A 144,179-nucleotide genomic window follows, 5' to 3' on the forward strand; every position below is an offset into this window, starting at 1 on the left:
TGTCACTGGGCTGAGGCGGAGTCTATGTACTACTCCCGACGTCATCATGGCGACTACGACGTCAATGACACCTGCGGAGTCAACCGACTCCACCTACCGACACCACATAGCGACACGCAATGGTATTGCTTGAAGAAAAAATCTCTGGATCCAGTCTGATGCCTGAGGCTAAAATTCTAAGGTAAGGAATCTGCAACTAGATTATGGCCCTCATTCCGACCCTGGCGGTTTGAAACCGCCAGGGTGGAGGGCAACGGAAGCACCGCCAACAGGCTGGCGGTGCTTCCAGGGCTATTCTGACCGCGGCGGTAAAGCCACGGTCAGAAAAGGGGAACCGGCGGTTTCCCGCCGGTTTTCCCCTGGCCCAGGGAATCCTCCATGGGGGCGCTGCTTGCAGCGCCGCCATGGGGATTCCGACCCCCTTCCCGCCAGCCTGTTCCTGGCGGTAAAACCCGCCAGGAACAGGATGGTGGGAACGGGTGTCGTGGGCATGGGCAGTGCAGGGGCCCCCTAACAGGGCCCCACCATGATTTTCACTGTCTGCTATGCAGACAGTGAAAATCGCGACGGGCGCTACTGCACTCGTCGCACCCCTGCAACTCCGCCGGCTCCATTCGGAGCCGGCTTCCTCGTTGCAGGGGCTTTCCCGCTGGGCCGGCGGGCGATGTTCTGGAGATCGCCCGCCGGCCCAGCGGGAAAGTCAAAATGACCCCCGCGGTCATTTGACCGTGGTGCGGTCTTTGGGCGGTTTCCGCCCGGCGGGCGGCACCCGCCGGACTCGGAATGAGCCCCTATGTCTCTACCAGTAGTGATTTCACCAGGAGAGGTGTGTATTTTATCTGTGCTCAGTGACACAAACCGAGTCCACTAGATCAGGCCATGTTCACAGCATACATTCACTGACTTGATTCTTCTAAGCCTAAAGAGAACTCTCATGGTGATGAGGTAATACCAGCTGTCAAAGGCAGTTGAGATGGTAGGTGGGAAACTGTTATCGTTGATTGCCTCTTAATATAGGTCTGTAAGAAGGGCCATGTTTCTTCAACCCGGCTATTTAGTTGCTGTTTGCGACTGCTAATTCTACCATTTCATGCAAATTATTGCCCTTTGTCCACCACAAAACCATGTTTGGGGATTAGGGGCTTTACACTTTGTGCAATTGTTTAGTTACTACTAATAATTCTGAAATTAGTTTACTCGTTGAGGACGGAAGTGGTGATATCCCTTCTTCACCTGTCACTCCTAGTAATATCATTAAGGAATCTAGGGCCAGATGTAGGAAACTGGTTGCGACTCGCAAACGGCAAAAGTTTCCTATGCAGAAATGCATTTTGCGAGTCGGAACCGACTCGCAAAATGCATTCCGACTCGCAAATAGGAAGGGGTGTTCCCTTCCTATTTGCGACTCGCAGTGGGATGCAATACCATTTGCGACCGCGTACGCGGTTGCAAATGGCATCGCAGTTACCATCCACTTCAAGTGGATGGTAACCCACTCGCAAATTGGAAGGGGTCCCCATGGGACCCCTTCCAGTTTGTGACTGGACCCACAAATATTTTTTCAGGGCAGGGAGTGGTCCAAGGGACCACTCCCTGTCCTGAAAAAATACCGAAACTAAAGGTTTCGGTATTTTTTAAGTGCAGCTCGTTTTCCTGTAAGGAAAACGGGCTACACTTTAAAAAAAAAAAAAAACTGCTTTATTTAAAAGCAGTCACGGACATGGAGGTCTGCTGACGACAGCAGGCCTCCATGTTTGCGAGTACCTATTCTCGCTATGGGGCCGCAATTTGCGACCCTCCTCATGAATATTCATGAGGTGGGTCATTGCGACCCCATAGCGAGTCGCAGTCGGTGTCTGAGACACCGTACTGCATACCAAATTGCGAGTTGCAATTTGCGAGTCGGATGGACACGCAAATTGCAACTCGCAATTTGGTTTGTTGCTACATCTGGCCCCTAGTGGTTATTGGTTATTTCTTTATCATATTTTAAAACTCTGTTGCGGAAATTGTGGATGCAATCTCCTATCCATAATATTTGGAAGCAGAAACTGTGCACCGAGCATCCTCTCAGCAGAGGTCCAATCTGACGTACTTCTTTCTTATCCTCACTTGTTTCTAATATAATTGTACCTGTAAAGATCTTAACTTTGCTATTCAAGAGGGCAATTTGCCTGTAAGATTTGCACATATGTTGATTTTCACAGGGTTTCAACAATAAAGTGAAAAAATATTCCATCATTCCCAGTGTTACCCTACCTACTGCGAATGGGGTGAACATTTTTGTGACGTAGCGTGGATTAGATTATTGGTATTATGCTTAAATTTGGAAACCGCATTTGAGCCTGGTGCCTTATTATTCTTTAGTATTTTAACAGCCTGGAGACTTTTGCCTTCGGAACAGGGCTACTAACTCTTCTAACATATCCTAGGGAGTAGGAAGAAAGAAAACATATGCCATGTGTTCATCTGGCAGTGAATGATCACACTGTTTCACATTATACAACTGAGAGTAGTGGTACAAAAAAGGCTTCCATGGCCACACAATCGGATGTCTGGGTAGTTCCAGAGTCATTTATAATAGGGTGTATCAAAGACAGAGTAGTCTCCACTGTGGCAAAACTGAAGGCTGGGACCTTCATATTGGTGTTATGTATATTCTGTCGCCGTTGCTTCCCAGATATTCTGCTCAAGTGACTTTGTGTGCCATATCCTTGGTGCAGAAAACAATGGCCTTCATTACGACCCTGGCGGTTGGTGATAAAGTGGCGGTAATACTGCCAACAGGCTGGTGGTAACTACCACCAATATATGACCATGGCGGAAAGATCTCCGAAAGATAGACAATGCACCACATCAACCGCCAGGGCGGAAACAACAGCCACCACTGCGGTAGCCGCCTACAGCCAGGCGGAAGTCAATGTTCCGCCCACCATATTATGACCAGACAATCCGCCACCTTTTCTGGGGCGGTACAATCGACATCAAAAGCCTGGCAGAAACACTGCACAGAAGTGAAAGGACTCACCATTGGAGACACAGGGAAAAACCACTATGCCATGGAACCAGAACTGCATGTTTTTCCGATGATATTCAACGCTTTGCTCCACCACTAACACCAACGCCGGCTAAGACAATGACAGTGAGTACAGCCACCTAGCACACAAGGGAGGGGGGGAGGAAAACAACAGTGACACACACACGCAACACACACACCCCATGCACACAATCAGCTGCCCAAGAAAACAAGTTACCCCCCAAATTGGCTTAAAAATCCAAGGACAAAACAATTTCGCCAAAGTGTTTGTAATAAGATGAACACAGTAGAAATAATAAGTTAGGCAATATAACAGATATATACAAATTTACAGAAAAAGGGACAAAGCCCAGTCCTCAATTTGCGTGGGCCACATGGCCAAAGGCCAAAGTCCAAGGCCCCACTTGTCACAAGCTTCAACACGGAGAGAACACTGCAGGGGTATCAGTTGGCAAATAAGCAGGCACCTCAGGGGAACGAGGGGGAGGGGGGCACCTCAGCCGGGAGATAAAACAAGACCACTGGTTCTAGAGGGGGCAACATGCCCTGTGCTTGATCCTATGGAGTGATGAGCCACAGTCTCTCGAGTGGGTGTCTTGTCCACTGGTTCTGGAGGGGGCAACATGCCCTGTGCTTGGTCCTGGGGAGTGCAAGGCCACAGTCTCTCGAGTGGGTGTCTTGCCCACTGGTTCTGGAGGGGGCAACATGCCCTGTGCTTGATTCTGGGGAGTGATGGGCCACCGTCTCTCGAGTGGGTGTCTTGCCCATTGGTTCTGGAGGGGGCAGCATGCCCTGTGCTCTTGGTCCTGGGGAGTGATGGGCCACAGTCTCTCGAGTGGGTGTCTTGCCCACTGGTTCTGGAGGGGCCAGCCCACACTGACGCCCATGGAGCCAGGATTATATTGCGTCCGCCAGGGATGACGGCCGCACTGCAGTGGTGCTGCTGTTGTGGAGAGTCTCCTGTACATCCCCTGAACCTTCGGACAGATTCAAAGTGGTGGTGGTGCTGCTGGTGGGGGGAGGCTCCTACACATCCCCTGTACCCTCGGACGGGTGCACAGTGGTGGTGCTGCTGGTGTGGGGAGGCTCCTGTACATCCCCTGCACCCTCGGGCAGATTCAAGTTGGTGGTGGTGCTGCTGGTGGGGGGAGGCTCCTGCACATCCCCTGCACTATCGGACGGATGCACAATCATGGTTGGTGGTGGGGGCTCCGTCACAGCTGCTGGTCCAGGCTCCTTGCCCTTCCTGCCTGCTGGTGCAGGCTCCCTGGCCCTCCTGCCGTAGTTTGACTCTTGCTCCAGGCAAGACTGCTGGTTTAAGGATGACAGTACTTATGTTTGTAGGTGACTATGCCAGCCTTACAACAAGTCGCAACTGTCGTCCCAACCCTCCCTAGGGGGTCGGTGTATAATAACTTGATTACGTCCCTGAAACAGCAAGAGATACCGAGTTTTGTCAGAACAGCATGTAGAAAGGACCATTCCAAGGAACTGAACGCCTTCTCAGCGTCAAGGAAAATCGCAGCAGCAGGAATCTCAGGAGAGATACGATTGAGGACTGCGAATATAGTGCGAAGATTAATGGATGTAGAACATTGTGGAACAAACCCAGTTTGCATAGGGATGTCTATGGTATATGCTTTCTGCCAGTAAAGATAGCCGTGTGGCACGCACTTTTGACAATATCTAACTATCGTGGTTCAAGAGCGAAAGAGGCCTATATGAGGTGCAAAGATGTGGTGGCTTGCCACGTTTAAGGAGTAGCATAATAACTGTAGATTACACAGTGCAAGAAGGGTGTTGTTGAGAAAAAAGGGGGGTGCAATGGCTCTTTAGTGCTAGCCACTGAGTGTTAATTGCGATTGGGATTAGTGCTGGTGAGTAGAATCGTCAGTCTGTCTGGACTCTATTACAGCAGCTACAGTGATCCTGCATGTAGAGTAAGAAACGAAATTGCCTTTCTAACTCCACGGACTGCATAGTAGCCTCAGAGTACACAGTATATAGTGAATACAGAGATCGTAAAGAAATCAGTGTGTTCTGATGTGTTTCTCGGGTGACTGTATGTCACCTGCTCACCCATTTTCCTTCCTGAGCTATCTTTTTTAACAAATTATTGTAAGTCATGGTAGCCCAATTGTTTCATATACAAAGAACTTAAATTGCAACTCCCAGAATGTGTTTTCAAGTTAAATGTTAAAGGATTTAAATAGTTGTTTCCCAGTGCCGTGAAGTTGTGCGGTCACTCTAAATATGTATCTGAAGAACTGAAGCATGACTCAAAAATATTTTGCTAAGTAGGAGGTACTTAGGGTCTGATTTAGATATTGGCAGATGAATTACTCCTTCGCAGCGTGACTGATATCCCGCCCACCGAAATCTAAATCCCATTATATCCTATGGGATTTAGATTTCAGTGGATGGGATATCTGTCACTGTTGTGACAGAGTAACTCATCTGCCAATATCAAAATCAGACACTTAATCAAGTAGTACCCCTTGCTCACTGCTGGAATGATGGAGTTCTAAAAGAGTAAGTCACAACAAATTCTTTGAGTCAAACCCGTAAGTCACAGTGCTCATATCATTAACCGCAGCAGCAAATCATTGTGCAGTCTTCACAAAATACTGCACCTGAAGTAAGGAGTGGTTGGATGCACCACTGGCAATATTTATAAAATATATTTATGAAAAGTGACATGCTCTGAGACTTTTAAACTATGCCCCCTGTTGTGCTACATTGCTATTTGTGCACAGGTCAATTTCAAGAACTCAAGGAAGAAGAGGTACTGTAGTGTGATCTTATGAAAGGCTCAGGGTGAAAGCAATAAAACATATCTTTGGAAGTGGTAGTGAACCACAGCATAATTGGTCCTTACAATACAAGCAAGACGTGTAGGATCACCAGCAACAGGATGGAACAGCCATAACAAATTGGACACAATGAAGAGTGAGAGGTCTGTACGTCACTGCCATTGACACTTGTGAAGTAGTAATTAGGGACAGACAAAGGGCAGGCCAGACTTCCCACTGAATCCCACTTTGTTTTTGGAGTTAATACTCTGAGCCTTATTTACCCTGTAGACTCTGTCATGCTTTGATCATGATGGTACTGATCAACTGTTCTCGCTGAATTGGCGATCTACCGGTATCCTTTTCAGGGGATAGAATGCTTTCCTGATTCTGGTGCTTATTAAAATTGCCTAATATAGCACTCTCACATGCAAATAATATGGTTTACATTTACAGCATTGCATCCTCAAGTTGCTTTAGCGTGCTGCCCGGATAAAGCATTTTAATGCCTTGGCAAGGATAGTAAGTGTTATATAAATGCAGTTATACTACAATACATAACCCTCCTGGCCCGCACTAATACTAATACCATAACACTTGGTGGTTGGGAAGTTGATTGTAATTCATATGGGCTGCATTGTAATTCCCTGTTACTGCCTGATGTACTTACACTCACATAAGTCAGAATTGCTATGGGTCTTGATTATTGACCCAGTTGTGGACTATTCCACACGATTAAACCAGCAATCACCAACCGAACAGGCATGGAAAAACTGAAGAAATCTGCCAAATGTCCTAGCCAATGGAGGGCTTTAATTTAGTCCACTGCTGCAGGTCCCAACAATCTACACACTACAACTGCGTCCTGACACCTCATTATGACAATCAGATATGGGATGGTATTAGCAAAGTCTACCCCAGCAGATCTCTCCTTATTTTCTTCCTACAACCTATGTCTGTTCAGGACCGTAAACTTTAAACAAAATATCTCAGAATGGACGACCCAGTGAAGTAACCAGCTAAGGGTACTGTGTTCATAAGAAATAACATAAAATGCAAAGCTGCTGAAGGCTGCCAGCTTACTGAAAACCATAAACGATGTGCCTCGTTCCACACTTCTTCATTTATCGTACTGCTAAGCCCTGTGTCTTATACCACGCTACCTGCACCTCAGTGGTCATCATGCATACCATGGAAACACATTCCACACAAGATCAAAACAAAACCAACACACTTCCAGTCACACACCCAACCGAATGCAGCATGCTACCCATGTAGCCAAGCACTTCAGTGCCCCACACAAGGGTAGTAAGCGCCGTATAAATGTTGCATTACAATCCAATCTGACAAGACAATTATATATACGTTTTAGATACATACTTTCCCCCCTAAAGTGTTAGCTGCCCTAAACAGTAGCCTTCTTTCTGATAATAAACATAGCTTTTTTCTGGAGTAAGTCAGTCCGTCATTTACCTCCTAACAGACTCCCAAAGCCTCCCTTTTTCAGGAGTAGGCCAGCGAAAGGCAAGCACGTCGCCGTAGACTTTCAATCCTCTGGAGTCCAAACTTGCTAATTTATTGACAGAGGCCTGTCGATTTCCCGAGGCCGACTTTGTAAGTTCTGTCAGTTTTACATCCTTCTCAGAAATGAAATATTTTGCAAAAGGCACTCGTATAATACAGGTTTTACGGCTTCTTTTGAAAAATGAGTGCGAGACAGCGACATAAAATGTTCTCTTCCTTAAAGCTACATGTCGCGCTCCTTTTCCCCTACTGCAGGTGTCTTGTCTGCCATACAAGGCTCCTTCACCTACAAACCCCGGTGCAATGGGGGTGTCTTCTACACCCAAGGGGGATATCACATAGAGAAGTTAATTGAGAGTGTGTTTGGCTGATGTGAACAAAACCAGCTAATTAAAAAGCAGCAGGCTTCCTAGAGACATACACTTAGCTTGAAACTAGGAATACTTCATTTTGGAAAAGACTGATCAGCAAATTAACTCGACCGAATAATGAAATGCAATGAAACCTGCCAGAGTCCTGCTGGAGGAGGGGGCAGTGCATTCGGTGAGAGTAAATGGGAAAGGATACTCACCTGGCTACGCAGCAAAGAACAGATTCGGCCATACCTTGAAGTTATGTCTGTACCTCTATCCAGTGTTATCTAAAGTATGCACAGAAAGGCGTGATTCATGCCAGGTTTGTGGGATATATATCTAACATAAATCCAATTTACATAAGGGTTACTCTGACATCTGGCTTGGAGCCAGGCCTAGGTGGAGCACCCCAGCTTACTGACAGAAATGTGTGCTTCATTTTTCGATGGCACCCATGGTGGTTTGGCAAGAGTTCTCTTCTCTCACAGGGTGGAGGACATTTTTGCCATGTGGCCATGCATACTGATGTCACCTGAGATTTTCCAGTTTAGTGGTGAAGGGGTCACCTCACTGTGGCATAGACTATAAGAGTCATCGATTTAAAGAAGCTGCTGTTTAGGTTTGTACTATTATCCTCTAACCGTGTCATATTTACAGAAACATTCTATGCCCCAGTTTCCTGGCTCCATCACCACAGACACATCCACCTGCTTGGATTCCAGAGAAACCCAAAGGCTTTTATAAATGTGGCTGCTGTATATCCTGCCAACTCGCCCTCAACAAAACTGTATCCTTCACTTACAACACTGGGACCATTCACCACATCAAGGTTTTTATGAACTGTAACACCAGATACACAGTCTATTGTATCGTCTGTGTATGTGGTTTGATTTATGTTGGAGGTACAATACGACCATTGAAGAAACGCATCCAAGAACACGTTAGGGCCATCAGAAGTTTCAACACAACCTATCCCCTTGCTGTTCACTTTAATACTCTACATGGGAGAAGGACCTTCTGAACATTAGGTTCCATGGCATCACCCAGGTTTCCAATTCACCTAGATGGGGTGATAGAACCAGAGACCTGCGTAAATGTGAGGCAAAATGGATTCTAAAACTTCGCGCAGTAAAACAAGGACTGAACACTGATCGCGAACTACATTTTTTCCTCACATGATTTCAGCACCATTACCGCCATTTTGCCTTGATAACTTACACTAACGAACTAATGGTTTTACTTCATGTCATGTTCATGAGTGTTGATGACAACTAACATTACTCCAGTATTGGGACTTTCATAGATTCACATGCTTGAATCATTCCCCGTCGTCGAGATGGGAGTCCCGGTACAATTTTCATAAGTAATGTTAAAACATATTGAAGAGAAAAAGGCCCTAGGCCTCTTCAATTTCATAGTCTATCAGAGTCATTTTGTGAAAAGGACCAAACCTGATCCTCCACCAATCAGGCAACAGCACCCTTCAGAACCTCCTGAGAGAAGCTCTAGCACCTCAGATCTTCTACCGCACGTCGTGCTAGGGAGTCTCCTCAGAGCTCTGCTCTGTTTTCACACCTTTATTCAGCTCTTTTTCTCTCAGAGAAACTCATTTATTTGGAGATTTGTCAGATATTTTTCAACTATGTCTGACAAGGAAAAGAAAAGTCTCTTTAGAGACTGCAAGACTTGTGGGAAGAAAAGACTTCATTCTGATCAAGGCTGCATTTACTGCCTGTACCCAGATCATTCAGCCAAAGACTGTAAGATTTGCCGAACTTTTTCTTCTAAGACCTTAAAGGATAGAGAAGGCAGATTATTAATATGGCTGCAGAAACTGAAGCATAGGAAGGATCCAGTTTCTGATTCTGAGAGTGAGGAATCATCAACATCCAAGAGATCAACTAAAAGGGCAAGATCACGCTCTAGATCTCCCTCACAAATCTCAAGGAAAGCCCTCAAAAAGACTGCTTCAGGGTCTTATAAGGGTCGCAGCCCATCTTCTTCCCCAACTAAACTCTCAAGTAAAGAGGGGAAAAGACATGCTTCCAGTTCTGAGAGGCACAGGAAATCCTCATCTGTTCCACCATCTGTGCCTTTCAAAAAGCCATCCTCTGTGACTGGAAAAAAGGCCTCGTCGACGGATTCCCCGTCGACGGCACCGTCGGTGGGCGCATTGCCGCCGACAACAGCTACTTCAGGTTTTCCATTGTCAATGGCTCAGTCGGGGACATCGTCGACGAGAACAAGTACACCACCGTCAACGAGAACTGCAACGACGTCATCAGCGTCGACGACCGTCTACACCTCGTCATCGTCGACAGCGCTGATGTCATTGTCAGCCCTACCGTCGTCGACGACTTCGTCGACGGTAGACACGTCGGCGAAGATTTCTGCTATTAAAATAACGGTGCGTCCAGCGTCGACGGCACCGTCCACGACAAAGTCAATCTACACGTCTGTCGACGAGGGAAAAACATCAAAAAAGAACAGAAAAGTTAACTCCAACCCACACTTCACCTAGTAAGGTATCCTCCTTGGTACCAGTACATCTCTTGGAGGGAGATGAAGATTCAGATGAAGATGGGCCTTTTGGAACAGCCCACAGCCCCTCTGAATTGAATGTAAAATACCAGGAAGAGGAGGAATATGAGGAAGCTTATGATCCCCAGGCTTGCTCGGAGCATCAGCAGTATCAGCAGGGAACGTATATTCCTTCTGACCTGCTTACTGGCCTTAGAGCGATGTTAGTGGATTACAACAGAAGGTTTCCTCCACAAGGAGAACAGCCTCCTCCATCGCCCATTTCTGGTCTTTCTACTCCACATCAAAGACCAACGTCTTTGCATCTCACAGATGTGGCCACCCCGGACATGACAATTCCCCAAGACACTGACATTTCAGAAGGAGATCAGGAGGAAGGAGAGCTCATAGATACTCACTCAGAGTGGGACGAGTATATTATTCCTGCTCCATCTTCTCCTTCGCATTCGAAGGTGGAGTCCCCACCTGAAGACATTGGAGGTTTTCACAATCTCCTAGAGAGGGCAGCCAAGCGTTTTGCTTTACCGCTACCTACGAAGCAAACAGATTGTTTCCTTTATGATTTTAAAGAGCCCTTCCAGAAGTCTGTGCGCTCTATCCCAATGGTGAACTACCTGTGGGAAGAAGGCCTTAAAGTCATGACTAATCCGGCAACAGTCACGGCAGTTTTACCACGTCTGGATAAGAAATACAAAGCTCCTGATGATGCACCAACATGCTTGACAGGACATCCTCCTCCAGATTCAGTAGTAGCTCAGGCGGCTCAAAGAAGATAAAAAAATCCTTCTGCTCCGATTTCCGCGCCCCCAGATAAGGAGGGTAGAAGGCTAGATAACATAGGGAAAAGATTTTCGTCTATGGCCAGCCTAGTGCTTAGAGCTGCCAACTCCTTGGCTATTTTGTCTCGATACGACAGACAGCTTTGGGCGGATATTGCACCGTTTATTAATCAACTGCCAGAAGATGTAAAATCAGAGGCAAATAAGACTATACAAGAGGATCAACGCACGTCGGCAGAGCTTATATACTGTGCAATGGATATAGCGACCACTGCTTTCAGACAGCTTGCAGGTGCTGCTGTATTAAGAAGACAGGGCTGGCTCAAAGCCACCTCATTTCACCCAGAAGTCCAGAATAAGATCCTAGACTTACCCTTTGATGGCCAAGCGCTATTTGGGAAACATGTGGACGAAGCCCTACAGTCAATTAAAACAGACACGGACACGGCAAGGTCATTAGGGACCCTGCAATATCGAAAATCGTCCTTTCGTCCTAGGGGGCGTGGCCAGCCCTCTTACAGAGGGGGATATCAACAACAGAGATACTCTTCCTATACATCATCTTCACAACAATATCGGCCATACTACTCCCAAAGGCAACCGACTCAACCAGCCTATACTAGACCGGCAGGCCGTGGACGTTCAACCCGCCCGCCAAAGATTCAGCTCGTAGAACCTGATGTTTTCGAGGCGCCGGCTACGCTCAGTCCTCCTCCTATCACCCTGGGCGGGAGAATTTCCTTATTTCTCAGTCAATGGCAAACCATTACGTCAGACAAGTGGGTCCTACAATTAGTGGAACGGGGCCATACTCTAGAATTTGTCCAGATACCTCCCTCCAACCCTCCCCGCAGGACTCCTTCAAGATATCCTCAACAACTCAAAGAAGAGGTCTACAAGCTCCTTCTCAAGGGAGCTATAGAGAAGGTGCCTCGGGCTCAACGAGGAACAGGATTTTATTCCAGGTTCTTCATCATTCGAAAAAAGTGGAAAGATTGGAGGCCGATCCTCGATTTAAAGCAACTAAATGTATACCTAAAAAAGCAGTCGTTTCGAATGATCAGCCTGCAAGACGTCCTTCTGCGTCTCAATCAAAGAGATTTTATGTCATCACTAGACCTCAAAGACGCATACTTCCACATACCAATCCACCCTGCCCACAGAAAGTATTTGAGATTTACTGTAGCCGGGAGCCATTATCAATATCGCGTCCTTCCCTTCAGGCTCAAATCAGCCCCAAGAATATTTACCAAATGCCTAGCACCAGTTGCAGCCTTTCTCAGGAGAAGAAAGCACTAGGTCTTTCCATACTTAGACGACTGGTTAATAAAGGCAAAGACTTACGCAGGAGCACACAAGTCAACAAGAAAGTCCGTTTCTTTACTGACCAATCTCGGATTCACAATCAACTGGGAGAAGTCCAACCCTCTACCAGTACGCAGTATTACTTTTCTGGGAGCAAAACTGAACACGGAATCCGGCATGGCATGTCCCACGTTAGAGAGACAACAAAGATTACTAACCCTAGGGAGTTTCATACACAAAAGACGAAGGGTTACAGTCCGTCTCTTCAAATCACTATTGGGCATGATGTCTTCATGCATACCTCTGATCCCTCTGTGTCGGCTAAAGATGCGCCTCTTGCAGGAGCAGCTAAACCGTCAATGGCTCCAAGTATCAGGCACTTTCGAAGACCAGATACAAATAACTCCGATAATGATCAAAACTCTCAAGTGGTGGTCTCAAAAGCATCATCTGTCAATCGGTCTCTCGTTTCTTCAACAGCCAGCCCCGTGGACCATAACAACAGATGCCTCACTGGAAGGCTGGGGCGCAGTATTACAGGACCTGAAAATAAGTGGCAAATGGCCAACTCATCTGGCATCAATGCATATCAATTGGCTAGAACTCAGGGCAGTGCACCTCGCCTTACAAGCGTTTCTCCCAAGAATCTCTGGATCGCGAGTGGTGATAAGAACGGACAACACCACTACGATGCACTATCTCAACAAACAAGGAGGTACAAGATCTCTCACCCTCTCCAGGGAAGCCCAAGCGATCTGGAACAGGGCCTCGCAGCAAGGCATCACACTATCGGCGGTACACTTGCCGGGAATAAACAACAAGGCAGCAGATGCACTCAGCAGACAGAAATCGGACTGTCACGAGTGGGAACTAGACCAGACAGTACTGACCCAGATTTTTTCCCAGTGGGGAACACCAACAGTGGATCTGTTTGCGAAGAAGGACAACGCCAAATGCCAGTTCTTCGCAAGTTGGCATCACCAAAAGGGATCTTGGGGGAATGCGTTTTCGATAGTCTGGTCAGACATCTTTGCTTACGCCTTTCCTCCCATTCCGTTGATCCCAAGGGTCCTCACGAAGATGAAAACAGAAGCGTGCACACTCATACTAATAGCCCCGTACTGGCCGCGCCAACATTGGTTCACAGAGCTCCTCATTCTGTCAGTCAAACCTCATATTCCACTGGAGCCGTTACCTCATTTACTAACAATGAACAACGGCCAAGTTCGGCACCCCGATCCGCACTCAATGCGGTTATCAGCATGGCTCCTCACCACAGAGAATTTGCGCATTTGAACATCCCGCAGGACTGCAGAGATATTTTGTCAAAGGCCAGAGCGGATAGCACTAACAAGGCGTACCAGTGTAAATGGAAAAGATTCTGTGCCTGGTGTCATCAGCGTCAAATCGACCCTCTACTTTCACCACCAGAAGAGATATTGCTGTATCTCTTACAGTTAGCTCGATCTGGCCTAGCACACTCGTCCATTAAAGTTCATGTAGCAGCCATAGCTGCATACAGACGTTCAGATGAGACACCCTTGCTCTTCTCTTCTCGGCTGATTAAGAGATTTCTGAAGGGGCTGTTCAGGGTTTACCCTCCTTTCAGACCGCCACCTCCTTCATGGAATTTGAATATTGTTTTGGCACAACTGATGAAGCATCCATTTGAACCGATCCACCGTGCTTCCCTCAAATACTTGTCGTGGAAGGTTGCCTTATTGATAGCTCCTACATCAGCTAGGCGGGTCAGTGAGGTGCAAGCGCTGTCCATCCAAGAGCCATTCCTGCAGCTTAAACAAGATAGACTACTAATGCGCACTAACCCGCATTTTATTCCAAAGGTTCCGTCAGACTTTCACATGAACGAACCTTTGGTCTTCAAGTCTTTTTTCCCTCATCCATCTACTCCAGTGGAGAGGGCATTACACTCTTTAGACGTGAAAAGATGCGTTCAATTTTATTTGGACAGGACTAAAGCTTTTCGGCGTTCTAATCAGCTATTTGTGGCATACAGTGCTCCTAGGAAGGGGTACCCGCTATCAAAGCAGAGTATTTCTAGATGGATCGCCTCTGCTATTCGCTTCTGCCATCAGGCAGCGGGCAAACCTTTGCAGTCATCTGTGCATGCTCACTCGACGAGAAAAGTCTCATCGTCAGCGGCACTGTTTGCCGGAGTGCCACTACAAGACATATGTAGGGCAGCAACATGGAAGAGCTGTCATACCTTCACTAAGCACTATTGCTTGGAGTCCCTCTTGCACGGAGAGGTAGCAGTGGGCCAGGCGGTTCTCAGGAATCTCTTCAAGTGAAGGTGAGCCATTTCTCCTACATCCCTCCATCCTAGAACAGGTATGCACATTGAAAAAGAAAAAAGAAAAAAAAAAAAAAAAGAAATGCATCTAAAGATAAGAGAACGCTATCATAATCCCATAAGTAAGCGGGTTTTTAGACATTGATCATGTTACAGTAGTGTCTTATGATGTTTTATTACTGGTTTGTTATTCAAATTTCATGTATCTTCACAGGTATATCTCTATATATATTAGAGATAAGGAGATACTTATATTTATATACATATAGATATATAGATATGTATATATATATATATATATATATATATATATATATATATAGAGAGAGAGAGAGAGAGAGACATATGTCAGTACACTCATATACTTCATCAATTTATGCATGATGATAAGAAGGGTTTGTGGTTTAAGATAATTTGTTTATTAAAGATGTTGTCATTTTACAATGTGCATAGTTATTGCTTTCTACTCTGATTCAAGCATGTGAATCTATGAAAGTTCCAATACTGGAGTAAGAAAATAAGTTACTTACCTGTAACTATAGTTCTCCAGTATTGGAATCTTTCATAGATTCACATGCGACCCACCCGCCTCCCCGGAGAAGCTCACTTCACCTCTTTCTTTCTATTTATACATATATTCAACATAATATAAGCACTTGTGCTTCGAAAATCTGAGGTGCTAGAGCTTCTCTCAGGAGGTTCTGAAGGGTGCTGTCGCCTGATTGGTGGAGGATCAGGTTTGGGCCTTTTCACAAAATGACTCTGATAGACTATGAAATTGAAGAGGCCTAGGGCCTTTTTCTCTTCAATATGTTTTAACATTACTTATGAAAATTGTACCGGGACTCCCATCTCGACGACGGGGAATGATTCAAGCATGTGAATCTATGAAAGATTCCAATACTGTAGAACTATAGTTACAGGTAAGTAACCTATTTTCTTCAAAATCTGGTTGGTGTGTAAATATCACTGTAGATTTGACTCCTGCTGTTCACTCCTTGTTTTGAATTACCTACTTGCTCATGTACCTTCTTGCTTTTGTTATACTGCTGTCTATGTTTGCTGGCTGATATGACCACCTACTACACAGTACTCTGTAACCAGTCACTCGACTTAATATGCCTCTCACCTTGGCCGCAATATCGCTTGTTTTCACTATATTGAGACTTTAGCACTATTTCCACTACGTGCTTGACTCTTTCCTTACCTTAGGTCTTTCTCTTTGGATTCACCGACTTGCCTACCTTACTCTTACAACTTGACTTTACATCGCGCATCTTGCCCTGCATGTACACTATGTTTTTCCTAACACTGATGTTCTTAGTACATACAACTACATCCACCACAAGTCTCTGTTACCTTCTTATCGTTCTCTTTTTCTACATCATGTATGACTTCTGTTCGACTCCCCAGTGTGGCTTGATTATCTCCCTTTCGCTCCAACTTTCTCTCTTTCTTGCTTCACCTTTTCAATTTCTATCACCAGCCCCTATCACCGCTTTCTTCCCCTTAATCAATTCATCATCTTTGCTCTCCACCTTCCTCCATTACTATCTTATATCTTTTTTCTGGCCATTCTCTTCCTCTTAATTAGCTCGAATCTCTTGTATATGGTACCGGCCCACCCACCGAGTCTTTTATTCTTCGGTCCTCTTCATTCTTCTCTCCTTCTTTTGTCCATTTCTGCTTTACTACATGCCTTCCTAAGATGGCTGCCGTGTTTTCGGACGTTACGCTCTCTGACTATTGCTTAGTCCTTTTTCTATTTCCCGGTCTCTGTTCTTCTACTTAAGCATACGAGCGCGGGGCCACGGGACCCAAATACGCGCTTCACACGTACTGCCTCTCTGCTCCGGCCCGGTTCCTTAATGTATGTTACTCTCACCTGGCATTCCGTTGCCTTTCTACCCAGTGTTTTGCTTTTCATTAAGCCAAGGACATTACTCTTACAGTTTTCTACTTGGACACGCGCTTTCTTTAATTCGCATAGCCCCCCTTTTTCTTACGGCTTCCTCCCTTTCGCCCGGACACGTGCCGTTTGCAATTTGGGACTTCGTCCCACAGGACATTATACTTGCTTACACTTTCTGCTAACAAGCTTAATTACGGTTTAGCAGTTATCCCTTGCCTTCATTTTTGCCCAGACTTGTGCCGGCTACCATATGGGACTGCGTGCCTCGTGACATTTTACTTACTTATACTTTCTGTGAACAATGTGTAATTTTGGTCTAGCTTTTACCCTTTGCCCTTTGTTTTTACGTTTACAATTCTGGCCCTATGGGTCACTCACCCTCGTCTTTTCTTCTTATCCCCACCTTTCTCACCCTCTTACAGGGCCTTAACCTCAGGCTTATCAAGGCCTTCTCTACCCTACTTTTTTACGTGCTTATTACTTGGATCCACCATACCTGACGATGCTTGGATACTACCCCACATCTTTGCTCTACACTCCAAGGTATCTACATAGTGGCTGGCACATTCCACTTTTCATATATATTTGTTATATCGTCTTTTTACATTACGTCTCTGACTCTCCACATTGAGCCATTCATTACCATTGATCTATTCTTCTAGATCTCTACCTACCGCCTAGGGCCCACCTGCCTTACCATAGGGTTCTTTCGTGCTCTGCTCCATTGGCCGGACAGCACAGGTATGACCTTCTTTACGCTCTACCCTGTTTCTTTCTCGTTGGGTCTTACTTATTTTACTCATCTCCATCCCTTACTGTTCACCACGTTTGCTTATACGGGCCCTCTCCCCCTTTTCTTCTGTTTGACTGCTTGGAAACACCTTCTTCACCTACTTGGCACCCACTGTGTGGTTTTCCCACGTGGGGTTTTTATTCACATTTGCACAGCTAGGTGTCCTCTTCTCTTTCTCTTTTCTGTATTATTGACTTAGGTTAGTTCATTCTACACTCTTTGCCATGTCCATCCTCCTTCACCTGTTTAAACCTTCACATCTCTCACCGATTTCCGTCTATCAGCACTGTTATTAATCAAACACGGACACTTATTAGGTCTCACTTAAGTACAGGCACTGTTACATACAAGTTTGCCTTTTTTGACTGTCTTGCAGCCTTGATGAAGTCACCTGAGTGACGAAACACGTGTTGGCTGTATGTTGATGAATGATCAACCCTGGGGCCAACTGTGCCTACAAATAAAGACACTTTCCACAAACAGTTTCGGGATCTTCACGTTTTTATCATCTCCAACTACAACTACACCTCCAGGGATATATATCCTTGCTACGTTATTGGACTATTTATCTCTGTGTGCAGTGGTCACATTGTCTGTGATATTTCTGTGTACTTTGGTACCCAATTTCTGTGCCTACTGGGTAGTAAGGCACTTGACTACTTGGCACCAGATTCTGTTTGCATTTACTTCTGTTAACTAATACTGTTTTACTTCCTAGATGTGCGGCATCTCTAAACCCCTACTACCCCTGTCTATGCTCTAGGTCCTGTCCTGTCTGAATGTAGTGAGCCGCACTCTAGTAACATCAACTGTTATTGTACTATTTCTCTCTACTGACCAATGTTTCCTCTAGGTATTATTGACATGGCTTTATTCGATGACAACCGGGACACCCTAGCTGAAGAACTGTTCTCCAAAAAACCCTCAGCTTTACACACAACAAACCCCACTCCTCCTAAAGAAGGACTAAGACAGAAATTTATTAAATTAGAGAGACTGAAAAAACAAGAGCTAGCACGCTGGTGGGACGTTACTACTCTTAAACGCTATCTAGAACTGAAACAAGTCCCCAGAGGACTACGGGTAATAATATTTCCCTCCTTTGAAGATCTTGACCCTGATCTGCTCGGGGAGTGGGAACACCTGATTTCCTCTACCTCCTTCAGCATGATTAACATACTTATTAAGCATGCTGACAGAAAACGAAACAAATTACTACTTGATATTGCTTCCCTTGAGGAGGAGATTAAAAGTCTCAACCTCACAGAAGCAACGGACAAGAACTATACTATCATGAGGGAGATACTCAATGGGTACCAACTCTACGTAAAGGACAAGAAAATGAGAAAACTTATCAGGGACGAGAATGACTATAGCAGTGGCAGCATTTACACCTTTGCACGTAGATTCGATCAGGTTAATAAGGACACCAGTAACAAGCTAACGAAGGTCACTACCCCTGCTGGATCAGCCTCATGCAGTTTATCTGATGTTTCTAATCTTTCCAGCGATTGCCTGGACTCACCCATGGAAGGGTCCTCTGGTAGCACACAGCTCCAAAATACAACCCACCAATCGAGTTCTTTTTTAGAGGAACTAGGCCGATACAGGAAGGGGTTACGCCAGAATTTCAACAGGTCAGGTACAAACACAAACCCACCCGTAGGGGGGGGGAACACAACAACAAACACCAGGGAGGGCGTGACAACACGGTCCACCTCGAAAACCCAAAGGACTTGAGTAATCCCTCACATCGGAACCCACTAACTGTAACAGAGGACTCAGTACAGGTTATGAATCTTTCCAGTCTGGAGTTATCAATTCATGAAATGAACGTTTTGAAAAAATGTCTTGGCTTTTGTCCTACTTCCAAACCTGACTATACCAACATACGTATAGATCTCTACAAATTTATACGCAACCTCAAACTCAAGAAATTTTTCCACAACAAACCACCAACTAGCAAGGCTTCCCACACTCCCACACTGGCTTGCAATCAATCCATCAAGGACTTACAGGATATTCATATGATTCTCTCACTTGACAACACTTCCTCACTGACCCCCAGCTTTGACGAACTACTTATTGAGCTTGACATCCCACCTAACCTTGACGTTGACAGCGGGTTCAAACCCAAATCCACCTTTGTCCCAACATTTTCTCCTGACAATTACATTGACGTCTTTTACAGAGCTGTTAGTACAGCATTGTACCATTTGGAAGACAAAGCCAGGACCCGTACACACAAACCGAACACTAATCTTAATCATAACGAAATTCGTGCGTTGCAGAGACTTTCGACACCTACGGACATAGTCATTAGAGAGGCTGATAAAGGGGGCAACGTCGTTGTCATGAACAGGTCTGACTATCTATCAGAAATCAATAGACAACTCAGTGACACACAGGCTTACACTTTGTTTCAGAATAGCCCCTTCCCTGGCATCACCACTCTGATCTCAAACAAATTGACACATTGGAAAAACCTTTGTCTTCTGACTGATCTAGAATACAAATATCTTCACATTGAGGCACCTCGGGCACCCTGCATTTACATCCTACCCAAGGTTCACAAATCAGGGAGCTTCCCACCCGGTAGACCCATCATCTCGGGTTTTGGCTCGCCAACAGAACACATTTCGGAGTACATAGATTCTTTCCTTCAACCCATGGTACACAACCTACCCTCATACATACAGGACACCAGGGATCTGCTGTGTCAACTTGAAGACATTGAATGGACGAACAAATGTATGTTTGTCAGCCTTGATGTAAGCTCTCTATATACCTCCATTCCCCTTGAGATGGGTCTTGAAATGCTTAAGTCTACTCTCAGTGTTCGTGATGCCACATTGTATGAAGACACGCTCATGCTTCTTGACTTTACACGGCTAGTACTTGAAAACAACGTATTCCTACATGATGGGAGGTGGTATCGCCAGTGCCAGGGGGTAGCCATGGGAGCTAAATTTTCTCCTTCATATGCTAACCTCTACATGGGGCAATTTGAGAAACTACACCTATGGTCCAACTGTCCTACACACATCACCCAGCACATTTTGTATTGGGGGAGATATATCGACAACATTTTGGCTATATGGACTGGTAATATTCTTGAGCTAACACACTCATACACCACTTAAACACTAATGAGTTTAATTTAGTGTTTACACATAAGGTAGATGTTGCCCGGATTGAGTTTTTGGATCTATTTCTGTATATCACTGACAATAAGATCACATCCAGACTGTACAGGAAACCCACTGCCTGTAATTCGATTCTCCATGCACAGAGTGCTCATCCCCATGCACAGATGAGGGCCATTCCTTATGGGGAAATGGTTAGGGTACGGCGTAATTGCACTGACAATGGCATTTTCAAACAGGAACTTGACAACCTGGCACGTCGCTTCCAGGCTAGGGGTTACACTGGTAAACTCATCTCAGCGGCCAAGAGACGGATATCCACTAAGGACCAACATTCTTTACTGATTAAGGGCCCCAAAAAACCTTATAAGAAGGGGACCAAAGATAAGAGGCCGGTCTCCTTCATCACCCAATATAGCCCTGCCAGCAACACAGTGCTCCGCATTCTTAAAAGACACTGGCACCTGTTATTATTGGACTCCTGTCTGAAAGACTCTATTGGTGCGTCACCGACCATAATACACAGTAGGGGCCGTACTCTTAGAAACATTCTATGCCCCAGTTTCCTGGCTCCATCACCACAGACACATCCACCTGCTTGGATTCCAGAGAAACCCAAAGGCCTTTATAAATGTGGCTGCTGTATATCCTGCCAACTCGCCCTCAACAAAACTGTATCCTTCACTTTCAACACTGGGACCATTTACCACATCAAGGTTTTTATTAACTGTAACACCAGATACACAGTCTATTATATCGTCTGTGTATGTGGTTTGATTTATGTTGGAAGTACAATACGACCATTGAAGGAACGCATCCAAGAACACGTTAGAGCCATCAGAAGTTTCAGCACAACCTATCCCCTTGCTGTTCACTTTAATACTCTACATGGGGAGAAGGACCTTCTGAACATTAGGTTCCATGGCATCACCCAGGTTTTCAATTCACCTAGATGGGGTGATAGAACCAGAGACCTGCGTAAATGTGAGGCGAAATGGATTCTAAAACTTCGTGCAGTAGAACAAGGACTGAACACTGATCGCGAACTACATTTTTTCCTCACATGATTTCAGCACCATTACCGCCATTTTGCCTTGATAACTTACACTAACGAACTAATGGTTTTACTTCATGTCATGTTCATGAGTGCTGATGACAACTAACATTCAACATCTAGTTGGTGTGTAAATAGCACTGTAGATTTGACTCCTGCTGTTCACTCCTTGTTTTGAATTACCTACTTGCTCATGTACCTTCTTGCTTTTGTTATACTGCCCTCTATGTTTGCTGGCTGATATCACCACCTACTACACTGTACTCTGTAACCAGTCACTCGACTTAATATGCCTCTTACCTTGGCCGCAATATCACTTGTTTTCACTATATTGAGACTTTAGCACTATTTCCACTACGTGCTTGACTCTTTTCTTACCTTAGGTCTTTCTCTTTGGATTCACCGACTTGCCTACCTTACTCTTACAACTTGACTTTACATTGCGTATCTTGCCCTGCATGTACACTATGTTTTTCCTATCACTGATGTTCTTAGTACATTTAACTACATCCACCACCAGTCTCTGTTACCTTCTTATCGTTCTCTTTTTCTATATCATTTATGACTTGTGTTCTACTCCCCAGTTTGGCTTGATTATCTCCCTTTCACTCCAACTTTCTCTCTTTCTTGCTTCACCTTTTCAATTTCTATCACCAGCCCCTATCACCACTTTCTTCCCCTTAATCAATTCATCATCTTTGCTCTCCACTTTCGTCCATTACTATCTTATATCTTTTTTCTGGCCATTCTCTTCCTCTTAATTAGCTCGAATCTCTTGTATATGGTACCGGCCCACCCACCGCGTCTTTTATTCTTCGGTTCTCTTCATTCTTCTCTCCTTCTTATGGCCATTTCTGCTTTACTACATGCCTTCCTAAGATGGCCGCTGTGCTTTCGGATGTTACGCTCTATGACTATTGCTTAGTCCTTTTTCTATTTCCCGGTCTCTGTTCTTCTACTTAAGCATACGAGCGCGGGGCCATGGGACCCAAATACGCGCTGCACACGTACTGCCTCTCTGCTCCGGCCCGGTTCCTTAAGGTATGTTACTCCCACCTGGCATTCCGTTGCCTTTCTACCCAGTGTTTTGCTTTTCATTAAGCCAAGGACATTACTCTTACAGTTTTCTACTTGGACGCGTGCTTTCTTTAATTCGCATAGCCCCCCTTTTTCTTACAGCTTCCTCCCTTTCGCCCAGACACGTGCCGTTTGCAATTTGGGACTTCGTCCCACAGGACATTATACTTGCTTACACTTTCTGCTAACAAGCTTAATTACGGTTTAGCAGTTATCCCTTGCCTTCATTTTTGCCCAGACTTGTGCCGGCTACCATATGGGACTGCGTTCCTCGTGACATTTTACTTACTTATACTTTCTGTGAACAATGCGTAATTTTGGTCTAGCTTTTACCCTTTTCCCTTCGTTTTTACATTTACAATTTTGGCCCTACGGGTCACTCACCCTCGTCTTTTCTTCTTATCCCCACCTTTCTCACCCTCTTACAGGGCCTTAACCTCAGGCTTATCAATGCCTTCTCTACCCTACTTTTTTACGTGCTTATTACTTGGATCCACCATACCTGACGATGCTTGGATACTACCCCACATCTTTGCTCTACACTCCAAGGTATCTACATAGTGGCTTGCACATTCCACTTTTCATATATATTTGTTATATCTTCTTTTTACATTACGTCTCTGACTCTCCACATTGAGCCATTCATTACCATTGATCCATTCTTCTAGATCTCTACCTATCGCCTAGGGCCCACCTGCCTTACCATAGGGTTCTTTCGTGCTCTGCTCCATTGGCCGGACAGCACAGGTATGACCTTCTTTACGCTCTACCCTGTTTCTTTCTCGTTGGGTCTTACTTATTTTACTCATCTCCATCCCTTACTGTTCACCACGTTTGCTTATACGGGCCCTCTCCCCCTTTTCTTCTGTTTGACTGCTTGGAAACACCTTCTTCACCTACTTGGCACCCACTGTGTGTTTTCCCCACATGGGGTTTTTATTCACATTTGCACAGTTAGGTGTCCTCTTCTCTTTCTCTTTTCTGTATTATTGACTTAGGTTAGTTCATTCTACACTCTTTGCCATGTCCATCCTCCTTCACCTGTTTAAACCTTCACACCTCTCACCGATTTCCGTCTATCAGCACTGTTATTAATCAAACACGGACACTTATTATGTCTCACTTAAGTATAGGCACTGTTACATACAAGTTTGCCTTTTTTGACTGTCTTGCAGCCTTGATGAAGTCACCTGAGTGACGAAACACATGTTGGCTGTATCTCGATGAATGATCAACCCTGGGGCCAACTGTGCCTACAAATAAAGACTCTTTCCAAAAACAGTTTCGGGATCTTCACGTTTTTATCATCTCCAACTACAACTACACCTCCAGGGATATATATCCTTGCTACATTATTGAACTATTTATCTCTGTGTGCAGTGGTCACATTGTCTGTCATATTTTCATATTTTATTGATCCTGGGGTGAAATACTAAAATAAAAAAGCTTGTTATATGTGTGGTTCATATACTGTTGGTGATTTTCTACAGTTGTGTAATAGTTGGAGAAGCTTCTTGTAGGAGCGGTTTATTTGTTTATTATTTTTTTCTCCTCTGATGTTCTATTTTCTTCATCTTGTGAGGAACTTTTATCTTTCAGTATTCATGACTGGACCCACTGGAGTTGAGCTGCAATATAGTAACTTTTGTAATCATGCCCAGCCATCTCCCAGCAACTGTGTTTTATGTAAAGCCACTCTAATCCTGCCTCCTCTCCAAATGTGGTCCATCATCCTGTTAATGCCATAACAATATCTAGAGGTTATCACCACAAGCACCCATTATAAACACATATGAAAAACAAGGCACAATCACCATTTTTGCAAGAGTCCAACTAGGACCAAACCCGTGCATATTCTCTCATGCAGACAGCAGCTTTCCTAGGGTCTCCTCTGTTGAATCAAAAAAGCAGGGGGGATAAAATAAAGTTAATGTTCATTTTGGTTGGTGAAATCTCTACTCTACAAAGCTGCACATCAAAAGGTTTTGTTGCTGATCCGTTTATATTGATCAAGCACCAGAGCCTGGGCAGAAAAAGTTCTAAATATTGCCCGCTGCTTAAAATGTGCCTGGGAGCGACAGGGCAATCAGTGGTTTTGCACCCAACTCTCAAGGTAGTTAAGTTATTCAGTCCAAGGCTTACTCTGGAAGGTGGTGTAAGGTAGAAACTTCAAAATCAGTATAGAGAATAACACTGGTTAACAGATCATTGGCCAGCCACTGCTTTTTCTTGAAAAAAGGACTTTATTCTGAGAACACAACTAAATACAACACCTGAAATGCAGTGAGCAAAAATAATATTCACAGTTGTGCCTAGGGTCATAATATACTCAAAGATTGCTTTCACTCAAGAACACAATCAGATTAGAGTGAACACACTTTCATTGTCGCACACCTCAGGCAATAATTTCCATTCACTTCCCAAAGGCTGTGATTACATACTATGCAGATAGACAAAACCTAGTTGCTTCTAACCCCCATAGTATATTTACTCCAGTGTTCGTCAGTATTCTTATATTACACTGTCTTGGATGCACACAGTATCTTTAAGTCTGGTGTGTGGGCACCACTTGCGATGCATTGTTGGCTGGGGGCTACTGTGCCACTCTTGGCTGTGAGCACACATTCCATGAGAGCGGCCGCGCTTGACTCTGCCCTGCCTGGCTGTCTCCTGCATTGTCCTCTGGCATTTTAAATGTGCGCAGACATGCTTTTCCGAGTCAGATGAAGCATCTGACTCGGCAGTCCACACCTAGGCAAATGGACGTCACACTCACTTGCATCTAGTGGAGGTAGAGAAACCATCTGTGGGATCTTTCTCAAATGTCTACCAATGTCAGCTTCTCATTTCTGGCGGAGTGTCGTTAAAGGGTCCGATGACCTATCTGGAATGCCTCTAACAAGCTAGGAGATGAGTCTCCGGCCAGATCCCACGGTAAACATTGTTTGGATTAACAGATGTGCGAGTGGTTCAGTCACTGAGTGTCAGTGATTCCCCAGAGATGCTCCAGTTCCGCAGCTAAGCGTGTGTGTGTGTTAGGAACGGTTCCACCAGAAGGCCAGACTGCTCCGACAGTGTGTCAAAGGGATACATCTCAGTGTTGTAAAAATTTCTCGCAAGCCTCCCATATTCCTGCAGCACTGCATCTGTGGCTGGTCGAAAAACTTGTGTGCCCCTCGGGAGCATATCACGTGATAGTGGGGGAAACCTCCAGAGCTTTATGATAGCACAACAATTTGTCTGGGGCCTTAGGCAGGACCAAATTAGAAATGAAAAGGTTGCAGGCAACAAACAGGGTGTTCTTTCCATCACAGTCGCACACCTCAGATAGACTGCGACCAGCCAGCTAGGGTGCTGACCATTGGATTTGAGCCACAAGGTAATAATGCTTAAATATCGGAGCCCGAGTCCATCCTGATCTGTGGGATGCTGCAGTTCGACCTTGCGCCGCCTTTTTCTTCCAGATCAGGTCCCCCAGCATGGCATAATATGGAATAAGCTGCAAGATACATGGATCACCAAGGAGTCTTGGCAACATTGCCATTTTTAATAGGGCATCCTTCCCCTGCACTGCCAAGGGGAGTGTCAGAACATGATTTGAGTTGCAGGGATGATATCCCCTTCATTAAATTCCCATCTTGAAAATCTTTGCTGGCATGATATATATTGATACCGAGGAATTACAGTTGAGAGGGTTTCAACCTTATCTGATGTGTGTTTACCACTCAGACACTTTGAGTTCATTGGTTCCCTCCCAGCTTTCCTCTTCTGCCCAGGCCTCCCCATTTCTCCCTTCCGCTGAAGCTTCTGCACTGGACCTTACACAGCACGGATGTCTAACCCTTTGAACTAGGATAGTAGCTCATTAAGTGCCTTCCCTTAACGTCACTGAACTTACCTATTGCTAGTTTGCCTTTCTTGCAAAGAAGTCTGCACTCAGTACTCTATGCTTCTAGTGTTTGTGGCCATCCTCCTATGGTAAGATCTCTGTTACCCTCAAGATCGATCCTTACCTGCAGTCCTTGCAGTGCTCTGATCTTGATGTCTGCAAAGACAACTAATGTGCATTGAATCACTTTCAAGGATTGGATCCTGATTGTGTGATTGTGTCCAGCCACTCGTTTGTCTTCTGAATAGCCTTGAAAAGGTTATATCTTTGCCAGATTATACTGATCTAAACTTCTCCAGGTCTATGGCCAATGCACACTTATTTTACTTGGTCATGCTTACTCTCCGTCTCTGTTGAGAAGCATAGGATGATCCTGCGGAACATTGATCTGAAAACTGATGAGCTGTCCTCCAAGCCTATTTCCTAGGGAATCAATGTTTGTTTCAGGTGGCAAATGGAATATGCCCCTTTCCACACATATCTTCACTATTATCTCTTTAGTTAAGGCTTAGGGAAAACAAAGTGTGTTTTTCACAAATCTCATCTTCTTGTGTGGCCGATCAACATTGGTACCTGGAATGGCATCATACAGGCCAGTTCATAATTAGTTTGCTCCGTACGTATAGGGATTTCACCTATGGTTGATGTTATGGAGGCCTTAGTACCTGTGGTCGTAGTTAGTAGGCAATACTCACTGCCTCAATTCGAACTGATTTCTTTTGATGACTATTAAACTGCTATTTGTGGCCTGAAACCATGCTCTCCTACTGACCTGTGTCCCACTGATCTGCAGGTTAAGGTGGTGGATGTGAAATAACCCTATGGTGAATAAGTTACTTAATGACTCTCTTTCTACTGCCATTGATTCCTCAGTTTGGAAGCAGGCTAAGCTACTCCCCCTTTTTTTTTAAAAAAACCTTCTGCTAATCCTAGCATCTTAGCTAAATACAAACCCATTTCACCGTTATCAGCATTTACTAAGGTCCTGGAGAAATTTGTTAACTAGCAGCTTTACAATTACCTAGAGACCAATTGTCTTCTGCACCCCAGTCAGTTTGGATTTCGTCCAAAGCTGAGCACTTGAACCACTTTTCAGGAGGTGGCAGAATACATCAAATGCTCTCTAGATAAGGGTGGCATGTTAGCGTGATATTATTAGATCTCTCTGTGGCGTTTGATACGGTGCTCCATCCTCTGCTGTTTCACCGCCTGAAGGCCATTGCTTGGAGTGTTCAGCACTTAATTAGATTAAATCCTTTTTGAGAATAGAGGCCTAGGTTTGGTTGCCCCTTTTCTCTTTAGGCACTAAGCCTCTGTCGGTTGGGGAGCCGCAGCGATCGACCTTGAGTCCTACACTCTTCAGTGTCTATCTGACCCCTTTGGCACCACTTTTGGAATCTTTTTAAAGTGACGATGATACGCAGCTGCTATTCTCCTTTAATAAGGAGGAAGCATTGATCCGAGTCTTATTACATTTTGCCTGGGGGCTATATTCAAATGGATGCATCAGAATCAGCCTATTTGTAATGTAGAAAAGACAGAGGTCCTTCTCCTTGGTTTGTTTTCTCCATTTCGGAGGTCTAAGTGTTGGCCTGAGAATGCTCCCCACTCTGGCCTCTTGGTCTGAAGTAGTTCAAATTTGGGGGTTTAGTTTAATAATCAGCTTTCTTTTCAGCGACAGTTTTCTGCTTAGATGGGGACCTGCTTTGGGCTTCTACACACACTAAATAAAAAAATCCTGCATTTTGTTCCTCAACCTGCTAGGAAAACTGTTCCCCAGACCTTAATTACTTCAAGGCTGGACTATGTCAACATCCTCTATCTGGGCCTACTTAACTACCTAATTAAAAGGCTTCCGGTAATACAAAATGGTGGTGGCACAGCTCTTTATCAAACTTTGTTGCAGAACGTCTGCTTTGCCTTATTTGAGCTTTCATCACTGGCTGCCAGTCAAGATGTGGATTCTTTTTAAGGTGCTAATCTTGACTCAGATAGATTCATGTCATGCAGGACCTCAATATCTGGAAGCCAGAATTAATTTCTACTCTCCCATGAGAGAGCTACGCTCTTCTCAGTTGGCTTTAGCTGACGTCCCAAGGATAAGGTTCACTAGAATGGTGATGGCTTTGTTTAGAAGCTTCAGAATCTCTATTTATGAAAAAAATAAGACTTTGCCCTTTGTTCAGGCATAATCCCTCCTCCCTCTAAGTCAGAGGTCTTCAAACTGTGGGGCGGGCCCACCTAGGGGGGCCTCAAATGATCCCAGGGGGGGCGCCAAACTCTGGCCAAAAGAAATATTATACAGATAACATGCCTTTGTTTTAAGTGGAAGCATGTTATTGCAGTTTTAAAAAGGTAACAGTACTTAACTGCAATGTTAAAATAGGTTTAGACATATTTAAACATTGCCATCTTTCGAAAATAATTGTGAACAATTCTGAGGGGGGCCCAATGATTTTTATTTTTCAACTGGGGGCGCAGCATTAAAAGGTTTGAAGACCACTGCTCTAAGTCTTAGCACTGGGATACTCCTCGGAGCAGCTGTTGCGCTTTATAAATCCTTATTCATTCATTCAGTCAGTCTGTCAAACATTTATCCATGCATATGTCATGCAGGTGCTTTCTGAGATATTGCCCAGGGTTTCAAGCAGGCTTCTCTCTCTCCTGCCTTGCACAGTAAGACTTCAATTTATCCTTCTGCTCTTGAGGATGGGAGTTTGCATTGCTCAGTTACTTCTCAGCTCCTGTTCCATCACTTCAGACCCCTTGGTTCTCCAGACAGTTGTTGGATGCCATATACATATTTGGGATCCTTCTTGTCAGTGTGAACATCCCCGCAACACATTGTGTTTTTCCCTAAAGGTGAGTGGTGGCACTGGAGGGGGTAAGCAACAAAGAGCGAGGTGTTGGGGTGCGGACGGGGCAAGCAACAAAAGGGTGGGGTTGTGGTGGACAGGACCCGGAGCCGATTGACGCCACCAGCGAGTAGGGGAGCTGTTCATGAAAAATCTTCTGAATCCATTTTGACGCTTGGTGAGACCTCACAAGTAAGGAATCTGCAGCTAGATATAGGGGCTGATTCTAATCCTGGCGGGCGGCGGAGGCCGCCCGCCAGAATTCCGCCCCCATAATACCGCTCCGCGGTCAGAAGACCGCGGAGGGTATTATGAGTTTTTCCCTGGGCTGGCGGGCGGTCTCCAAAAGACCGCCCGCCAGCCCAGGGAAAAACTCCCTTCCCACGAGGATGCCGGCTCGTAATCGAGCCGGCGGAGTGGGAAGGTGCGACGGGTGCAGTAGCACCCGTCGCGTATTTCAGTGTCTGCAAGGCAGACACTGAAATACCTTGCGGGGCCCTCTTACGGGGGCCCCTGCCGTGCCCATGCCATTGGCATGGGCACGGCAGGGGCCCCCAGGGGCCCCGCGACCCCCCCTACCGCCATCCTGTTCATGGCGGCTTTCCCGCCATGAACAGGATGGCGGTAGGGGGGTCGGAATCCTCATGGCTGCGGAGCGCGCTCCGCAGCCATGGAGGATTCCCCCGAGCAGCGGAAAGTCGGCGGGAGACCGCTGACTTTCCGCTTCTGACTGCGGCTGAACCGCCGCGGTCAGAATACTCGTTGGAGCACCGCCAGCCTGTTGGCGGTGCTCCCGTGGTCGGCCGCCAGGGTCAGAATGACCCCCATATTCTCTACAAGATAAAGCTCTACCAAAGGTAAGTAACTTGTCCGTCTATTTCAGTACAGGGATTGTAGTAAAAATCCTCTCCATGTACAAAGAAATAGATGGACCCATAGACATATGTAGCACAAAAAAAAACAGATCCATGCAAGCTTCTGCTCTGACACCATTTACCAATACAAGAGTAGACCGCAGTGACTGCACAGGTCTGTTCTACTTCCACAGGTGCCAGCAATCTCCCATCTAATAGTCCGGGAACAGAGGGGACAGCCCCTGGTAGGAAGATGCCACAAGCACTTGACTCGGAATCAATGATCCATGGGGAAAGCTGAAGCAAACTACCTCAGCACAAACCCAAAAGGTCCCCGCAGAAGCCATGGACAGTCAGCAGACAAAAGTATTATTTTACTTTAACACTCCCAGATTTACAATTCCAGCACTCCCCATCTTCACAGTACTCATACACTGGCCATTTACACAATTCCTGTTCATAGCATTCCAGCATACAGTGTCTCAATTGCAGCAAACTTTCTGATTTCACAATTGCACTCTCGGTTTCACAATTTCAACGTTCCTGAGGATTCATAAAGCAGAATAGCTCTGCTTAAACTTTGTGAAGACACTCTCATTACCGGAATAAAATTGTTCTCTTCCAGGGGATCCTCATCAATAGTCATAAACATTGAATATTCCCGCCCTTGTGCGGGGACCCCGGAGCATATATAAAATATATACACATTATACATGTGTAACAAACAGTCATGCAGGCTATCATGTTAAAAACAGGCTAAAATGCTTTATTTCTATGAAGTTTTTTATTTTTTTTTATTTTATTTTTTAAATACTACAATAGAGCATAAATAAGTACCCAAGCTCCTAAAATTAGGCTTGGGGAAGTAAGCAGTAGCAAACTCTAGTGAAAAAATAGAGAAAACTGCATTGAAAAACAATGAAGCATTCTTAGCCAATAGGCTGCATGTAGGTTAACACAGGAGAACCATAAAAACTTTGGCACTGTGCCTTTAAGACCCTGAGCACCTCCAGTATCCCACCATGCCTCAGGGGTGAAGGAAAGGTGACAGTTGGTTCACAGTTAGGTCAGTTCTTTTTTTCCGGCTTCTTCTGAGAGGATCCTGGAGCATTGAGCTCTCAGTTTTTCTGAGTTTTCCTCAGATAAATTCTTTAAAAAAGCGTTTTTTCACTTTTCACTCGACAAGTAACATCTTTGTCTGAGCTAGGAAGGTTTTTTCTGACAGAAAAATGCCTTCTCTTTTCGTCAAATGCCCTGCTTGTGGGAAGAAGAAGGCCCAGTCAGATCCCCACTCTCTGTGCATAGTGTGCCTGCCTCAGAGTCACTGCCCTGACACTTGTAAGTACTGTAAGAACATGTCTAGGAGGACTCTGAAAGACAGAGAGAAGATCCGACTTCATGGGCTTCAGGAGAGGAAAAGAACATCGTCCTCCTCACTCCCCAGGCATCCAGAAGGCCATTCTCAGGAGAGAATGGCCCGGTCGACGTCGACAGGTAGGAAAATACCTGTTTGTTCACCGTCGACGTCGTCGCTACCTCCGTCCCACCGGCATAGATCGCCGTCGACGGCGACACACCCGACGTCGAAGGGAACGGCGTCGAGGGAACATCAGAGCAGGGGCAGGTCTCCGTCGACGGCAGCCCGCCGATCGACGTCGAGCCATCGCCGGCATGCCCGGTCGCCGCCAAAGGCTGTGCGCCCCCCGACGTCAGGACACACGACGTCGAGATCTCCACGACGGCACGAGAAACATCCGCCGTCAACCTCCCATCGCTCCACGTCGAGGCACACGACGGCGAGCAGGTCGAGGTCCAAGGAACGCCGTTCGACGTCAAGGCACTCAACGTCGAGGCAATCAACGTCGAGGCAGGACCATCCGACTGGGCGTCCTTCGACGTCGAAACAGCCATCGACGTCGACGCAGGTTTTACCTGTCCAACAGGGAGCAGAACATCGCCCCTCGCCAGACAAGGCTCAGTCTCCAGTGGTCTCCATACCGAGCGACTCTTCTCGGTCAAGAGCATCTCCTGGGCATGTCTCGCCCATCAACCTATCTCCGAGATGGCTGGAGAGCCTCAACAGACCAGCGGCCTCCCCAGATTCGCAATATTCGCGAATGTATTCACCCACTGCCTCCCCGCCAAGAACGCCATCGCCGACAGCCGGGGCAGAACGGGCTCGTTCAGCTCCTCGACAGCCGACCGCGAGGCCTAGGCGCTCGGCTACAGCGTCCCGCAGCAGATCTCGCTCTCAACGGAGATCCAGGTCGCGCTCAAGAAGATCACCCTCTTGGTCTTCATCAGGTTCTTCTGTTGGGCGTTACTCACCTACTCTTACAGATTCACCACCTGCTAGAGTCTCACCAGTGGATGACATAACCACTTTCAACGAGGTGTTGCTAAGAGGAGCGCAGAAACTCAATATAGAGGTTCCAGAACCGTCTACCTCCTCATCAATCATCTTTGAGACGCTACAACAGAGATCAGCGTCGAAAAAGTTGCTGCCTCTAGTGCCTGGTTTGTTGCAGCCGACCATGGACACTTTTCTGGCCCCAGCCTCGCTTAAGTCTGCCCCGGCTCGGATTCTTAAAAAGTACAAGGCTCCAGAGCAAGACCCTTTATTCCTTAGGAAGGATCCGCCACCAGACTCAGTGATCATAGCTGCCGCCCGAAAGACCCACTCGGTGGCATCTTCATCCACGGTACCCCCGGATAAAGAGAGCAGGCATTTAGACTCTCTGGGAAGAAAGATGTGCGGGACAGCGGCTTCAGCAATGAAGGTGTCTAGTGCGTCTGCGCTCCTGGGCAGGTACGATCGTTCTCTGTGGGATTCCCTCAGTAGATTTACAGAAAAACTGCCCAGAGAAGACAGGCAAGATTTCCAAGAGATTCTACAGGAAGGATGCCTGGTATCTAACCAAGTTATCAGCGCGGCAGCGGATGGGGCGGATTTGGCGGCTCATGGGTACGCACATGGTATCTGTGCGAGGAGATCTTCCTGGCTGAGGCTCACTGGCTTGAAACAGGAGGCACAACAACGTATCCTGAATCTCCCATTTGCCGGGAATTCTCTATTCGGTGCCCATGCAGACGAAGAGATGGCCCGCATGAAGACCGAGGTGGATATCATGAAGGCGGTAGGCCTCGAAAGAAGGAAAGATTTCAGGCGGAGGTACAGACCGTACGATAGACGCCCTTTCCAACAGAGGGTTCAAACCCCTCATTGGTCGCAAAGGTCTCAGCAACGACAGGGACGCCCTCTGTTTCAGCGAAGAAACACAAGGGAGCGAGGGTCAAGTAGACCTCAACAGTCCACTCCAAAAGCACCCACTAAGCAATGAAGTCTCGCTTCCCTCGACACTGTACACCACTCCGGTGGGGGGAAGTATTATTGCTCATCTTCACGAGTGGCACTCTATCACAAGAGACAAATGGGTGCTCAATATTGTCGAACATGGCTATTCTCTCCTTTTCAAGCAGCCTCCACCACACTTGCCACCAACCAAACACAATCCGGCTCATCTCACCTTGCTACGCAAGGAGGCTCTCGCCCTCCTAAGAAAGAATGCCATAGAAAGGGTTCCACCTGCCCACAGAGGAAAGGGGGTCTACTCCCGTTACTTTCTAGTAGCAAAGAAGGGTCAAGAGGGCGTTTTCAGGCCAATCCTGGATCTAAGACTGCTGAACAAATACATAAGAAAGCAGAAGTTCAGAATGCTAGCGCTTCACCAAATTTTCCCTCAACTGCATCAGGGAGACTGGATGTGCTCCATCGACCTGCAGGATGCGTATTTCCACATCCCAATAGCTCCAAAGCATCGAAAATTCCTGCGCTTTCGAGTAGCGTTACAGCATTACCAGTTCAGGGTTCTACCCTTTGGCCTGAAATCTGCTCCAAGAGTTTTCTCGAAATGTATGGCAGTGGTGGCGGCGCATCTACGAAGACAAAGGATATACATATATCCATACCTAGACGACTGGCTACTAAAGGCCTCTTCTCCGGAGCAGGCGAGAAGCCATCGGGACATTGTACTAGGAGTTTGCGAAGCTCTAAGTCTTCAGGTCAATTACCAGAAGTCAACCTTGACTCCAACGCAGAGTCTTCACTACCTAGGAGCTATCATAAACACAGAACTGCAAAAAGTGTATCCTTCGGAGGAACGACTGTCCTCAATAAACATGAAGTGCCAGGGCCTGTTGAGAGCCAGCGCACCTACGGCACGTCAGGTGACATCACTACTGGGCTCCATGGCATCGTGCATCTTTATTGTCCCAAATGCCAGACTCCACATCAGACCCCTCCAAGAGGCATTGGAGGCCAATTGGAGCCAAAGAACAGGTCGCTGGGAAGACACAATGCGGCTACCGGAGGTAGCACTGCAGTCATTGAGATGGTGGATGCACAGACCTCACCTGTCAGTGGGCGCTCCGTTTCACCAGGTACTTCCATCCGACACTCTGGTAACGGATGCGTCTCTTCAGGGATGGGGGGCTCATCTGGGTCCTTTTCAAGCGCAGGGTCTGTGGTCAGACAAGGAGAAGCAGTACCACATCAATCTGCTAGAACTCAGAGCGGTCCATCTGGCTCTCAAGTCTTTCACACCGCTAATTCAGGGGAAAACTCTATTGATACAGACGGACAATACAACCACGATGTATTACTTGAACAAACAAGGGGGAACGAGATCCCTACCCCTTTCACGAGAGTCCCAAGCGATATGGCATTGGCTCCTGGCCAGAGGAATGTCAATCACAGCAGTTCACCTGCCAGGTCAGCAGAACGTAGAAGCAGACTTTCTAAGCAGACACCTGGAGGACGTTCACGATTGGGTCCTGCACGACGAAGTCGCAGAATACATCTTCGCGCAATGGGGTCGGCCTCAACTGGACCTCTTCGCAGACGATGTAAACAGGAAATGCCCAGACTTCGCATCCAGGTTCTACCGTCCAGGATCTCGAGGGAATGCCCTGTTGATCGACTGGTCAGGGACATTTCTTTACGCTTTTCCTCCGATTCCCCTCATTCCGGCAGTGATCAGCAAACTTTACGGATCCAGGACCAGAATGATTCTTATAGCGCCACAATGGCCTCGACAATTCTGGTACACGGATCTCCTCAACCTGTCGGAAAAACCTCACAGGAGGCTGCCGTGCAGACCGGATCTTCTGAGCAGAATGGAGGGCAGGATTCTGCATCCCAACCTACCCTCTCTGAGCTTAACAGCATGGCTCCTGAATTCCTGCAGTATGGGCACCTAGGACTATCGCAGGAGTGCATGAACATCCTGAAAGAGTCCAAACGGCCTTCCACACGGCGTTCCTACGCTTTTAAGTGGAAGAGATTCTACATATGGTGCTGTCAGCAAGGCCATAATCCCATACGGGCGCAGGAGGACGTCATACTGTCCTATTTGCTTCACCTAGCGAAATCCGGTCTGCAGGTATCATCTATTAAGGTACATTTGTCTGCTATTACTGCCTATCGCAAGTCACCTTCTCAGGAATCCTTCTTTACGAAACCTGTAGTCAAGGATTTCTTAGAAGGTTTGAAGAAAGTTTTTCCGCCTATTCGGAGGCCTTCTCCTCCGTGGGAACTGAACATAGTCCTAACAAGACTTATGGGCCCTCCTTTCGAGCCTATCCATAAGGCCTCCTTACAACACCTTACGTGGAAAACGGCTTTTCTGGTGGCCATTACTTCAGCGAGGAGGGTCAGTGAGATTCAGGCCTTGTCTGCAAAAGAACCGTACACGGTTTTTCATGACAATAGAGTAGTTCTACGAACTCACCCATCTTTCCTTCCGAAGGTGGTGTCAGAATTCCATATTAATCAGACCATAACTTTACCGACGTTCTTTCCCAATCCGGAAACTCCGGCTGAGAAAGCATTGCACTCATTAGACTTGAAAAGAGTGCTGAAATTTTATCTGGACAAGACAAAATCGATTAGACACTCTAACCGCTTGTTTGTGAACTATGGTCATTTAAGGACAGGAGAAGCAGCATCTAAGCGAACAATATCAAGATGGATAGTCTCTTGTATTGTTAATACTTACCAGCTAGCTAATAGACAATTGCTAGCGCGGCCTAGAGCGCATTCCACAAGGGGAAAAGCGGCTACTGCTGCTCTCCTTAACAATGTTCCTATATCTGAGATTTGTAAGGCTGCTACATGGAAGTCTGTCCATACTTTTACAAGACATTATTGTTTAGACTCAGATGCAAGAGCGGATGCCCAAGTGGGGCAGGCCTCTCTAAGGAATTTATTTGCGTAAGACATGTCTATTCCTGCACTTCTATCGGACAGTCCGCTGGGTTTAGGGATGGGCTTGCTAATCTATTCAATGTTTATGACTATTGATGAGGATCCCCTGGAAGAGAAGGATAAGTTACTTACCTGTAAATCCTAGTTCTCTTCCAGGGGTATCCTCATCAAAGTCATAAACAACCCACCCTCCTCCCCGGACACACGTCTACTGGAAGTGCAGGACAGACAGTATTTTGATTCAATTATACAAATTGTCACCGTAAAAAGAACTGACCTAACTGTGAACCAACTGTCACCTTTCCTTCACCCCTGAGGCATGGTGGGATACTGGAGGTGCTCAGGGTCTTAAAGGCACAGTGCCAAAGTTTTTATGGTTCTCCTGTGTTAACCTACATGCAGCCTATTGGCTAAGAATGCTTCATTGTTTTTCAATGCAGTTTTCTCTATTTTTTCACTAGAGTTTGCTACTGCTTACTTCCCCAAGCCTAATTTTAGGAGCTTGGGTACTTATTTATGCTCTATTGTAGTATTTAAAAAAAAAAAAAAAAAAAAAAAAAAACTTCATAGAAATAAAGCATTTTAGCCTGTTTTTAACATGATAGCCTGCATGACTGTTTGTTACACATGTATAATGTGTATATATTTTATATATGCTCCGGGGTCCCCGCACAAGGGCGGGAATATTCAATGTTTATGACTTTGATGAGGATACCCCTGGAAGAGAACTAGGATTTACAGGTAAGTAACTTATCCTTATCAACGAATAATCCACTAAATTCCTCTTCCGGCAATCTTTATGTTTTCAGAAATCCGTTGATCCTACTTTTTTCATAATTCTGATACATCCCGAATTAATTACAGTAATCTTTCACTTTCATCATTTCGAGTAAAATCAAAGTTTCACAGACCCAGAGCACTCCTGACGTTGAGAATTCCAGGTCGTTCCCTGTTTTACAATCCAGTACTCATCTAGTTTTCATAATTTGAGGTAATACACACTGGACAATCGTGGTGCAACCACAGATGAACAACCCCAGTACACCTTCAGTTGTACACACAAGTTCACTAATTTAGTGTCCAAGAGTGGAATAAACTGCACCCACACATGCGCAGAGGTTAACATGACGTTCAGGAAGGGTCTGCAAAAAAGAACTGTGCTGGCTCACGAGTGAACTACCCATAGGTTAGGTTTTATTTAAAGGATATGTGAGAACCACTCTTAAGTGACTGGACTTCCCTCACATCCTAATTTACAGAATCCAGCAGATCTACTGTACTTTTAGTTTGGTGGTGCACTCGATAGAACTTCTTAACACATATGCACTTCCACATAACTGACTTTCACAATCCCATCATGAGACATATCTCACATTCCCTGAACAATCTCAATTTTACAATCCTGGTATGTTTTGTTTCATGTTTTTGGTACAGTACCAGTTTTGTAATGCCACCACTCTTTCTGTTTTGCTAGTCCTTGTGCTTCTACTTCCCTAAACCAGGTAGACTCACAATCAACACAATCCCCGGACAGGTTACAGACCAGCAGCTCTCAGTTTCTGTCATCCCAGTATAATTCCAATGTTTGAAATGACAGTATACTCCGAGTTGCACATTCGGAAAACATTACGATTTTCTGTGTTCAATACACTCAGAGATTTTCAAATATAGTTCATTCTCAGTTTACAGATCCCAATATATTTTTAGTTATAAGATCTCACTGCCATTCCAGATTGTAGATCCTAGTGGATTCTAAGCTTAATTGGCTTAGTAGTGTATCATTGCAGATCCAAGTCTATTTTGAATTTAAAGGTTTTAGCTTAATCACAGTTTAAGTTCCCATTGTATTTTAAGTTTAAAGGTCTCAGTATATGCCTATTTTTGCAAGTTCCCATATAATTCATATTTTAAGGTCCTAATGTATGTCAAATATGCAGTTCCAGGTCTAGATAGAGTCCTTTTTGCCTACCTGATGAGATCTCAGATGTCATCTTGGCTGCTTGGGGGCCTGCTACCAAATCCATCTACACAGATCCCTGAATTTATTGAGTGGTCCTATTGAGAAGACATCAGCCTGTTTAAATTTTGCCTGTTTGTCGTCTTGAGGTTTGCCCTGTTACTTACCCTGCTTGGTCTGACAGTGAGTAGTTAAAGGCGATCTGGCATCGCTTCGTGCATGTATGCCTCTTCCTGACCAAACGTTCATGTTTAAATTGCCCCTTGTGGTGCGGTTTCTAAAATGTTTGCTTTACATTTTTCCTCCCACTCTGTTTATTGGACCTCAATGCGATTTGAATCATTTTAACTTTCCTAATTGCATCCCATTTTAGCCAGTTGCACAGTTTGTTATTGACAATAACTTGAGCTCATTGAAATCGAGAATCTCAGGCCCTCTCGTTTCACCCATTTGGTTCTTTGCACCAGTCCATCATTCATACCCAACATAGTTACTGCAATTCATATGGCCCAATCAATTACTTTTTCATTTTACTTCCTCCTCCACATTCAACCAAAGAGGATGAGAGGCTTCATAGACTAAACCCCCATATGTGCACTGTCTTAATACATAGACGGCACCCATCAGGACAGAGTGGGTGATCAGTTCTTTGTGGCCTTTGCTGGACCTAGAAACGGCAGGGTAGTTTTGAAGCACACCATTTCACATTTGAGCATTCTCTGTAACAAGATCTGCTGTGCCCTGATCAAAAAGGCCCTCTGGAGAGCATTTGTACACATTCCAGTAGAGTTATGGTTGCCCCACAGCTCTCTTCATTTGCCGACATCTGCTAGGTACTGTGCTTGAGCTGTGTTGCATTACTTCCTGGGTTAACCAGCAGTACTCTGACCCACCTCCCAGGAGGTATTGCTTTTGGACTCGCTCTTATGGTAATGAATAGGGCGAAGATGTATCCATCTGACAAAAAAGATACTTATCTTTGGTACTGATATTTCTGGTTGATAAATAATCTTCCCACAGACTCCTCACGGAAATGCCTCCCACAGATGAGCTAGTGCCCTGATTAATAGGAATCAAAGGTATGCGATCATATTATGTACAATATTTGTAGCTCTCTCATTTCCACTGTAAAATTACATTTTCCCAGTGCCTAATATATAATATCAGGTTCAGGGATGGAATCGAAGCTGGGGTGCATGATGCCACCTGGTGTTACTGGGGAGATGTCGCTGGAGTAATACGTTTTCATCAATATTCTGACGCCTGGGAGATAATTCTTATACTAAAGAATCTGCAGTAAGAGTATGTATCTGCCAGAAATATCATTACTGAATGTAAGAAACTTCTTCGAGCTACAAAAATATGCTTCGGTGAAGGAAGTATTTAATTATGAAAGGAGAAATGTGCATGGTTAGACACATAAAGAATGTGAATGTTTCATGAACACCTGGGATAGATATCACAAAGGAGACTCTTACAGGCCTTTTACTACAATTCTATGTCTTTTGGACCTTGTAGTGTGCAGGCATACCTTCATATTGTCTTTAATTACTGTTTATTTTGTCCCACATTATTGAGCTCTTTTATTCTAGTGTGGCAAAGGCAAAACAGTGAATGCAAAAAAGAGGTTAGTGGAACACGTTTCCACTTCAGTAGTGTACCATATTGTAAATTAATCTCAGGAAGTGAATAAACCCACAACAGTGTCAGACTGGGTACATCCCGGTGTAGTATACCTCCTCCAGGCAAACAGTGCTCTCATGGACATTAATGACTGTAGTTGATTCTTCTTATGTGACCACACTTTCCTCTCTGTTCAGCATCTCTTGTATGATCTCCTGTCTGAAAGTATATTCTCCTTTGCACCTGCCCGAGTGCATTTTCTTTTCTGATCCACAGAAACTCTCCCATCATATAGATGTCCTTTACAACCAACTGATCACTTCCACAGTTAACTGGCAGTCCAGAGAACCTCTGTTTCTCTCGTAGGGGATTTCCATGTATAGTCATAAGCGCTGAATAGTTCACCTGCCTGCGGGGACCCCGGGGCACTGTTCCAAAAATGTCTTCTTAAGTGTTGATGTTCGCCATATTCAGGAAGGTCTGGAAAGTCACTTAAGTATGTCAATATGCAGCCTAAGGGAGAGGCTACAAAGGCAAAAATTATTCATCCTACTTGGTTGAAAAAAATGGTACTGTAAAGTGGATATGCATTCAAATGCATGAATATTTTAAAGATTTCGCAGAAAAAATCTTTCACAAACCTTTTTACAATGTTATATAAGGATGAAGGAATGCAGGGCAGTGTAGCCCATAGGCTGCCACTATACAGAATCAAAATAAAGCTGTGCCTTTAAGAGCAGATGGACCTCCCATATCCCATCATGCTTAGCAAGAGGCAGTTACCTCAGTTCTTTTTTCCTGTTCCTTCTGACAGGACCCTGAAGCATTGAGCTCCACCTATGTGAAGGTTTTTCACAAAGGTTTCTAATCAAATCATTTTGATTACACTTTTACTTGACGTTTTTCATCTTGCTTGAGTATTTTCTGTCTTTTTTTTGTAAAATCCTGACAGAATTTTAAGGCATTTTTCCATCCAAAATGCCTTCACTTTTTGTCAGGTGTCCTCGCTGTGGCAGAAAGAAGGCCAAAACAGACCCACACGAGGTCTGTATTATCTGCCTTCCAGCTTCACAAATACCAGATGCGTGTGAGATATGTAAAAACTTCTCCAGACGCACCCTGCGTGACAGAGAGGAAATTCGTCTCCAGGCCAAAGAGGACAGCAGGCGAAAAAATCAGCCTACCGGTAGGACCGTAGAGCGAGGGGAAGGTCAGTCTTCCACCATGGCTCTTACTTTGTCGACCATTGCAGGCACAACATCTCAGAAACGCACCTCTGGTCAAAAACGCTGCAGGTACTGATCGACATCGAGGCAAGTAACAGTGCCAACATGTTCGCCGTCGAGAGCAAGTTCGCCGGCGAGGAAGCAACAACGCTTGCCATCTTGTCGCTCTTAGACATCAAGAGTTTACACGCCGTCGAGACGAGATGGACACCCGACGTCAAGAAGTGCCTATGTCGAGGTCACTGTCGTCACAGCATGGAAGATCGACTTCGAGCGACACCCAACGTCATAGACGATCGACGTCAAGGGACACCTGACATCATGAGGGATCGACATCGAGAGGAACACGTCGACATCGTACATCGATGTCAAGGAGTTTGGCGACGCCGAGGAGGTCACCAAGGAAGAGAAGGAGGATTTACTTCACATCTGAATCCTCTGCCTCTCTTCTGAAATTACCATCTTCTCCTCAACCGTCTCCTCCTCTACATACAACGGTGCCTTCACTGCTTTCTCCACCTCCACCAGCCCCTCCTTTTCCTGTGGCGCTTCCTCCGATACCGCCTTCTGAACCGGCTCTGACGACTCCTGTAGGATCCTCAAGACATTTGCATCATCAGTCTTCCAGACGCTCCTCTAGATCTAGATACCACCACCTAGATCTCAAAGCCAACTGTTCGGTCTCCAAATTTTCCTGCCAACGTAGCAGAGTCTTCGGTGTTAGTTTGCAAGGATAGTACTACCAGCATGCAATAAGTGAATAAACGAAGCGGCAAGATCCTTGGCACTGTCCAAGGAAGACCAGGAAATTTGGTGTCAGCTAATGACACACAGGATAACTCTTCGGGCTGAACGTAGTCCCTGGACTAGAAATCTTATACCAGACCTGCTAAACAAAACTGGAAACAGCCTCCAAGAAGGAGAATTTGATAATTCGGCTCTAAGCATGATCTTCTTGTTCTGGGCAAACTGGCTCTACATCCATTTGCAACAAACGGAACTGGCAAATGCCAGTTCTATGCAAGTTGGCATCCACATCCAGGATCTTGGTAAAATGCCTTTCGACAGATGCTCACGGATCTAAATCAATCTTTTTCCCCTATACCTTTAATACCAAAGATTCTCACCAAGAGGAAGGCAAAGCAGTGTTCTCTTGTCCTGATAGCCCCCAGGTGGCTAGTTCGGCATTGGTTCACTGAGCTTCTCCTGCTATCAGAACACAACCACATTCACCTACCAACATTCTGTAAATCTTTGATGATAAACTATGGCCAGGCCCTTCATCCTGACCTGACGTCTTTCCTCTTAAGCGCACAGCTCCTAAGTTCCATCAATCCAAAGATCTCAATATTCCTCAGGACTGCAGGTGGATTATCTCCAAGTCCAAGTAAGGACACGTAAACGTTAATGGGAAAGTTTCTGACTGTGGTGCCAGAATATCAAACCTACATCCTCTACTAGCATAATCGGGGAAATAACTATCCTTTCTCCTTTCACTAGCTCAGTCACAGTTGGTACATGCGCCCGTTAAGGTACAGCTTACAGCATTATCAAGATATAGCTGTTCATCACATTTTTACTTTCTACTCTTACAGAATCATCAAACAACTCATAAAATATTTATTCAGTGTTTTCCTACAGAAAGGGCTGCTTCCTCGGACTGACACCTGAACATACTTCTATTTCAGCTCATGAAGAGTTCATTCGAACCCACTCTCAGAGCACACCTCATATTTCTCGCATGGAAGGTGGTCTTGTTACTGGCGCTCACCTCGAAAAGTACATTAGAGAAGATGCAGGCTTTCTCAACACAAGAGCCTTCTTGCGCCTCACAGGCAATTTAGTTCTTCTATGAACCAATCCACAGATTTATTCACATGGTTCCTTCAGATTTTGCCTCAATTAGCCTATAATATTTCGGACTTTTCTCCTGAATTCAGCATCACCAGCTGAGAGGTCTAGTCATACTCTAGGTATCAAGTGATATCTAAAATTTCTACTTACATCGCACTAAACAACTCATGTGAACTGACCAACTGTTGGACTCAGATAGTCACACTCGTAAGGGTGCTCCAGTCACATTGGCAACCATCGCTGAATGAATTTCAGCTGCAATCCAGTCCTGCCACTCAGACTAGCAATCCCCTCACATAGAACAGTAGGATGCCTTCAACTGGGGCAGCTCCACTTCAACTACTTTGTTTGCGTAAGTACCTCTGGAGAAGATGTGTTGTGATGTGACTTGGAAAAGTGTGCATATTATTCATGCAGCATTATTACCTGAAATCGGCGCAGCGGAATCATACAGTGGTTGGATTGGTTTTACTATACCACTTATTCCATTAAGGGGAGCCTCTTTTGGTTCCATGCATTTATGTATTCATGAAGATTTTAATGTAGAATGTGTATATATGGATATATATGTACTATCTATATATATATATATATAAATGTATTATGTTGCATATGAATGTTATGTATATATTTTCTACCCACCATCCACTATTTGCGCTGATACTATAAGATATACAAATACAGTAACTGCTTGCTATTCTGATTCAAGCATGTGAATCTATGAAAGATTCAATACTGGAGAAGAAAATAAGTTACTTACCTGTAACTGCAGTTCTCCAGTATTGGTATCTTTCATAGATTCACATGCGACCCACCCTCCTCCCCAGAGAGGCTCCCCTTATAGCTCGGGATTATCTATTCCCATTTGTGCTTGAAAATCTGAGGGACTCAGCCTCTGTTGGGAGTGTTCTAGAGGGTGCTGTCGCCTGATTGGTTATAATTCAAGTTTGGTCCTTTTTTGAGAAAGGACATGGATAGGCTACTAAACTGACCTTTTCATTGCCATTATAGCCTATGATAGTGATATGTGTACTGCTTTATTAAATTACCGGGGATTCCCATCTCAACGACAGGGCATGATTCAAGCATGTGAATCTATGAAAGATACCAATACTGGAGAACTGCAGTTACAGGTAAGTAACTTATTTTCTTCCAGTCATTAAATACTTCCTAGAAGGGTTCAAGAAGATTATTCCTCCTACTAGGTGTCCTTCTCCTCCATGGGAGCTTAATATAGTTCTTTCACGTCTAATGCAACATCCTTTTGAGCCCACACAGAAGGCATCTCTCCAACACCTCACTTGGAAAACTGCCTTCCTTGTAGCAATTACTTCAGCTCGCAGGGTTAGTGAGATCCAGGCCCTTTGCGCTCAGGAACCATACACAGTTTTCCATTCCTCCAAGATTGCAATGAGAGCACATCCAACATTTCTACCCAAGGTTATCTCTGACTTTCATGTAAACCAGACTATCTCATTACCAACTTTCTTTCAAAACCCATCTACTCTTGCAGAGAGAACACTTCACCCTCTGGATGTGAAGAGGGTTTTAAAATGTCATCTAGACAAAACTAAATCCTTTTGCAAGTCACAACAGCTGTTCATTAACTATGGCCAAATTTGAACAGGCCTGGCCACCTCCAAGCAATCTCTGTCAGGTGGATTGTTTCATGCATTTTGCTCTGTTACCAGTTAGCCAATAAGTCCCTTGATGGCAGACCTAAAGCACATTCTACTAGTGGCAAGGTAGCCATGGCTGCATTAATGAGAAACATTATGTTAGCAGATATTTGCAAAGGTGCTACATGGAGGTCTGTCCACACCTTTTCTAAGCACTACTGTCTTGATTCTGATGCTAGGACAGATGCTCAAGTAGGGCAGGCTTCTCTTAGAAATCTCTTTGCATGAATAAATATCACTCTATTGTTCTGTCCACTCCACTGCTCTCATGGGGATGGGCTTGCTAATCTATTCAGCGCTTATCACTATACATGGAAATCCCCTACAAGAAAAGGAATAGTTTCTTACCTGTAACTCCAGTTCTCTCATAGGGGTATTTCCATGATAGTCATAAGTGACCCTCCCTCCTCCCCAGTGGAACAGACATAATAATATTAATAATAATGATAATTCACAGACTCCTTTATCTCAGCTAGAAAAGCCTACAAAAAGAACTGAGGTAACTGCTGTTTGCTAAGCATGATGGGATATGGGAGGACCATTTGCTCTTAAAGGCACAGCTTTATTTTGATTCTGTATAATGACAGCCAACGGGCTACACTGCCCTGCATTCCTTAATCCTTATATAACATTGAAAAAAGGTTTGTGAAAGATTTCTTCTGCAAAATCTTTAAAATATTCATGCATTTGAATGCATATCCACTTTACAGTACCCTTTTTTCAACCAAGTAGGATGAAGAATTTTGGCCTTTGTAGCCTCTCCTTTAGGCTGCACATTGACATTCTTAAGTGACTTTGCAGACCTTCCTGAAGAAAGGCGAATATCAACACTTAAGAAGACATTTTCAGAACAGTGCTCCAGGGTCCCCGCAGGCGGGCGGAACTATTCAGCGCTTATGACTATCATGGAAATATCCCTATGAGAGAACTGGAGTTACAGGTAAGAAACTATTCCATGGCGGTTATATTAACTCCCAGCTCCTTCTCTGTCTTCTCTATCTTGGCTACAGTCGAAATGCTACTGATCGCAGTGGCCTGCCATCTCTCCATGTTTGTTGGCACTCAATTTTTTCAGTTCTCCATGTCAGAAAATTTATTTTTTCCGGCAAGTCATGCATGATGCCACAGCCTATTGTCCCAGCGACTACCAGAATCATGCCAAATTCTTCCTGTAGCTGACCAGTGGATTATGGGATCTACCATATATGCTCATTGTGTATTGTGTCTTATATTTGTTGCAAACGCCTATTGCTCTTGGTCAGTGTAACCACAACCTCAGCATGACACCAGATGGACAAGTTCCCAACCTCTATAAAAGTAGTCTGACCTATTCAAATTGCGACTTGATGAAATGTTTCGACAAGTCTGTTTAACCAATGTTGAAAAGTCTGAGTCCAATTAAATTAACTTTGTTTGCTATATTTGCCAGATCCATGCACTTGAGTCTTTTTTGGTGTGCTCAGTCCAAGCTTAATAAAAAACAAACTTATTTCTCACTGCATTAGTTGGCATGGTCAAATTCATCTGTGCTTTTTTGCCCTGATGCATTCTAAGCTGTTGTGCACATTGCTGGAGCGTTTGTCTATACTTATGTTCGGTACAGAAGCCTAGTGCGGTGGTGCTGCTATACATACAGAAAAATAGGATACCAGCTAACAGGTGGAGAGGTCTTTTTTAAACGGTCTGCTTACAGTCTACATTTATACTTCCACAATTCACTGAATTAGGAAGCTAGTGGCAATGACCTTTAAATGTAAGCCGTCTTGAGGAGTCCCCTTCTTACAATGTAGGTAATCTTCACCCTATGAAGTGTCTGAAGGTGGAACCACAATTCTCTGTCTGTACAGGATGAACTTACAAGATTCTGACCACCTTACAGGCCTCCGAGTTCCCTCTTTCAAGACTACATCTTGAAGTAAGAAAATTCGGTATTTTTATCTGTAATGCTTTTCCCCTTCCCCTGGCAATTCTGCCCCTTGGCCCATGTATTGAAGGCCTTCGGTCGACCCTGTTTTCAGAGCCAGCAACAAAAAGCTTGCTATGACATGAAGGGACATATTTTTTTGTTCAGTACATAGAGCAAATGGCGAAGAAATGTGCCTGCAGAATAAAGGTCATCGTACTATGATGTGGTGCATTCCAATAACAAGTGGTATGAGGAAAAGTAACAAATGGATAAATAGACAAGAACACTGATGACGAACTGATTAGTAGATTTTAGACAGATATAAGAGCGACTCTGAAGGACACGGTCAAATATCAAAGTTTTCACAAAATGTTTGATGAGAAAAGTAAAACTACTGGTTCCGTATGTTTAGGCTGCTGTCTGAAAACCAGGACCGGCTTAAGGTCACATGTGAATAATTCATAGATGTGCCTTTATGTTATCTTTTGAAGAAGCAGTGAGTTATTAGTTTAGCCTTTATACTACCCCGTCATATAGCTGTTATTTTCAACATTTACATCTGTTGCAGAAAGAATTGGGCAAAGAGTATCAATTTGAGATACTATTAAGAATATTGCTTCTGCATAGGGTGGGAACCTGAGGAATCCAGCGCACATGGGCTGTCTGGATTAAAAGACGATCATTGCCTTTAAAAAAACAATTTAAAAAGTAGGATGAAGCGGAAACGTGAATGATTTTGCAAATGTCCTTGAGGTTGCACTGTTCCTGCTATTCCATAACTTCAACCAGTTTAAAATATCATTGACTCCCAATGACTGATGAGATCAATAAACTCTAATTGATGGCTCAGTCATTCCAAATCAAATTTAACATCTCCCGAATCGAATTGATGGCTCTGAGGCCCAGAGCCAGTGTCTTAGGAAATTGGATCTCTTAAAGGAATAGGTGGCACAGTGTTTTTCTTTTGGTTTCATTTTGCGCCTCTTGCCCTTGTTTTCTCTGGGAGGTGAAGCCTCTCGTGGTTATTCCTACAGGGGGAAGGATGCTCTAGCAAAGTTGTTTTAGGGACTGTGTTGCTTTTCAACCTTATGCTAGTGAGTACTGAGACACTCTCTTGTGACACATCAGCACGCAGGATGGTGGAAAGTACCAGAAATTATTGTGATTAAAGGCTGTTTTACAAGAAGACAACAGCATTAAAACTAGCGTTTTCCCACCTCATTCAAAAAAACCTTCCTGACACAAACCAACCTTTAAACCTTCCTGTGAACCAAAACATCCCCAACACGCACAACCGGGTCAGATTTGCTATGCCCTGTGAACTGCCCTACAGTCCTTTCGAAGTCCCTTCTCGTTACCCCATCTTTAAGCTCTTGTCCATGTCCCTTAACCTTTCCTTACCAACTCCCATTCACCATGTCATGCACGAGCACCTGTGCGCTGGATACTTTATAATGGCAGTGGCTCAGTTACATGGATCCCAGTGCTGGTTCCAGCCCAGGCATGCCTGTTAGCTGTTATGGGGGAGGTAGGGAGCATATGATCCATTTCTGGTCTTGGCAGCAGCTGGTGAAAGCTTTCTTTAGGCCAAAACCAATTGGGGTGGAGGAGCAGGACTCTGGAGTCTGACTGGACAGTAAATAAGCTCGGCTCCAAAATAAAAGTGGCCTCCATTAGTGAACTAGAAATCTAAACAAGCATTTGCTATGCAATGGGTCTCGTGTTTGCTCAAGTAAGAGCTGTTAGCGTTGTAAATTGTAACTGGACTTTTCTTGCCACATAAATTGGAAATGAAAAGTACAACAGTTGACATAAGCAAGTCAATTCAAAGCACCACAGCCACCATGAGCGTGCACGCAAGAGTTATTGGCTCACTGCGTGAATGTCTAGAAGGGATCACAGCTGGGATGAAAGACAAATTGAAACCTAAGGAGGGGCCATCACACACTGTAACAGGAGAAAGCGTGACGTAGTTTGAAGGCAAACAAAAATGTTCACAGTGAAATCGCCTGGGAGGGAACTCAGCACACAAAGGAGGGATATTTCACAAAATGCACCAATAAAATAAAGCCTTTAAGACAAGCACAACAAAGAATGAATAGCAGTAGTGAGTGTGGTTAAAAACCCACAGAGAGATTACAACAGGCCAGAGCACTTGTGCGCTCGACCCTAAAAACTAGTCCATGAATGCAAATTGAGGCAGTTTTGAACTTGTAAAGACATACTATGTAAGTGGGTTCCAAAGAATGGATGACTGCATGGATTTGAGTTTGCTGCAGGCAATGTTTGTTTTAATGTCATCGAAATCAGCACTAAAAAACGGCATATCCGACAAGAAAACAGAATAGCCACACAAAAAAAACGACCCACACACTAACCTGTCAGACCTATTCACTAGGCACTGCCTGATTGCCCATAGGTAAGTTCGATCTTGCAGGCCTCTGCATTGCTTTTGTCTATACACTACAGCTTCAATGTCCCCAAGCCGGACAACTTTACCTCTTCTCTGCCTGTCAGAAGAAAAGATAAAACCTGGAAATGGAGGAGTGTCAAGATGAGGCAATGATAAGAGAGATAAAAAAAAGTCATGAAATCATGCCGGTTGTGGCACCCTACTACATAGTCTAGCTAAACTTCCAAACTGTAGTATACTGCCATATTTTATCTTATACTTCTGTCTCCGAACCTGTGGTGCACAAGCTTAATTCACTAGTGTGACTGAAAGATGGAGAAAAAAGTGGTATTTTCATCTTGTTTAAATCGGGAGAAATGCATTTATTTGTTGTTATCCTTCAGCGAGTATGTGCAGAGCCGGTTTGTGTAGGGGTCCCCATACAGCTGTCTTGTGCAAGAATCACATATTTTTGTTTAGAGGAAGCACAAATAAGGATAATCGGGTGTGGTAAAATCTTCTCAGAGGCTGCGGTTTGGTAGTAAAAACGGAATACCAAAGACACGTGTTGGTATGGTGTGGAGGCATCCCAGTTCAATCCTCAGCATTTAAGAGCCATGTATTGAACACACAAAAAGGATGCTACTTTGTTTCTATACCCGATCCATACATTCCTTCAACATCATAAAGAAAAGGGTGCTGGGTAAAACATGCGCACGGAAAATTATCATGAAGGGTTTAATGGAAAATACCAATAACACGTATTCATAGGAAGGAAATAATAAGCTGTTTGGGGATAACAGACTGTGAATCCACTCACAGAAAACTCTGATAAAGTGGTTAATGACAACTTTCAGGGTCCTCAATAGAAATGGTAAATGTGAATTCTGGTGTTATATTCTAGAAAATCTATGCATTCCTTAGGAAATACACATTGACATTCAACAAATCTTGTACATAAGTTTCTATAAATATTCATCGTAAACGTTGACTGATTGCAAGTGCCCCAGCTAGGTGTTTTATATACATTGCACACAATAAAAAGACACCATCGGATTTGGAATTTAGCAGGCCCAGTAAATAGCACATATTCAGAGGTTTTATTCCAGTAATAAGGAATAACGTGGATTTTGCTGCTTGCTGCACCAAATCTGCATGCCCTTGACTTTTTTCACCCCTTAAACTCAGGCGGATTTAACCTGCCAGAAATGATTGGGGGAGCGGACTTTCTCACACAAATTTAAGTACGAGGCACATAGTAATTACCAGTTGCAATAAAGTCTGCATAATTCTGACCGCTGCATAAACAGAAGATTTCCCATTGGTAAGAATTATCTGCCCAGTTATAACCAAGCCTTGGTAGGGAAGCCACTTAAGAGGGATGTAAAGCCTATATGTACTAAAATTCCCATTTGCAATTCCTAAATAGCGAATCTTAAGAAACTGATATTTGGAATCGCAAATTGGAATGTACACATATTGCGATTCCCTTATAGTGATTCCTATGGAGTCGCAATTGCTATTAGAAATTGTAATTTAGGCAATTGCTAAATTGTAATTTCCCAATAGGAACTTGTAAAATATGCACAAATGGGTATATAATGGCTACAGACAACACTCAGTGGCCAACAACATGCCACATCATCATGGTAGGACCATGACAGACAAGTGGCTAGTGCACCTACATAAAAATGGTCCCCATCAGCAAACCACATAGGCAAAATAGTGGCCACATTAGCAAATCAGGCTGGTCTAGAACAAGTAATGACACACTGTAAGGGTATCAAGAAAGGTATGGGAGATTGCACCCATTTGTGTATGCTGCAGGCAATGCATGTGGTAATATCATGGACCGCAACAGTCAAAACAAGCATTGTCAATGCCAATAGGTCTGGCATTACAATAATGTTGTATGGAAATGTAATGCGTTACCAATGAATAATGGTACCAAGTATGTATTTTTGTTGACTCAAAGAACTGTAGAATAATATTGGTGTGCATTGAAAGATCAGGTGACATGTGCTGAAGGCGCTCCAAAGGCAAGACTGTCTGCAAACATCAGTGCCTCGACCACGCCCAGTGGCAGGAACCCTGCCTGTAAGACCTCAGACAGGTACTCTGGTGCTGAACTCCGAGCACTGGACGCCATACTCAGCAACAACTGCTGCCTCGCTTCACCTCACTCAATGGCAAGGTCGTTCACCTGCCATCGCTGTCTCTTCACCTGCAACTCAAGTCCGCCCAACTGCACAAATACTTGTGCCACTTCAGTTTGCTGACCTCACCCCCAAATTCTCCCCCCATCACCTCCCACAGAACTTCACCAATGCCTCCTGCTCACGGCATATATATATACACATACACACACACACACACATATAGGGTTTATACTTACCTGTAAAATACTTACACTGTGGTAGTTGTTTATTGTAAAGGCATGCATGGTGAACGCATATGTGTGGTAAAAATAATTAACACACTTCTTTGTATGAGGAAAAGGAGTGAGGATATAGGACGGAGTGGCGAATGTCCATGCGGTCACTGCTGGCGGTTTGGTGCGGGGATATACCACTGTCTCAAGTTGTTATTTATTATATATATATATATATATATATATATATATATATATATATATATATATATATATATATATATGTAAGGCAAGCCGAATTAGCATCAACAAGAAGGAATATCAGAATTACAAAGGAAGAATCATACCCATAGAGGACAAGATAACATGCAACACCTAATTTGTCGTATATGTCTTAGAGTGCTTGTGTGGGCTAAGGTATGTGGGAAGTATTATCTGCCCTTTGAAAAAAACGGATACTGGAACACATAAAGGTGGTACAAAATGGAGATATGAATTATGCCCTAACAAAGCATCTACAATGTCATGAGGGAGCAGCTGGCAACATATGTGCTATTATGGAGTGGCTTGTGGAAAGAAACATGAAAGGGGAGGTGATAGGGTACTAAAACTGAGATGGTTGGAGTAAAAAATAATTATTAGACTCAGGACTAAGATACTGCATGGATTGAATGGGGATGAGGACATGCACAGTCATCTGTAGGAATTGTATGAGTAGCTATTGATAGAAGCCTCAGGATTAGGGGTCGGGAACAACTATCAAATCCTCAAGCCCAGGGACACTTATACTATGATTAGCACACAGGAAGATGATGGTGATTCATATAATTGCTGTGAGAGTTGTGATAGCATTAATTGTCAGCCGGGCAGGATGCACAAAAGTCAGGCCAAAAGGGAAAGTTGCACGACTCCCAAAGTTGCACAAATGTTAGAGTTATTGACAAAGTGAGTTCGGAAGGAGACAGGATGTAAGAACGTGGCACTTGACTCATTCATGAGGTAGATCCGAACAGTGGATATGTTTTCAGAGGGTTTGGGATCTTAATATACTGTAACGTGCTCATAACAGGGAAGGTTGGGATACTATGGGGGTGATTCTAACCCTGGCGGTCGGTGTTAAAGCGGCGGCCAACCCGCCAACAGGCTGGCAGTCCAAAAAATGGAATTCTGACCCTGGCGGGAACCGCCAACACAGCCCGCCAACTTAACACTCCGACCGCCGCGGCGGTACAGACAAACAGCGCGGCGGTCACCGCCAACAGGCAGGCGGCAGACAATGTACCGCCCACACTATCATAACTCACCAATCCGCCACCTTTTCCGGGGCGGGAGCACCGCCGATAAAAACACGGCGGAAACAGACTACGAACGGGAAAACGCTCACCAAAACACACTCCACGAGTACGGAGGACAGCATGGAACCCGAATTAAACATCCTACCTGCTCTCGTCTACCTTCTCATCTACCACGAGTACGAAGTCCGGCGCAGACGACAACGGTGAGTACTGCACCTACGACACACGGGAGGGGGAGGACGAAAGGTTACGGGCACACACATATGCGACCCCCCCCCCCCCCCAACTATGTACTCACCAATGCAGAGCACCAAGTCACAGTGACACCACCCAAACACCCCTGAAAAATGCTAGGACATAATCATATTTGGAATAAATATTTATGTACCAAAAAGCTCCAGAAAATTAGCGTACAACCATGAAAGATATCCACAACAAAACAAATGACAAACACATCAGTGTATAACTGAAGTACCAAGTCCTGCACATCCTACGAATTCAGCATGTCCGTGGGCCAAAGTCTTGAGAAACAAGGGCAAAGCCCACACAGGAGACCTGAGTCCTTTGGAGAGAACACTGCAGGGGCATCAGATGTAAAAACTACAGGCACCTCAGGGGGAAGGGAAGGGGGGGGCACCACAGCCACATGAGTCCACGACACCAGATCCACGAGGAGCCACCATGCCCACTGGACCATCCTGGGGAGTGCAAAGCCACAGTCTCTCAATGTCTCTACAGTGGGTGGGCTGCCCACTGGACCATCCTGGGGAGTGCAAAGCCACAGTCTCTCAATGTCTCTACAGTGGGTGGGCTGCCCACTGGACCATCCTGGGGAGTGCAAAGCCACAGTCCATCAGGTGGATGACAGTCTCCACTGGTCAAGGAGGAGGCATGGTGGGCACAGTGAACCATCAACGGTGCTTGAGACGGCGGTGCCCTGTTCAGCGGTGCTTGAGACGGCGGGGCCCAGCGGAGCGGTGCTTGAGAGGAAGGGCCCAGCGGAGCGGTGCTTGAGAAGATGGGCCCAGCGGAGCGATGCTTGACAGGAAGGGCCCAGCGGAGCGGTGCTTGAGAAGAAGGGCCCAGCGGAGCGGTGCTTGAGAAGAAGGGCCCAGCGGAGCGGTGCTTGAGAGGAAGGGCCCAGCGGAGCGGTGCTTGAGACGGCGGTGCCCAGCGGAGCGGTGCTTGAGAGGAAGGGCCCAGCGGAGCGGTGCTTGACAGGAAGGGCCCAGCGGAGCGGTGCTTGAGACGGCGGGGCCCAGCGGAGCGGTGCTTGACAGGAAGGGCCCAGCGGAGCGGTGCTTGAGACGGCGGGGCCCAGCGGAGCGGTGCTTGACAGGAAGGGCCCAGCGGAGCGGTGCTTGAGACGGCGGGGCCCAGCGGAGCGGTGCTTGACAGGAAGGGCCCAGCAGAGCGGTGCTTGAGACGGCGGGGCCCAGCGGAGCGGTGCTTGACAGGAAGGGCCCAGCAGAGCGGTGCTTGATACGGCGGGGCCCAGCGGAGCGGTGCTTGACAGGAAGGGCCCAGCGGAGCGGTGCTTGAGACGGCGGTGCCCAGCGGAGCGGTGCTTGACAGGAAGGGCCCAGCGGAGCGGTGCTTGACAGGAAGGGCCCAGCGGAGCGGTGCTTGAGAAGAAGGGCCCAGCGGAGCGGTGCTTGAGAGGAAGGGCCCAGCGGAGCGGTGCTTGAGACGGCGGTGCCCAGCGGAGCGGTGCTTGAGACGGCGGGGCCCAGCGGAGCGGTGCTTGACAGGAAGGGCCCAGCGGAGCGGTGCTTGACAGGAAGGGCCCAGCGGAGCGGTGCTTGAGACGGCGGGGCCCAGCGGAGCGGTGCTTGACACGGCGGGGCCCAGCGGAGCGGTGCTTGAGAGGAAGGGCCCAGCGGAGCGGTGCTTGAGACGGCGGGGCCCAGCGGAGCGGTGCTTGACAGGAAGGGCCCAGCGGAGCGGTGCTTGACAGGAAGGGCCCAGCGGAGCGGTGCTTGAGAAGAAGGGCCCAGCGGAGCGGTGCTTGAGAGGAAGGGCCCAGCGGAGCGGTGCTTGAGACGGCGGTGCCCAGCGGAGCGGTGCTTGAGAGGAAGGGCCCAGCGGAGCGGTGCTTGACAAGGAAAGGGCCCAGCGGAGCGGTGCTTGAGACGGCGGGGCCCTGTTCAGCGGTGCCTATCTCCACGGCGGGGCCCTGTTCAGCGGTACTCTTCTGCACCGCGGGCCCTGTTCAGCGGTGCTCATCCAGCAGGTCAAGGGAGCCAGACCTGGCCTGGACTCCCTGTTCAGTCGCCCTGGGACCGTGACGTTTCTGGACCCTTCGGGGACGGACTCCTGGCCTCCTTAGTGTCCTCCTTCCCAGCTGGGATGTGGCATGTGGGGTCCACCTTCTCCGCGCTCCTGCTGCCCTTCCGCTCCTTTGATGGGGCTCTCGGGCCCTTGCCTCCCCTAGATGGTGTGGGTGGTGAAGTGGCCGCACATTGCTCCTTGGGGGCAGCCCTGTCGGTCCTCGCACGGCGGTCCTTGTTTTGGCGGGTCCTCTTGCCGGGGGGGGGCTGGACGTGTCCTTGCTGCTGATCGATGTGTCACTGCTGGCAAAGGGTGGGCTCCAGAACCCAGGCACAACAGTGACACCCGAAGCTGGGCTGGTGGTGGCTGCGGTGCTCTTGGGACTCTTTGAAGATGGATGGGGGAGGTCATCGGGGGGAAAGAGGTTAAGGTTAGCCAGGAAAAGTTTTTTAGGGCCAAGGTAAAGGGTAGGAGAAGTGGAGATGGTAGAGGAGGTGGTTGTAGGAGAGTCAGGTGTGCTGTCATTGGGTGAAGGTGCTGGTGCTGTAGGCTGTCGTGAGGTGGATGGCTGTTGGGTGGGTGGCTGCCTGCGTTTGTGTCTCTTGGAAGAGGGGGTGACAGACACAGTGGGAGAGGACACAGGGGATGTGTACATGGCAGTGGGGGTGGTGACTGCACAAGTGTGGACTGTACTGGAGGGTGAGGTGGTGATGGAAGCACTGGCTGATGTTGGGGTGCATGCAGGTGTGAGTGTAGACGTCACAGGGAGGGAGGAGGGAGACGAGGAGGAGGGGGACACAGGGGTGGCAGTGGCTGTTGGCATGTCTGCATCTGGGTGTTGCTCGGGTGAGTGTTTGCGGGATCTGTGGTGCTTGTGTTTGGATGAGCTGCTCTTGGGTGTTGAGGTGTGTGCAGGCTGGTCTGATGGTGTGGATGGGATAGGCTGAGGGACAGGAGACAGAGAAAGGCTGGAGGCAGTAAGAAGAGGGAGGCTGGAAACAGGGACAATGGCTGCCGTCAGTGCTGAGGCCAGAGCAGTGAACGCTCGTTGATGGGCAGCCTGACCCGAATGAATGCCCTCCAGGTACGCATTGCTCTGTTGCACCTCCCTTTGCACACCCTGGATGGCATTCAAAAGGGTCGTCTGCCCAACAATGAGCGTCCTTACCAGGTCAATGAGCTCCGCACTGAGGGCAGCAGGGGCAACAGGGGCAGGGGCTGAGGTGCCTGGGGCGAAGGAGACGCGCGCCTTCCTGGGCGAACCGGCACGGAGCGAAGACTGAGGGGCTGCTGGGAGGGCGGGGCTGGTGCGCTGGGTGGCGGCTGTACCTGTAGAGGCGGGGGCACGGATGTTGCCGCCACCCCTAGGGAGCTCCCATCCGAGGACGTGTCGCTTTCGCTGCTCTCACCAGCGGTCCCCGTCGTGGTGCTCCCCTCGCCCTCCGGATCACTGGTGCCCTCGGTGTCTGTTCCTGGGCCCACCGGGGCCTTGTGTCCTGCAGCTCCCTTGTGCTCCGATGCCAAATCTCCTCCGCCTGATGATGCTAATGCACACATGCACAAGAAGATGGAGAGAAAGGGTGGGGGGAGAAAAAAGAAGACCAGGTTGAGTGCATGCAATGTCAACACCGTTGGCGGAGAGGACAGACACAGGTGCCTAATGCACTAAGCCGCGCGTTCGGGGTACACTACTCAGTACTACTGACTAAGACAACAGGCCAAGAGACGTCAAACGCGCACATGGGAGATGCTGGACCTTCAATGGCTGTACTTGTCACCCTACCGAGGTGGGGGCCGGGGGCACAGGGCCATGCCTAAGGGAGAGGACTACACTACAGAAAGCGCCCTGGCCTAATGTCACCCACAGCCCTCCTCCCCCACCCAGACGCCTCCACTGCGCAGAAAGATAGGAGAATGTGCTGATACTCACCCCCTTGTGTCTGCTGTGATGTCTTAAAGCGCCCATCCAATTCAGGGTAGGCCACCGCCAGGATCCGGGACATCAGGGGGGTCATGGTGCGACTGGCACCCCTCCTAGGTTGGGAGGCCATCCCCAGCAGTGTTTCTGCGGTCTTCCTTGTTCCGCTGCGGATGTCCTCCCACCTCTTGCGGCAGTGGGTGCCCCGTCTGTTGTGGACCCCCAAGGTCCGGACTTCCTTGGCGATGGCACGCCAAATCTCGATCTTCTGATGGGCGCTGACCTATTAGACATGTACAGGGTGGAAAGGAGGAAATCATCAATGGCCTGCATGTTAGATGTAATTGCCCCCCCCCCCCACCCACTTTGCCATATGGCACATGCTCTCATCTGTCGGGCGTTGCACTCCTCATTCGCCCCCCACCCCACCAACTTACATCCACCCCAATCCACACAGGCATAGCCCATTCCATTAGCACCCGGTGTACTCACTTGTTGGTCTGGAGGACCGTAGAGTAGCGCATACTGGGGGAGGACCCCATCCACGAGCTTGTCCAATTCTTCAGACGTGAAGGCAGGGGCCCTTTCCCCAGTCGCAGCAGCCATTGTATCTTCCAGACCGAGGTCACAGCAGCACTTGCAGTATAGGTCCTCTCCTGTGGATGATCAGGTCTCGAGTGATTAAGCAGATAGAAAATGGCGGTCACGTCCGCGGCGGTGCGTACCGCGGCGGTGCGTACCGCGACCGCCGGCGCACTTCGTTATTGGCTCCTGAAACCCATAGGTTTCAATGTTAACCAATGCGGCTTTGCGCCGCGGTCTTCGACCGCCTACCGCCACGGTGTGCCAGCGCAGTGACCTCACATCCCATTGTCCCACTTCACAGGTCAGGCAGCCGCCATTTCAAGGGCCCACATGGCTTAATTTTGACTGCGACACACAGGCCTAGGCCTTGCATTGCCACAGATACACGCCTTTCAACCCATTGCCATTCTTTAACTGTGCAAGCTGTCTGTACGTACCTGTGGTTTGGCTGACTCTGTGCTCCATGTTGTCCTTCCTAGGCACCGTCCGCTGGGACTTGGGATGAGAAGGAGGAATCCTCGCGTGTACCGACCGCTGGTGGACCTGTCGACAATGGAAGAACGCCATATAATACTTCGATACCGACTTGACCGTGCCACTATCCATGAACTGTGTGCCCAGCTGGAGCCAGCCCTGATGTCCCCCATCCGCCAACCCACAGGGATTCCCCCTCTGGTGCAGGTTTTGTCAGTCCTCCATTTTTTGGCCAGTGGGTCATTCCAGACCACAGTGGCCATGTCATCTGGAATGTCTCAGCCTATGTTTTCTAAGATTTTGAGCAGAGTGTTGTCTGCCCTGATGAAACTCATGCGGAGCTACATCATTTTCCCCGAGGAGGGTGACTTGCCCACAGTGAAGGGTGATTTCTATGCCCTTGGACATATCCCCAACATCATTGGTGCCATTGATGGGACCCATGTGGCTTTGGTACCCCCAAAAGACGATGAGCAGGTGTACCGAAACAGAAAAAATTATCATTCGATGAATGTCCAGGTGGTCTGTTTGGCTGACCAGTACATCTCCCATGTAAATGCCAAGGTCCCAGGGTCAGTGCATGACGCGTATGTGATGCGAAATAGCAGCATCCCCTATGTGATGGAGCAGCTACAGAGACAACGTGTGTGGCTAATAGGTGACTCTGGTTACCCCAACCTGCCGTGGCTACTGACCCCAGTAAGGAATCCCCGGACAAGGGCAGAGGAACGCTACAATGAGGCCCATGGGCGTACAAGGAGGGTGATTGAGCGAACCTTTGGCCTCCTGAAGGCCAGGTTTAGGTGCCTGCATATGACTGGTGGATCCCTAATGGACTCACCAAAGAAGGTGTGCCATATCATCGTGGCGTGCTGTATGCTTCACAACCTGGCTTTGCGACGCCAGGTGCCTTTCCTGCAGGAGGATGGTCCAGATGGTGGTGTTGTAGAAGCCGTGGAGCCTGTGGAGAGTGAAGAGGAGGAAGACTCTGAGGACGACACAGACAATAGGGACAGAGTGATACATCAGTATTTCCAGTAACACCCAGGTAAGAATCACCCACGCCATTTCACAATTGCTTCTAGCCTCCTGCATCTGTACTTTCTGTAGTTCCCCACAGATGTATTTTATTAATTTATGCCTTTCCCTTCCCTTCTCAGTGCTGTCTGACTCAGTACCTGACTTCTGCTTGGTTCGCCCATGAAATACAGCGTATTGACATTGGTATGTTGTCATGACTAATTGACAGAACAGAAATTGAACAGTAATATGTTATCCATTTGTTAATAATACAGCATGACTCAAAACAGGTTTGTGTGCAAAATGTGATTTATTTACAGTGCTAGATATCGGTACATGTGATTCTAAGGGTGATGGGTGGGGGTGGAGGAATATCCATGGCAGAGTCCAGTTCTCAGTCTCACAGGTGCATTGTTCTTTTGCCTGTGGAAGGATGGAGCATAGGCAGTTCATGGTTGGACAGGGTGGCAATGTGGGACAGTGGGAAGACTTGAGGGGGTATGTCCTGCTGGCGGGGGTCTTGACATCCTACTCTGTCTTTTTCTTTGGTCTCAGGCTCCTCTTACGGGGTGGTTGTTCTTCAGCAGGAGGTGGGGTTCTGGGGGGCTGTCGAGGTGTTGGGACCTCCTGTCCACTAGCGCCGGCGGAGGTGGTAGGCTGTTCCTGGTCCGGCCTAGTGACAGGGGCCCTGTGTGGTGCACCATGGTCCCGCAACGCGTCCTCTATCCTGTGGAGGGCCAGGACGATGGTCCCCATTGCGGTCCCGATGATTCTCAGCTCCTCCCTGAACCCCATGTAGCGTTCTTCCTGCTGTGCCTGGATCTCAGTGAACCTGGCCAGTACCGTCGCCATCGTTTCTTGGGAGTGGTGGTATGCCCCCATGATGGTGGTGAGGGCCTCTTGGAGAGTGGGTTCCCTGGGCCTCTCCTCCCCCCCCTGTCGCACAGCAGCCCTCCGAGCTGCCCGGTTTCCCCCGGCCTCTGTCCCCTGGCCGGTGTGCCCGCTCCCACTGCCCCCAGGTCCCTGTTGTTGTTGGGGTGTCGGGTTAGCCTGGGTGCCCTGTAGTGGCAGACACACCGCTGATTGAGCTGTCCTAGAGACAGAGGCATGGGCCCGCTGGGTGGGAGCTGTGCTGGTGTCGGCAGAGGGGGTCGGGTCTGGTGTGGCCTGTGTCTGGGTGAGGGGAACCGACTGCCCAGAGGTCCCCGATGGTCCGGGCTGGTCATCAGGTTCACTGTCGACAGAGCTGCTATCCTCAGTGTGGGCCTGTTCCGGTGGTGGGATGGACACTTCTGGACCCTCCTGGCTGGTGTGTTGTCGTTCGGGTCCTGCATGGGGTAAGAGAGTTTGGTTATTGTTTCTGTGTGTGCAATAGCATGCGTGTTGTGGGTGCCCTTGTCCCCCAGTGCAGGCATTCCCTGGAGGGAGGTGTTGTGAGGGTATTTAGTGGGGGGGAGGGGTTAGTGCAGTGGTCATGCTTAGGTGATGGGTGCCCATGGTTTGTGTTGGCATGCAGGAGTTGGTGTTGTGATGGGTGGGTTGTGCTGGTGAGACATTGTCAGGAAGGATGTGTGCTGGGGGGTTGGGGGTGAGGGTGGGGGTGTGGGTTGGCATGCTGGTGGGGTGGGGGGGATATAGTAGTTGAGATGGGACTTACCAGAGTCCATTCCTCCGGCTACTCCTGCGAGGCCCTGAGGATGCAGGATGGTCAAGACCTCTTGCTCCCACGATGTAAATTCGGGAGGGGTGGGTGGGGGTCCGCCGCCAGTCTTCTGGACCGCGATGTTGTGCCTGGAGACCATCGATCGGACCTTCCCCCGTAGGTCGTTCCATCTTTTGCGGATGTCCTCCCTATTCCTGGGATGCTGTCCCACCGCGTTGACCCTGTCCACGATCCGCTGCCATAGCTCCGCCTTCCTGTCTATACTGGTGTGCTGCACCTGCGAGCCGAAGAGCTGGGGTTCCACTCTTAGGATTTCCTCCACCATGACCCGGAGTTCTTGGTCCGAAAATCGTGGATGCCTTTGGGGTGCCATGGGGTGGTGTGGGTGAGGTGTGGGGTGGTGTATGTGATGAGGAGTGTGTTGGTGAGTGGTGCTTTGTGCTACTATGTGGTGTGTGTGATGGTGTAGTGTGCCTCAGTGTGTCTTGCTTTGGATTGTCTGCTGTGTCTCTCTCTCCTTCTCTCAGTAATTGGGGTCGCAGGGGTTTGTGGGTGATGTGGGTGTGTGTTTTATAGTTGGTTGATTGTGTGGGAGTGGTGTGTGTATGTGCATCAGGTGTGTGTTTTTCAAATTGTCCAATGTGGCTGTGTTTTGGTGATGTGTGTGTATTCTGACCGCGGCGGTGTGTAGCGCCAATGGAATACCGCGTTTGAATGACCGCCGTGTGGATTCGTGGGTCGTAATGGCATGGGCGTATTTCTGTTGGCGTGACGGTGGAGGTTTGGTCATCTCCAGTTTATCGCTGCCCGCCGATGTGGCGGGCTCCAGTGGAGGACGGATTTTTGGAGGTTTGGCCGTTGTGGGTCAGAATGACCGTGGCGGTTGACCGCGGCCGCGGCGGTGTTATGGCGGTCTTCTGACCGGCGGTAAGGGCATTTTACCGCCGAGGTCAGAATCACCCCCTATATCCCTTATTATAATAGATCCCACCATCATATAAAAAGATGTAATAAACTGATACTATCAGTGGTCATTAACAAATGACAACGATTGAAGTCCACAAATGTTCGCATTTAGACCATCTATAAGACTGTGACCTCGGGCTCAGACACTTGTCTCTAAGGGACTTTCGGGGATGGTATAGAAACACATGTATTTAGAGTGTACAGCTTTGCACATGTAAATGTAGTATAACAGAGAGGAAGGGATTTTCAGTGTCTGGGAATGCATGACGCACTTTGGTGGTGCTTTGCTATACGTGATTTTAATTGTACTACGACTATGTTTTATTTTCACTGCATCTTCCATAATGCCACATAATGGCATAGGGTGGGAGCATATATATAGGCACAACAAAAAATGCACTTACTGTGATCAAGACTGTGATAGTTGAAACACATTGGTGGTGGTTTGTTCTGTGACACATTAAATATTAATACAAGGCCTTTTGGAGTGCTGCGCATTACTTTGGTTAAAACATTTTTTTTTACATATATATATATATATATATATATATATATATATATATATATTTTTTTTTTTTTACACTTTCCTGCAATGCATTTATCCTTATCCTCCTTGCCAGGATGACCAAAGGCGCCATTGAGAATGATCCTAATGCATTTTGGGGGCTTTTGCGTATATTTTGCACCTGGTTACCATCTAATCTGATTCAGAGGTTATAGCATTTCCTAAACGCCCAATTCACAATTAGGAAATGCTATAAACATGCGGTTAGGAAATCGTAAATAGGAAATCCCTATTTAGAATTTCCTATTTTACATGTCACAAATTGAGATTTCTACTGGGTAGAAATCACACTTTGCTACGTCACATAGGCCTGTTGTACATTAGAAAAGGCACTTTTGTATATCTTACCAGCCCGAAATTACGATTTGGTCCGTTTAGAAATGCAAAAAGCTTTTGTACATATGTGCCTAGATTCTAATACGCCAAACACCAAACCTTTTACATTTGCTTTTTTAGAAACAGATTCTCAAAACAGGTGGTTGTTTCTGAAAAATAAAAAATACTAATGACCCCTACACCCTCAGTGGGAAAGAACTCACCCCTGAGTTCTTTCCCAGTGTGTGGAGATCATTATTGATTTTTTCTGTCCCTCACCTCCAGGTTTTTTTCTGACATTGATGGACAGGAAAAAAAAAGACATTACACTGTCCACACTTCACTGTCCATGTTTAATAGGGCAGGCAGTGTAATGTCTTTCCTCTGACATCCCTACTCCCGTCTAGCCATCGGAGGAAATATTCTATCAACAGAGTCAACAAGAACACCACCATTTAAGATCTGCCCATTTCTAAATGAGGTGAGTAGACCTAGGGCTAGGCGTATAGGGTACTCTGACATGTTCACGATGGAGTTCCCTGCCTGCCAAACTCTACACCAAGTCCCAACTGGTTAATTTGTGTTTGACCAAGTGGCATGTCTTTCAAAAAGTAGTGGATGTCCCTTCCATCGTATTTAGAGTGCCATTTAAATCTGGGCACTCTTGATTGAACACATGGACATATGCTATGTTTTTCGGCAGGTGTATCACATCTACCAGCCTCTAAATAACCCCTTATGTATACCCTGCCAAGGGTAATTTGAGCCTGTAAGTTGCACAAATACATTAAAAACAAAAAGTTAACGCACACATCTGTCTGTGAGGCTTCCTTAGGAGCATATCTAAGGGGTGGATTTCCGCACAAGAACTATCAGATTTCTGTCCAGGGGACTGAGACAGTGTAGCGCCACATTCTGATGCACTGAGGGAGGAGAAACCATCCAGATCCATTCCTTGTGATGGGCAAGGCAGCTGGCAAAGAGTGCACATGTTGTGCCTTAAAGGGCCACTATACAAGTCCAGTGTAAATCTTTTTAAGGGCCGGGGCACTCAGTGCCCTCTGAGAGAGTTAAGGATGCCACTACATCCTTAAGATCTCCGACACGACACTGCACACAAATTGCTCCTCTGTGAATCATGCGTCTGTAGTAGACCCCATGGCCACATATGTAGTTTGACTGACACCTAGGAGCCTAAAACATCAGGCCAGTTACCATGTAGCTTACTGATAGCCACAGCTTGATTGACTAGAAATTTGTTGGTCACAATTACTGGAAAAAAGTTCTGAAAGTGGGGTGCTGTACCCGCATGGGCAACTTCTGATGGATACAACTACTTGTGGATTCGTCACCTAAAGAATTTTCCCCACGCGCCAGCCCTCAACGGAAATGTTCTTCTTGCTCTGCACGTCGTTGATGACGTCACAATTGCCCGACTCCACGCAATGCCGTGTGACGTCATCCAGACAATAAGAAGCCCTCGTCGACGTGCAGACGTCAGTTCCCTTTTTTCCGTGCCTTCAAGTAACGTTTTTTCTTCAAGGCTACCAGGGAGCTACAGTTTCACTCCAGTGTAACTATGTCGCAACCGAGGAAGTCGGGTTTTAAACCCTGTAAACAGTGTGGAGGTCGCATGTCGGTCACGGACCCTCATGAGAATTGCTTATGGTGCCTTAGTTCCGATCATGAGGTCGAGTCATGCGGTTAATGCCAACGCATGAATCCTAAGGCCCTGAAAGAACGGGAAGCTAAGTTGTTTCTTGCTCGTTCTAAGAAGAGGAAGGAGAAGCATCATCGTAGAGATTCTTCTTCAAGATCTTCAATGTCTCATCGGCGTCATCGGGATCGTCGACATGGCTCACGGCGCCGATCGAGCAGAGAACGCTCCTGTTCGAGGTCGCCATCGGCTCGGCGCCGACTGACGTGGGAGATCAGCCCTACTGTCACGCCTCCACCTCCAACGACTCCAGCTTCTCCGACGTCTCCACTGTCGGTGTATGAAGTGGATCCGCATCAGGAGCCGAGGGCTTCTCCGGAGCAGGAGATGCCTGGGCCGTCATCGGCTTCACCTCCGGCGCTAGTTCCTCAAGGTTATCTGGCTTTCCCGGTGCCGGGCACGGACCCCGCAGCATTTCTGAATGCTATGTTTAATATTTTTGCCACCATGGTGCCAGGTGGAGGGCATGTGGGTCCGTCAGGTCCTTTGGCCTTTGACTTCGGGGCTCCGGCTCCTTACAAGCCGACACCCTTTATGCCCTTTCTTCCTTCTGGAAGTACCGCTTCGGCGCCAATGCCTTTGGCGTCGCCCAGAAGACCGGTGGCGCCGACGACGTCCACCGTCCTGGCGCCGTTGGATTCACCACGGATCCAGTCGACCTTGAAATTGCCTGTGGCGCCGGGGGATCCCGCGTCGGATGGCTCTGAGGGTCGGCGGCGTCAGAGATCTTCGGCGTCGGCCGACGCCTTATCAACACCGAGACTCGAGTCCAGGCTCCGCTCCAGGAGGTTGGCTCTAAGGATGCTGGAAGAACAAGAATATGAGAGGCAGCATTTGGAGAAAGGTGAAATCATGGAGCTGTCAGGGGACCTGCAAGGCATGGATACTGCAAGCGGCATAGACACTTCCCCGGAATGAGACCTGGCTTCTCCGGGGGAGTATACGGAGGAGGCTGCTTCTTTTCACACTGTAGTGAGGAAAGCAGCAGATTTTTTGGACCTTCCACTTCCTGCTGCAGAGGCGAAGACCAACCTCCTGACCGAAGTGCTGCATCCAGCACCAGCTGTGGCGGAACCCCTTCTTCCTTTCAATGAGGCTCTTTTGGACCCTATTAAAGAAGTTTGAAAGAAGCCAGTGACTTCGGCTGCCGTGAATAGGGCGGTGGCGAGACGCTATCGTGTGGCCCCAGGTGATCCGGACTTTTTGACCAAGCACCCAACTCAGGAGAGTTTAGTTGTCCAAGCGTTGTGCTCCTCCCGTTCTGCTCCTGGTTCGTTTCCCAGGGCTCCAGCGGACAGGGAGTCTAAGAGAATGGACCAGGCAGCTAAAAAGGCCTTCTCTTCCTGCAGCATGGCTTTAAAATCTACTAATGCTACTTCCATTTTAGGTCATTACATTTATGCCCTTATGGAAGAGGCTAAGGGCCACCCGTGATTATCACAGGAGGTGTTGAACCTTTTGTCGGACGCTTAGGCGGCGGCGACCCAGGTGATTCAATCTGGGCTGGACACCTCGGACTCAGTGGCCAGGGCTATGGGCATGTCCATAGCAACGAGACGGCAGGCCTGGCTGCGATCGTCAGGGTTCTCCCCTGATGTTCAGACTACTCTCCTGGACCTGCCATTTGATGGAGACAAACTTTTTGGATCAAAAACCGACTCTGCTTTAGAACGATTTAAAGAGACAAAGAGCCACGGTGAGATCCTTGGATCTGCATCCTCTGCTTTGAAGTCTTTTAGGAGGTTTAGTGGATTTGGTCATGGAGCTTCCTTTCGTGGCAGGCTCCATGCGGCAGGACAGCAATCTGCAGGAACTCTTCCTTTCAGATCCTTCAGGGGCAGGGGTAGAGTACGCACTAGAGGTGCCACCCAGCAGCACTCTGCCTCTTCCTCCGGAGGGGTGCAACAGGGAAAGCAGCCTTAGTCCTCCATCACTCCCTGCTCACATGTCTCCTGTAGGGGGGAGACTTACTCGCTTTCTTCGCATGTGGGAGTCAATAACATCAGACTCCTGGGTCACCGACATTGTGGGGAAAGGATATGCACTTCCGTGTCAGGAGTTTCCTCCTCCCTTCCCTCCCCTTCCATCGTTCTGTTCAGACGACCATCTTCTGTTACTACAACAGGAGGTGATGTCCCTTTTGTCAAAGGGTGCAGTGGAGTTGGTTCCAGAGCAGGAGAGGGGTCAGGGCTGCTATTCAAGATATTTCCTGATCCCCAAAAAGGATGGTCGGTTGAGGCCAATCCTGGACCTGAGGATTTTGAATTGGTTCCTCAAGCAGGAAAAGTTCAAAATGCTGACCCTGTCACAGGTTCTTTTGGCGTTGAACGAAGGAGATTGGATGGTGTCTGTCGACTTGCAGGATGCGTACTTCCATATTCCGATCCTCAAGTCACACAGGAAGTATCTCCGGTTTGTGGTGGGGTCGCAGCACTATCAGTTTGCGGTCCTTCCGTTTGGTCTTACTTCGGCACCTCGGGTCTTCACGAAGGTTAAAGCGGTGGTGGCATCGGAGCTCAGAAGAAAGGGAATAACAGTATTTTCTTATCTGGACGATTGGTTGATCAAAGCCAAGTCTCCGGAGCTCTTGCGGCATCACCTGCAGTCGACAACTCAGTTGCTGTTCGACCTGGGTTTCTCAGTGAATGTGCCCAAATCTCACCTGGAGCCCTCTCAACACCTCAACACCCTCCTGTTCATAGGGGCAGTACTGGACACAACATTGAAAAGGGCCTTTCCTCCGCCGCAGCGGGTTCAGGACATTCAGGCGTTGATTCCAATGTTTCGAAATGGAGTGGTCGTTCCAGTCCTCAAGGTCCTTCGTCTGCTTGGTTTGTTCGCTTCTTGCATTCTGCTGGTCACGCATGCACGCTGGCACATAAGTGCTCTTCAGTGGTGCGTCCGCAGGCAGTGGTTTCAACATAAAGGAGATCTCGAGGACTCGATAAGGATCTCCAGAGACGCTGCAGCGGATCCTCGATGGTGGGCTGCGGTCAGCAACCTGTCGCAAGGAAGGCCGTTCTCGCTACCTCCGCCAGTGGCCACAGTTGTAACAGATGCTTCCACTATAGGGTGGGGAGCTCATCTGGGGGACCTGGAGATCAAAGGTTGTTGGTCTCCAGTGGAACAGAAGTTTCACATCAATATGTTGGAATTGCGGGCGATACGTCTGGCTCTCAAGGCCTTCCTCCCTCCCCTTCGCGGTCAGTCGGTTCAGGTCCTGACGGACAATACTACCGCAATGTGGTATATAAACAAGCAGGGAGGAGTGGGGTCGTATCTTCTCTGCAGAGAAGCTCTTCGTCTCTGGTCCTGGCTTCAGGACCACAGGATTTGCTTGGTAGCAAATAATTTGGCCGGAGTTCTGAACGTGCATGCGGACAGTCTCAGTCGGCTCATCTCGACCGATCACGAGTGGCGTCTTCATCTAGATCTGGCCATTTACATTTTCCAGAGGTGGGGATATCCACAGATAGATCTGTTTGCCACTCGGGAGAACGTGCACTGCCCGTCGTTTTGCAGCCTCCAGTATCCGGTGCAAGGAGCTTTGGGGGACGCGTTTCAGATGTCCTGGAAGGTTCAGTTGCTTTACGCGTTCCCCCCCATACCCTTGATTTCTCGGGTTTTGAGGAAGATCCGCCAAGATCGGGCTCAAGTCATCTTAATAGCTCCGGATTGGCCAAGACGGGTATGGTACTCGGATCTTCTCCAACTCTCTCTGTGCCCTCCGCTCCGTCTCCCATACAGGGCAGACCTCCTCTCGCAGTCGCAGGGGCAGGTTCTACACCCCCACCTCCAGAGCCTGCACCTTCATGCCTGGAGATTGAACGGGGCAATCTGAGTTCCCTTTCTCTCCCGCCAGAGGTGGTGGAAGTTATTTTATCGGCCAGGCGACACTCCACCAAATCGATCTATGTAAGCAGGTGGGCCAGATTTGTCAGTTGGTGTGGAGAGAACCAAACTGATCCCTTGAAGGCCCATTTGTCTGATGTATTGTTCTTTGCTTTATCCTTGGCACAGAAGGGTTGTGCAGTTGCCACAGTTAAGGGTTATTTATCAGCGCTGTCGGCTTTTCTGCGCCTTCCAGACCAACCCTCCTTGTTTAAGTCACCTCTTGTATTGAGGTTCATTAAGGGTCTCACTAATAAGTTTCCACCCACTCCGTTTGTTATGCCACAGTGGGATCCTAATTTAGTATTGACCTTTCTTATGGGATCGCCATTTGAGCCGATGCATTCTTGTTCCTTAAGATTTTTAGTTTTGAAGACTGTTTTTCTAGTGGCCATAACATCGGCTAGAAGAGTGAGTGAGCTCCAGGCTCTTAGTGAAGAGTCCCCATATCTTTCCTTTTTCAGGGACAAAGTGGTGTTAAGGACCAAAGCGGCTTTCCTCCCGAAGGTTGTTACACCCTTTCATTTAGGACAGTCTATTACTCTCTCTTCCTTTTATCCTCCACCTCATCCATCCAAGGAGGAGGAGAGGCTTCACCGGTTGGATCCACGAAGAGCGTTGAGCTTCTTTGTTGACAGGACGAGGGAGTTCAGGCAAGACGATCAGCTCTTCGTTGGATACGTGGGGAAGAGAAGAGGCAGAGCTGTCCACAAGAGAATGCTGTCCAGGTGGGTCGTTCTCTGCATCAAGCTTTGTTATTCTTTAGCAAAGAAAGAACCTCCTGTTGGGCTTCGAGCCCATTCTACCAGGGCTAAGGCTGCTTCGTCGGCCTTGGCTAGGGGTGTTCCTGTGGTTGACATCTGCAAAGCGGCAACTTGGGCATCCCTCCATACTTTTGTCAAAGATTATTGTAAGGAAATGCCTCCTTGGCATGGTTACCCCCGATTTTTTGCCTTTGCTGATGCCAAGTTATGATTTGAAAGTGTGCTGGGACCCTGCTAACCAGGCCCCAGCACCAGTGTTCTTTCCCTAAACTGTACCTTTGTCTCCACAATTGGCACAAACCTGGCACCTAGGTAAGTCCCTTGTAACTGGTACCCCTGGTACCAAGGGCCCTGATGCCAGGGAAGGTCTCTAAGAGCTGCAGCATGTCTTATGCCACCCTAGGGACCCCTCACTCAGCACATACACACTGCTGGCCAGCTTGTGTGTGCTGGTGGGGAGAAAATGACTAAGTCGACATGGCACTCCCCTCAGAGTGCCATCCCAACCTCACACTGCCTATGACATAGATAAGTCCCCCCTCTAGCAGGCCTTACAGCCCTAAGGCAGGGTGCACTATACCACAGGTGAGGGCATATGTGCAAGAGCACTATGCCCCTACAGTATCTAAGCAAAACCTTAGCTATTGTAAGTGCAGGGTAGCCATAAGAGTATATGGTCTGGGAGTCTGTCAAACACGAACTCCACAGCACCATAATGGCCACACTGAAAACTGGGAAGTTTGGTATCAAACTTCTCAGCACAATAAATGCACACTGATGCCAGTGTGCACTTTATTGTAAAAATACACCCAGAGGGCATCTTAGAGATGCCCCCTGAAAACATACCCGACTTCCAGTGTGGGCTGACTAGTTTTTGCCAGCCTGCCACAAACCAGAAATGTTGCTGCCCCACATGGGGAGAGTGCCTTGTCACTCTGTGGCCAGGAACAAAGCCTGTACTGGGTGTAGGTGCTTCTCACCTCCCCCTGCAGGAACTGTAACACCTGGCGGTGAGCCTCAAAGGCTCACCCCCTTTGTTACTGCGCCACAGTGCATCCCAGCTGGTGGAGATGCCCGCCTCTCCGGCCACTGCCCCCACTTTTGGCAGCAAGGCTGGAGGAGATAATGAGGAAAACAAGGAGGAGTCACTCCCCAGTCAGGACAGCCCCTAAGGTGTCCTGAGCTGAGGTGACCCTTTCTTTTAGAAATCCTCCATCTTGCAGATGGAGGATTCCCCCAATAGGATTAGGGATCTTCCCCCCTCCCCACAGGGAGGAGGCACAAAGAGACTCTCTTTAACCTGCCCTCCCAGACCTAAACACACCCCTAAATTGAGTATTTAGGGGCTCCCAGAACCGAGGAAGATAGATTCCTGCAACCCAAAGAAGAAGAAGGACTGCTGACCTGAAGCCCTGCAGTGAAGACGGAGATGACAACTGATTTGGCCCCAGCCCCACAGGCCTGTCTCCCTACTTCGAAGAAAACTGCAACAGCGACGCATCCAACAGGGTCCAGCGACCTCTGAAGCCTCAGAGGACTACCCTGCATCTAAAGAACAAAGAAGCTCCCAAGAACAGCGGCCATGTTCAAGGAACTGCAACTTTTTGAAACAAAGAAGCAACTTTTAAAGACACACCTTTCCCGCCGGAAGCGTGAGACTTTCCACTCTGCAGCCGACGCCCCCGGCTCGACCTGCGGAAAACTAACAGTACAGGGAGGACTCCCCGGCGACTGCGAGCCCGTGAGTAGCCAGAGTTGACCCCCCTGAGCCCCCACAGCGATGCCTGCAGAGGAAATCCAGAGGCTCCCCCTGACCGTGACTGCCTGCTTCAAGGAACCCGACGCCTGGAAACAGCACTGCACCCGCAGCCCCAGGACCTGAAGGAACCGAACTCCAGTGCCGGAACGAACCCCAGGCGACCCTCTGCCTAGCCCGGGTGGTGGCTACCCTGAGGAGCCCCCCCCTGTGCCTGCCTGCATCGTTGAAGAGACCCCTGGGTCTCCCCATTGATTCCTATTGAAAGCCTGATGCCTGTTTGCACTCTGCACCCGCCCGCCCCTGTGCCGCTGAGGGTGTACTTTCTGTGCCTGCTTGTGTCCCCCCCGGTGCCCTACAAAACCCCCCTGGTCTGCCCTCCGAAGTCACGGGTACTTACTTACTGGCAGACTGGAGCCGGGGCACCCCTATTTCCATTGAAGCCTATGTGTTTTGGGCACCACTTTGACCTCTGCACCTGACCGGCCCTGAGCTGCTGGTGTGGTAACTTTGGGGTTGTCTTGAACCCCCAACGGTGGGCTACCTTGGACCCAACTTTGAACCCTGTAAGTGTTTTACTTACCGGTGAACTTAACATTTACTTACCTCCCCCAGGAACTGTTGATTTTTGCACTGTGTCCACTTTTAAAATAGCTTATTGCCATTTTTGTCAAAACTGTACATGCTATTGTGATAATTCAAAGTTCCTAGAATACCTGAGTGAAATACCTTTCATTTCAAGTATTGTTTGTAAATCTTGAACCTGTGGTTCTTAAAATAAACTAAGAAAATATATTTTTCTATATAAAAACCTATTGGCCTGGAGTAAGTCTTTGAGTGTGTGTTCCTCATTTATTGCCTGTGTGTGTACAACAAATGCTTAACACTACCCTCTGATAAGCCTACTGCTCGACCACACTACCACAAAATAGAGCATTAGAATGATCTACTTTTTTCCACTATCTTACCTCTAAAGGGAACCCTTGGACTCTGTGCACACTATTTCTTACTTTGAAATAGTATATACAGAGCCAACTTCCTACAATTATTGTTTGGACTCTGAGGTCAAGAGGGATGGCCATTTTGCCCGCTCAGTCCTGCAGGATTTCTTGTTTTGACCATTCAGGCACCCACCTCCGGAGGTGGTACTGCTTTGGGACTCTATTCTTTAGGTGAGGAATCCACAGGTAGTTGTATCTATCAGAAGAACGAGTTACTTACCTTCGGTAACGCCTTTTCTGGTGGATACACTAGCTACCTGTGGATTCCTCATGGTCCCACCCGCCTCCCCGTTGCCTGACTGGTCTTACCACAAATTCCTTGGGAGAGCACCTGTATATTGTATATTTGTATATGATAATGCGATGTATATATATTTCTTTATATATGTGTATATTTCAAAGGAAACATGTGTGGATATGTATATATATTTATATGCATAATTTGTGTTGTTGTTTCCATTAGTTTTGTTTCATATTATTGGAATAAAAGTTGGTATACAAGTTTAATTGCTGTGCTTATACCACTCTGTAATGTAATTGTTCACCTGATCGCCTCAAAGGCACGTAAAAAATGGTGATAACTGATGTCTGCACGTCGACGAGGGCTTCTTATTGCCTGGATGACGTCATACGTGTCGCGTGGAGTCGGGCAATTGTGACGTCATCGTCGACGTGCAGAGCTAGAAGAAAATTTCCGTCGAGGGCTGGCGCGTGGGGAAAATTCTTTAGGTGAGGAATCCACAGGTAGCTAATATATCCACCAGACAAGGCGTTACCGAAGGTAAGTAACTTGTTCATCCGGCTCTTACCGCCTTTGTCTTGTGTTCTGGAAGTAGTGCAGCAATGGTGAAGTTGGGTATAGGCATAAAGGCCAAGTGTTGACGTTGTCAGTGGGGATCATAGAGAAGAGGCTTGACATATTTTGGCATTTTCTGCTTTATGGAGTACATAGTTTGCTTAATGGTGAACCTACAATATGTATGTGTAGAAAATGAACTGCTAGGTTGTTACATTTTTTTTGTTTTTTCAGGAAAATGTAATTTTTTTATTTGGGGAAGTGGGTTTATATATCTGAAATAAAAAGCTTGTATTTGATAGCACATTGTAGTCATGTTCCGAAACTGAAAAACTAACAAAATTATTATATTGCAATAACATTTTTAAAGCTCATATTTTAGTGCTAGTTTATGCTGCGATCCAGAGGTCGTCTGTAAGTAATGGCCCGATAATGCCAGGGTGCCATTTCTGCTTTGAGTCTTACTTCACGAATCTTGTAAAATATTTAATTATTATATAGATAATGCTTAATTTAAGTTTTATAATTAGTGTTGGCTACGTCCCCAGCTGATATGATCTGTTTAGTTTTTCTTCTTTCGAAATCTGTAAGATCGTTATAAACGGAGTGGCAGCCCCGCTGTCAGCACTCATACGGTCTACCTTACTCTGCTGTTTAAAGTCCTTCGATTGTCAGATCTATAACTTTTTATTTCCCTCTAGTGGCTTCCAGGTAGATTCTCATGTCTAATTCTATGTTTGAAAATGTATTTGGAACGGTGGACAAGGTGAAAAAAAGAAAAAGGTTACACAGATCTTATAAGTGAAGGCTTTCGAAAGCAGACCTAGACATATCCCCTAGGTTCACAGAATAGGGCTATGTAAATGTGAAGCAAAATGTTATATGCATTTTGACAAAAAGGCCGTGTCGAATTTCATTTCTGGACTCTTAAACTATTGTCATACATATTACAGTTAGGCAATCTTTAAAGCACGTTCGTTGAAAAATGCACCTTTTCCATTTCAAAATGTTCTTGGCGAGGGTGATCGCCCAAAATCCCTGGATAGGGCCAGTTTTGCTTGGTACACCTTGAAAGTATTGTACAGTTTCGTGAGTCCCCTTTCAGAACCTACGGCTTTTTAGCCATTTTATGTGAACATTGTGATGAAACTTAAAAAAAGTACGAATCAAATGGTCCTGGCGGGGAAAAGTCCTCCTATCTCCAAACTGTCCACCACCAATCGCACTTATTTGGTGCGATTGGTGGTGGACAGTGACATCTTAACTCTTTTGAAATTCATTAGTCGACATTGCTTGTTAAGATATGTTTGTCAGTTCAGCCGAGAGATTGGTGGGATATATCTGTGTCACTTACAGGACAACACCACAGCTCCCTTGTCACAAGACCTTTATGTCCGTGGTTCTTATCCTTTTGACTTCTGTGGACCCTCACTTACTCATTACTGGAATCCAGGGACTAATTATTGGAATACGGCGGCCCTTTTTGAGTCTTTATTTGAAGCCCTCACCCTAAACAATTTCGATGATTTGAACCCCAAAACAATACACAAATTACAACTCTTTTACTTAATTCGAAAAAAATATAAAAAAGCACAAATGTAATTTCACTGGGAAGGTTGGAGCTTTTCTAAATTCAATAAAGGCAACCATCATCCATAACATATTCTGTTTCATGCACTTGCACTGTCCCACCAATTAATCTGAGGATACCAGCTTTTTTAGCCTCCAATTTTAAATTCTTTCACACTTACAAAACATTTTAACATTTTCAATTTGACATTTTCCTTCTTTATGGATATATATACTTTACTAAACTGTTAGTATTATTTAATTTTCTAAGTAGTCAGGGACCCCCTAACTTGGTACGTAAACCCCAGGCGTACCCGGGCCATGGCTTAAGCATCACTGCTTTTTGTCATACCAAATTTGCTTAAATTCTGTTACATCGATGCATTTTGAATGCACCACTTAACACTGTTTATTTCAAGAATTCTGTTGGGTGGATTTAGTAATATATTTGGTCCAATAGTCTCCAAAATGCACAAGTTGCAACATTCCTGCACAATTAATTGCGGGGAGGCCTCCAAAATCCGCTCTAACGTGGTATTTACATCCCCTGTAGCTTTGAGCAATGTTAGGGAAAAAACAGTGCTTAATTTGTGCTTGTTGTTTCCGGTGCTGAGCACCGGCTCTTATTTGTGAGGGCCAGGGCTTATTCTTATGCCTCAAGCATTTGCTGTGAGCAAAAGACACATATGAGAAAGATGGAAGAAGGAAAAACTAAAAAGCGTCTTAAAGGGAGAAAGTAGAAAGTTGCAGGATGAGCTGATGGGGCAGGGGTGGCCGTAAATGGATTGAAGAGGCCTGAGATGGCTTCAGGATTACACTGCCTCAGTATTCAGTGCTGGCAGATTTAATTACAGCAGTCTCGTGTTTAAGAGAAGGGCTTTGAGCACCTGCACCTCTTTATCTACAAATTAAGCACTGGAAAAAACTGACTGTCAAGAATGCTGATTGCATGTGTTTTGTACAGCTGAAGCGGAATAGTACTTTTTTGAATCTTTTTGGACATTGTTAAAACGAATTCCGATGTCAGCAGCTAAAGTTTAAACATTTTCCTTTTTGCTCATAAAAATTGTAGACCTTTTTCAATTGCTGTGCGTAAGGGTGTGCCCCACTACAGCAGCCAACTACCCATACCTTAGCCACGTTCCACCCAGTGGTGAAGAGCAGGTAGAGAACAAAAGGATCAAGTACTGAGAAGTCATCAGAATGAAAGCTTAGCTGAGTAAGAAGGGTAAGTTAGGAGGAAAGGACATCTTACTCCCCCATGTCCAGAAGTGTGGGGGAAAGAAGGAGAGAAGGAGAGAGAGAGATGAGCTAAAACAAGAGATGGCAAGGGCCGTCCCCAAGAGGAGATCAGAATGTGTCCAGCTAAGAGCAGCAGACCTGGGGGCAATTTTTCAGGACTTGAGAAATGTGAGCCTCTTGAGGCTTGGGAGAACATGGGTTGGTGTGGGACAGGCACCTGATTTGTCCATGGAAATAGTGAACATGCTAATGCAGGTTCATCTGAAATCCTCCCCAGTCCTATAGGGGTGAGGTGCAGTTATTTAATATGATTGGATTAGGAGAAAGCGTCAAGTGCGGTTTGAGCTGCAGTAGAAGGTGAAGCACTTTGCTGGTTCTGAAATATGGTCTGAAACTCTGTTTAACCTGCTCAGACTCCAGGGCGAAGGACAGACACTAAAATCTAAATAAACTTCAGAGGACTGAAGTAAAACAGTTCACAGAGGCAAAAACCCTGGTTAGAGCTAGCAGGTAAGATCACCAAGCAAGAACATTAGCAGGACCCGCAGTAACGAAGTAGCAATTCAGGAACCCTGGGACTGTTCAGAGTGAGCAACAAAGTAAACAGGTTACGACCCATTGACTCAGCCTCCAGAGTGTGAAACTTTAAGTCACAGAAAATGAAAAGATGGTCCATAAGTTCCATTCCGCCATCTTGGATTGGGAAGAAAGAGTCAATAAAGGCACATATTTCCCAAGGTAATTTCAGGACTGAATTCCAGCCCAAGGAAAGAATATGACTCCCATCCAACACTTTCGGATGGAGACGCAAACATGCATAACACCAAGAAGGGTCAGAAAATCAGACAAAGAACATGCTAGAAACACAGAGTGCTTTTCTACACACCTGCTGTTCTGAAAGCCTACCTGAGACCACCACCTAGCTGGGTGACATACAAGACCACCGTGATGGACTCTTCCAACCTAGGTGAGTGTGAAAGGTGTCCCCCCAAAAAAATAGGGTTTATGTTCAGGAAAATGAAAGTAATTAGGAAGATCAATACAGTGTAATCTAGGGAGAAGAATCTCCAGTAAAATGACTTGAACAGGATTACAGAAAAAAGGGTTCCCAAGGAAAAGTAGCGAAATGAGTGGAATTGAATGGATATTTGGACCCCAACCTTTGTTGTCCTGCCTATCAGGATGTCGGACCAGGTCACTATGGCATGTAACCCACAGAGGAGTGAGACTGCATTAAGTGTTGTCCCACACTATACTGCTAGCATAATAAATAATTATGGGCATTGGGATAGTTTGAGATACTCTACAACCCTCTACAACATGGATTGCTAACAAACAAGTTCATAAAAGGAATATATGATGCAATAAATATTTGTGTCGGACCCTTAAAATCATTGTATTTGTGTATCATTTCTTGATTTTGCCATTTCAGTAACTTTGTGTTGACCTTTTTTCTGTTCTGGAAGGATGTCCTTTTAAATGTCACCATTAGATGTTCATGTACTGAGTGTTAAATTATTGATTAAAAAATACACATAAAACGTAAACATATTGATCTACACATTGATTGAAAGCAGTATGTAAATATATGAATAACTGATCGCACCTATGTATGGCCAGTGGGTTTTTTACCTTTGTATAATATATCCCAAATTCTCTCTGACACCTCAAGCAATCCAAGATGGCAAGGGAGTGATAAGTCTGACTGAAATTGGCTAATTTTGGTGTCCAGACATAGGGATAGGTTAATTGCCAATATAGGTCGTCATGGGGACCTAGATCCTTAACGCCATTAAATGGTCATTAACGGTTGAGAAGTGGGGGAGAGAAGGAGGGAAAATGACAGAGGGTGGAGCATAACTAAAACAGTACCTTAAGGCCACCCACTTGATTCGCGTGGAGTGACCATGACCCCAAACAAGGAGTTTTACCTGTGGACATATGTGAGCAAGACCACAAGTTGCTGATAAAATCTACTCATCATTTGCGGTGTACCGAAGTACCAAAATGCCTATAAAAGGGAACAAGCAGAAAACAACCAAGAAGAGATTTTTTTGTTGTTGGCCTGCATGTACACATCACGAGACAACTGTGATAGTGACCCTGTACCTACTGACAGTGTGAACTTCAATCTGACGCAATGTGAATATTTAATGATGGTCATTCTGAATGACCTTTAAAAATCAACCCTTAGAGTTGATACTAGGATATCGTCTATGGAAGGAATGTTAAGGCAGATGGAATTGAGATTTGCTAAAACTGAACTCAAAGTGGGTCTAGTAGACCAGGGGGTTGTGAAAACAGAGGCAATGGTGCAGGTGGTGAGTCTGAGTTTGAAAGGCATGATTTGACCTGAAAATGTATTCCGGACTGAAGTCATGTTAGAATGGTATATGGATTTTCAGCAACACTTCCTTCGAGATAGTCCATCAACGTCCTGGAAAAGTATGCTGGAGTCCACTGACTAATACAGAAGACATATAGGGGGTCATTACAACATAGGCTGTAAAAGCTGCTTACCGCCGTGCAGAAGACCGCCAACACACCACTGCGGCCGCGGAATTCCACCACGGACCCACAGCTCGGAATCCGCCAAAATCCAGACACCCACACAAGTCCGCCACACCAAAGGTCAGTGATAAACTGGCGATAACATAACCTCCACCGTCACGCCAATAGGAATACGCCCACACTATCACAACCCATGAATCCACGCGGCGGTCTTTCAACCGCGCTATTTCATTGGCGGTACACACCGTCACACTCAAAATACACACACTCTTACAAAACACATCCACATTTGACAAATCGAAATACACACACCTGATACACATAAACACACCACTCCCACACATCCAGTACAATATAAAACACACACCCACATCACCCACAAACCCTTACGTCAACAATTGCGACAGAAGGCCAAAGAGAGAGACACCACCAGAAAGAACAACAGCATCCACAGACACCCTTCAACATCACTCGCACAACAGCCAAGCACCTCACACAACACACCTCTAAATATCACCCCACACATCACAACACACACCACCCTACACATCACCCGCACTACCCCATGGCCCCGCAAAGACACCCCAGGTTCTCTGAGGAGGAGCTCAGGGTCATGGTGGAGGAAATCATCCGGGTAGAGCCACAGCTATTCGGATCACAGGTGCAGCACACCACCTTAGCTACGAAGATGGAGCTATGGCGAAGAATAGTGGACAGGGTCAACGCAGTGGGACAGCACCCAAGAACACGGGATGACATCAGGAAGTGGTGGAACGACCTACGCGTCTCAAGACACCATCTTGCAGTTCAGAGGACTGGCGGCGGACCCCCACCTCCTCCCCCAGAACTCACTACTTGGGAGGAGCAGGTCTTGGCTATACTGCATCCTGAGGGCCTCGCAGGAGTAGCTGGAGGAATGGACTCTGGTAAGTCAAACCTTTAACTACTTCATCCCCCACCCACCTGCATGCTATCACATACCCCCACCCTCGCCCTCACCCCCATCACTCCAACTCCTCACGTATGTCCCAATATCACAAACCACACATTCCAAACCCATCACCAGCACACCCACCACCACACCCCACTCATGTGCATTCACCACCCCCACTACCATTCACACATCCCCTGTGTCCTCTACCAGTGTGTCTGTGAGCCCAGCTCCCAACGTACACAAACGCAGCCACACACCCACCCAATAGCCATCCACCTCACGACAGCCTCCAGCCCATGCACCTTCACCCAAAGTCACCAAACGTACACCTCCTACAACCACTACCTCTTCCTCCACTCCCAAACCCCCTCCATCTACCCGTCCCAGTGTTCCCAAAAAACTTTTTCTGTCCAACCTTGACCTCTTTCCCTCACCTCCCCCGCCCCTTCAGTCTCCTAGGGCCCGCCTCTCCAGGTCCCAACCCAGCACCTCAGCCACAACATCTGTCGGACCGGTGGTGCCAGTAGTAACCGGCTTCTGGAGTGCGCCATGCAGCAGGGCAGCCAGTGTGGCAAGAAGCCAGAGCTTGGACAGTCCCCCACCTGTAAAGCACAAAAAGTTGGCCAGTGCCCGGCGGGAGAGAGGAAATAAATCTGCCTCCACAGCCACTCCCAGGGGTACAGTTGGGAGTGTGGAGACAGCTGCGCCACCATCCAAGGTGGGGAAGGGGTACAGTAAAACCAGCAAGTCTGGGAAAATCTGCACGGCGGACAAGACCGCCGCCATCAGCACCGCTGCCCAGGACACCGCTGCCACCAGCACCGCTGCCAAGGACATCGCCGCCACCAGCACCGCTGCCAAGGACACCGCCGCCACCAGCACAGCTGCCAAGGACACCGCCGCCACCAGCACCGCTGCCCAGGATACCGCCGCCACCAGCACCGCTGCCCAGGACACCGCCGCCACCAGCACCGCTGCCCAGGACACCGCTGCCAAGGACACCGCCGCCACCAGCACCACTGCCCAGGACACCGCCACAACAAGCACCACAGGCCAGTGAGCGCCAAAGATTCCGACGCTACTGAGGCCGCCACGAGCAGGATGAAGCACTCTGGGCACAAAGCCCCCTCCAGAACCAGTGGAGAGATACATCCACTACCTCAGTCCTTGGCAGGATGAAGCACTCTGGGCACAAAGCCCCCTCCAGAACCAGTGGAGAAAGGCATCCACTACCTGAGTCCTTGGCAGGATGAAGCACTCTGGGCACACAGTCCCCTTCAGAACCAGTGGAGAGACACATCCACTCACACAGTCCTTGGCAGGATGAAGCACTCTGGGCACAAAGCCCCCTCCAGAACCAGTGGAAAAAGGCATCCACTACCTGAGTCCTTGGCAGGATGAAGCACTCTGGGCACAAAGCCCCCTCCAGAACCAGTGGAGACTGTTATCCACTTGAGAGACTGTGGCTTTGCACTCCCCAGGATTGAACAGAGGGCAAACCACCCACTTTAGAGACTTGAGAGACTGTGGCTTTGCACTCCCCAGGATTGAACAGTGGGCAAACCACCCACTGTAGAGACTTGAGAGACTGTGGCTTTGCACTCCCCAGGATTGAACAGTGGGCATGGAGCCCCCTCATGGATCTGGCGTTGTGCACTCATCCGGCTGAGATGCAACCCCTTCCCTTCCCCCTGAGGTGCCTGTTTTACTTCTATATGATGCCCCAGCAGTGTTCTCTCCGTCTTGTTCGGGTATTGAGTGTGGGCCTCGCCCATGCATTTTGGGCCCAGTTGTCCGTGGACTATGATGGTGGAATCCCTTGGACTTGTATTCTTGGTGTATATATTTGTTTATAGTGTGAATATCTTTGTATATGTATATATTTTTGATTAATGTCTTTGAATATATTACAATCATTCGACTCATTTCCTTTTGTCCTTGCATTCTTCCAGGGGGGGGCGGGGGTGTAACTGTAATGTATCATTATGTATTAATGTGTGTGTTGTCGTGGGTGAGGGTGGGGGTGGGGGTGTTGCGTGTTGCGTGTGTCACTGTTTTTTCCCTCCCCTGTGTTGTAGGTGCAGTAATCACCGTGGTCTTCGCCGTCGGCGTTCGTGCTCCTGGTAGAGGAGCAGGAACATAAAGGCTGGAAGAATCTGGAGCTCGGGTTCCATGGTGTCCTGGTTCGTCGTGGGGTGTGTAGAGGTGAGAGTTTTCCCTTCCAAGTCCTGTTTCCGCTGTGTTTTTGTTCCCGGTGAATCCGTCCCGGAAAAGGTGGCGGATTGGACTGTTAAAATTCTGTGGGCGGTACATTGTCCTCCGCCTGTCTGTTGGCAGTTACTGCCGGCGTGTTTGTTTGTACCACCTTGGCGGTCGGAGTGTTAAAGTGGCTGTCTATGTTGCCAGTTTCCGCCACGGTCGTGATTCCATTTTTTTTTCCGCTGGCCTGCTGGCGGTTTTACCGCTGCTTTAACACCGACCGCCAGGGTTGTAATGACCACCATAGTGTCAGCCATTAAAAACACTTCTTAGGAGACAATCTCCTACTGATGTCAATGTTCAAGTGGACAGGGCGCAAGGACCTTTTGCCACGACAGGAGCTTTACGAATGTTGGTTCAGAAGATTTTCTTCTGATTGAATAATATGATTCCGAGGTCATTTCCATAGCCTCTGAATCTATGCGGCTCATGCTGTCTGGGAGCGGACGCGTTTCCAATGAGTGAGGCAAGGGATGGCAAAAATTGTCTGGTCTGAGCTGTCCTTACGTTCCTTCAACTTTATGTATTTTGGAGCTCTGAATCCATCTTGCTGACACGCTTTTAATAGCATTAAGTAGAAGGGATCCCAAACTGCAGCATGGCCAGGAGATAGGTGCGTCCTTACAGATGACTTGGAATTTCTTGGTACCGAGAGGATAACTCAGATGACTATTTAAGGACTCGGGGGGATGGCATAGGTCTCCTTAACAGGACTCGAGCAGAGAGTCTCAAGATATTTGGCAAGCGCCCTACAGAGGCGGTGTAGATGGCTTTTCCATGAATGTGTGCAGCCCATGTAAGGGGGCACATGCACGCTTTTGGCAAGGATGACTGAGCCTGGTGATTACTTATGCAGGAACGCTCAGTTGTAAGTGACACAAACAAAAATGTACTTGTCTGAGAGACACATGTAGAAGCTGGAGCACCCCTATGGGATAGTTGACTGTGGACTGCATTACTTTCATCGTCCTCTAGGAGGCACTACGTTACCATCTTAGCCTCATAAAAGGCCGCAGTGCAGTGTGCGGCCTATAGCTTTTTACGTCAGCCCCCAGCACAGCTGTTGTACGTGACACTGCATTTCGCCGCTGTAATGAGGTGGGAGTCCTGAAGCCTGTGTGAATTCGCCGCCTTTAATTCCTGCCATTATGGTAAGTATTCCAGCTCCTACACACTGGCAACATTCTCCCAGAAACAAAAGCCATTTTATATCATTGGCCGTTCTTCCTAAAATGTTAACAAAAATCCCTAAGCCGCGGCCTCCCAAGCAACCATACATCAAGAGGTGACAGGTGGAGGCGCGGCAGGGCCTCACAAATGGGACATCGAGCTCGTGATTACCCAGACGCTGTGACACAATCGATAGGCGAGCAGGGAAGCGGCGCCCAGGTGGGCCTTCTCCCTCAGAGCGCCACGGCTGATCCCGGGATTATCTGTTTGTCACTGTAGCGGGAGAGGTTTTAGCTATCCTCGGGGTGAGCCTGCCCCTGGCCGAAGAAGATTGGAGAAGGCCCGGGGGCGCCGAAACTAGGTAACACAAGTGTCTCGGCGTGGGCGCAGGTCTCAACGACAGGATGGCAGCAGGCAGGGACGTGATAGGCTGTCAGGTAACAGTGCTAATAACACTAGGTGGCTCTAGCTGTATCTCTGGAGCGCCTTCCATCCCGGAGAGCAAGGTCTTAGTCCGAGACTGGATGAAGACTGTAGTGTCCTACTGGACACGTTCTAGGGTTTCCACCAGCCACTCTGCTGAGGGCTGGCTTCCATAATCACCCCACACCCATCCGTCACAGGCGTCAACAGTCGGGTGACCCTGCCAATAAAAAGGGCCAGACGCACGTGCCCTGGGCCAGTTACATGAATCCTAACTATGTGTCTGTCTCACATTTTTGAGTAGCATGAGGGCCTAGGGCCCCCAAGACTACAATGACGACGAGTGGGTCGGATCCCCACCGGCTGCACTGCCGTAAGCGAATCGTTGCAAATGGAGGAGAGGTAGTCGCCATTGCGATAGCCTGCCAGGGGAAGTGAGCAAAGTACTCCATGGAGAGGGTGAAACCCCCCCTTGCAGAAAGAAGACGGCAGAGACTCATCGTCTCCTACACGTCATAGGGAAGAAGTAAATGGCATCTCGAGGGAGAGAGTGCCGAGGGAGGAGGCGCCTTGTAAAGCTATGGGAGGGCCTGTACGAGGATGTGTCCCATACCGCCCTGATATGTGGAATGAGAGCAGAGAAGAAGAGGGCTAAGCTGCTGCTGCCAGCATAAGGCGCTCACATTGTCTGAAGTGTGTCGCCGCAGCTCCTGCGAGTAGGAGTTGGCGTTGTGACAGACTGAAAGCAGGTCAGCCCACCGCACATGGGGGAATGTCTCTGGCCCACTGGCACTGTGAGACGGCCCCACCCGCTGAGAACAATCCCCTGCGACAGCGCATGCCCCCCTCATCACCCGCTTCCCCCGCCCCCTTTTAGGCAGTGGGACTGTGGATCAGCCCGTGACGGTCTAGCTCCCCGCCTGCAGCCATCCGTGTCCAGGCAAGAGGGAGATCAGGTATGCAGTGGCCGCATCGGGAGGGACACCCCTTCCAAGCCTGCATGGACAGCTCCGAGGCCTGCCGCACAGACACTGAGGTGGCCACCGTGGGTGACGAAAGTGACTAGTTGCCCCACGTGGAAACATGGAAGCCCACAGACCATACTGCAACAGGCATCAGTGGCGCTTTAGCCTGCAGAAGGGCGCGCTGCTGATGCTGGTCGAAGCACTCCTCCACCATACTCTTAGTAAATGTTGAGTGCCTCCCCAAATACGCGGCTAAAAGAAAAACAAAAAAAAAAATTATCAACTGAATGTACCTGGAGTGGTGAGTTGCTGTCACAGGTGCGCAGACGGCCGCGCTGGCGCACCTGACAATACAGGCAGGAGCCCGAGCGACAGTGAGCCCTTCGAGAGCCTGGCGCAACACTAGGGAAAAGAGGCCACGCCAGATGGCCAGATCACAGCACAAGATGGCCACTGTTGGCCCATCATCCAGCATATCAGCAGAACTGACTAGCACTGGCAAGCAGATGGAGGCAGGAGCGAGCGATGTGACAGCGCAGTCTCGAGGCGCAAGCGCCACGCCCTCGAGGGAAGACAAGGACGCCCTCGAGGGAAGACAAGGAGGGAGAAAACGGTGATGGAGCAGATCACCAAGAAGATCCCGGAACGGAACAGGCCTGCGAGAGGTCTGTGGGGTGAAATGATCAAGTCCTACTGCCAGGACTCAGCCTGCGAGAGGCTGCAACAGAGCACAATGCACCATCTGAGGTGCACCACAAGCCAGCGAACGGTTGATGGGCGCAACATGGGACCTGTGGCGCCACGCCACATCCAGAAGGAAAAGAGGAGAAAAAAAGTGTCACGACACCACGACGTGAAGACCCAGAGAGAAGAGATATGTCACACAAGATCAACATCACCACAGGTGCCCAAAAGAAAGAGAGAAGAGATAGGACTGAGGACTCATGCCAGCAACGAAGAGGACATCAATCACCATAAGCCAGCCACCGGGGTGAACAGACGTCACTGGAGACAGTTTTACGGGTGGACCAACTATAAGCCGACAACATGCGCAAACCGCTTCCAGGCTCCACGCTTCCCAGCTCGACCGTCCTACCACCTGTCACCGGCTGCTTGACCACAATGGCATCCCTTTTACCAACTGCACATGCCAGGCAACAACCGCAAGTGTACACAAAGTCCCTCAAGTCATCCTTCTGCCAGAGAAGATACCGCCACCTGTTGATCTTCCACAAGATGTAACAAGATTGTCATCTTTATGAGGTGCATCACCCAAAATACCTGAGGAGCACATCACCACCTGAGTGAAGCCAAAATCAGCAGCAAGATCCAAAGTTGACAAGGCATCCCTGGCACTATGGGAGGCTAACCATCCGAACACCTGCCATGAGCCCCTGTGAACCGGACACCTGCAGACGAGAGCAGACCAAACCATTCGGATCATCCACCCATGGGGTTGCATGAGGCTTGGACATGGCCATGTTGGGAGTTCCGGAGCGACCTCTTGGTGTGGCCTACCTTTGCCGCACACAGCCCATGCGGTCCCTTGGAATCCAGGGGCGTGGGCCTACAAGGAATTCATGTGAGAGAGGAATCCCGCCATGAGAGATGTGTCTGAGGCAACTTCAATGCAGGCACCAGGAAGAGCGGAGGTCACGGACAGAGACTGGTCCCCCAAGGATTATTGCAAAGCGGCCAGTGTACCTGAGTCCTGATGGCCTGCGCGCGCCAACCCTGCGACAACCACCCTAGTGGCTCTATGCGTGACTGGGATGTGGTCCTGTGGGCAGTTCCTCAACGACAAATTTGCTTGGTCTGCGATAGGCTCGGCACAGTCCACACGGTCCCTTGGCTGCCCGCCAAAGGGCCTTGAAAAGACTCCTGACCAAGGGAGTTCTGGCACGAGAGGGAAGCCTGCCACTGCTCCACCAGTGGATGTAAGGTGCACCAAGTTCTTCTAGGATGACGCTTCTTCATCTAGGTCATAAGCAGTTTTTGGAGGCGTGCCATTCCTGGAGCCAGAATGCCTTCCAGAGATCCTTAAAGTGGACTCCCCACTCCTCCTGATGCACCAGCATCAAACTGTGTAAATAGACTCCAATCCTGCGAGCCCAGGCGGGAGAAGACTGACAGTCCCCAAGCGAACTGTGATGTCGTGGACAGGTGACTGAAGTATCCGGACATCATCTGCACTGCTATTCGTGTTTAGAGCCATCTGGCTAAACAACAGATGTGTGTTGTGATACAGAGTGCACAGCTGTACCTGTTCCATGTAGCATATCTGGCAGACCACCTGAAGAGACTCTGTGTGACGGGTTCTTTATCCCGGGTTGAAGGGATATTGGAAGAAGGCGACAGACGCGGGTTCAATGGGTTAACTAATTTATTTCGGTTCGGTTTTAAGATGAACTTATCATCTTCTCACAATGTCAGTGTTGGTTTTAGTCTCTCAAGGAAAATAATAAAATCCCTTTCTCTTTCTTTCTTTCAGAGTTCGGGTAAGGTTCCTGGTGTGGTCTGGTCCAGCTTTAAGAAGGTTCGGGTCTTCCCATATGTCAGCGGCCCAGGTTCCCCAGAATAAAGAAGAAAAGAAAACAGGTAAGTGGGGAAAATATATATAGAGTTATTTAGGTTTAGTAGGGTGGTGGGAGAATAGGTAGGAGTGCAGGTAGGTGAGGGATTACTTTTGTAGTGTCTTTCTCCCTGCGCCAGTGCGTTCGTCGAACTCCCCCTTTTCTTTGACAGCAGCTATTTAGGGTTGGGTTTCTGTGAGGTTAGAGGGTTTAATGTTTCCCTTCACACCTTCTCCCCTTCCTTATAGGACCTCAACCCTTTCTGCTTGGTCCCCCGAAATCCCAGTAACCACCCGGAGCCCCACTCCCAATTGCGATACGATCGTACCTCTGGTGGCCACGCCCCTCCAGGGACGCGGCAGGCTTCTTGGCGATCTCCCGACTTCACTGGGGCAGGGGCGGGAGGCTCCCTGAGTATCTCTCCTCCTTGACGTCGCTCCTCTTCTGTTCCGGGACCCACTTCGTTGATGTGCGCGTTTTTCTGTTCGTCTTCTCCTCCTGTTGCTCCCTGAGCGTCTCTCCTCCTCTCCGGTGCTGCGTTCTCGGCGCCGTCTTCTCTTTCAAGTCCTCTCCCGGCGTACATGACGTTCGACGTCATGACGTCCAGAGCTTCTCGGGTGCCCCCGGGGTATTCCTCCACAGTTGCTGCATCTTCCTGAAGACCGGCGTCGGGAGGCGTCCGGTTACACATCCCCTCACTTGAATGGGGCTGTTCGAGTCCCACAGGTCCCGGAAACCGGGATAAATAGTCCGCCTGACCCATAAGGTCACCAGGGAGGTGGCAAACCTGAAAGGAGAAAGGTTGAAGTTCGATAAACCACCTCAGGATACGATTGTTGGTATCTTTATGCCTCGAGAGCCAGGTAAGGGGAGCATGATCTGTATACAATAGGAAGGACCTTCCCAAAAGATAATATTGGAGGCTTTCGATTGCCCATTTAATGGCAAGACACTCCCGCTCGATAATGGGATATTTCTGTTCCCTGGGAAACAGTTTACGGCTAATAAAGACTACGGGATGGCTTACTTCGTTTTCATCTTACTGAAAAAGCACGGCACCCAATCCTACGTCGGAGGCATCCGTTTGAAGATGGAAGGGTTTATTAAACTCAGGGCATTTTAAAATCGGTTGAGTAGTGAGACATCTCTGTAAGGTACGATAACTATAATTTTGAGCCGTGTTTAATCTCGTAATGGTTTTGGGTTGACCCTTTCTCAGAAGGTTGGTCAGGGGGGCGGCCAAGGTGGAATAATGGGGTATAAAGCGTCAATAGTATCCTACCAGGCCTAAAAAGGAACGGACCTCCTTTTTCGAAGTGGGAGCATTGATGCGTAGGATGGCTTCAATTTTATTCATTTGGGGTCTAAGTATACCCTTCCCTATGTGATAGCCCAGGTAAGAGATATCATTAAAGGCCAGTCGGCTTTTGGAAGGGTTGGCTGTCAGTCCAGCCCTTCGTAATGCTGTAAAGATTTTGTCTATATGCGTCAAATGGTCTTCCCAAGTCTCACTAAATATGACGATATCATCCAGGTATGCGGCAGCGTATCTGGTATGAGGTCGTAGAATGGTGTCAATGAGGCGTTGGAAGGTGGCGGGTGCCCCGTGTAACCCGAAAGGGAGAACATTAAAATGATATAGTCCGGAGGGAGTAGAGAAGGACGTTTTTTCTTTATCTTCTGGGGCCAGCGGGATCTGCCAGTAGCCTTTTGTCAAGTCGAGAGTAGACATATATTTAGCTTTTCCCAATTTCTCTAAGAGTTCGTCTACTCTTGGAAGGGGATACGTGTCAAACTGTGATATAGAATTGACTCGTCTAAAGTCAATACAAAAACGTATAGACCCATCCGGTTTGGGCACCAATACCACAGGCGAGCACCAGGGACTTTGGGAAGGTTCTATAATGTCTAGGTCTAACATTTTCTCGATTTCACTTTCTACCAGAACCTTCCTAGCTTCGGGGATACGATAAGGGCGTAACCGTACTACCTTACCAGGAGGGGTTATGATTTGATGATGTACCAGCTTGGTTCTACCGGGCATCAAGGAGAACATCTGGGGATGTTCATCGAAAAGTGTGTTTAACTGCTTGCTCTGTTGAACCGAGATGTCTGTATTTATGACCGGTACCTCGCTTCCGCTAGGGCGATCAGTGGGGCACCACCCTATCTCCAATTCCTTAATGGTGTTAACCAGACATCCTCGGTTCTGGTCGGTCAGAGGTTCTTCCCATTTTTTTAGTAGATTAACGTGAAAGATCTGTGACCTATTGGGACTATCGGTGAGCTGAATTTTATAGGTCACGGGTGTTATTATTCCTGTCACGTTATATGGTCCCTGCCACTTTGCTAACAGTTTGTTGTCTGAACTGGGGAGAAGCACTAACACCTTATCCCCTACGGAAAAAGACCTCAACTGAGTATTCCTATCATAATACTTTTTTTGTTTCTCTTGAGCCTTTTCCATGTGTTCTCTTACGTTTTCCCACACTGTGTGTAGGTGGGTTTTTAATTCCCGGGTATATTTCAGAAGGGTCTTTTCCCCATCCTCCTCCTCCCATAATTCCGCTGCCATGTCTAATAAGGTCCTAGGTTGTCGTCCGAACAACAGTTCAAACGGACTATGGCCCGTAGAAGCTTGTTCATGGGTTCTGATAGCGTATAATACTAAGGGGAGTTTCCTATCCCAGTCTTTACCTGTCTCGGAGATAGATTTCTTTAGAAGATTTTTCAGAGTCCGGTTGTACCGTTCCACCAGACCATCAGTCTGTGGATGATAAACCGACGTCCGCAATTGTTTGATCCCCAGAAGTTGACATATTTGTGTCATCAAGGAGGACATGAATTGGGTGCCTTGGTCTGTTAAGATTTCTCGGGGAAAGCCGATTCGGGAGAAGAACCCTATCATGGCGTGGGCAACACTCTTGGTGTTAATACTACTAAGAGGGATGGCCTTGGGGTATCTTGTGGCGTAATCCACCAACACTAATATGTAACGGTATCCTCTGGAAGAGGGTAGGAGAGGACCAACAATGTCCATTCCTATTCTTGAGAAAGGAATATCTATGATGGGAAGAGGTTGTAAAGGGGCTCTTCTCCTTGCACCAGGATCAATCATTTGGCATTTAGGACACTGCTGACAGAATTTCCTAATCTGTGAAAAGACACCCGGCCAATAGAACTTCCTCAACAGATACTCTTCCGTTTTCTCCCTCCCATAGTGGCCACCCCCTGGCTGACTGTGGGCTAGGTGTAGGACTTGTTGTCTATAGAGTTCGGGGACTATCAATTGCTTCTTTTCTTCTCTGTCATTGCTAGTGACTCAATATAATAGATTTTTAACGATTGTGAACGATGGACCCTTATCTTGGAGGGTCCGGGGCCGCGCCTTTTTCCAGGCATGAACCAAACTTGGATCTTCTCTTTGACAGCTCCGGAAGGGGGGGAGGTTAGTAAGGGTAAGAACCTGTGTAATTACCCTCTCGGGGCTCGAGTTTTCTTTTGCGTAGGCTTTTCTGGTTGTTCTTTTTTCATTTCGGGAGGGTTTGTATCGGTCTAACGGAGGAGGTATAGGTATGTTAGAGAAGGGAGCATTTTTCCACCAGGTACTCAATTCTTCAGAATATCTTGTACTATCGAGAAGCTCAGAGAATCCAGTAAAGTCCGTTCCTATAATAGCTTCTTCAACTAGTCGTTCCACTACCCCCATCCTTATGGGGGTTTCTTTTCCTTCCCATGATAGGGTTGTCCAGGTTAGGGGATATTCTCTTGTTTCGCCATGAATACAACAGATGGATACAGTAAGTCCTGAAGTAAAGGTAGGGTTAACAAGTAAATCAGCCCGGATTACGGACTGACTGCACCCTGAATCAATGAGGGCCAGTGTGGTTCTTCCATTGATAACAAGTCTCTTCTTATATGGGGTTTCTTTCCCCCCGGTATAAAAGACTCTTCCCCTAGTAATTCCTATTTCCATTGGTTCTGTTTTTTCTGTTTTTAGGGGGCAAACCCGGGCTATATGTCCCCATTCACCACAACTAAAACACTGTGGTTGTTGCATATACGGTCTCTCAAGTCCTCGCGTTTTTCCTGTATCCTCGCTGGGTTTTCGCCCCACTGATGAAGACGAACCGGGACTCTGTCGAATAGGGCTAGGGGTTGACCGAAGGGGGGGGGCCTTGAACTCGAGGGAGCGGTGAAAGGCACAGGCCAACTCGATGGTGGTGTTAGTGTCTGGGTTTGGGTGTTGTTTGATCCAGTGACGCGTGTTGGGGGGTAGGGCGTCTAAATATTGTTCTAAGAGTATGATCTCAATGATATCTTCCCTATTAGTTCCAATGGGGCCTAACCATTTGAGACCCAAATCTTTGATCCGGAAGTATAGAGCCCGGGGATTCTCGGAAGGCCCCCACTTGGTTTTCCTAAACCGGACTCGGTAATGTTCTGAATCAAAACCCACCCGTTCCAGGATGCTCTTTTTAATGCCCTGATAGGGAGTTATTCCGCCTGGGTTCACCGCTTGATAAGCTGCTTGGAGGGTTCCTGTTAATAATGGGGCAATATATTGACCCCATCGCTCCGGGGTCCAGGTAGCGGAAGTGGCAACTCGCTCAAAATTGGTAAAGTAGGCATCTGGGTCTTCGCCTTCCTGATACCGCTGTAGGACCAATCTGGGCACATTCGGATGTACCCGGGTGGCTGCAATTGTATCCGTGAGATTTTTGATGGCAGTCTCATGAACCAATTGATTGTTGGGCATGATAGTGGCCTGACTTTTAAGCGCGCTTTATATGGCCTCCCTTTCCACTTTAGCCTCCTTCTGTTGCTCTTCCCACACTATTTGCAGATGCCTCTGTCCCTCGGCCAACTGCTGCATCATATCGGATATCGTGGGTTTATCCTCCATGGTCTTGGATTACCTGTCGCCTGGTCCAATATCCCACTTCTGACACCACTGTGACGGGTTCTTTATCCCGGTTTGAAGGGATATTGGAAGAAGGTGACAGACGCGGGTTCAAGGGGTTAACTAATTTATTTCGGTTCGGTTTTAAGATGAACTTATTATCTTCTCACAATGTCAGTGTTGGTTTTAGTCTCTCAACGAAAATAATAAAATCCCTTTCTCTTTCTTTCTTTCAGAGTTCGGGTAAGGTTCCTGGTGTGGTCTGGTCCAGCTTTAAGAAGGTTCGGGTCTTCCCATATGTCAGCGGCCCAGGTTCCCCAGAATAAAGAAGAAAAGAAAACAGGTAAGTGGGAAAAATATATATAGAGTTATTTAGGTTTAGTAGGGTGGTGGGGGAATAGGTAGGAGTGCAGGTAGGTGAGGGATTACTTTTGTAGTGTCTTTCTCCCTGCGCCAGTGCGTTCGTCGAACTCCCCCTTTTCTTTGACAGCAGCTATTTAGGGTTGGGTTTCTGTGAGGTTAGAGGGTTTAATGTTTCCCTTCACACCGTCTCCCCTTCCTTATAGGACCTCAACCCTTTCTGCTTGGTCCCCCGAAATCCCAGTAACCACCCGGAGCCCCACTCCCAATTGCGATACGATCGTACCTCTGGTGGCCACGCCCCTCCAGGGACGTGGCCGGCTTCCTGGCGATCTCCCGACTTCACTGGGGCAGGGGCGGGAGGCTCCCTGAGTATCTCTCCTCCTTGGCGTCACTCCTCTTCTGTTCCGGGACCCACTTCGTTGATGTGCGCGTTTTTCTGTTCGTCTTCTCCTCCTGATGCTCCCTGAGCGTCTCTCTTCCTCTCCGGTGCTGCGTTCTCGGCGCCGTCTTCTCTTTCAAGTCCTCTCCCGGCGTACATGACGTTCGACGTCATGACGTCAGGAGCTTCTCGGGTGCCCCCGGGGTATTCCTCCACAGTTGCCGCATCTTCCTGAAGACCGGCGTTGGGAGGCGTCCGGTTACACTCTGATTGTTTTATTGTTTATGTTTTCTCTCCCACAGGTTGGACTTAGTTTGCTTTTTTAATAAAGTTTGGGAGGGATGTAGTGACTGCTGCACACGTTCTAGTATTTCCACCAGCCACTCTGCTGAGGGCTGGCTCCCACAATCACCCCACACCCTTCCATCACAGGCATCACCAGTCAGGTGACCCTGCTAGTAAAAAGGGCTGGGCGCACATGCCCTAGGCCAGTTACACGAACCCTAACTATATGTATGTGTCACCTTACCGAGTAGCATGAGGGCCTAGAGCCCCCAACACTACAAAGACAAGAAGCACCACTGGCAGCCCAAATACTGAAAAAGAACGAGCACTGGCAAAGCCAGCAGGTTGTGAGCATGTGTACATGTATCGGCATGAGGAACCAACAGAAGGACAGAGATGTAAAACTGCCCCTCAGGTATTGCAATACGTGTGCTCCTTTGAGGTGTAAGGACACAACCAAACAACCAGTAGCATAGGCAAGAGAAATACTATTCAGGGCTGAGCAAGATGTGATTGACAAAGTGTTAAGCCAGTAGTCGAAAGAGGCAGTTAAAAAAAGCCAATAGTTTAAAGGGGGTGACGCACACATCAATCACAGTATGTATTTTGAAAAAAAGGTTGATTTATTTTAGGCTTTGAGAGTCCTAAATTAAGCCCATCTGTGGATTTCCTTCCATGCAGTGCTGTCAACTGGAGCTGTAACTTCAAACAACAAAAGCAACCCAAAGATCCATGTGAACATGGGCATGAAGCATAAACTTGTAAAAAAACGTTCACATGAAACTCATTTAAACATACAATAAAATAGAGCAGGAAAATCCTGTTTTAAATGAATCCATATGCAAAAAATTAGTAAAGCAGAATAATTCAGTTATGAACAAATTCAAGCATAAGGAACTTGTGATCCAACAGTATGTATAATTGTACATCTAAATCAAATTTATTTAAAAAAAATCAGACACAAAAGTCTTTTGATTTATGAAACCAGTAATTATCATCCACAGTCAAGTAAGTGGTGAGAAAGTTATTCAGCAAAGTCCCAAGTGAAAGAAACCAAAATCAAAGAAAAAGTGAAAAAGGTGGCAAATAGTGAAACAGTTGGTATACTGGTATAAATCAAAGAACAGCCAGTACAAATATATACAGTTTGAAAACGCCAGAGAAATGATCTAGGATGTTTTTACAATCTTAGGTCTGTCTTTGAGTATTTGTCAACAACGTTTTGACCCTGTATCTGATGTAAGGGTCTCATCAGGACTAGAAATAATCTGGGGAATGTCCATAATCTGTGGGAGGCCTAGGGTGATTGTAATGCAAGGCCATGCTCCAAGAGTGATGCAATAAGGAAAGGAGATCAAAGAAGGTCTAAGTTATATAAGAGACATGATCCGACCTTTTTGATTATTGTAATGTATGATATGAATTAGGAATCCCTGGGAAATAACCCATGACGGTAGATGACAGCAGAGGATTTCTTATGTCTGGGTATCAATCAGAATGGAAAAAGTAAAGGGGACCCAGCTGTGGTACTATGTAGGAGATAGGGCTCGTAATGGTGCAATTCAATCTGTTGGTCCGTATAAGGGCCCCTTGTAGAAATAATACAAGGGTCATAGTGGTAATGATAGACAGGGCAGAATGGTGTTAGAATGATAAAAAGAGTTAGTGAGCAACCGAAAATACACTAGGGGGTCATTACGACGACCGCCAGGGCTAAAGTGGCGTCCGTACCGCCAACAGGCTGGCGGTACGGAGACCCATATTATTACCGCAGCAGTAGCGCTGCGGTCACACCGCCGGGGCCGGCGGTTTCCCGCCGTTTTAGCCCCGGCGGTGATAATCCGCCAGGGCAGCGCTGCCCTGGGGATTATGACTCCTCTACCGCCAGCCTGTTTCTAGCAGTTTGCACCGCCAGGAAGAGGCTGGCGGTAAGGGGAGTCCTGGGGCCCTGGGGGCCCCTGCACTGCCCATGCCGCTGGCATGGGCAGTGCAGGGGCCCCCTAACAGGGCCCGTGCAGCTTTTCACTGTCTGCATAGCAGACAGTGAAAAGCGCGACGGGTGCTACTGCACCTGTCGCACGGCCGCAACACCACCGGCTCCATTAGGAGCCGGCTCCTATGTTGCGGCCGTATACCCGCTGGGCCGGCGGGCGTAAACTAGGTTTGCGCCCGCCGGCCCAGCGGGGATGTTGTAATGGGGACCACGGGAGTGCCCCCGCTTTGTCGGCCGCACGGCGGTTAGGTTGTAATGAACCCCAATGTTAGATACAAGCTAACCCATATTTAGACAGCAGTCTGAATGTACTGCTATTGAGAACACTCCCGATCACAGACTCCTTACTGCAGGTGTGGAGATACACAGGACAAATGAGTTGTGACATGGGTGATTTCAGCCAGTCCTGGTTTTGTCAGAGAAACGTATTAAACAAATTCAGACTTGCACCACCCACTCCCCTCATTTGCTTATCTGTTACCTCTCCATTCATTTTTTTTAATGTACACTTTTGCATAAAGAAATCTTGAGTTTTTTATTTACTGATTCAAGTGTCATCTCCCTTCCTGGATTAATAAATTAAAAAGCAGAGCAAATGGTGTCCATGTCATTCTTCCAGTGTGCATGCTTTCTGATGCATGCTCATACATATGTCATCACATATGCATGCACCAATGGAATGATGCAAGTGTCAGTAGCTGTTCTGTCATCGCTTCTTTATTTTTAAACCCCAACACTGTACAGCATTGCCAAAAGGCATTGGAAAAACCAATAGGTCCCAAAGGTGAGACCAATCAGTTTTGCCTATGCTTATTGCTTATTTACCTTTCCTTTAAGGGAAACAGGCTGCGTAAAAACAAAAAAATATTGCCTTATTAAAAGGCAATCACAGACATGGTGGTCTGCTGACCCTAGCAGGCTACCATCCCTGTAATGGCTGCAATTCCTAATGGGTTGTAGATTGCAACCTACCTCATTAATATTTGTGATGTAGATCGATTGTGACCTATTTGGATTCTCTAAATGAAACTCAACGGGTTTCATATATTAGGAGTTGCAATTTCCTAATTACGATTTGCAAAGAATTGTAATTAGGAAAATGTAATCACTAAAATATGTGCATTTTGCCCTGTATGCCTAACGTTTACTTTCTAAATCGTTTGTGTTATCCACAGCTTGACATTTTTCACTTCTTGAGATTAAAATAGCTATTCTCCAAATGTTATACCTAGAGAATCAGAATTTCATTAAAGACACGGAGGCTAACATTATGCATTATTCCTTTAATGCCACTCCATGCAGCACTTAAAAGATCTTATACATCATAAAGTAAACATTCTAAAACAGAACTGACATACCAATACGAAGTCCAACAACCTGCCTCTTTGGACTGCGCAACTCGCTAAATTCTTCATTGATGGATGAAGGTTCAAGTATCCCTTGAAATGTAAAATCTTCGTGGAACGAAGCACTTTAATGCCAGAAACTTACTGGTTATAATTTGAAAGAAAGTGAAAAATATTAAGACCCAACCTTAAGAAAGTCTGAAGAAAAAGGCTACTCAGTAACAACTGACAATGGGATGTTCAACTGAAAAAGTAACATTTACGTAATTCTTACAATATACGTAAAACTGTACTTCTTTGTTTTAATTTTTATGATAGAAGTTTAATCTCCACAAACTCAAACAAGCATTTGCCATGCAATAGGTCTTGCATTTTTTTGAGTTAGAGCTATTGACATTGTAAATTCATAACTGGACTTTTCTTGCCACATAAACCGGTCAACCCTGCCTCATAATTTTGATTTTTTCTGCCATATAATTCCAGTGACCCAGCATTTAACTGAAGCACTTCCATTTACATTCTTCCTCTATCTTAGAGAATATACAATTATCATATAAACCTTTATCAGAAATAAACTTTTGGAATTAGAGTGTAATGCACAAAACACCATAACAAAAATATAATTTGGGACTGATTGGAGGGTGAAAAGAAAGAGGGAGTTGGGAGTAAAGATTAAGAAGACAAGTGGCGTAGTAACAGTGCCGTGGGCCCTGGAATAAGAAAGGAAGATGGTTTACTTCAATTTCAGTAAGAAAATACAGCAGTAATTAGAGTTGAGTGAGGTCCATAGGTCTCTGGGCCCCAGTGCCACTGCACCTGTTACTCCATCGATAGCTAGGGTACAGGAGACAAAGTGGATGGGGCAGAAAAAGAGAAGCGAAAGGAATACAACAGACAAAAGGAAGAAAGAGAAGGGATCACAAAGAAATAAAGAACGAAGGGAAAGAAAGAATGAGAAAATGAAAACATAACTAAGGGAAGAAACAGAGCAAACGTGTGAGGCAAAAGAAAAAAGGGAAGGAAGCAAGCGGACGAAAGATAAAGAGTAAAAAATAATGAAAGAAGTGCAAAAAGAAAGAGATAAATGAACGTTAGAGAAAAAAAGAGAGATGGTGAGAGAAACAAGCAGAAAAAGAACCAGGGCATATATGTACTGACACATTTCCCACAGACACAGAATGGGAAAACCACTTTAACACTTCGGGTCCTGACAAGTAACTTGTGGCAGGAAAAGAGGGATTTATAGTAAAACATGAATTGACAGATAAAAATAAGAAAAACACCAAATAAAGGAACGAAGAAAGAGCTAAAAAAAGTGAAAGGAAGCATACAGAGTCAAAGGAAAGAGCGAATGAAAAAGATAAAGAAAAAACGAAGGGAAGAGAAAAAAATAGTGAAAGAATGAACGCCTGATGAAGAAAAAAGAGAGGAACGAAACAAGGAAAGAAATAACCAGGATTTTGCGAGTTTGAAAAAGGAGGTAGCAAGAGGAAGAGGGAAGTAAAAAAAAAGGGAGAGGAGTAGAAATTAACGGTTGAAAGAAAGAAATAACTGTTAATGTGTGGATTTGAAGAGCTGGAAAGAGCAAAGTGGGGGAGAAAGAAAACATTGAGAGTAAACAGAGCAAAGGAAAGAAGAGAACAGAATGAGATAGGTGAAACAGACCCTCCCAAATAAAGATGGCACCTACGAATAGGTTCAATTGTCTCCCCCATGTCCTCAAACAGAAGTCATAGTGTGGAACAGCGGGGGCACTGTAGAAGAGCAGGAAGTGCATTAGCAGAGTTGTATGTGAACCCCAATACAGCAATATTGGGACGCTTCAGATCCGGATTGGTGGTATAGACAGAGCTGTGTCCCGGCCCATTGCTGGAATAACAGAAAGGCAGTGGGTGAGGAATGAGAAGCGGAGTGCTGTGTAATTCCTGGTATTGGAACAATGGGGTGCTGCAGGTTAGAGTTGAGGTGCACTGACAGAGTTGTATGTGGGCTGCAGTACTGGAATAGTAACGGGCACTCAAGATCAGAAGTAAGCTATGTTAATGGAGGTAAGTGTGGAAACTAGTATTGGCGTACCAGTGTTGCTGAGTGTTAACCTGGAGGTGCCCTGGTGAAGCTGCGAGTGGGACCGATTATGGGAGTGCCATTACCTCTGAATCACAGAAGCTAGGAGTCCTGAAAGGCGTGTGTGAGCCTTAGTACAAAGAAGAAATGTTCACTGAATGTTAGAATTGATGGATTCTAGGGGAGCTGTGGTGGTCCCCATCAACAGTGGTGTTCGATCTTAGACTTAAGGTGCATTGGCTGAGCTGTTTTGCTCTTTTGGGTCAAGTATTGGCTTGGCAGTGGGACAGAATATTAGAATCTGGTAGAGACTTCTAGCTGCAGATTCCTTACCTTTGAATTCCCTGGCATCATCTTTGAATCTGGAATCTTTTTGCTGAGCAATACACTGCGTGCGTCGTCGGGTGGCGTTGCTTGGATCTGCGTGCGTCGCTCGGGTCTGCATGCGTCGTCAGGCTCTGCTTGGCTTCGTCAGCTTCATTGGAGCCATCTGTGACATCACGGTTGCCTATAAAGGCACCTCCCCGGTGCGCGTACATCAGTTCTTTTCCTTCTGCGCCGGTTAAGCGCAGGTCTGGGATCGAGCTACCCTTTGCCTTTTTTGGCAAGCCTTTTTCTACCGTTTTGTCAAAGATTTATTCATGTCTGTGCGAGGAATGTCATCTAGGAAGACGGGGTTTAAGCCATGTGGTGCCAGCCATTGCGCCATGTCGGTGACGGACCCCCACCAGGTGTCTGAACTACTCGTCGTTTAGGACTCTGGCCAACTGGAACTGCAGAGTGGTCTCGATCCTTGTAGGTTCTACCTTGACCAAGGTAAGGGTGGCCCTTTCTGGTAGCCACAGTGCTGCTGACGATGGAACGCCAAAGGCAGTCCGTGCCTTCCAGAAGGAGTCCCAGAGGAAAAAAAAACAAAGGGAAAACCTCTATGGCTGGAACTCCCTGGAACAAAAAATAAGCAAAAAGGTAAGTCTTCCAATAAGAAAATAAATACTAGAAAACACTGGAACAGGCAAAGAAAAAAAAAAGCTGAAGAAAAACAACCGGAGCAATGATTACCACCAAAGGAAGTGTTGCAGCACAAGGAGAACAAGAATCACTCTCCCTATATACCCTAAAACAGGAAAGAAAAAAGACACCATGTTGGATTGGGAAAGAACCATAGGAGAATATAGAAAAAGGCGCCATTTTGGAAAAGGGTTCTAATGCATGCAGGGAAAAAAAATGTAGAAGCAAGGCATGCTGGGATAAAGACGAACATGGCTTCTAAAAAAAAAAAGGAAAGAAAGAAAAAAGGAGAAAGAAGAGAAAAAGAAGAAAAGAACAGGCTGCACCAGGCAAGTGAGGGGGAGGGGGTGCCCACTCCTAATTTCAAGGGCGTGCCGCACCCAGAACTCGCTGAGGCACAATGCCCACTTTAGGGCTTCGTGCGAGAAAATACAAGACAGAAGGGGAGCGGCACACCCAGCTGCTGAGAATATAAACTGCGGCTCCAGCCCGGCCCGAGCCAATCGCTCGGCTCGGTTCGCGGTGGGCCGCGGCGTGACACAAGGAATGTCTCTGGTGCCTCAACAGGGACCACGACTCAAAGTCGTGCTACGACTACTGGGCCATGGCCCCGAAGGCTTTGAGAGAGTGGCCTCTAAAGCTCATGTTGGCCTGGCAGTTGACTTTGGGCGGGGTGACTCCTAGGAGATCATGGTCCCGCTTAAGGAGGAGGTCACTGAACCGCTTCAGGAGCCCCAAGTCCTATTCGCCCCACTCGAGGTCCTTGCGGCACTCGGGGAAGAGGCACAAGAAGAAGAAGAAGTCCAAGCAGACTTTGCCATGCCCGTCGGCTGACAAGGCATCACAGGAACATTAACGTTTCGAGCACGGTTCCACTGAGCCGATGCCAGGGCCGACTTCAAGTCTCCCCCTTAGCCGGAGTGACCCCGCTCAAGTTAAAGACTTCTATGGAGCCATGCGCCTCGTTTTTGACTAGGCTACCACGTGGGTGGGTCTTCAGACCCCGCGGGGGCAGCAGGGGCCCCATCGGGTTCAATGCTGGTAGCTTCGGTGTCGTTGGGCACCTCAGAATCCGATATCAGATCCGGGTCCAACTTTGATGCTCCCCCACCACCGGCACCCACCGGTGGTAGGTGCCTCATCCTTATTCCAGATGATCCGGACCCGGAACGATGTCGCACTACACTGATTCCGACTTCGACAGCGCCAACTCGGCCCAAATCAGTGCCTGAGGCTTATTTTGATCAGCCAGGCACAGGTAAGGAATGGGAGGGATCTGAGGACCCTTTAGAATATGAATTAGAGGAGCAGGACTGGTATGAGGAACTAGGAGAAGCCAGCGGACTGGATACTTCTCCAAATACTGGTATGCTCTCACTTCCTTCTGTGGCTATGGAGGAGGGAGCATCATACGCCATGGTGGTGCATAGAGCAGCTGAGGTCCTGGACCTGGAGTTGCCTACGGTGATGGTCAGGACTAACATCCTGACAGAGGTGCTTTAGCTGGGGGTTGCTACATTGAAGCCGATGTTACCCTTTAATGAAGCCCTTACTGATGTCTTGCTGGGGACGTGCTCCAAACCCAGCAGAGGGTGTCCTGTAAATAGGACAATTGGCCGCCGCCAACTAGCATCTCCTACTGACCCCAGTTTCCTCACTCAACACCCCACCCCAGAGAGCTTGGTGCTCCAAGCCTCCACTTCCTGTGGTGCCTTCTCTTCCACTCCCCCGGATACGGAATCCAAGAGGCTGGACCAACTTGGGAAGAAGATGTTTTCTTCCTCCACCCTGGCATTGAGCTCCGTAAACACCTCATGCCTATTGGGCCATTTTTCCCATACTTTATGGGATACCGTGGCACAGGTGCTGCCCCAGGTCCCAGAGTGCATACGGGACACTCTCACTCAAGCTGGCAAGGATGGGAGAGATGCCACCAAGTTTACTATTCGGTGTGGTTGAACACAACCGACTCACTGGACAGGGCAATTTCCTCAACAATCGCCCTTTGTCGCCACACCTGGCTGCGTACCACTCACTTTTCGGGGGATGTCCAGGCAAATCTGATGGACATGCCCTTCGATGGCTCACACCTTTTTGGAAAGAAGGCAGACTTGGTGCTTGAGCGGTTCGAGGACTCTCGAACCACGGCCAGATCCTTGTGCCTCTCGGCACCCGCTCGCCAGCAGTCTGCCTATTGCCCTTTCGAGGCTTTGGGAAGGGCAGGGTACCCCACCAACCACAGGTCAACCACCATCCTCAAGCTTCACAGCATCCAATGCGAGGACGAGGTGGTGGTACCTTCAGACCCAGAGGGTCTAGCCAGAGTTTGGCCACCACCCAGCCCCCCCTTCCGCAATGCCCAAGCCCTCCTAGCACGGTTCTGCAAGACCATGCTTGTCCAGTTGGAAGGAGGATTCGATTTCATCTCCCTCACTGGCGGTCCATAACATCGGACAAATGGGTCTTACAGATCATACAGAAGGGCTATTCCCTCCCCTTCCAGTCTTTACCTCCCTCTATCTCTCCATTGAAAGAATGGCTGATGGAGGATCATTCAGTCTTGCTCTGTGAGGAAGTTATGGCTCTCTTGGCCAAGGGAGCCATAGAAAGAGTCCTGATGTCGGAAGTAGGCAGTGGTTGTTATTCCCGCTACTTTCTGATTCCAAAGAAGAACAAGGGTCTTCGCCCTATCTTGTATTTAAGGGACATCAATGTCTTCCTGAAAAAGGAGAAATTCAAGATGCTCACTCTAGCTCAGATCTTCTCTGCCCTAGACCAAGGAGACTGGATGGTAGCATTGGACTTGCAGGATGTGTATTTTCACATCCCCATCCTGCCTGCCCACAGGCGTTACTTGCGGTTCAAGGTGGGCCACAAGCACTTTCAGTTTACTATCCTCCCCTTCGGTCTCACCAGTGCCCCTCGGGTGTTCACCAAGCTGATGGTGGTGGTAGCAGCTCATCTGTGCAGATTAGGTATTTCAGTCTTCCCCTACCTCCACCACTGGCTGTTGAAGGCTCCTACGCCCCAAGCTCTCGTCACCCATCTTCAGGCTACGGCGGACCTCCTGCAGTCACTGGGGTTTACTATAAACGTGCCGAAGTCACACCTGACTCTGTCTCCGAAGCTCCCTTTCATCCGGGCTGTTCTGGACACAGTGCAGTTTTGGATGTATCCTCCCGAGCAGTGAGTCCAGGATTTTCAGGTTATGATACCGATGTTTCGGCCTTTATCCTGGATTTCGGTGTGACAGACTCTGAAGCTGTTGGGACTCATGGCTTTCTGCATTCTATTAGTCAAACATGCCAGATGGCATATGTGGGCTCTGCAGTGGGACCTGAAGTTCCAGTGGGCAAAGCATCAGGGAAATCTTACTGACACGGTTCAGATCTCGGAGGGAACTGCAAAAGACCTGTAGTGCTGGTTAGTGAACTATGATTGGGTCAGAGGCAGACTACTCTCCCTTCCCCAGCCAGATCTCCCAAGTAGTGAAAGATGCGTTACTTCTGGGATGGGGTGACCATCTGTGAGAGGCATAGATCAGAGGCCTCTGGTATCCGGCAGAATCTGGACTCCATATCAACTTGCTGGAGCTCTGGGTGATCCGACTGGCATCAAAAGCATTTCTTCCTGTTGTAAACGGGAAGATAGTGCAGGTGTTCACTGACAACATCACTGCAATATAGTACTGCAACAAGCAGGGCGGTGTGGGGTCATGGACCCTTTGTCAGGAGGCTCTGCGTCTCTAGCCATGGCTGGTACAGCAGGGCATAACCCTGGTGGTTCAACACCTGGCAGGTTCTCTGAACGCCAGTGTGGACGAACGCAGCCATCGATGTCTAGCGGATCATGAATGGTATCTCCATCCGGAGATGGTGCAAGGACTCTTTGAACAGTGGGGAGAGCCTTGGTTAGATCGGTTCGCCTCCGCAGAGAACGCACAATGTCAGCAGTATTGACCATTGGAATTTCCAAGGCGGCAATCACTCTGCGACTCTTTTCATCCCGAGTGGAGTTCAGGCCTCCTGTATGCTTTTCCGCCCATACCACTCCTGCCCAGAGTTCTTAAGAAGATCAAGAATGACCGGGCCCAAGTCATACTAGTGGCTCCAGATTGGGCATGGGGAGTTTGGTATCCCGAGCTTCTCAAAACGAGCATCAATCGTCTGATCAGGCTGCCCCTTCGGGAGAATCTTCTGTCGCAGCAGCAGGGACAGGTTCTCCACCTGAACTATCAACTCTGCACCTTCATGCGTGGAGATTGTGCAGTGGCAGTTGATGGCTTTTGATCTTCCTCCCGAAGTCTGTAAAGTTGTTTTGGCAGCCAGGCATCCCTCCACTAAAACGGTATATGCCTGCCATTGGAAACACTATGTATATTATTGTACAGAAAGGTCTATTGATCCTCTTTCTGCTTTTCTTTCAGAAATTCTTCTCTTCGTTCTTTCCCTTGCCCAGCAGGATTCTGCCTTGGGGACGCTCAAGGGCTTTGTTTCTGCCTTATCGGCATTTCTTCGGCAGCCTGATCAGCCTTCTTTGTTTAAATCCCACACTGTACATAGATTCATCAAAGGGCTTCTACATATGTTTCCCCCTACGCCCTTTGTTATGCCCCAATGGGACTTAAATCCGGTCCTCACATTTCTGATGTGTGCTCCCGTCGAGTCTTTGCACAGCTGTCCCCTGCGGCTGCTCACCATCAAGACAGCCTTCTTAGTGGCAATAGCATCCGCCAGGAGGGTGAGTGAGATGCAAGCTCTGTCATCAAAGCCACCGTATCTCACTATCGATCCAGACAAGGTGGTTCTTAGAACTCATGCCTCTTTCCTCCCCAAGGTGGTGACATGTTTCATCTTGGTCAGAACATCACCCCGCCCGCCTTCTTTGCTCCACCGCATCCCTCCAAGGATAAGGAGTGACTCCACCGACTCGACCCAAAAAGAGCGTTGTTGTTCTACCTTGACTGCACAAAAGAGTTCCGGGTGGATGACCAATTCTTTGTGGGGTACGTTGGAGCAAAGAAGGGTAGAGCAGTGCAGAAGCGAACCATTTCGCCCTGGGTCATTCTCTGCTTCAAGATCTGCAATGCATTGGCCAAGAAGCAGCCTCCTGAGGGCTCATTCTGCCAGGGGCAAAGCTGCTACCACTGCGTTAGCTCAAGGCATTGCAGTCCTGGTGATTTGTCAGACAGCAACATGGGCATCTTTGCACACGTTTGCAAAGCATTACTGCCTGGACAATCAGGTATGAAGAGACAGGCATTTTGCCCATTCAGCCCTACAGGACTTCTTAGTGTAAGTAGAAATATCTGCAGCGCTGTCAGGGATTTTTGGCTTGGGTATCTATTCAAAGGTAAGGAATCTGAGGTTAGAAGTCTCTATCAGATAAACAAGTTACTTATCTTCGGTAACGCATTATCTGGTAGAGACTCCATCTAGCTGCAGATTCCTTACACCCACCCATGCCTCCCAGCTCTGCGTATATGTCTAGTAGGGTAAGGGTTTATCCCCTTTAGGGCCCTAGTTTTGCACAGACAAAATATTGGTTGTATCCATGACTCTGCGCTTCTGGCGTGGAAATGTGGCTAAAAGAACTGACGTACTTGCGCAGGGGTGGTGCCTTTATAGGCAATGCAGAGCCGGACGACGCACGCGGATCCGAACGACACCACCGATGGTGCATGCAGGGTATTGCTCAGCAAAAAGATCCTAGATTTGAAGCTGATGCCAGGGAAGTCAAAGGTAAGGAATCTGCAGCTAGATAGAGTCTCTACCAAATAATGCGTTACCAAAGGTAAGTAACTTGTTCATTGAGCTGATGCGATGGAATTGTATGTGAGCCGGGACGCAGTATGGGAAAGGAAGTGATCTCACCGGGGTAGAACTGAGGTGCACTGATAGAGCTGCACCTGAGTTCCTAGTACTGGAACAGCAGAGTGTACTGACTGTAAGAACTGAGTTGCTCTGGCAGACAGCATGTGTGTAGTTCTGGCACAGGCACAGCTGGGGCTTGCAGTGTGTGAACAGCGGTGCACTGATGGAACTGCGCCAGAGGTTCCAGTACTGGAGCAGAAGAGCGTTCTGACTGCGAGAACTGAGGTGCTCTGGCAGATAGCTTGTGGGGGGGGTCCTCCCTGGCATGGCTGAGGGCTTGGAGTGTGTGAACTGCAGAGCACTGATGGAGCTGCGCCCGAGGTCCTAGTACTGGAGCTGCAGAGTGTACTGACTGCGAGAACTGAGGTGCTCTGGCAGACAGTGTGTGTGGGGTTTCTGGCACTGGCATGGCTGAGGGCTTTGGAGTGTGTGAACTGCGGTGCTCTGATGGAGCTGCGCCCAAGGTCCTAATACTGGAGCAGCAGGGTATACTGACTGGGAGAACAGAGGTGCTCTGGCAGACCGCGTGTGTGGTGTTCGTGGCACAGGCACGGCTGAAGGCTTGCAATGTGTGAACTCTGGTGCACTGGTGGAGCTGCGCCGAGGTCCCAATACTGGAGCAGCAGAGTGTAATGACTACGAGAACTGTTGTGCTCTGGCACACATTATGTGTGGGGTTCCTGGACCTGGCATGGCTGATGGCTTGGATTGTGTGAACTGCTGTGCACTGATGGAGCTGCGCCCCAGGTCCCAGTACTGGAGCAGCAGAGTGTACTGACTGCAGGAACGGAGGTGCTCTGGCAGACAGTGTGTGTGGGGTTACTGGCACAGCTGAGGGCTTGGAGAGTGTGAACTGCGGTGCACTGATGGAGCTGCGCCCGAGTTCCCAGTACTGGAGCAGCAGAGTGTACTCACTGCAAGAACTGAGGTGCTGTAGCAGACAGCGTGTGTGGGGTTCCTGGCACTGGCACAGCTGAGGGCTTGGAGTGTGTGAACTGCGGTGCAATGATGGAGCAGTGCCCCAGATCCCAGTACTGGAGCAACGCAGTGTCCTCACTGCAAGAACTGAGGTGCTCTGGCAGACAGCATGTGTGGGGTTGCTGGCACTGGCACTGCTGAGAGCTTGAGGTGTGTAAACTGCGGTGCACTGATGGAGCTGCGCCCGAGGTCCTATTACTGGAGCAACAAAGTATACTGACTGCGAGAACTGAGGTGCTCTGGCAGACAGCGTGTGTGGGGTTTCTGGCACTGGCACGGCTCAGGGCTTGGAGTGTGTGAACTGTGGTGCACTGATGGAGCTGCGCTGAAGGTCCCAGTACTGGAGTAGCAGAGTGCACTGACTGCAAGAACTGAGCTGCTCTGGCAGACAGCATGTGTGGGGTTCCCTGCACTGGCACGGCTGAGAGCTTGGAGTGTGTGAACTGGGGTGCACTGATGGAGCTGCGAGTGGGATCCCAGTATGGAGCAGAAGTGGGCACTGTCTCTAAGGATTGCAGAGCCCTGGTAGAGCTGGGTGCCTAGGGTATAATCAATTACAAGCGATCCTCCGCCCTTGCTCTTAGCACACTGGCAGGCACACTTGGTAAAGAAAATCCAAGCCAAGGAAGGGCGGGAGCCAGGCAGCTGAGAGAAAGCACAGAGTGCCCTCAAAGACCAAATGTGACCAAGATAACAGCCTGATTTATAGCCTTGTTTACAGCTAAGCTCGGAGGAATAATGCTGCGCAAATGAAAAGGGAAGCTTCCCTGGACAGCAGCAACAAACAAAACAAAGTTAAAACAAAGTCCCCTACAGACCAGATAAACATGACAAAGACAAAGCGTATTTATAAAGTAGTGGTCCCCACTCCCACACAGAAGAAGGCGGGACAAAGAGACATTACTGTCCACTATCAAACAAGGATTTTTAAATGACACTGAAATAGCTGGAAGCCCACAGAAGAAGTATACAAGAGGTCGTATGCTTACATTTGACCTAAAAATGGAAGGGAGGGCGGGATAATATTAGCCTCTGTGTCTTTAATAAAATTCAGATTCTCTTGGCATAACATTTGGAGAATCTCTATTTCATTACAAGAATGGAGGCTACCATTATGCAAGTTGGTAGCCCTGCAGAACCACATTAGACATGTGTTCAGTCAGTTTACAGAAATGCTTTACCAAGGTCGAAGAGTTAGACCAGTCAGCGGCACTCGAGCTATCTTCCAATTTGCCGCCTGTTGAAAAAAACTGACTGGCCGTAGCTCCCCTCATAGAGTGAGCTTAAAATCTGTAAATCATTACCAGCCAGTTGCATAGTCCATTTTACCCACCTTTCAATAGTTGCACTTATAACCACTTTAAATTGTTTTACAAACGAAATTAGGAGCTGATCAGTGCCATCAGGGCGAAACTCACTCATTCTGGATTCATATTCCTACATGCAACTTACAACACACAGTTTTTGCATGAATCAAAATTTGGGTAAATTATAGTGTCATACATTGTCTTTGTTCTCCTAATGATCTCAAAAGTACCCCCAAAAGCGTCATATACTCTGTTACTTACCTCCACAGCTTTGACATCCGAGACTTGACGACAAGATATCAAACAAAGCAAGGAGGCTAATGTCATTGAAAGTCTTTTCAGGTCTTAGTATCTATTACTAGGCCAAGAAGAAAACATACTGAGAACTAAATTTACATTCCATAGGGTTTTATTTTACTCTTAAGTACTCTACAGATCATAAGATTTTTCCCTACGCTCCACCCACTGACCAGATTGTCTCCTGCAGGAATCGCAGACCTATAGCAATTAACCGTTCTATAGCTAAGACCTCTGTCAAACTGTTCTACTAGGAAGTTGACCACCTCGACTATAGCAGCCTCCACGGTATCCAAGTCCCTTTAGAGGCTCCAACGTAACGATATTCTCCATTTCCCTTTCCTGGATCCTAGGACTTCCCAAAGAGTTCCTCAGCTCTTCCCGAAAGACCATACATTTTTCTAGATCTCTTGATGTTCTCCAAGCAAGAAGGGTCAAAGTCCCTGTCAGAGCCAGAGGATGTTCCTCTCCATCTGCGTCTTTCAGCAGCCCTTCTACAGTGGGAGGAAAACAGGGAAAGTCATAGACTAACTCCAAGTAATTGGAAACCATGCCTGAGATGCTGAAAAGGGATTCATTAGTAGAAGTAAGCATCTCTCCTGCCCCAGCTTCTGAAGAACTCTCTGAATCATTGCAAAGGGTGGGAATGCGTATGCATCGTTTCCTTTCCTGGTCTGCAGAAATACGTTCACTGCCAGGGTACCCGGGTCCGGCATCCATCTGAAGTACTTCTCCAGTTCAGAGATCAGTCTGCTCACAAAGAGGTCTAAATCTAAAAATCCCTAAATCTGATTCAGTTTCCTGAAATAGGCTTCGTTCAATTTCCAATCACTGAAATCCCTCCAGAATCTTGAATTCCAATCCGCATACACATTTGCCTTTCCCGGTAGATATTCTGCTTTCAAACTCATCTTGTGTTCCAAGCAAAACATCCAAAGCTTCTTGGCTAAGTTTGACAGGTCTGAGGTTCTTGTTCCACCTAATTGATTTATATAAGAGACTACAGAAACATTGTCTATCTTTAACAAAATAGCTCTGTCTTGCAAACAAACTTTGAAACACATAAGGGCATATAGACCTGCAGTCAACCCTAAATAATTTATGTGATGCAATTTCTCTGCCTATGACCACAATCCCATAGTATCCAGTACAACTAGGCATGCACCCAAACCGTCTAGACTCGCATCTGACTCCAGAATGTATTCTGGGGTGCATCCAAAGATTGCTCTGGCATTCCAGGCATCGAAATTCGCCAACCACCAGTTCAATTCCAATCTCACTTCCTGATCCAGAGATATCTTGTCCCCATACAAAAACCTCCTCAGAGTGCCTTTGCTTTTACTCTCTATAAGGCATGATAATGCAGGGGGAAAAATAGCTTGGATAGAAAAAGAAAGAAATCCTAAAAGTCTGGCTAGTTCCCTCAGAGTTAAAGATTCTTGTTTCAACGCAAATCTTAACTCTTCTAATTTTTGTAATCTTTTTTGTAGACAAGAGCAGAACCATGTTTCCTGTGTCCACTGTAAAACCTAAAAACGTGAGTGATTTGGATGGAAAGAGGATAGATTTCTCCATGTTTATTATGAATCCCAAACTTTCCAGGAGGGACATAACCATGTGTAAATCCTTAAGAGTCTGAGTCTGGCTTTGGGACGTAATTAGGATATCGTCCAAGTAAATGATAATATGCTCACCCCACTCCCTGAGGTAGGAAGCTACAGCTCTCATCACCTTGGTAAAGCACCATGTTGCCTATGATAGTCCAACCTGTAGTGTGCATAGTGCACAGAATTGGTAAAGACGGCCCTGCCAGGTGAATTAAAGATAGCACTGACACTCCCTGGCCATTGGAACGGTAAAGTAGGCATCCTTCAGGTCCAATGTTACCAACCAATCCTTCTCTAGTAACATATCTCTCAAGAGATGGAGTCTTTCCACCTTGAAATATCTGTATACAAGGGACCTGTTCAGGTCTCATAAGTTTATCATGGGTCTCAACCCCTTGTCAACCCCTTGTCTTTCTTTTCCACTAGAAAAAATGTAGTTACAAAACACTTTTGGACTAAGGAAACTTCTATAATGCTGCACTTTTGCACCACAGTTTGTACTTCCTCTGCGACAACCTCTTGCTGAACTGATGTCAGATGTAATTTTCTTGGAGAAACCCTTTGAAAGGGTATCTTCAAGAAGTGTATCTTGAAACCTTGATAGTCTCTAGCACCCAAGGATCCTGAGTAACTGTTTCCCAGACTTGTGAAAAAAAACTTTAGGCGACCTCCCACACTTACCTGAGAAGAAGAACTTAAAGCTGTTATTGTTCTCACCCTGGTAACCGGACAAACTTTGTCCACGAGACCTGCTCCCTCTTATACGTTGGGGACATCACTTTGAAGGTAGAAGGTCACGGTTCCAATATGTCCTCTGCCAAAGCCTCTGTATCTGAAAAGGAACCTCTGGAAACCTCAGCTGGCAGAAAGTCCCCTTTTGTCAGTCTGCCCAAAAACACCTGGGCTGAAAACTCTGCATATGTTGGACTACGCCTTATCTAGGGCAGTAAATGTTGCTAATCATTTGCCTAGGGTCTTTATCATGTCCTCACCGAATAGGAGACCCTTGGGGTTCTCAGATGGTTCCTTCTCCACGAGATGCCCAAGTTAGGGTTAACCTTCAAAATAACTACCCTATACCTCTCTGTGTTATGTCCGGCATTGGTGTTTCCTTTGGGAACTAATGCCCTTTTGCTACAACCCCTGAGAAGGTTTATGCCCAGTGTCCAGAGGAAGCTCATTGACATGAGCCTCCTTGATCAGATCAATAATTCTTGCCAGGGGCCACACCACGCCAAGCAGACAGTCCTGGCAAACCTTAAGAGACCTCTCCAGTCCTTTCCTAGGGTCCCTACCAAGTTTGAACAAGAACGTAATGAGTTCCTGGTCTAGGTTTTGAGTAAGGCGGACCTTCTCATATATTACAGGTCTTGAGCATTCAGCTCATAGGACATTCCTTGTTCCTTTTTCAAGCATTTCTGATCCATCTTTTAATGACTTTCTGTAAGGAAATGCCTCCTTGGCATGGTTACCCCCTAACTTTTTGCCTTTGCTGATGCTAAGTTATGATTTGAAAGTGTGCTGGGACCCTGCTAACCAGGCCCCAGCACCAGTGTTCTTTCCCTAAACTGTACCTTTGTCTCCACAATTGGCACAACCCTGGCACCCAGGTAAGTCCCTTGTAACTGGTACCCCTGGTACCAAGGGCCCTGATGCCAGGGAATGTCTCTAAGGGCTTCAGCATGTCTTATGCCACCCTAAGGACCCCTCACTCAGCACATGCACACTGCTTCACAGCTTGTGTGTGCTGGTGGGGGGGAAATGACTAAGTTGACATGGCACTCCCCTCAGAGTGCCATGCCAACCTCACACTGCCTGTGGCATAGGTAAGTCACCCCTCTAGCAGGCCTTACAGCTCTAAGGCAGGGTGCACTATACCACAGGTGAGGGCATATGTGCATGAGCACTATGCCCCTACAGTGTCTAAGCAAAACCTTAGACATTGTAAGTGCAGGATAGCCATAAGAGTATATGGTCTGTGAGTTTGTCAAACACGAACTCCACAGTTCCATAATGGCTACACTGAAAACTGGGAGGTTTGGTATCAAACTTCTCAGCACAATAAATGCACACTGATGCCAGTGTGCAATTTATTGTAAAATACACCCAGAGGGCATCTTACAGATGCCCCCTGAAAACATACCTGACTTCCAGTGTAGGCTGACCAGTTCCTGCCAGCCTGCCACACACCAGACATGTTGCTGGCCACATGGGGAGAGTGCTTTGTCACTCTGTGGCCAGGAACAAAGCCTGTACTGGGTGGAGGTGCTTCTCACCTCCCCCTGCAGGAACTGTAACACGTGGCGGTGAGCCTCAAAGCTCACCCCTTTTGTTACAGCGCCCCAGGGCATCCCAGCTAGTGGAGATGCCCGCCCCTCCGGCCACTGCCCCCACTTTTGGCAGCAAGGCTGGAGGAGATAATGAGAAAAACAAAGAGGAGTCACCCACCAGTCAGGACAGCCCCTAAGGTGTCCTGAGCTGAGGTGACCCCTGCCTTGAGAAATCCTCCATCTTGAGTTTGGAGGATTCCCCCAATAGGATTAGGGATGTGCCCCCCTCCCCACAGGGAGGAGGCACAAAGAGGGTGTAGCCACCCTCAAGGACAGTAGCCATTGGCTACTGCCCTCCCAGACCTAAACACACCCCTACATTCAGTATTTAGGGGCTCCCCAGATCCCAGGAAATCAGATTCCTGCAACCTGAAGAAAGAAGAAGGACTGCTGACCTACAAGCCTGCAGAGAAGGAGGAAGATGACAACTGATTTGGCCCCAGCCCTACCAGCCTGTCTCCAACTTCTAAAACCTGCTCAAGCGTCGCATCCGACAGGGACCAACGACCTCTGACGCCCCAGAGGACTGCCCTGACCCCCAGGACCAAGAAACTCCCGTGACTAGCTGCCCTGCTCAACAATCTGCAACAAACTTGCAACTTTTCAACAACTTTAAAGACTTCACGTTTCCCGCCGGAAGCGTGAGACTTCCCACTCTGCACCCGACGCCTCCGGCTCGACCTGCAGCAAACAAATACCGCAGGGAGGACTCCTCTGTGACTGCGAGCCCGTGAGTAACCAGAGACGACCCCCCTGAGCCCCCACAGCGACGTCTGCAGAGAGAATCCAGAGGCTCCCCCTGACCGCGACTGCCTGTAACAAGGGACCCGACACCTGGAACCAACACTGCACCTGCAGCCCCCAGGACCTGAAGGAACCGAACTCCAGTGCAGGAGTGACCCCCAGGCGACCCTCTGCTTAGCCCAGGTGGTGGCTACCCCGAGGAGCCCCCCCTGTGCCTGCCTGCATCGTTGAAGTGACCCCCGGGTTCCTCCATTGTTTTCAATCTAAAACCCAACACCTGTTTGCACACTGCACCCGGCCGCCCCTGTGCCGCTGAAGGTGTACTTTCTGTGCCTTCTTGTGTCCCCCCCGGTGGTCTACAAAACCCCCCTGGTCTGCCCACAGAGGACGCAAGTACTTACCTGCTGGCAGACTGGAACCGGGCACCCCTGTTCCCCATAGGCGCCTATGTGTTTTGGGCACCTCTTTGACCTCTGCACCTGACCGGCCCTGAGCTGCTGGTGTGGTAACTTTTGGGTTGCCTTGAACCCCCAACGGTGGGCTGCCTATGCCCCTAACTTGAGACTTGAAAGTATTTTACTTACCTTCAAAACTAACCTTTACTTACCTCCCCCAGGAACTGTTGATTTTTGCACAGTGTCCAGTTTGAAAATAGCTTATTGCCATTTTTACAAAGACTGTATGTGATATTGCTTTCATTCAAAGTTCCTAAAGTATATAAGTGAAGTGCCTTACATTTAAAGTATTAACTGTAAATCTTGAACCTATGGTTCTTAAAATAAACTAAGAAAATATATTTTTCAATATAAAAACCTATTGGCTTGGAGTAAGTCTTTGAATGTGTGTTCCTCATTTATTGCCTGTGTGTGTACAACAAATGCTTAACACTGCCGTCTGATAAGCCTACTGCTCGACCACACTACCACAAAATAGAGCATTAGAATTATCTACTTTTGCCACTATCTTACCTCTAAGGGGAATCCTTGGACTCTGTGCACACTATGGGGGTCATTACAACATTGGTGGTAAAAGCCGCTTACCGCCATGCAGAAGACCGCCAACACACCGCCGCGGAATTCCGCCACAGCTATTATGAGCCACAGCTCGGAATCCGCCACAATTTAGACACCCACACAAGTCCGCCACACCAAAGGTCAGCGATAAACTGGCGATAACCAAACCGACACCGTCACACCAACAGGAATACGCCCACACTATCACGACCCACGAATCAACATGGCGGTCTTTCAACCGCGGTATTCCACTGGCGGTACACACCGCCGCGCTCAAAATACACACACATATACAAAACACTACCACATTGGACAATTCCAAATACACACACCTGATACACATACACACACCACTCCCACACACTCAATACAATATAAAACACACACCCACATCACCCACAACCCCCTACGACCACAATTGCGACTGAAGGCCAGAGAGAGACACCACCATCTACAAACTAGCATCCACAGGCGCTCAACACCATCACTCACACAACATCCACGCACAAAACACCACACACCCCTAAACATCACCCACACATCACAACACACCCCACCCCACACATCACCCACACAACCCCATGGCACTGCAAAGACACCCCAGGTTTTCTGAGGAGGAGCTCAGGGTCATGGTGGAGGAAATCATGCGGGTAGAGCCACAGCTATTCGGATCACAGGTGCAGCACACCACCATAGCTAGGAAGATGGAGCTATGGCGAAGAATAGTGGACAGGGTCAACGCAGTGGGACAGCACCCAAGAACATGGGATGACATCAGTAAGAGGTGGAACGACCTACGGGGGAAGGTGCGTTCCGTGGTCTCAAGACACCACATTGCGGTTCAGAGGACTGGCGGCAGACCCCCACCTCCTCCCCCACAACTAACAACATGGGAGGAGAAGGTCTTGGCTATACTGCATCCTGAGGGCCTCACAGGAGTAGCTGGAGGAATGGACTCTGGTAAGTCAAATCTTTACTACTTCGTCCCCCACCCTACCTGCATGCTATCACATACCCCCACCCTCGCCTTCACCCACATCACTCCAACTCCTCACAGATGTCCCACTATCACAAACCACCCATCCCAACCCCATGCCCTGCATGCAGCACCAAAGCATGGACACCCATCACCAATGCATGGCCACTGCACATACCCACACACACCCCTAAACAATTATCACACAAGGTTCCACACAAGAATACAAGCACTGGGTCACCCACCCATTGCACACCATAGCACACACAGATGCAATAAACCTGCAGGACCCCTACCCTACGTCACCGGACAGGAGGGTCCAGACATGTCCACTCCACCCACAGAAGAGGCCCACAGTGATGACAGCAGCTCTGTCCAACAGGATCAAGATGACCAGCCCGGCCCATCTGGGACCTCGGGGCAGTCGGTTCCCCTCACACAGTCACAGGCCACTACAGAGCTTCCCCCCTCTGGAAACACCAGCACAGCACCCACCCAGCGGGCCCATACCTCTGCCCCCAGGACACGTCAAGCAGCAGTGTGTCCACCACTACAGGGAACCCAGGCTAACCCACCACCCCAACAACACCAGGGACCTGGGGGCAGTGGTAGTTGGCACACAGTTCAGGGGACAGAGGCCCAGGAACACAGGGGAAATTTGAGGGCTGCTGTGCGACAGGGGGAGAACAGGCCCGGGGAACCCACTCTCCACGAGGCCCTCTCCAACATCATGGGAGCCTACCAACATTCCCAGGAGACAATGGCAACGGTACTGGCCAAGCTTCAGGAGACCCAGCGGCTGCAGGAGGAACAGTATTTGGGGTTCATGGAGAAACTCAAATCCATCAATACCACCCTGGGCACCATTGTAGGGGTGCTGAAGGAACTCGTCAACACCAGGAGGGACACTGTGGCACAACAAGGGGCCCCTGACACTAGCCTGGACGATGAACTGCCCACCACCTCCGCCGGCGCTAGTGGACAGGAGGCACCGCCACAGGACCACGACACCAGCACCCCACCCCCTGCAGATGGAGAACCACCCCGCAAACGTTCCCTGAGATCCAGGACTAAGACAGAGAACAATGCCAAGACCCTCGCTAAGAAATGAGACCACCCTGATTGTCATCCTTCTGTCCCACTTTGTCACCCTGTCCATCCTTAAACTGCCCCAGCTCCACTTCCTATGCCCCTTTAGACAATGCACCTGTGAGACTAATAGACTGGACTCTGCCATGGACATTCCTCCACCATCACCCCTGACCATTTTACAACACCCTCCAATATTTAGCACTTAAATAAACACCCTTAAATCACAATACAATCTGGAGTCAGTCTGTGCTTTCGAAAATGTGTATTTGCAATAACTGTGGAAAAATGCTATATCCATTGTATTGTCAACATACCTATGTCACACAGCTCTAGTCCATGCGGAAACAAAGCAGATGTCACACAGTGGGACCCACATCTGTGAAATTGAAAGGGAAAGTGACAACTCATGGTCCATACACTGGGTGAAAGTGACAGACAGATGAGAGGTAGAAGAATTATATCAGATGTAGCAGGCAGTGATGTCTTCTTACCTGTGTCTCACTGGAAGTATTGATGAATCACCGTGTTTCTGTTGTCTATGTCCTCTTCTTCTGCTTCCTCGTCTTCACTGTCTACAGGCTCCACAGCTGCCACAACACCTCCATCTGGACCATCCTCCTGCAGAAAAGGCACCTGTCGTCGCAAAGCCAAGTTGTGAAGCATACAGCAGGTCACGATGATCTGGCACACCTTCTTTGGTGAGTAGTAGAGAGAACAACCTGTCATATGGAGGTACCGGAACCTGGCCTTCAGAAGGCCGAAGGTTCTTTCTATAATACTCCTAGTTCGCCCGTGTGCCTCATTGTAGCGTTCCTCTGCCCTTATCCTGGGATTCCTCACTGGGGTCAGTAGCCATGACAGGTTGGGGTAACCAGAGTCACCTGCAAATGTCGAGGGACAACTGTTAGACACACACTAACTCTTAGGGACATCCCCAGACACCTAGTCACACTGTATAGGGTCCATGTCCTCACCTAATAGCCACACACGGTGCACCTGAAGTTGCCCCATCACATAAGGGATGCTGCTATTCCTCAAAATGTAAGCGTCATGCACTGAGCCAGGAAACTTGGCATTCACATGGGAGATGTACTGGTCGGCCAAACACACCATCTGCACATTCATCTAATGGTAACTCTTCCGGTTTCTGTACAGCTGTTCACTCCTGCGGGGGGTGACCAAGGCCACATGTGTTCCATCAATGGCACCTATGATGTTGGGGATATGTCCCAGGGCATAGAAGTCACCTTTCACTGTAGGCAAATCCTCCACCTGAGGGAACACGGTGTAGTTGCGCATGTGTTTCAGCAGGGCAGACAACACTCTGGACAACACGTTGGAGAACATAGGCTGGGACATCCCTGATGCTATGGCCACTGTAGTTTGAAAAGACCCACTTGCCAGGAAATGAGTACTGACAGGACCTGCACTAGAGGGGGGATTCCTGTGGGATGGCGGATAGCTGACATCAGGTCTGGCTCCAACTGGGCACACAGTTCCAGGATTGTGGTATGATCAAGTCTGTAGGTGACAATTACATGTCGCTCCTCCATTGTCGACAGGTCCACCAGCGGTCTGTACACCGGAGGATGCCGCCATCTCCTCACCTGCCCCAGCGGACGTGCTCTATGGAGGAGAACAGCGAGCAGAGAGTCAACCAACACTGAGGTACGTAAACACAACTTTATTCCACAATTTTTTAAAACCACTATGTGCCTGTATTAGTGTGTGTGCAAGGCCTAGATAAGTGTGACACAGTTAAAATTAATGCCATGTGGCCCCCTGAAATGGCGGCTGCCTGACCTGCAATGTGGGACAAGGGGATATGAGGTAACTGCGCTGGCATTGTACACCGTCGCGGTGGGCGGTCGAAGAACGCGGCGCAATCCTGCATCAGTTAACATTGAACCCTATGGGTCCCAGGAGCCAATGACGATGTACACTGGCGGTGACGGTAGGCACCGCCGCGGACGTCACCACCATTTTCTTTCTGTACACTCACTTGATACCTGATATTCGACAGGAGAGGGCCTACACTGCAAGTGCTGCTGTGACCTCAGTCTGGAAGACACAATGGCTCATGTGTCTGGGGGAAGGACCCCTGCCTTCAGCACGGAGGATTGGAGAAACTCTTGGATGGGGTCCTACCCCAGTACACGCTACTCTACGGGGTAGAACTGGTAAGAACACTGTGAGCATGCCGAATGGGCAAAGCCTGTGTGGAGTGGGGTGAATGAAAGAATGGGGGGGGGGGAGAATGAGGCGTGCAGGAAACGACGGTGAGTGCATATGCGTCATGGCAAGGGTAGGGATGCGGCCCAATGACTGTGACTGTGCAGACGGTCTATCTTCTCCTTTTCCCCTGTACTATTCCTGTAGGTCAGCGCCCACCAGAAGAAGGATATTTGGCGTGCCATCGCCAAGGAAGTCCAGACTCTGGGGGTCCACCACAGACAGAGCACCCACTGCTGTAAAAGATGGGAGGACATTCGCCGCTGGAGCAAGAAGACGGCGGAGGCCCAGCTGGGGATGGCCTCCCAACGTGGGAGGGGTGCCCGTCGCACCATGACCCCCCTGATGTTCCGGATCCTGGCGGTGGCGTATCCGGAGTTGGATGGGCGCTTGAAGGCATCACAGCAGCCACAAGGGGGTGAGTACACTCTCATTCTGCTGATTCAGCGCGCATTGGAGGTGTCTGGGTGGGGGAGGTGGGCTGTGGGTTCCCCTAGGCCAGGGCGAGTTTAGTAGGCAAGGTCCCTTCATAAGGCAGGCCATGTGGCACCCCACCCCACCTGTGTTCAGAGCCAACTACACCTAGTCAGGCTCCTGTGACTTCCATGTGTGCAGCAATCGGGCATAGGCCGTGTACCCCATGTCCCTGTGATTAATTAGGGAACTCAAAGTGCACAGCGTAGTGCAGGGGGCTTCTGTGTCTGTAGTGTCCGCCAGCGGTAGCGGTATTGCATGCACTCAACATGTCTTTCTTCTGTCTCCTCCCTCCCCCTTTTTGTGGTCTCCCTGTTCTTGTGTGCATTAGCATCATCAGGCAGAGGAGCAGTGGCACCGGAGCAGGAGGGAGCTGCATCCCACATGGCCCTGGAGGGCGACACAACGGAGTCAGAAGCCACCAGTGGGACGGAGGGTGAGGGGAGCGCCATGGCGGGGACAGGAGCTGAGACCAGCGACACGGACTCCTCCTCTGATGGGAGCTCCCTTGCGGTGGCGGGCCCCTCTGTGCCAACCGCATCTACAGGTACAGCCGCCACCCCCCCTACCAGCACCACCCTCCCAGCAGCCCCTCAGCGTGTGCCCCGTGGCCGCTCACCCAGGAGGGTGGGCATCTCCTTCGCCCCAGTCACCTCAGCCCCTGCCCCAGTCAGCCCTCTGCCCTCAGTGAGGAGGCCATTGACCTCCTCAGGTCCCTCACTGTTGAGCAGTCTACCATTTTGAATGCCATCCAGGGTGTAGAGAGGCGGTTGCAACAGACCAATGCATACCTGGAGGGCATTCATTCTGGTCAGGCAGCCCAACAGCGAGCTTTTCAGACTCTGGCCTCAGCACTGATGGCAGCCATTGTCCCTGTGTCCAGCCTCCCCGCTCCAACTTTCTCCACCCAGACCCAAACACCTGTACCTCAGCCTAACCCAAGCACACCATCAGACCAGCATGCACACACCTCAACACACAAGGGAAGCTCAGGCACACATAAGCACCACATATCCCACAGGCACTCACACTAGCATCATACCCATGCACACATATCAACATCCACTGCCTCCACTGTGTCCCCCTCCTCCTCGTCTCCCTCCTGCCTCCCTATCTTGTCTCCACTCACACCTGCATGCACTACATCTTCAGCCACTATGTCCATCACCAGCACACCCATCACCACACCCCGCTCACTTGCACTCACCACCCCCACTACCATTCACACATCCCCTGTGTCCTCTCCCAGTATGTCTGTGAGCCCACCTTCCAAGGTACACAAACGCAGCCACATACCCACCCAACAGCCATCCACCTCACGACAGCCTCCAGCCCATGCACCTTCACCCAAAGTCAGCAAACGTACACCTCCTACAACCACTACCTCTTCCTTCACTCCCAAACCCCCTCCATCTACCCATCCCAGTGTGTCCAAAAAACTTTTCCTGTTCAACCGTGGCCTCTTCCCCTCACCTCCCCCACCCCTTCAGTCCCCTAGGGCCCGCCTTTCCAGGTCCCAACCCAGCACCTCAGCCACAACATCTGCGGGAACAGTGGTGCCAGCAGTAACCGTCTTCTGGAGTGCGCCAAGCAGCAGGGCTGCCAGTGTGGCAAGGAGCCAGATCACAGACAGTCCCCCACCTCAAAAGCATAAAAAGTTTGCCACTGCCCGGCGGGAGAGAGTCAAAACATCTACCACCAAAGCCTCTCCCAGGAGTACAGTTGGGAAGACAGCTGCGCCACCATCCAAGGTGGGAAAGGGGCACAGAAAACAGGCAAGTCGCCGAAAACCTGCACGGCGGACAAGACCGCCACAAGCACCACTGCCAAGGACACCGCCGCCACAAGCACCACTGCATAGGACACCGCCGCCACAAGCACCACTGCCAAGGACACCGCCGCCACTACCACCGTTGCCAAGGACACCGCCACCACCAGCACTACTGCCAAGGACACCGCCACCACAAGCACCACTGCCAAGGACACCACCGCCACCAGCATCGCTGCACAGGATACCGCCGCCACAAGCACCGCTGCCAAGGACACCGCCGCCACCAGCACCGCTGCCAAGGACACCACCGCCACAAGCACTGCTGCCAAGGACACCGCCGCCACCAGCACCACTGCCAAGGACACCGCCGCCACAAGCACCACAGGACAGAAGGTATCATTCTAGCCCCTTCACTGGAACTGTTTGTGGTATGATCTCCTTATCAGACAAGATGGGTCCACCAAGACTATCGGAAGGTATTGGGAACCTGGGGAGTTGTCTCTGCAGACAGGAGAGAAACAGAGGCACTGTCAAGTGGCTGAATAAGCAGTACCCACCCACCTTAGCAAACTCTTCTGGCACAATGGTCTGCTGTTCGTGCTTGTGAAGGGTGAGCAGGGGCCAGACCCCTTGCAAGGTTGTGCAAGGCAATTGCCCGCTTTGTCCACGTCTTAAAATGGTTTTGAAATTGAGCAAAAGCCAAACTAGTGATCTGGGTTATCCCTAAGTGTCAAGTACACATAGAATCTTCAAAATATTTGGGATGTAAATTGCACAAACAAAACTTTTTTTTAATGTAATTAGTGTTTCTTTAACATATGGCACTGGTTTCCCCTTTATATATAATTAGAACCTCAGATTGAACTGGGAACCAGTTACCTTTTGATACCTAGTAATTAATATCTACCATTCTCCCACTGATTTGCAGAATTAAAATCTCGGCAGAGCATCACGGTCCCTCAGAGCCCAGTTTGCTTTTTGGTCTTCTCTTCTGCTTTCAGCAGTGGGCCATGTGGCACTAGTGAAGATGATGTGCTACCCCGATGATAGTATTTTACAAACCTTTCCCTGCTCATCCTTCTTTCCTTCCAGAGACATGCCACACATGTGATTTGGTTGCTTGGGCGCTGCTGGGTAGCTCTTTCCACTCTAAAGCTACCAGTGACTGCGGGTGGATTAGATGTTCTGGAATTAGGCCTTCTGGACTTTAAACACTATTATTCAGCTGCACAGGTCCAATAGGTGGCTCGCTGGTTTTCTGCCCGCCCCCCCTGCATGAGATGGGTTTTTTCAGTAAAGACTTTAAGGAGGGCTTACTGCACTGCTCATTGTTTCCTACTGACCATTCTACGGATCACCATCCGGGGTTATCATGCACAGCTCTTGCCTTGCTAGAACCTGTAAACTCACTGACACAAAGAAACCATTTACACCTACACTATCTTTTCTAAGCCTTCCCACTCGCACAGGACGGCTATGCTCAGAGCAACTCCAACAGTGGCATGCTGTAGATGTAATTAAATGCCCTATTTCATGTCTGCCACCTAGCACTAACCCTACATGAGGTGTACCAGAAGCTATACACCATAGGGACTGGTGGCAAACTGATAGAATGGGTGTACAGACCTTTCCTGCAACATTGATAACACTCCAGGTCTTCTCGCCATACTACCTGGGTGATTGATGTGGCCAAACCTCTGCAAGCTATGGACTGGACTAAAATACTGGACTTACCCCACAAATTATCCCACAGCTGTCCCTTTAAGTACATTCATAGAGCTTTCTTGGGAATGCATTCCACCCGTTGCTTGCCATTGGCTTTGTGGTTTGTAACTCACATTTCGTTGCTTTCAATTTACTGGCATTATTTTTTTAGGCTATGCAGCCTAAGTTCATCCCTTCCCTTGCCCAAACCTTATTCAAAGTATCCTTCCAAGTGCTCCCTTTCTGTAAACAGGCCTGTAAATCGTGTTCTTATCTCATCACATTTGCTGTTCATTCAAAGAACAAGGTCAAATGCCAGGCGCTGTCTTCGGCAGGAACTTAGTGTTTACTTTTCTTTCTCTGACTTCAAAGTGAGAGGATTTATGCAACAATCTTGCTGGATAATGGGGTTAGGAAAGAGTTTTTCTATTTCATGGCAACATTTAAATAAACTTCAGAACATATCAGAATTAGGAGTACAAATGAAGCACATTTTTGTTCATTTTTAACTGTGCTGGAAACAAATACCTTTATATGATTGAAACAAATCATTACATTAGGTGATGCAGTTTCCACATATCATCGTATGTGCACTATATAGTTTTATTTGAAAAACTGTATCTCTGTGCAATGTAATGGTCATTTCAATAAAAAATGTGTTGTCTGTAATGGCATTGTGTTACCACACCATGCATACTCCACTCCACTCTGCTCCGCACCACTCCACACCACTGCACCCTACTCTACATCACTCGACTTTACACCACTCCATGCCACTACACTGTGTGACACTGCACTCTTCTCCACTCTAAACCACTCCACTCTATGCCACTGCATTCTATGATATCACACTACGTCTCTCTACTCTACTCTGTACCACTCTACTCTATGCCAATGCACTTTACGCCTCTCTACACCTCAGCACTCTGCGCCTCTGCACGCTTTACAATCGTCGAGGCAATGCCAATCTATTCTGCACAACTCCACTCTATGCCACTCTGCAACACTGCACTGTACGTCACTGCACTTTATGTTAATACACTCTGTGCTAGTGCACTTTACTCTGTAACACTCAACTCTATGCCCCTGCACTCTACATCAATACACTGTACGTCACTCTAATATACTCTATGCCACTGCAATTTACACCACTTTACTCTACGCCATCACACTCTATGCCACGCTATGCAACTCCACCCTACCCTGCACCTCTCCACTCCACTCTACTGTGAAACAATCTACTTTACGCCACTGCATTCTATACCACTGCACTCTACCCTACACCTCTCCACTCTATGCCACTGCATTCTGCTCTGAAACAATCTATTCTATGCCACTGCACTCACTCTAAGCCACTCTGCCCCACTGCACTCTAAACCACTGCACTCTACTTCAGCACACTCTACGCCAATGCACTCTAAACAACTGCACAATAGGACACTGCACTCTGACACTATACTGTGCAACACTGCACTGGCCGCCACTCTACTCCACTCTAGTCTGTACCTCTGCATTCCGCACCAATATACACTATTCCACTGCACTCTATACCACTCTACTCTGCATAACTCCACTCTATGTCACTGCACTGTACAGCACTATTCTCTGCTGTGCACTGCACCACGCTACACTACTCCACTCTACACCACTCTATGCCACTGCACTTTATGCCACTCGAGTCTACTCTGCACTCTATGCCACTGCACCACTATACACTACTGCACTCTCTGCCACTCTGTTGTATGCCACTCTACTCCACTGCACTCTATGCCACTCTACCCCATGCCACTCTATACCACTGCACTCTATGCCAGTGCACTCTAAACAACTGCACTGTATGCCATTGCCCTTTACTCTACACAACTGTACTCTACGCCACTGCTGTCCCTACCACTCTACACCACTGCACTGACACTCTACAACATTGCACTCTCCACCACTCTACTCTACACCACTCTACTCTGTGCTACTCCATTCTACACCACTGCACTCTATGCCACTGCACTCTGCTCTGTACCATTCTGCACTACTCCAATCTGCACCACTCTATGCCACTGCACTCTATGCCACGCGAGTCTACTCTGCACTCTATGCCACTGCACCACTTTACACTACTGTACTCCCTGCCACTCTATTGCATGCCACTCTACTCCACTGCACTTTATGGCATTCTACTCTGTCCCATGCCACTCTATGCCACTGCACTCTATGCTAATGCACTCTAAACTGCACTAAACACCACTGCCCTCTACTCTGCACCACTGTACTCTACGGCACTGCTCTCTGTGCCACTCTACACAACTACACTGACACTCTACTCTGCAATATTGCACTCTCTGCCACTGTACTCTACACCACTCTACTCTGTACTACTGCATTCTATGCCACTGCACTCTACGCCACTACACTCTCCTTTGCACTGCACCACTCTACACTACACTCTATGCCACGCGAGCCTACTCTGCACTCAGTGCTACTGCACCACTCTACACTACTACACTCTCTGCCACTCTATTGTATGTCACTCTACTCCACTGCACTCTATGCCACTCTACTCTGCCTCATGCTACTCCATGCCACTGCACTCTAAACCACTGCACTCTACGTCAATGCACTCTAAACAACTGCACTGTACCCCACTGCACTCTACTCTGCGCCACTGTGCCTACTTGTAGCCAGTGGCCAGTTGGGCATAATTTCACTGACAGCTTGGCATTTACTTATTTAAAATGTAAATAGTACTTCATATTGGCACTGAACCAATTTTACAGACTAACAAGTTTCACAGATATCACTGCAGAAGGAGTGGGGTTTGAGGCATGTTGTTCAAGATCACACAAAGTAGCCAAGAAGGGAAGCCATCATTTGATTCAAATTAATGGTGACACTTTACCACTGGAGCATTGTTCTTTTCCTTTTTCCTTCCAGTAAGTAGAATATTTTCTTTCTGTAAATCCTGTAGCATAACTGATTCTCGTTATATCTATTCATTTGTTAAAAGAAATACCCAGTGATCACTAATTGCTGCTCATTTTGCTTAGAATTTTGAAGTGGCATAGAATTTAGATTATTGGGTTGTATTTGGGTCCCCAAATGTGTTAAAAGTATGCAGTTATGAGCACATTGCAAAAGGCAGATGTTTGGTGTATCTCTTGCATAGAGAAATCGCAGAATACACTTACATTCTCATAGGACAGGTTTTATAATTTGAGATATATCTGCACAGGAATCTACTGGTGTAGCAATGGACACGTACTCTCATGTTTAAGTTGTCGCCTTTGGATATATTAGACCCGGGTTTCAATCTCAGCCTTCTCCTATAACAAATTGTGATTCTGGGCAAATCACCTCAATGCCCTCCTAAGTCAGCTTCCTACTTTCTGCAAAAGATGGGAGTGCCCACATAAACACTAATCATTGATGTTAGATGCCGTTCAAAGCAGCATGTAGAATGGTAGGACTTGAGAAATCAGAAGCAACAGACACGTAGGCATACTTTTACAACGTTATTACCTGTAATCGCCTGCGTTTTAGGAATGTATTGGTAAAGGAGCACTGGGCCTGCAATCTTATGAAGGGAGCAGCAAAGAAAGACGCATGTGTTCTAGATCAGAGGGTTGACCTTTCAATGACTGACCAGCCAGCTATAATGAACTGTAGTGCACATTGGGGCACTGTGAGAGTGCATCTCAGAAGCAATGAATCATACCGTTTTGTAAAAATGTACTGGCAAATCTTAGGTTTGCCTTAATTATGCGGTTTCCCAGAGAAAAAAAAAACACTGTACAAGAAGCAGTAGCAAATTTCAGCCCGACTCTCCACGTGTGGAGATCCTCTGGGCTATGCATAACTGTGACTTACGACAAGCGCATTTCAGCGAGTTTCACGGAATGTATCACCAAAGCTTTTTAGATTTTTTGTTGGTATTTGTGCCACCTTGTTTTCAGAATTGTCCTAAGGCATGCGTGATAATGGGAGACCTCTGGAGAAAAGCATCCATGAAAGCACTGGAGTATTCTGTGAGTGTGTTTTAGAACTGAAGTATTTTTTGTCACATTTATGTGGAACTTAAGGTGTGTTGGCCCATTTAAAAAATGTCGAAAGTGAAGAATATAGGGCTGCTGACACATTCGAGGTGGCTAGTGTACCACCCCTCTTTCAGAGATTAATACTGGACGTTGTGGCACACCGGGAACATCTGGATTTCTTTAAGCGCCCGCCTCTTGGCACTGAAAGTGTCCCACTCTCCCACCCCAGTCAGTTTGGAAGGTAACTGCCCTTTTCCCATTAAAACACTACCTCCGTCGCGTGACTAAGGACCCGAATCGATGTTGGTCACGGGCTGGCGCGCTCTTATGTCTACAGCTGTTTTTAGACAGTATTCAGCTCCCTCGCCCCCCCAAACCCGGTGCCTTCATATCTGGCAGACCTGCGCACAGGTAGCCCAGCTCGGCCGCCTTTGCCTCAGTGGGTTTGGACGTGCGTCTTCCCCAGCGCGGTGCATTCTGGGTCGGTACCCTGGGGAGCGGCTCGCGCTTGACAATGCATTTAATCTTACCTATTTGTACTTGCCTTGGGGAGCGTTTGACATTTGTAAGGAATTAAAACAGCTTCCTCTCAGTCTGCGGCAGGCCCGGCCTTCGCTAATCCGGGCCCTGTTCCCTTCATTAGGGCGATTTAGGGGGCGAATGGTGGGGCTCCTCGTTGCTGGGTTTAATTGGCGCACAGGCGGCTCTTACCTTTGATTTGTCTCTCTTTTCGCGGAGTGGACAGACCTGCCGACTCAGGGCTTCAAAGACAGCCGTCGGAACCTGCCAGCCGATCAGATCTAGCGTCTTGATTAGGGCCTGAAACTAACAAGGATAACAACATTTCCGTTAGGTTTTAGTTGTATTTTTTCTTCATGTAGGCGAATTTTAACGTGCAGTATTATTCGTCACAATTATATTAGGTTGGTGGCAGATCCTTCAATGGGCCGGTACTGACCGGTAGACCGGTACTGAGTACCTGCGCTTCTTTAATTTGAAAGGGAGGGTACCTGCACCTCTGAGCACTGCTGCAATACATGTGAGAGTACCAGTGCTTCTCAGGAGAAAACAGCTATTCTAAAGAGTGAGTACCTGCACTTACATATTCGCATGTAAAGCACTGGTTGGTGACTTAACCCCATATCCCCGGTTACAGATGATGCCTGAATTTGTGAACAAGTATGCAGTCCGTGTGCGCAGAAAACCCCAGGAAGTTGTGGAGGCATCTTGCATATGTTACATCACTAATTGGACCCCCTGCACACAGTACTGATCGCACATCAAAGGTTTGTACAGGGCATGTTACACATGTGCGAACCGCACCTCGTTGCCACTTCCTCTCAAAAGGACTTGAATGTAGTAGGGAGAGACTGAGCAGTGCTCAAGCACCAAGAAGCCAGATCCTCCGTGTGCAGCTTTGCATTGAACACACACCCTTTACATCTCAGGACACACATAAGGGGAGGGACAGGAACTAATGATATAATCTTTTGTTATGGGATTAGTGAATGAATGAATGAATAATGTATTGTACAGATAATATAATCCAATACAAATAAACAAAAAAGGCGAAAAAACAATCGAAAATACAAATACAATTAAAAACTGAATTCATGCCAAAAACACACCTTGATTTAAACATGCATGACATATTAAAAGAAAACATTCCTGCCTGGAAATATAAAACAATCCTGAAATATAAAAATAAAATGAACCACCAAGCCCATAACCCCGCATAATAGATAAAACAACAAAATACATGAGGCATAAGCCCTAAAGTGTGTAGTGCATTAAATAATAATTACACTAAATACCAACATATGCCGTTGGAACTCCACAACCTGACTGATAACGGGCAGTATGGCAAGAGTGGGGAAAAATTCCAATTATGCTTATCCTTTGCTCGCAGTGCCACTGAATTTAGATTGTGCAGTTTTAATAAATTTCATCAATAACATATTTAGCATTGAATTGGCTGGGTCCAGAGACTGGATGATAGCCTGTAGACAGGAGCGAATTCCCAGTCTGTTCCATGTGCCCCGAAGCAGAAATCTACGCTCCTTTAGTAAAGCTTGGCACATACAAACCACATGATCAATAGTTTTGTCCGCATTACTACAGCCTCTGCATGTCACGCCTTCCCCAGGAGATAACTGCCATTGAGATAGATGTTTCAAAACACCCCAATCGTCCATCCTTAAGGCCATAAACGCCTTTTTCAACCAAAACCCTTAAGATCAGGAAAAAAAGCTAGAAGACGTACCTGGCTTAAAAGATTTAATTACTGCCCAGGCATGCTTCCGTTGGACAAGGAGAGAACAATCTGAGTTATGTGAATACAGTTGAATAAACCTTTTCTGATGGATACAACTACCTGTGGATTTCTCACCTTTTGAATTCACCCTTGCGCCAGCATCCAACGGAAAATCTTCTTACCAGCTCTCCACGTCGACGAGGACGTCACAAGTGCACGACTCCACGCGACTCCGTCTGACGTCACCGTGCCAATAAGAGGTCCTCGCCGGCGTGCTGACGTCAGTTCCCTTTTTCCTGTGCCTTCGACGCTAATGGTTTTCTCCTAGCTTTCGCTTCTGTTGGAGATTTCATCTTGTTGCTCTTTGTAGTTACAATGTCTTCCTCTAGGAAGTCCGGTTTCAAGCCATGCAGAGAGAGCGGGGATCGCATGTCAGTCACTGACCCTCATGAGGATTGTCTTTGGTGCCTTAGCTCTGAGCATGACGTCGAGGAGTGTGCATCTTGCCAGAGCATGAATCCAAAGGCGTTAAAGAAAAGGGAGGTCAAACTCTTTTTGGCCAAGGCGAAGAAGCGCCATAGGAGCCATCGAAGATCCTCTTCCCATGCTTCTTCGAAGAAGCATAAGAAACTGCGCCGTCATGACTCTCGGTGCCGTTCGGCTCGGAACCGTTCAAGATCGAGGTCTCCATCTCGTCAGCACCGTGCGACGTGGGAGCTGAGTCCGACGGTGACTTCTCAACCCCAGAGTCCTGAGGCTTCTCCGGCGCTGTCTATCTTTGAGGTTGTGCCACCTTCGGACAGTCCTCGATTTTCACCTGCGGCTCAGGAGCCCCATGTTCAGCAGGTGCAACAGGGAGACCAGCGCTATCCTGCCTTCCCAGCTCCGGGAGCGGATCCGGCGGCATTTTTGAATGCCATGTTCTCCATGTTCAATGTCATGGCCCCTGATGGTGCACCGGCTGGTCCCATGCGTCCATTGGCATTTTCGTTGGGCCCCCCTGCTCCCTACAAGGTGGCGCCATTAATGCCATTCTATCTGGCTGAGGGTACCGGACCGGCGTAGGTGACATCGCCTCGAGGCCCTGTGGATCCCATGACGTCGCCTTCTAAATCTATGGCGCTGATTTCATCACTTCGTCAGCTGGTGCCGATTGTGGAGCCAAGAGCATCTTTGGCACCATTAGGATCCGTGCCTCTGCCGGGCCAGAGTGATGGATTCGAACGGCGTCAACTTTCCTTTCCTGTTCCACATCAGGTGTTGAAGCCGGTGTCTTCGACGTCGGCAAATTCCATGTTGACGCCGAGGTTGGAGGCTCGATTGAGGTCACACAGGAAGGCCTTACGACTCTTAGAGAAGGAAGAGTATCAAAGGCAGTTGTTGGAGGAAGGAGAGATTGTCGAGCCTTTGGGAGAGTATCAAGGCCTGGAATCGGCCAGTGGGCTGGATACTTCCCCGGAATGGGACTTGTCTTCACCGGGGGAATTTACGGAGGAGGCAGCTTCTTTTCACACAGTGATCAGGAAGGCAGCGAACCTTTTAGAGCTTCCATTGCCTGCTGCGGAAGTTAAGACAAACATTTTAACGGAGGTCCTGCATCCTTCTTTGGCTTCTGCAGACCCTTTGCTTCCATTCAACGAGGCTCTTACGGAGCCCATATTAGAACTTTGGAGGAAGCCTGTATTGTCGTCTGCTGTGAATAGAGCTGTGGCAAGGAGATACAGAGTGGCTCCTGGTGATCCGGGGTTTTTATCACAACATCCTACCCCGGAGAGTTTGGTGGTTCAGGCCTCTTGCGTTACACGGTCTACTCCAAGCTCCTTCCCTGTGATTCCATCAGACAGGGAATCTAAGCGGATGGAGCAATCCGCAAAGAAGCCTTTCTCGTCTTGCAGCATGGCTCTCAAGGCTGCAAACGCTACCTATGTGCTGGGTAGATATGTCCACGCCCTCATGGACTCCTCTGCTACCCCTTTTAGGTCCTTTTGGAGGTTCGGGGGTTTGGATGTGGGGCAGTTTATTGAGGGAGACCCCAGTCCTCGCTCCAGAAGCCTACCAGCCTCCCATATCGGTCCTTTAGAGGGCGGGGGAGGGTTAGGGCAAGAGAGGCGACCCAGTAGCACCCTACATCATCCTCTTCCTCTGGAGGACAACACCAAGGGAAGCAGCCCTTGTTTTTTCCCCTTTACTGACCATACTTCTCATGTAGGGGGAAGATTACGTCTTTTTCTCCACAAGTGGGAGTTAGTTACATCAGACTCATGGGTTTTGAATATTGTGAGAAAAGGATATGCTCTCCCTTTTCAGGAGTTTCCTCCTCCCATCCCCCCCTCCCTCGTTTTTTTCAGAAGACCATCTCCTGTTGTTACAGCAGGAGGTTCAGACCCTATTGTCAAAAGGTGCGGTGGAGTTGGTTCAGGAGCAGGAAAGGGGTCAGAGTTGTTATTCAAGATCCTTCCTGATCCCCAAGAAGGACTGCTGTTTGAGACCCATTCTAGACCTGAGGATTTTGAATTGGTTCCTCAAACAGGAAAAATTCAAGATGCTGACTCTGGCACAGGTACTTCTGGCATTGAACAGAGAGGATTGGATGGTGTCTGTCGACTTGCAGGATGCTTACTTTCATATCCCTATACTCAAGTCGCACAGGAAGTATCTCCGGTTTGTGGTGGGGTCGCAACACTACCAGTTTGCGGTCCTTCCGTTTGGTCTTACTTCAGCACCTCGAGTCTTTACAAAGGTGATGGCAGTGGTGGCAGCAAGTCTCAGAAGGAAGGGGGTATCGGTATTCCCTTACCTGGACGATTGGTTGATCAAAGCCCAGTCTCCAGAGCTTGTGTTGTGTCACTTGCAGATGACAACTCAGTTGTTGTTCAGGCTGAGTTTTTCGATAAGTGTACCCAAATCTCACCTGGAGCCCTCTCAACGCCTCCCGTTCATGGGGGCAGTACTGCATACAACATTGAATTGGGCCTATCCTCCGCCTCAGCGTATCCAGGACATTAAGGCGTTGATTCCAATGTTTCGAAATGGAGCGGTTGTGTCAGTCCTCAAGGTCTTACGTCTGCTCAGTCTGTCAGCTTCTTGCATTCTGTTGGTCACTCATGCACGTTGGCACATGAGGGCTCTCCAGTGGTGTCTCCGCAGGCAGTGTTTTCAACACAAAGGGGATCTCGAGGAGTCGATAATGATCTCCAGAGATGCTGCAGTGGAGTTATGATAGTGGGCTGTGGACGGCAACCTTTCTCAAGGAAGGCCGTTTTCACTACCACCTCCGGTGGCCACGGTCATGACGAATGCTTTCACTCTAGGACGGGGAGCTCATCTGGGGGACCTGGAGATCATGGGTCGTTGGTCTCCAGTGGAACAGACTTTTCATATAAATCTCTTAGAATTGCGGGCGATACTTTGGCGCTCAAGGCCTTCCTCCCGTCCCTTCGCAGTCAGTCAGTTCAGGTCATGACGGACAACACTACCTCGATGTGGTATATAAACAAGCAGGGAGGAGTAGGGTCATATCTTCTCTACAGAGAAGCCTTGCGTCTCTGGTCCTGGCTTCAGGACCATCGGATTTGCTTGATAGCGAATCATCTGGCAGGACTGCTCAACGTATGTGCGGACACTCTCAGTCGGCATTTTTCGACCGATCACGAGTTGCGTCTCCATCCGGATCTGGTTCAACACATCTTTCAGATGTGGGGTTCTCCAGTGATAGATCTGTTTGCCACTTGGGAGAACGCATTCTGCAGCCTCCAATATCCGGTGCAAGGAGCTTTGGGGATGCGTTTCAGGTCTCTTGGTGCAACCAGTTGCTTTACGCATTTCCCGCCATACCCTTGATTCCTCGGGTTCTGAGGAAGATTCGCCTAGATCGGGCTCAGGTCATAATAATAGCTCCAGATTAGCCAAGAAGTGTGTGGTACACGGACCTTCTCCGATGCTCACTGTGCCCTCCGCTCCGTCTCTGTTGCAGGGGCAGGTTCTACACCCCCACCTCCAGAACCTGCAACTTTATGCCTGAGAGATTGAACGGGGCAACCTGAGTTCCATTTCTCTCCCACCAGATGTAGTGGATGTTATTTTATCGGCCAGGCGACACTCCACTAAGACCGTTTAGGCTGGCAGGTAGGCAAAATTTGTGACTTGGTGTGGAGAAAATCAAATTGATCCTTTGAAGGCCCACCTTTCGGATATTTTATCATTTGCTTTGGACCTAGCAAAGAAGGGTTGTGCAGTGGCTACGGTTAAGGGTTATTTAGCTGCTCTGTCAGCCTTTCTTTGCCTCCCGGATCAGCCCTCATTGTTTAAATCACCTATTGTGGTTAGGTTTCTTAAGGGTTTACTTAATAAGTTTCCTCCCACTCCTTTTCATGTGCCTCAGTGGGACCTAAATCTTGTTTTAACCTTTTTAATGGGGTCACCTTTTGAGCCCATGCACTCTTGCCTGTTAAGGTATTTAGTGCTTAAAACAGTTTTTCTTGCTGCCATAACCTCAGCTAGGCGGGTTAGTGACCTTCAAGCTCTGTCTGTTAAAGCCCCCTTTACCTTGTTTTTCCTGGATAAAGTGTTGAAAACCAGGGCGGCTTTCCTGCCAAAAGTTGTCACTCCTTTTCATATAGGGCAGACTATTACCCTTCCATCTTTCTACCCTCCTCCTCACCCCTCGAAAGAGGAAGAAAGGCTTCACCGATTGGACCCTAAAAGGACGCTTAGTTTTTACATTGAAAGGACGAAGGACTTTTGCCTGGAAGATCAGCTGTTCGTGGGGTATATTGGACAGAGGAAGGGCAGAGCAGTCCAAAAAAGTACAATCTCCAGGTGGGTTATCCTTTGTATCGAGATTTGCTACTCGTTGGCGAAAAAGCTTCCCCCTGAGGGTATCAGAGCCCATTCCACTAGGGCTAAGTCCGCTACTTCGGCCCTGGCAAGGGGGGTTCTGGTGGTGGATATTTGCAGGGCAGCAACTTGGGCGTCCCTCCACACCTTCGCAAAGCATTATTGCTTGGACTCTGAAGTTCGGAGGAACGGCCATTTTGCACGATCTGTGTTGCAGGATTTCTTGGTGTAATCAGACAGGCACCCACCTCCGAATGCGGTACTGCTTTGGGACTCTATTCATAAGGTGAGGCATCCACAGGTAGTTGTATCCAACAGAAGAACAAGTTACTTACCTTCTGTAACGCTTTTTTTGTTGGATACATTAGCTACCTGTGGATTCCTCACAGTCCCACCGCCTCCCCGTTGTCTGTCTGATTGCACTAGGATATGTGGTTGTATAGATGTATGTATATATTGATATTTTTCCAATATATATATATATAAAGAAATGATGGTTTTGATTATATGGCATCATGAAGGGTTTGTGTATATATGTATTTATTGGAGTCGGTTTTCACCTGTTCGCCTCAAAGGCACATAAAAAAACAGGTGAAACTGACGTCAGCACGCCGGCGAGGACCTCTTATTGGCACAGTGACGTCAGACGGAGTTGTGTCGAGCCGTGCAATTGTGACGTCCTCGACGTTGAGAGCTGGGAAGAAGATTTTCCGTCGGATGCTGGCGCAAGGGTTAATTCATAAGGTGAGGAAACCACAGGTAGCTATTGTATCCACCAGAAAAAGTGTTAATGAAGGTATATAACTTGTTCTTTACATCTAGTTTAAACAGAGAATAGGGAGGATTACTTGCCCAAAGATCGCCAGCACCCAGTCGCCATTTGCATTCAACCAAAAAATTAGAGTAAGATCCCTTCGATTTTGACTCACTGATTTCTTGTCACAAGACTGCCTCCAAATGACCATCCGTGGCCCGATGCAGCTTATGACAAATCTTCAAAAAAGCACTGGCACCAACTGCCACCAAATCCAGAAGCCCAAATTCCAACCGTACCTGCGCGGGTGAAGCAAGGTGCGAGACATGAAAGACTCTCTTGTAGATTTTATTGACCAGCCTATTTAATAGGAAAGAGCCTTTGCCCAACAAAATTTCTTGACCATAGGCCAGTGAAGGGATAATCTTTGCTCTCATAACTTCCATGAGGGGAAGAAGGGTTGGCCTCTTTAAAACTTTAGATAATTTAGGGAAGGCCACCTGTAGTGCCACAGCTTTGAGTTCAGTCTCCTTCTTATGTTTAACAAAACTGCCCCTGGAATCGAAGTGTACCCCTAAATATTTGTAAGACTGGTCGGAAACAAGTTTACAGCTTTTATGATACCAACTAGAGCCCAAAAGTTTTTTCCTTCCAAAGGAGACCATTTTCGTTTTAAGCAGATTAACTTCCAATTGTTTCACAAAAGTATAAGATGCAAGTTGGTTAAGCAGCCGTTGAAGGCCAATCTTAGTGTAACTGAATAATGCAAGATCATCAGCATAAAGCAGATGACTGAGCCTAAGGGCCGCCGATCTTGGGGGGATGTGAATTAACAGCGTCAAGAGACGTTGACATGTCTGTGATGAACATATTAAAAAGAAGGGGAGCAAGCACACAGCCCTGTTTCACACCAAGGGTGGTCGGAATTTTTCTAGAAAGGGAGCACCCATCACCGAGCTTAATACAGACCCAGGTATTTGTATGGAGTTCTATAATAGCACCCAGGAGTATTGGAGGGATGCCCCAATTTTGTAGTTTAGCCCACAGGGCACTTCGGGGGATCCGGTCGAATGCTGCCTTGAAATCCACAAAACAACAATTCAACATCAAGCGTGACAGAATCGCCCTGTCGATCAGAATAGAAAGTGCTAATAAATTAGTCGAAGTGCCTGAGCCAGCAGAAAACCCTGTTTGGACAACGGGAATTAAAGCCTTTGATTCAGACCAGGCTCGAAGATCTTGCAACAAAAGGCTAGCATAGAACTTGGCCTTGTTGTCCAGCAGGGCTATCATCCTAAAATTGTCAGGGTCTGACCTAGAACCACTTTTATATATAGGATGAAGGATGGCTCCACGCCAGGACTCAGGAATTATTGAAGTCAAGAGGCAGTGCTCAAACGGATGAGCAAGATGGTTGGCCCAAAAGAGAGGATCCTGTTTGAACAGTGCAACAGGGGCTCCAAGTTGCCTAACCCTCGAGATGATGTGAGGGATATGTAGTTGAAAGGACTTCTTCACTCCCTGTGAGGGAATTGAAGACCCTATAAGCAAGGGAAACGTTTTAAACAAAGCAGGAGTAGGGCTATAAGCCCCATCATCCAACAGTTTCCCATCCTGCTCGCTAGCGGAGAAGTGGGTAGTCAAGTAAGACGTCCAGACTCCTTCAGAAATATTGACAGCACCAGTGCCCCTTTGGTTGCTATTTAGATTGTTGATAAGGGACCAACATTTTGTAGAATTTCTATCTTTACTTGTGCTTAAAAGTTTAACCCAAAACTGATTAAGATAGGTCTGCTGGTCATCGTAAACTGCCTTCCTATAATCTTTCCTCAGTTGTTTGTATTTAGTAAATAGACACTCAGAATTGGGGCTTTTTCTAATTGCTCTTGCTAGTCTGTTGCGCGCTTTCTGTAGATTCTTGGTTTCCCTAGAAATGACAAAAGACCGGGTTGTGGCGCAATTACGGGCAGGTTGATGAAACCTTGACCATAAAAGGCAAGAAAGTTTTACCCATAACTTATTTGGGGACACACAACCCGATCCCTCAGAATCAAAAAAGTTAATACATTCAATCAATACTATGCCGCCGATAGAAGCATTCCATTTTACATGCTTTAGTGACTAGGAGCAGACACCGCCGCCCACCGCCCGCATGACATCATGCAGAGGAAATTTAGATTTGATGGATACAATTTGTGGACAATGATCACTCTCGCTTCGGGAAGAAATCAGAAACCTTTTGACAAAAGGAAACAGTTCAATATTGCAAATGGTATAATCTAAATAGGAGTTGGGATCGACCATCTGATCTTGTCCACGGGGGGGCATCGTCATACAACCCTGAGGCCTCAATTTTTCAGGAAATAACTGGCGATTTCAGAGATCGGGACCCTCAAGAGCCTCCATTGTGTCCTGAAACAGGTTTGTATTAAAATCACCAGTTAGCACATGGGCATTCCCCAACTAAGTCGCCCACAATCTGTATCAGTTGAGACAACCTGCCCCATTTTTCCTTTGTTCCTGGAGCAATGTAGACATCAATTACTATGAGAGTTTGCTGCGCGGTACCATTCTTGATGACAATCCCCTGGATCCAGTTATCATCCCAGACCAGTGGCAAAATACTCCCATTTAGTTTGACAGTTACATAGGTGGCCAATCCTCCCTTGGCACGGCCATTCTTGCTCGTTCTATGGGCAGGTTTCCATATTTCTGAATACCCTGGCAACGGACAGCTGTGCTCAGCCCAGGTTTCCTGAAGGGTGATTACATTGTAAATGTTCAAAAATGATAAAAGGTCAGCCGAGGCGAACTTGTGCACAACTCCGTTGATGTTCCATGAGCATCGGGACAGACATCCAGGTGTTGACGCAGAACCACCCACCCGTAGGGGTCAATGGGGACGCCCATGCAAAAGGGTAGAGGGCAGCCAATCCCAATTGGAGGCCCCCTGGGAACCAGAACTAGTACGAGGAGCGCCATTGAAAGTAAATGAGCTGCCTAGGGCACTTTTTCCGAAATTGAAAAGGGCTTCAATACTGTGGGAGCCATTGAACATTGGGATTCTGATACTAACGCAGGATAACCAGACTCCTTATAAGGAATAATTGTATTGCCCCACAAGAGAAATAGATCTCTCTTGGAAAAAATAGACTGAGCTATTGAGGCAGAAAATAGCGAAACCAAGGTGGAGTCCCTTGGGTAGGACCCCCATGAGTCCAGAAATTCAATAAACACAATGTCCTTAGAACCAATGTTGTTAAGATCCGATGTGGCGTTAAAGAGTCTTAAAATGTTCCCCCTATGCAGTATGTCATGAGGGCCCCTGGAGCGATATTCTGGGATGAACACAAGTTTAAAAGTTGTGCATTCCGGTGGAGCCGTTGAGGGACGCAGGGGGAATGAAGACTGTAACTGTTCTGCTGCATTGAATAGGCCCACAAGGCCCCCCAAGGCCGGAATATCAGCAGAAACGGACCGGAAGCTTGATGGTAAAATTACAGGAAGACTGCTTTTGTTGTCAGAAGGCAGCTTGAGGGAATTGGGAGAACCAAAACCCAGAACATCACCATCATTATTTCCATAAATAGTTTTAGATTCGAACAGTGTGGCGGCGGGGTGAGCAGGCACTCTACCACCCCAGTGTGGAGCTACCGAGTCCGACACACTGCTTAAGTTGCCTTTCTCAGCCGAGATCAGAGGGTCCTTGGAGAGGAGTTCATTTCCCTGCACAGTAGTACCAGCCAAAAGGTCCTTAGCAGGCTCAGTCAGGAGGGGAAGGCCCGCCAGTGAGGTCAACAAGGGATAAGGCGGTGAAGTCGCCCGGGGGACCACCTGCAACTGCAAGAGCTGCTGCGCCTCAGGATGAACCGACGGTTGAGCATTAGTTGGCAATCCTTGAGGGGGTTGGCTCTGTCTATTGTTCCATTGTTTGCAGAGTCTTTTTTTCCCTCTTGTCCTCAATGGATGTTGAGCCGCGGGATCAGCTCCTGAAGGCGTTGGATGAACTAAAACAGGTTGTACAGGAATGCAGGGAGAATGGGAGGAGGCAGGCACTGTGGGCTCAAGTTCAGGTAGAGAAGAGATCTTGGGAACACAATTGGCCAAACTGACATGCTCCGAGACTCCACTTGCAGCTAGCTGAGGGGGATTGATAGAGGTTGCACTCTTGACTGGAAAGAAGTAATTGTCCATTGTTTTTGGTTGAACAGGCTCCTGAGCCAAATCAGAATGGGAGCTTGAATTCGGCAAGGGCACCGGTGGCGCAGGAGCTGAAGATAGCCTCTTGATTTCACATAGAACCAAACTTTAAAAAGTGGGCAGGGATGAAAGGCTTTCAATGATTGGAGAGCAGCAGCATGTTGGTTGCACAAAGTTAGAGCTTGTCTGGGCTCTAGAGATTAGCTGGTTGAGGTTTTCGATTTTTTGATCAATACCAGCTACATAAGAGGCCAGTGTATTCAGCAAATCGACTTGGATGTCCAGCTTTTCAGAGTGATAGTTCAGAGCCAGCCCAGTGGTTTGGAGAGTTTGCAAAAGCTGAGGCCAGACAGAGCCGGTTACCGTGATCATAGAGGAGGGCACAGGTTTGGATTCCCTGTCAGCACCTCCCATGGAATCAGATTGAAGACAGGAAAGATCAAGGAGCGATTGGTCATTGAGCTCACCTTTAATGAACTCAGTTTGAGGGCTGGAAGCCGCCCCGCTGGAAGACCTTGTTGGTAACATTGGATGAATACTGCTGGTTGAACTACGGGTACATAGAGCTGCCGGGGGACTGGATGGCGGGGGAATGCTGTGATCCTGTGGGGAATCGTGGCAGCTCGCAGCCAGCCCCTCCTGCCGATGGAAAACAGCTGGAGAGGCCGCTAAAGAAGAAACCCACTCTCCTACATTGAAGGAATGGTCACTGGAAATAATAATTGGTGAAAGTTTGTGTTTTGACAAGAGTGCGGCTGGTTGGCCCTCGTGAGATGGAGAATAGCTCACTTCATCCTGAGATGCTAGCTGGGGAAATGTGGGTAAAGCTGGGCGATGAACTAGTGCCGCTGTTCTCAAATAACCACAAGCAATGGGTAAAACATCCGTGGCTGCAGGCTCCATGGGGACACCCCGACCTGGTGCCGGCTCGATCTCCCCACTATTTGCCAAAAGTTCCAGCTTACGTTTTTTCGTAAAGTAAGCCAGAAGAGAAGACTCACGGAGTTTCGAAGAGCATGGATACGGCGTATGAGCAACGGAAAGTTGAGACTTCAAAGTTGCTGAACTGGACGGATCGGCAGCCAGTGGAGGAGGGGCCGCTGTAATTACAATCGGTGAAGGAGGATGAATCCACTTTTCGGGGGCTGATGGTGAATGCGAGGTGACATTGCCCACATCGTTACCACTGCGGCATTTCTTACCCTTTTGAGGACTGGGGTGCTCCTTCCTTACGTTACCAGACCTCATAGTGAGACAAGCTCCAAAAGTCCCTCCTTCAAATCTGGGGAAGCTCAGGGCAGGAAGTAATGTCGCTCAGCGTAAGTAAGTTGTTAAGGGGGCGCTTTACGGCACTTGTGGGATATCTGTTCTCCACTTGAAGGCTTGCAGGCTTAAAATGAAGAAAAGGAGCAAAGGAGACCCGTTAAGTTAGATTGAGCGAAAAGGGCAGGAGAAGGCAGGAAGAACAAGGCAACACGGTCCAGACAAGCCACACTGGCCTAACGCCAGCCGCCTCCGTCAGAAACCGGTTGCCTACAGCCTAAGCTTCAGTTTGTGCGCTCCCCAACTACTTCGCTTGGCCCTGCTTGCAAGATGCTGGACGCTTGTCATAGACCACAGTTTCCTGTGTAACTCCAGTCCAGGCAGTCCTGAGAAGTCCTGAGGAGATCGATATTGGCACAGGCACAGGCACAGAATTCTCTCATTTGGCCCCCACCAAGGGGCCGACCGTCGTGGAAGGGGTGGCCCAGCAAAAGAGGTCCTCGTACTGCTTCACCAGGACCTGGGGCCGGAGCTGGGGGCCAGCAACAGCTGTGACCATCCAAGGAGAACCTGAGGCAAGCCAGGCAGGGGAGCAGGCAGAAAGTTCAGCCACCCCAGCCCTGCCAAGCACTACCGGAGCACCACAGCAGCTCAGCTCTGCTCGGCCACACAAGTACATGCCCGCACCGCTACACGGCCGCAGCGTCCGCCCGCTAACGCGGCTGCTCCAGCAAGGACCGGGGCCAGAGACCAAGGGGGGAGACCAAAGGGGTCCGGGAGGCGTAGACGTAGACGTAGATAGCCCCCTCGTGCGGGGTTCTGCTCTCTGCACTACGCCACTCCCGCTGAGCTCTGGTGGCGAGCTCTGAAACTCCACCTCCCGCAGTGCACCTGCGTGCAAGAGTGATGTGCAAGAGTGGCGTCTCTTCTCTCCACCTCCGCGTTCCGAGATTTGGATCTCAACCAGTTGCATAGTGGAAAACAAAGCTGTTATGGGATTAATTATGCTACCCGAGTATGTTGGGTGCTGGTCATGCTGTGCTAATTGGGTATAATGGAAACGGTTGCCCCCCCCTAAGCCATGGAGTGGGCTGCACCTAGGTCCTGGGCTCTATCATCAGCCTACCGCATTGCAAAGGGCATGGGACGGGGGTCCCGTGGGCCCAAGGAGGGTTCCCCTGCTTGGCCAGGTTCAGTTGCACAGACCGAGTCTTCGGCCAGGGCTCTGGTGGGCCCTAAGGGGAGATACCCGTCCAACAGCCCGCTGCCACAGGGTCCGCCCGGGCCAGGGAGTCCTCCTCAGTGTGGCGGTTATGAATACTTGTAGAGGGATAGTTATTAAGACGCTAGGTACAGAGGTGACTCTGCTGGCCGTATCTGTGGTCTAGGTAAAGAACCATGTCTAGTGACATAATCTAATGATGAAGCCCTAAATGGACCTTAGAGAAGGTGGAAAGTATATGCTAACATGGGCTAGTACTGCCACAACTATAGTGCTAACGTCAATCTAGTGCAAACCTTCCATGATTGCCAATAAGGCATAAATAAAGTCAGATATAATTGGCTAAGTTTGGGATACTACTGCAAGCAGGTGGCAATGTACCAACTGGACATAATGGAAGCTTGTTATGTGCTCCTTTGGCAAAATTGCAACCAATCAAGAATTGCTAGCTAACCATACTGAAAACTGCCCAAGGTTTACTACCAGACGCCCCCATTAAATGCTGCCTAATAGTCAAGTGATAATTTTTAATATGCTGTTTACATTGCATCATCCGTTACTATATGTTCTCATAATTCATCGAGAGAACTCACAAGTACCTTAGTGTATCATTTTAAACATTACGCATGAAACTATGTGCCAAAAAATAATACATTCTACTGAGTCAAGCTTTTGGCACCTTGTGGTGCATTGATTCTTTCTTGAAAGAGTGTTGAATCTTGTATGACCGTGTACTAATTGTGAATACAGTCACCTTTTTCAGTGACTCTGTTCTGGTGTCCACTTTTCCTTTACGTTTTTGTTCCTGTCATGATTAATTATGCTGTATCTGCAGCCTTTGCTACCAGAAGCCTGTTCCATTCTGTTCAGAGCAGCAACCTGCAGGCTGTGAAAGGGCTTTCTTATTTTCACCCAAAGCAAAGGCTTGATTTAAAGAGCCATTTTGTTCAAGTATCACCCTGCCTAGGAGCTATCTGGGGCCTATTACATAGATGGCAATGCAGTGGAAAGAAACAAAGGTACATAGCTTATCACTTTACAAGAAACTATGAATTTGAGGCATGTTTTTGATTTTGTTCAGTCACCTATGTAAGAGATGTGCATACAGTGTAAGAATACAATATTTATCTGGATGTATGCATTATTACACAAATATTTTAAATGGCTTCTATTTTTTTTTTATTTACTTCTTTTACAGTGGCACTAATCCCAGTGTAGGGTGTCAGAACCATTTACATCACACACAGAGGCACAATAAATCAAACGAGTGTGTAAATCAATGTACATGAAATGTTACACAAGACAATTAAGGTTACAAATGGTAGGAATCACATATTGTCCATACTTGTATACATTATGGTGGTCATTACAACCTCTGTGGTCTTTTTATAAGACCGCCGAGGGACCGCCGTGCGGAAGACCGCCAGTAGTGGCGGTTTGCCGCTTGGCGTGTTATGACTGTTGGCTGCTCTCCGTCCTTTTTTGGACGGAGAGCCGCCAACAGCCATACTGGCGGGCGGCGGGGAAGTGGAGGTTGCTCCACCGCCACGCCAACAGAACACCGCCCAGCGAATCACACCCTGTGATTCGGCGCGGCGGTGTTCTATTGGCGGTGTGGTGTCGGCGGAGCAGCCCCCATGGCTCCCGTCCCCTCCTAGAGGATCGACAGAACAGGTAAGTCGATCGTCCGTTAAGGGCAGGGGTGGGGGGGTGTTGTGTGTTGTGTGGGTGCATGGGGGTGTGCGTCTGTGTATGTAGAGGGGGTGTGTGAGTGCGTGTATGCTTGCGGGTGTGTTGCGTGTTTTGGGAATGAGTGCGTGTATGTCTGTATGTATGTCTGTATGGATGTGTGTGTGTATGTCTGTATATGGGTGTGCGTGTCTGACTGAGTGTGTGGATGTAGGCATGCATGTCGGTGTGTGTGCATGTGTGTGTTGGTGGTGCCTGCGTGCGTGTCGTGTGTGTGTGAGTTCTGTGATGTTGGGGGTCAGGGTGGGGAGGGGGGCCCTGCCTCCTTTGGGGGGTGGCAGGGGTGGTGGGGGGTGTAGGGTAGGGAGTCTGGGTGGGGGGTGGGGGAGACCCCTTTCAGTGCCAGGGAAGGAATTCCCTGGCACTGATAGTGCTTACCGCCATGGATTTCATGGCGGTTCCTAACGCTGGAAATCCACGGCGGTAAGCCGGGTCAAAATACCGCCGGCGGTATTGTGACAGCCGCCGGGCTGGAGACCCAGGTCTCCAGCCCGGGGGGCGGAACGGAGATGCGGCGGATGACCATGGCGGTAACCGCCATGGTCATAATACTAAAAAAAAGACCGCCAGCCTGTTGGCGGTCTTACCACCGCTTCTCTGCCTTCTGCCAGGGTCATAATGACTCCCTATGTGTTTGTTAAGAGTGGATGGTCGGGAGAAACACAAGGTCAGGATATGAAACGTAATTCAGGAATTGTGGTTGTCTGAACTAACAAGACTTGGGCCCTCATTACAACATTGGCGATAAATCCTGCTTTCCGCCGTGCAGAAGACCGCCAACATACAGTCGCGGCAGAGGAATTCCACCACAGGTATCACAACCCACAGCTCGGAATCTGCCACAATACAGACACCCACACAAGTCCGCCACACTAAAGGTCAGTGATAAACTGGCGATACCAAAATCCACACCATCACGCCAACAGGAATATGCCCACAGTATCACAACCCACGAATCAATGCAGCGGTCTTTCAACCGCGGTAAACCATTGGCGTTACACACCGCCGCGCTCAAAATACACACACACTAACAAAACACAACCACATTGGACAATTCAAAATACACACACCTGACACGCATACACACACCACACCCACACACCTATTCCAATATAAAGCACACACCCACATCACCCACAAACCCTTACAACCAGAAATTTGAAAGAAGGCCAGAGATAGAGACTACCTAACACAACACCAGCATCCACAGACACACAACACCATCACTCATACAACATCCACGCACCTCAGACAACACACACCAACACATCCCCTAACACATCACAACAGACACCACCTCACACATCAACCACACCACATCATGGCACCCCGTAAGACACCCCAGGTTTTCAGAGGAGGAGCTCAGGGTCATGGTGGAGGAAATCGTCCAGGTAGAGCCACAGCTATTCGGATCACAGGTGCAGCAGACATCCATTGCAAGGAAGATGGAGCTATGCCGCAGAATTGTCGACAGGGTTAACACAGTGGGACAGCATCCAAGAACACGGGATGACATGAGGAAGAGGTGGAACGACCTACGGGGGAAGGTACGTTCCGTGGTATCCAGACACCAGATTGCTGTACAGAGGACAGGCGGTGGACCCCCACATCCTCCCCACAACTAACAACATGGGAGGAACAAGTCTTGGCAATTATGCATCCTGAGGGCCTCGCAGGAGTAGCAGAAGGACTGGACTCTGGTAAGGCAAATCTTTACTACTTTATCCCGCCACCCCACCTGCATGCCATCACATACTCCCACCCTCACCCTCACACCCATCACCCCAACAACCCACAGATACCCCACTAACACAACCCACACATCCCAAAACCAAGCTCTGCATGTAACACCAATGCATGGACACCCATCACCAAAGCATGTCCATTAGAGAGACTCACTCATGCCCCAAAATCACCAATCACACAAGGACCAAGCCAATAATGCAAGCACAGGAGTAGAGGGTAACTCACCCATTGCACAAGATGGCACATGTAACCGGGCGCCTCCGGACGCCGCTTCCCCGTCGAGGAAAACGATCGCCAAGGGATACCCCGGGGGCACCCGAGGGATTCCTGACGTGATGACGTCCAACGTCATCCGTCAGACAAGAACAGCCGACGAGAGCCAAGCGGTGTGCGACGGAGAAAGAGAAGCCGACGTCAAACAGAGCCGGAGAGAGGAACGCCACGGATCGCCGAGAGGGAAAGGAAACCCCGCCGTAGACGAGGAACAGCGCGAGGAGAACGGAAAGCCTTGGGCGCCTCCCGCCCCTGCTGAGGCGAAGTCGGGAGATTCCCGACAAGCCGGCCACGTCCCTGGAGGGGCGTGGCCAAGTCAGGTACGAGCGTACCGGGACTGGGGCTGGGGTTCTGGGTGGTTGGCTGGGTTTAAGGGGCTTAAGGAGGGAGGGCTGAGGTCCTGTAAGGAAGGGGAGCTCATCTGAATAGGAATACCGGTAAATAAAGAATAACTGCACCCTCCGTACCCAGACCAGTGAATAAAAGAGTAAGGGGGTCACAGAGAGGACACAACAAAAGGAAGTCACGAAAAGAAAAGTAACCCCACACTCCTCCACCTCCACAGAACCCCCTCCCCCCTTTCACTCCTTACTAACCCTTATTAAACCGTGTATAAATAAATTGCCCCACTTACCTGTTCCTTTTTTTTCTTCTTTGTTTGGGAAAACCTGGGCCATGAATATCGGGTGAACCAGACCTCTCCCTCCGAACCGGACCAGGCCGTCCCAAGAACACCAAAGAGCCCTGAAAAGAAAAGGGAATTATTTTGTTTTTGGACTTGGAGTATAACAGTTTGGGGAACAAGTTAGTGCTATAAATCCCAAACGAGCAAGAAAATAAACATACTACACCCTTAAGTGCTGCGTCTGTCACCTCCTTCCAATAATCTCGTGACTCTGGAAAAAGAGCCCGCCACAGTGGTGTCAGAAGTGGGATTTTGGAAGAGGCGACCGAGACTTTCCAACCATGGAGGA

This window comes from Pleurodeles waltl, chromosome 12, assembly GCF_031143425.1.
Source record: "Pleurodeles waltl isolate 20211129_DDA chromosome 12, aPleWal1.hap1.20221129, whole genome shotgun sequence".
In the NCBI taxonomy this organism is placed as follows: Eukaryota; Metazoa; Chordata; class Amphibia; order Caudata; family Salamandridae; genus Pleurodeles; species Pleurodeles waltl.